The following is a 130,394-nucleotide window of genomic DNA, read 5'->3' on the forward strand; positions in this document are numbered from 1 at the left end:
AAAATTGGTTGTTGAAGTTGGTTGAGCCAATGTGGTCACTTGAGTTGTCATGAAAGTGGTTGTTGATCTTTGGAATTAGTGGTCGGAGTTCTTGTTGGATGTGTGAGAGTGGTTGTCAAAGTCGGTTCCCAAGGCGAATGAATGGATATAAAAAACATTGAAAAGAAGAGTTGAAATGAATTGATAAAATAGGCCAACTCAAGTGGATGGTAGATAAAACAATTGTATGTACCAACTCAAGGGAGTGGCTAGGTAAGTAGCTAACTTGACAACCTTTGTTTGTTAGGTGGGTGAGAAATTTGAATATCTTTGGTCTTACTTTAAAAACCAGAAAAACACGCACAAGTTCATCTGGTTAACGTGCACTGGGAATAATTTTCTTTGTGGCGTTCACCACAGCACGCCGCCGCAATCACGACCACCGCTCCTAATTTGGGTTTTTTTCAGAGTCCCACCATTTTTACCAGCTTTCGTTCATTCCCTTTGTTTGCGCCAGCACACTCTTTTTGTATTCTCCATCTCTGCTCACACTTTCTCTTCTCTCCCTCTCCTGGGTTTTATTCGTTAATGGCGGCTACACTTTCTCGAAAACTAGTCAGAGATGCTTGCTGTAAAGGGGCGATTTCACGTTTATTCCAAGGTGCAAGGCACTACTCTTCTGCTCCCGAGACCATTCGTAAGATCCCTCATACTTCTAAGAAGGTACAGCCTCTGTTTCTGCTTCCAGTTTATTGGTTGGTGCATAGAGTAAAAGACGATTGGTGAATGGGGTTTTCTTTTCCTTTTTTTTTTCGTTTCTTTCTGGTATGTGCGTGTGATCTTTTTCTAGTATGAAGTTTGACGATTGCTGTTTGATTAATGGACGTTGAATTTGTTTGGGGTTACTTGCTTCGATTGAGTTTAGAAGCAAGATTACTGAGTGAGAAGGTTTCATTTTGTTCTCTCTTAGGCCTGGTTTACTTAACCGAAATTGGAATCATTCCCTTTTACCAAAACCAGGAATGAAAATAAAATCTGGGTGGTAAGGAAACTCATATGATATTAAATCATTGGTTGGTGGTTACTATGGATTGAAACCCTTTTCTCCAAGTCCTTCATTAAACCTGGGATCCCTTTTAAACCACCAGGCCAATCCAGGACGGTTGACCTATCTTTGTTTTTCTTCACTTTTTCATTTATGGGTTCTTAAGTTTGAGTTTATGAGTTTAAGATATCGAGTTTTGAAGCTGAAAACAATGCCAATTGGTTGTGATAATAAGGAGCTTGATTACAAATTAAAAGGGCAAATGAGAACAATCAAATAAGAACGTGATTACAATTGCAAATAAAAAAGTCAGATAATAGAGAGCGAGCGCAAAAGGGAACATAGTGAGAAGAGGAAGAGGGAAAAGTAGCCATGACAGTGAAAGTCTGTTCAATAGTTCAACAAGAGCGAGTGTGTTATTGAGAGTGAGAGTGTGTAAGGCTAAACCATCGAGAGTTATAGAAAAAAAAGAGAAAGCTAGAGAAAGAGTGATAGCGAAATTGGAGCATGAGCTAGAGCAAGGGGGAGGAAGAAAGAGCGAGAAATAGGTAGCCAATTGTAGGGAAAAGGAAAAATAAGCCCATGCGAGAACTAGTTTGTAGTTATTGAATTTTGAGTTTGTTAAAAAAATTAAAGTGAAAATCCCTGAAAAGCTTTGGAAGAGAGGACCACAGGAAGAAGCCTTTAACTTGGTTGTTTCCAAACAAACGTCCAAAGTCTTTGCTTGCTGGCAATAACTCTTTGATTACATTGCCTGCCACCAAATTTCTGAAATGATAGCTTTAACCACATTAATTCACAATGACAAAGGCATTGAAGGGATACAAGGACCGATGGGTAAATGAAATGTGTTGTGCTTCTATCATCTTTTTTTTTTTTTGAAGAAGAAATAGATTCATTGATTGATGAAATAAAGGAGTAAGACTCCCAAACACCTTTTGGTGAATTACATCAAAGATATCCAAGTGGAAATGAAAAAAGACATGCTATGATGAACAAAAGGGTGTTTTATTTACACCAAAGCAAAGCATTAGATAAAACCCTGTCCATAGAACACTCAAAGAGGAGGAACTGGAAGTATCCAAAGCAGCCAGAAAAAAGCACGACTGAGACCCAACCATAAAACCTTTTTAGTACTACCAAAATGATGACGAATCCAAACCAAGGCCAGAATGTTGAAAACGTTATTAGGGAGCATTAATGACCAGCCAAAAGCCTCCAAAATAATAATCCAAAAATTGGATGCACAGGGGCAATGTAACTTTTTGGTTTCTTATTTGAACAAGACATTGCATCATGATCATTTGTCATTTGGGTACTTTGTGTCTCCCACATAATTTGATATGCCTCTTATGAAAATCATCTAAATTCTGAGCTTAAGCAACATGAGTATTTCTTTGGTCAACTTAATTTTCCAATGCACAGATTATCTTACTTTAGATTTGCTCGGGTTCATTATCTTTTTATTAAACCAATGAGTTGTGTTATATAAATTCCCCCCTTCCAGAATGATCTCTTTCTCTATCTCTCTGCTCGTACTCATGTCTCTTCTTGTTCACACAAGTTTGCATGTCACTAGTGGATCCTTCTTATATCTATCTGTAAATAAGCCTACCAATTTAAGAGTCTGTTGGTCTTGATATTATTCTCTCATTGTCACAAATGATGTCATTATAAAAGAGAATAAATGAATGATAATATAAGCAGTATCTATTCTGATGATATTAAATAGTTTGATTCTTATTTTTTTCTGAATATTATTTCTTGTTTAATTCTAAGATGGTACTAAATAGCATTGTCAACTCCTCCAAAGATTATTAACGATAGCCTGACTATTTGCGTTTATCTTCTATTATAGGGGAGATTATTAACTGGAGCCACCATAGGGCTATTGATAGCTGGAGGAGCTTATGTGAGTACTGCAGACGAGGCAACTTTCTGGTACCACATTTAGATCTCTGTGTGATGTGATTTATGTCTACTTATTGGAATCGCATCCCATTCGTCATGGAGACCTATTTAGATCTTTATGTGTTGTTGTTAGGTATCCAATCCAAACATGGAAGTTATTGTTATTATTATTTTTTAAAGGAAACATAATTTTTTATTGATATAATGAAAAGAGACTAATGCTCAAAATACAAGGAAGCAAACTGTTCAAAAGACGACAGAATTGATAAAAACCATAGGATTCCATCCTAAAATTCATGAATAACAGAAAAGATAAATTCTCCCCAATTCACATAAATATCTGGGATAGAAAAGTTTATAAAAAGCTTAGAAAGAGAACATGAGGATGTGGGGATGAATCTTGTAGCTTTAAACCGATCTGACCATTGAAGAGATTTAATCATGAAACACTCTTTAAAATCTTTCAAACCAAATTACAACAAGTAGAGCTTTGACAGCATTGGTCCATAATATTTGAGCCATGGGCTTCAAAGATGGTCCAGATAAGACTTGAAAAACATTATCTTTGAATGAAATAAGGAGAGCAACTTCTTCCAACAACAAATGAATAACCACAATCAAAGAATAGATGCTGGAGATCCTTACTAGCAGCCAAACACAAGGGAAAGGTTGGAGGAGAAAGACAATGGGGTGGGAACTTTCTTTGAAGATCTAAAGAGCAATTTAAGGATGACCCAAATTAGAACGTTAATTCTTTTGGGGCTATTCAACTTCCACAGTCCTTTGTAAGCATATTTGTCTAAAGCTTCAGCCGCTGTCAATTGATTGAAAAGAGATATAATAGAAAAGATTCCAGAAGACTCCAGTTGGGATTCTCAACACCCAAACGTTGCCAATCTAGTTTTCTTTTCTACATAGATTCTTTCTGTTTAGTGAGATAAATTCCCATCAATTCCCAATTTGATTGTTGCATCATTAGCCACTTCCATTTCAGACTTAGCAGAAGTCTCAATTTTTTATTCAAGGAAAAATAAATCATTCAAGATGCCTTTTTCCTTCTTTTCTCTTAGGATTTCAACAGCTGCCTTCCACTTTTTAACAACTTACAAACACATAAGTTATATGTAAACACCAAATATATTTATATTTTAATATTGATGAAATAATTACAACATAAGGAAATGTAAACAATTTATTTGTCCCACATGCGTCCAAATATTATCTTTGAAGTTAGCATGGGAAGTCAATTCATGCACTCACCAAGATCGGTTCATTTTGAAGTTGCGTATAGAATCTTAAGATATTTGAATGGAACACTAAGAAAATGCATATTGTTTAAAAGACAACCATCTCCAGGAGGAAGTTTATATCGATGCTGATGGGATGTATTATGGATTGAAGGCTTACTTCAAGCTATTGTTCATTTGTTGATGGTAACTTAGTCACTTGGCGTAGTAAAAAGCAGAATGTGTTCGCCAAAAGTAATGCTGGAGCAGAGTCTAGCTCATGGTATATGTGAAAGAATATGAATAAAAAGATTATTGGAAGAATTGGAGGTCTCTCAAAAGAAAACTATGTGTGTGTACTGCAACAACAAAGTTGTTGTCTTGATCGCCCATAACCCAGTTTTACATGATAGGACAAAACATATTGAAACTGATACACACTTCATAATAGAGAAACTTGAAACTGGTGTGGTTTGTATTCTGTATCTTCCCAGTAGAGAACAAACTGCTAATTTGTTAATTAAAGGACTACCGAAGGTATAGTTTGATAGAATGGTTTCCAAGTTGACAATGGAAGATATATTTAAATCAGCTTGAGGGAGAGTGTCGGTTGTAAATAAGATAATTAGTTGTAAAATGACCATAGATTTTCTTTTATTCTTCTTATATTTCTTTCCTTTTATATATTGAGCCTTTCTCCTATATAAAAAGGCTATGTATCTTACAATTATTCATTAGAATACAGAAATATTCTATTCCTTTCAATTCTAAATAAACAAGTGTTGGAGCTTCTTGATGTCTGGGCTACTGCTTCTTATTATGTTCAATTGGTGGATAAAACATTGGAAAATTTCTGATTTTTGGCACCGACTATTACAAACTGGCATGTATCAAGAAATTTTGGCTGTGATTTTGTGTTTATGTCCGGACTTTCCCTAATGAAGGGTACCGAGCGTGCTCAAGATTTAAAAGGGCCTTGATGTAGTGGGATTGTTTGGATTGTTACAACCTATGGACATTTTATCCTGTTCTATGGACATTTTATCCTGTTTGGAGGACTTTCTTGATCGGTAGATTTAAGAGGGTGCTTTTTCATTCGATTGCAGAGAACTTCATGTTTGTCAAGTTATTTTCAATTTATGCGACATTGTTTTTCAAATATGTGGCACTTTGATGTTGGCCCGTTGCAGAAGTGTGGTGGTAAAGCTGTAACAGTTTCTTTGCCTTCATTGTATCTTGAAGATATCTTTTGGCTTCTAGAAGTGGGCGCAAAAATTGAATGTACCGTTGCCTAAAAATGAATTTAAACATATGATAACCCTAGTTGTGATATGGAAGTGGAATAGTTTTTCCACTTGTGAAATTAGTATTCTGTGTTATTCTTTCTTTCATTATCTATTGGTACCAACTTGAACAAGTTAACGAAGTTTTAAATTTGACTGCATATTTTGGTATCTTGCAGTGGTTGGCTATTCTCTGCTACGAAACTGGTGAACCCCTTTTTTGCTCTTCTTGACCCTGAGGTTGCTCATAGGCTAGGTGTCTCAGCAGCAGCTCGTGGTTGGGTTCCAAGGGAAAAGAGACCTGATCCACCAATTTTAGGTCTTGAAGTTTGGGGAAGGAAATTTTCAAATCCTATAGGTCTTGCTGCAGGTTTTGATAAACATGCTGAGGCTGTCGATGGACTTCTTGGATTAGGGTTTGGCTTTATGGAGGTTGGTTCTGTGACACCTGCTCCACAAGATGGCAATCCAAAGCCTCGTGTTTTCCGGTTACGCGGGGAAGGGTAGGAAATGGATTTCATTCACTGTCATGTCAAATGTAAAAAGCCTTGCTTTGAAGACAACGTTTTTTCTCCCATTTTGTACACTAATTACAATGTCATTGTGTCCAAATACTTGTACTAAAATATTTTTGTGGTTTTTCATTTTGTGAGTTCCGTGCTGCTGTGAGCATGGGTCTATTTATATTTCTTTGAATTGATAAAATATATATAATTTTTCATTTGGGCAGAGCTATCATTAATAGATATGGCTTCAATAGTGAAGGAATTGTTGTAGTTGCGAAGAGGTTAGGTGCCCAGCATGGAAAAAGAAAGTTAGATGAAACTTCGAGCACTACACCTTCCTCTAGTGATGACGTCAAACAGGGTGGTAAAGCTGGTCCCGGAATTCTTGGAGTCAATCTTGGAAAGAACAAGAATAGCGAAGATGCTGCTGCAGACTACGTGCAAGGGGTTCATACATTATCACAGTATGCTGATTACTTGGTATTTTTTCTGCTTCTGTCATATATTATCTAGTTCATCAATATATGTCCTACAACATTCAAAATAACAAGAAATTAATTGTTCTACACAGAAGTAACTTATTAGAAATGGGTCCCATCTCAAAACCAATCTCAAAACCAATTAATAATGAGAGGAATAACCCATAGCATTACGAGGTTTCTTAATTTTCGAATGTGAGATCTTTAACATGCTCCTCAAAATGGTGCTTCTTTGGATTCAAGACGGAATACCTATTTGGGCTTTATGGTATCTTGTACCATATTAGATAAATATGAGGTTCCATCTCAAAACTAATTAGTAAGGAGAGAATTAATCCATGTATTTTTTAAACATTGTGAAGATTTTTTTATAATGTGGTTTTTCAACATAACTATTAGAATTATCGGGCTTGTTGTATGTTGAAAGTCCGAGAGTTTGTTAAAATTTTATAGTGCGCTAATTATCTTTTATTATGGGTTCTATAACCTATAAATATATGCTCCCTGTATCAATATGAGATAGAGAAAAATAATAAGAAAATAGCATCGTAGTTTGTCTCCCTATTTTAGGGTTTCCATGTAAAATAGTTTGTCTTTCTATTTTTCTTCTTTCAATATGGTATCAGAGCAAAGTATCGATGAAACCCTAGAAGGTCAAACACTTGCTGAAAACCAAACAAACTCTCCATGTTCTGCCATCTACCTCCGTCAAGCCACCATCGCTTCTATCGACCAACTTGTATGCCTTGGAATCCACTGCCTTTGTTCCAAACCCTAGCTATCGTCCCGAGGTTGGGCATCCCCAAATCTACTCAACATTTGAAGTTGGAGAGTCTTTGGCACATTTGAACCCTAACATGCCAATCTCTTCTTCTTCGAATATACCACCAGCAGCTAGAGGAGCTTAGACAACAGATTGCAGCACTTGAGGCTACCTTAGGGGCAACATCCAATACCCCAGTCGTCGTCTTCATACATCTTTACCAGTGTATTGTGAGAATCCGGTAACTTCGTTCCCTTCTTTATCCTCTCCTTATGTGACTAATACAGTGACATAGTCTACAAGATATTTTTTAGGGGAAAAATTGAACAGCAATAAGCATTTTTCATGGTCTCATTCAGTGAAAATGGTTCTTGAAGGGCGAGATAAATTCGGTTTTCTGACGGGGGAAATACCTCATCCTTCGTCTGGGGACCCATAGGAACGGTACTAGAAGGGGGAGGATTCTCTTCTTTGATCCACATTAATCAATAGTATGGAGCCACAGATTGACAAACCTTTACTCTACAATGCAACTGCTAAGGATATTTGGGACACAACCCAAAAACTGTATTTCGAACGTCAAAATGTCTCCAGAGTTGCAGAGATTGACAGGATTTATGATTTTCTTGCTGGTCTTAACTCTAAGTTCGATATAGTTCATGGGTGTATACTAGGCCAGAGACCAATTCTCTCCTTAATGGAGGTCTGTTATGAAATCCGTCTTGAGGAGAATCACACAAATGCTATGAATAGTTCAACAATCCTTGCTATTGACTCTGTTGCTTTTAGTGCGAGGTCCTTTACCAGTGGTAGTGAAAAAGAACAATGAGAAACCAATTCATGTCTACGATCATTGCAAGAAACAATGGCATACCAAAGAGTAGTGTTGGAAGTTATATGGTCGTCCCCCAGGAGGTAAAAAACGTCCTTCCAACGATAAACAGAACACTGGACGGGTATATGTGAGTGAGTCTGCTTGAACTTCTCAACCACCTGATGTACATGAGGACCAGGTCAATCCAAATTTTACTACTCTGACCTAATTTTACTACTCTAGGTGGCATTGCCCAAACAGGTATATCTCAGTCCTTTAGTCTCATTAGTATTGATGGGAAGAGACCTTGGATTCTAGATTCTAGCGCCATAGACCATTTGTCTGGTTCCTCTGAATTGTTTGTGTCCTATGTTCCATGTGCTGGTAATGAAACAATTAAGATTGCAGATGATTCCTTGGCCCCTATTGCTGGGAAGGGGAAGATTTCTCCTTGTGCAGGACTCTCCTTACATGACGTGTTGCATGTGCCCAAAATATCTTATAATCTATTGTCTATAAGCAAGATTACTCGTGATTTAAACTGTAAAGCAACATTCTTACATGATTCTGTCTCTTTTCAAGACTTGAGCTCGAGGAGGATGATTGGCACTGCCTGGTGTCACAATCGCAGCCCTTTAAACACGATACAAGCGATTGTGCGGCACTTGTTCGATCCTCTCAACAAGTCAGCCGATCAAAATCCGCAAGTCGCGGACAAACTTAACACACGATTCAGCCTCCCTTCACGTTTTTGGGAAAATATTTTAGAAAACCTACAAGAGGAATAAATTCATTGAAATCGTTGTTAGAACAAGCTTTGAAGACTGTCAATTGCAATAAGAAAGCATAGATTACAAAGAGTACGACAAGGCTTGGGCGGGGATTCAACAGGTATGCCTCCCCTATGTACATTTTGAACATTTTCCACTCTGGTAGGCTTGCACATGAAAATGCCGAAACGTCACACCCAAGCATATTGACTTGAAATTGAAAACAACTAGCTAAACTATGTACAAGACATAAAAACAAGATAAATTGAGAGTATTCGGAGCATACGGCCATAGGTAAACACACCTTGGACAAGTATGTCCGTTAGTAGGGGACTACCTTCTTGATGATGACACCTCTAGTAGCACTTCTAGGACTAGCCTTTTATCTTTTTATTTTACTACTTCTGAATAAGATTTCATGTTATGACATTTTCGTCTTGGCCACCTTAATTTTCAATATATGAAACATTTGTTTCCTCATCTTTTCTTTAAAATTGATGTATCTACTTTATCTTGTGATGTGTGTATTCGAGCTAAACAACATTGGGTATCTTTTCCTTCACAACTATACAAACCAACTCATCCTTTCATCCTTGTTCATAGTGATGTTTGGGGTCCTTCCAAGGTCACTACTTCATCTGGAAAATGGTGGTTTGTAATGTTTATTGATGATCATATCCGTCTTACCTGGGTCTTTCTCATCTCCGATAAGTCTGAGGTTACCTCCGTCTTTCAAGATTTTTATCACACCGTAGAGACACAGTTTAATGCGAAAATTGCTATTCTACGAAGTGAGAATGATCGTGAGTTCCAAAATCATACCCTCAATGAGTTTTTATCCTCCAAAGGGATTGTCCACCAGAGTTCTTGTGCCTATACCCCCCAACAAAATGGCATAGCCGAACGTAAAAATTGTCATCTCTTGGAAGTAGCTCGGTCTCTTATGTTGTCCACTTCCTTACCATCCTATCTCTTGGATGATGCCATTCTTGCTGCAGCTCATCTTATTAACATGCTGCCTTCTCCGTATTACATCTCCGTTTCATTTTTGATGTTCCTCTCTGGGTGTTTGGGTGCACAGCCTATGTTCATAACCATGATCCTAATCCAACTAAGTTTGCTCCTTGAGCTCAGGCATGCGTTTTTGTTGGTTATCCTTTGCACCACCATAAATGCTTTCATCCCGTCTTCTCGTACGTACTTTGTCTCCATGGATCACCTTTCTTGAGAATCGTCATTTCTTTCCCGTTAGCCTACTGCAGAGGGAGAGTGAGAGTAGTAAGAGTGAAGAGTCTAACTGGGTGATTTCCTTAGAGTCTGCCTGTCCTATTTTTACTCCCCTACCTAACCTAGATCCTCACAACACGGTCCTACCTACGAACCAAGTTCCTTGGAAAACATACTATAGGAAGAATTTTAAAAAGGAACCAGGGTCTCCTACTACTCAGCCTGCTCCGGTCCAAGATTTTGAACCACTGCGAGATCAAGGTATGACTGATACTACTAATTCACATATTGATAGTAAAATGAGTGAAAGTGACAGGCTCGAGACAATTATTCCTGAGAACATAGGTGAATAGGACAATGTTGATATTGGGGTCATTTCAAATAGAGAAGGCAGTGATGGTGGAAATGAGGTGACTGAAAAAGTTACGAAGAATAACACTAGGGAGGATGATCATTTAGAAAATATCAGTAAGTATGATCCGTCTCTTGATCTTGCACCGAGGAAGGGTACTAGGTCCTACACAAAGCACTTTATTGCTAATTTCGTGTCTTATAAGAATCTGTCTCCTTGGTTTAGAGCCTTTATAGCTAGTCTTGACTCTACTGCCATACCCAAAAATATCCATACTGCCTTTGAATGCCTAGAGTGGAAAACTGCAATCATGGAGGAAATGAAAGCCCTGGAAAAGAACAAGACTTAGGAGCTCTGCACTCTACCTAAGAGAGATAAGAGTGTGGGATGCAAATGGGTGTTCACTATCAAGTATAGAGCTGATGGTACTCCGGATAGATATAAGGCTAGATTAGTTGCAAAAGGGTTCACTCAAACTTATGGGATTGACTACTTTGAAACCTTCTCTCCTGTTGCAAATTTGAACACTGTGAGAGTCTTACTGTCTATCGTTGTGAATAAAGATTGGCCTCTATATCAACTCGATGTTAATGGAGATTTAGAAGAAGTGTATATGAGTCCTCCACTGGGATTCAAAGCCCAATTTGGCCATCAGGTTTGCAAGCTTTGAAAGTTCTTGTATGGGTTGAAACAATCACTAAGAGCTTGGTTTGACAGATTTACCACCTTTGTCAACTCTCAAGGGTACACTCGGGTACATTCTGATCATACTTTTTTCACAAAGTCTCCAAGTCTGGAAAAATTACCGTTTTGATAGTTTATGTTGATGATATTGTTCTATCTGGCGATGACGCAGATGAAATTCTTCGGTTAAAAAGGAAGATAAGGGATGAATTTGAAATTAAAGACTTGGAAATCTGAAATACTTTCTTGGGATGGAAATTGCCAGATCTAGAGAGGGCATCTCTATATCCTAGAGGAAATATACCATTGATTTGTTAATTGAAACAGGTATGTTAGGATGTCATCCCGCTGATACACCAATTGAGCCCAATGCCAAACTCAGAGATACAGGTGATAACGTTTCGATTGACAAAGAAAAGTATCAACGCTAAGTGGGCAAATTGATTTATTTATCTCACACTAGGCCCGACATCTCATATGCTGTGAGCAACGTTGACGTTCATGCAGACTCCTTACAATGAACACATGGAGGCAGTAAACAAACTTCTGAGGTATTTAAAAACAACTCTTGGTAAGGGATTCAAATTCGGAAAAACTGACAAAAAGTATGTTGAGGCATATACAGATTCTGGTTGGGCAGTCTATTGTTGATAGAAAATCTACCTCCGGGTACTGTACTTTTGTATGGGGAAATCTCTATACTTGGAGAAGCAAGAAGCAAGGGTTGTTGCCAGGAGTAGTGCTGAAGCTGAATACAGGGCCATGAGTTTGGGAATCTGTTAAGAAATTTGGCTTCAAAAGGTGTTATTTGATCTTCACCAGGACTATGAGGTGCTTATGAAACTTTTTTGTGATAATAAGACAGCTATTAGCATTGCTAATAACCTAGTCCAACATGACATAACTAAACATGTAGAGATTGATAGACACTTTATCAAACAGAAATTGGACAGTGGTAGCATTTGCATTCCTTACATACCTTCAAGCCAACAAATTGCTGATATTCTCACAGAAGGACTTCTCAGACAAAGCTTTGAGTCTTGTGTTAGCAAGTTAGATCTTTTTGACATATACGACCCAACCGGAAGGGGAGTGTTCGAATTAGTGGGCTTGTTGTATGTTGAAAGCCCAAGAGTTTGTTAAGATATTATAGTGCCCAAATTATCTTTTATTATTTTAATTATGGGTTCTATAACCTATAAATATATGCTCCCTCTATCATTATGAGATAGAGAAAAATAATAAGAAAACAACATCGTGGTTTTCTATTTTTCTTCTTTCAATCATAACCAAATGACAAATATCATAACTAAATGACAAATATTTAAAACTACTGCTTTCATATGCAGACATGAAATATTTTTCAATGGTGTTGTGTTCATTTGCATTTATCCCTACCCTTTGAAGTTTTGAATTGAGAGTGAGGTCATATTTTCTTTTTCCTTAGGAGTTGTGCTCATCAGCTAACAAGAAAACAAAGGAAATAGTTATTTTGTAAAAAGCTTCCTTTTCTTGATCTTGATTCATTGTGAATTCATGACCTATCATCCTAGTGAACAAGAGGAAAGTTGATGTCATATATTTGCTTAGGTGAGTGAGAGACTACAGCAGTAGGTGCTCAGGTACCATATGAGCAGACTCAACAAAATTCTTGTATAGCGTTTTCAATAAGGAAAAATATGATTATGACAACTATTGAAAAGAGAGACAACGAGTTCACACCAATTTACGTGGAAACCCGAGTACCGGGAGAAAAACCACGATTGTTTGTTGTTATTATTTTCTAATGAATAAAGCAATAGGTACATGGGAGAATAAATAGAGTACACAATGGAATAAAAAAGGAAAAGATTTAGGAAAATAAGGAATACATTCCCATAATCTTTCCATAATTATTCTAGGATTCTAACAAGGAAAAAGCCTAGAAAAAAAGGAAAGAATTCCAACACTCCCCCTCAAGTTGGGACGTAAATATCAATGAGGCCCAACTTGCTAACGCAGAAGTCGAAGTTTGGTCTGAGAAGCCCTTTGGTAAGAACATCAGCAACCTGTTGACTCGAAGGGATGTACGGAATGCATATGCTCCCACTGTCAAGTTTTTCTTTGATAAAATGTCGATCAATCTCAACATGTTTAGTTCTATCATGTTGAACAGGGTTGTTAGCAATACTAATAGCGGCTTTATTATCACAGAAAAGCTTCAATGGTGTCTCACATTCCTGATGAAGATCTGTCAAAACTTTCTGAAGCCAAATTTCCTCACATATTCCTAAACTCATAGCTCTATATTCAGCCTCAGCGCTGCTCCTGGCCACAACACTTTGCTTCTTACTCCTCCAAGTTACAAGATTGCCCCAAACAAAGGTACAATAACCAGAGGTAGATTTTCTGTCAACAACAGATCCTGCCCAATCCGAGTCAGTGTATGCCTCAATGGTCTTTCTGTCTGTTTTTCTAAACATCAGCCCTTTACCAGGTGTTGATTTTAAGTATCTCAAGATTCTGTTGACAGCTTTCATGTGTTCCTCATTAGGGGTCTGCATAAACTGGCTGACAACACTCACAGCAAAGGAAATATCAGGACGAGTATGAGATAAGTAAATTAATTTACCCACGAGGCGTTGATACTGTTCTTTATCAACTGGAACTTGATCATCAGAGTTTCCTAGTTTGCAGTTGAATTCAATAGGAGTGTCAGTGGGACGACATCCTAACATACCTGTCTCGGTTAACAAATCAAGGATGTATTTTCTTTGAGATACGGAGATACCTTCTTTAGATCTGGCCACCTCCATTCCAAGGAAATATTTCAAATTTCCCAAATCCTTGATTTCAAACTCATCGCCCATTCTCTGCTTTAGTTGACTGATTTCTGCCTGATCATCTCCAGTCAAAACAATGTCATCCACATAAACTATTAGAACAGCAATCTTTCCTGTTTTGGAAACCTTTGTAAATAAAGTATGATCAGAGTGTCCCTGCCTGTACCCTTGGGACTTGACAAAGGTAGTGAATCTGTCAAACCATGCTCTGGGAGACTGTTTCAGACCATATATAGATTTCTGGAGTTTACACACATGCTGACCAAACTGGGCTTCAAATCCAGGCGGAGGGCTCATGTAGACTTCCTCTACGAGGTCTCCATTCAAAAAGGCATTCTTAACATCCAGCTGATATAAAGGCCAATCTTTGTTCACAGCAACAGATAACAGAACTCTAATAGTATTCAACTTAGCAACTGGAGAAAAAGTTTCTGAATAGTCAATACCATAGGTTTGAGTAAATCCCTTCGCAACTAACCTTGCCTTGTGTCTGTCAAGAGTACCATCAGCTTTGTATTTGAGAGAGAACACCCATTTGCATCCCACAGTTTTGTGTCCCTTAGGTAGAGTACAAATGTCCCAAGTACTATTCTTTTCAAGAGCTTTCATCTCTTCCATGACAGCATTCTTCCATTCAGGATACTTTAAAGCAGTGTAGATATCTTTTGGTATTATGGTAGAGTCAAGGCTTGCTGTAAAAGCTCTGAACTGAGGAGAGAGACTATCGTAGGAAACATAATTGCAAATGGGGTGTTTAGTACAAGACCTGGTGCCTTTTCTCAGAGCAATGGGAATGTCAAGAGAGGAATCATACTCATCTGATTTTCCTGTATGACCCTGTTCCGCTTCATTATTACGGGTTTCTATTCTGACCTCAATCTCATCACCACTGTCATTTTCTTCCACATTTTCAAGAACAACAACATTAGACCTATCATTCTCACTTATCATATTCTTAGTACAGGGTTCAGTAGGGTTTTCCATACCTTGATCTCGAGGAGGTTCAGAGTCTTGGACTGGAGCAGGCGACTGACTAGTAGGGGAACCGACTTCCTTTTTGTGATTCCTCCTGTAGTACGTTTTCCAGGGGACTTGGTTTGTGGGTAGGACTATGGAATGAGGAATGATGTTAGACACAACACTAGGAGTGGGTTCGATGAATTCAAAGGTGTTGTTAGACTCTTCACTCACACTCTCCCCCTGAAGATGGCTAACGGGAAAGTAGGGTCGATCCTCACAGAAAGTAACATCCATAGTGACAAAGTATTTTCTGGATGGTGGGTGAAAACATTTATAACCACGCTGGTGAGGGGGATACCCAACAAACACACATGCCTGAGCCCGAGGGGTAAATTTGGTTTGATTAGGGCCAAAATTATGGACATAAGCGGTACACCCAAACACACGAAGAGGAACCTCAGAAACATGACGAGTCGATGGGTAGGACTCCTTAAGACAATCTAAGGGAGTTTGAAGATGAAGAATACGAGAAGGCATTCTATTGATTAAATGAGCTGCTGTAAGAATAGCATCTCCCCACAAGTATGAAGGAAGGGAAGTAGAAAGCATAAGGGAACGGGCTACTTCCAGAAGGTGACGGTTTTTTCGCTCGGCCACTCCATTTTGTTGAGGAGTGTAGGCGCACGAGTTTTGATGAACAATCCCCTTGGAAGCAAGAAATTCACTAAGGTTATGGTTTTGGAATTCCCGACCATTATCACTCCGAAGAATAGCAATTTTTTGATGGAATTGTGTTTCAATGGTGTGATAGAAATTTTGAAACATAGAGGAAACCTCAGATTTATCAGTGATAAGGTAGACCCAGGTAAGACGGGTATGATCATCAATGAAGGTTACGAACCACCGTTTTCCAGATGAGGTTGTTATCTTGGATGGTCCCCAGACATCACTATGAACAAGAGTGAAGGGTTGGGTTGGTTTGTATGGTTGTGAGGGAAAAGAGACTCGATGTTGTTTGGCCTGAATACACACATCACAAGATAAGGTAGTCATCTCAACTTTAGAGAAGAGATGTGGAAATAAATGTTTCATATATTGAAAATTAGGGTGGCCTAAACGAAAATGCCACAACATACAATCTTGTTCAGAAGTAGTGAAATAGGAAGATAAGAGACTAGTCCTAGGAATGCTACTAGAAGAGGTATCGTCATCAAGGAGGTAGAGTCCCCTACTATGCCGGGCAGTGCCAATCATCCTCCCCGAGCTCAAGTCCTGAAAAGAGACAGAATCAGGTAAGAATATTGCTTTGCAGTTTAACTCATGAGTGATCTTGCTTATCGAAAGCAAATTATAAGATAGTTTGGGCACATGCAAAACATTATGTAAGGAGAGCCTTGCACAAGGAGAAATCTTTCCCTTTCCAGCAATGGCGGCTAAGGAGCCATCTGCAATTCTAATTGTCTCGTTCCCAACACAAGGAATGTAAGACACAAAATGTTTAGAGGACCCAATCAAATGATCTGTGGCACCAGAATCCAGAATCCAGGGGTTCTTCCCATCAATACTAACAAGACCGAAGGAATGAGGTATACCTGATTGGACAATGGCACCTAAAGTGGCAAGACTGAGATCAGTTTGGTTTTTGTGTGGATCGGATTGTTGAGGAGGTTCAGCAGACTCACTCACATACGCCCGCCCTGTGTTCTGTTTGTCGTTGGAAGGGCGTTTCTTACTTCCTGGGGGACGACCATGTAACTTCCAACATTGTTCTTTGGTATGCCATTGTTTTTTGCAATGCTCGCAGACAGGAATTGGTTTTCCATTATGCTTGTCACTGCTACTGTTAGAAGATCTTGCACTAAAAGCAGCAGAGTCAATAGTAGGGGTTGCGGAAATATTCATAGCACTTGTGCGATCTTCCTCGAGGCGGATTTCAGAGCAAACTTCCATCAGGGAGGGAATCGGTCTTTGACCTAGTATACGCCCTCGAACTACATCAAACTTAGGATTAAGACCAGCAAGAAAGTCATAAATCCTGTCATTCTCTTCAATTCTCGAGTACTGTACACCATCAGTGGGATCACGCCAGACTAGTTCTCTGCATAGGTCCATTTCTTGCCATATAAGAGAAAGCTTATTGAAAAAGGATGTGACATCCATGGTTCCTTGCTTGCATTCATGAACTTGCTTTCTCAGCGTGTATAGACGAGAGGCATTCTGACGTTTTGAGTAAAGTGTCTGGGCCGTGTCCCAAATATCTTTGGCTGTTGCAGCAAACAATAACGGCTTGTCAATTTAAGGTTCCATACTGTTGATCAATATGGATCGAAGAATAGAGTCCTCTACCTTCCAATATCGTTCATGTGGGTCGCCCGGTAAGGGGCAGAGTATTTCCCCTGTCAGAAAGCTAAATTTATATCGTACTTCGAGGACCATCTTTACTGAATGAGACCATGAGAAATAGTTATTGTCATTCAACTTTTCTCCTGAAAGATGATACATGGAAGACTGAGCCATTGTATTAGTCACATAAGGAGAGGATAAATTAGGGAACGAGTTTACCGGATTCTCAGAATACATCGGTAAAGAAATATTGGATGTCGTCCCTAAGGTAGCCTCAAGTGCTGCTATCTGTTATCGAAATCCTTCCAGTTGTTGATGAACTATTTCCGAGGAAGCTTGCACATTACGATTGGAATGTGTCGAAGATTCACCAACATCAAATGTTGAGTGAATTTGAGAGTTCTTAACATTGGGATGGTAGCTCAGTGGGTGGCTGGACATACAGATTTGACGGCAGAAGCGGTGGTGGCTGATCGAAATTAGATGGCAGAACAGAAATCGGGGCGTGGGGAGCAATATAGGCCGCAGATGAAGAAAAGGGTTGGACAGATGGGATGGTCGGCGTCGTCTGAGGATGAAAACCAGGTGCGTGCAAATCCGACGGCAGCGCATGGAGGTCCAGTGGCGGCGCGTGGTGGCACGTGAGGTTGCTTCGGGGGCGCGGACGACTGCGGGAATGATGAAAAATTATTTTCGGACGTTTTCTGAGCATCGACAGCAGCGGCTACGGCGACACTATAATTGGTGGCTGTCTCTTCTGTTTGACTTTCATCAATGGTTTGGTTTTCTAGGGTTTCTGGGGTGTTTTCATTGTCCCGCTTTGATACCATATTGAAAGGAGAGACAACGAGCACACACAAATTTACGTGGAAACCTGAGTACCAGGAGGAAAACCACGATTGTTTGTTGTTATTATTTTCTAATGCATAATACGATAGGTACAATGGTGAATAAATAGAGTATACAATGGGATAAAAAAGGAAAACATTTAGGAAATAAGGAAAGCATTCCCATAATCTTTCCATAAATATTCTAGGATTCTAACAAGGAAAATACTAGAAAAAATGAAAGGATTCCAACAACAGTGGTATGTATATGTATATATATATGTATGTATATATGTATATATATATGTATATATATATATGTCTATATGTATGTATATATATATGTATATATATATATATATGTCTATATGTATGTATATATATGTGTGTATCTATATATGTATATATGTATGTATGTGTGTATATATATATATAGACATGCACAAACATATGTATATGCATGCGTAAATAGATGTATATACATACACTCATTACTACTACTGTATAGTACTAAAAAATTCAATGTTAAAGATTTATAAGTGAACTTTGATAGGATCTTCTCTTCAAGCTATACGTTGATTTAGTTGCCAGTGGAGCTAGAGAGGACTATCTAAATTGATTCTTATCTGTACTCTGTGCTTGGATGATTTTGTTTTGAATGATAAAAGTAAATGGGAAGTGGACAAGCATTTTTGGCAGCTATTTCTTCAATGTTTTGTCACAAGTCTTAATCTGAAAGGAAATTCTTTAGCTAAACCAATTTTAAGCGATTGCTAAATTTTCCTCCATCCCAAATTCCTGAACCTCTTTACAGGTGATTAATGTTTCATCTCCCAATACCCCTGGATTACGTGCACTTCAAGGTAGGAAGCAACTAAAGGACCTGGTTCGTAAGGTATAAAGCAAGTGTCTCAACATATTGGTTAAGTTACTTGTTGAGAGTTATTGTCATGGTATCTTTTACTTTTCCATCTAGGTTCAAGAAGCTCGGAATGAAATGCAATGGGGTGAGGAGGGTCCTCCTCCACTGCTTGTAAAAATTGCCCCAGACTTGTCTAAAGAAGACCTTGAAGATATAGCAGCTGTATGTGAATTCTGATTGTCTTCATTTGTGTGTTCTTATTCTTCATTTCCTACGTAGTTTTGTTAATTGTTATTTCTTTCTGTGTAGGTTGCTCTAGCCCTTCGTTTGGATGGATTGGTATATTTTCGCTCTACTTCATGCTATGCTAAATTTGCAATGTTATGTCCTACCAGTTGCAGTTCTTTTGCTTAGTTAATTAACTGGAGTGTCCTCTAATTTTTGTCATTACTTTGTTTTAGATTATAACAAATACAACTGTCTCAAGACCAGAGCCTGTTGATAAGAGTCCATTGGCTGCTGAAGCAGGTGGATTAAGTGGGAAGCCTCTTTTCAATCTATCCACCAATGTCTTAAAAGAGATGTATGCTTTGACAAGGGTATGTTGGCGAATCTCACCAAATGTGAAACTTTTAGTTAATTGGATGCCCTATTTAGTAAAGTAATATGAATCTCTTAATTGTGTGTTTAAGTAATATGAATCTCTCAATGATGTGTTTGGTCTAAGGATTTTGGAGGTACAGAGTTATGAACTCCACTCCTTGTTTGGCCCAAGGAGTTAGTGAGTTCCATCACTAAAAAACATCAATTTTATATTTTATCAACTTCTTACACGGTGGATCCTAAGAGTTCACAACTATCCAACTTCATAATTTCTAACTGTATCCTTACTCTAAACAGCCCCTAAGTGATAGTGGCTATTTCAATTTTCAAGTTTTTGGACACAGTGTTGTTGGGCATCATCAACTTGGTCATTTACTTGGCACTCCACATGCTTATAGTATGTTAGGTATCTATCTCTAGTATCCTGCAGAAATCTAACAAAACAAGAAATAGCCAAACAACACAATATGGATGGAAATATCTCAGTAACAATGTTAGATCGAGAGCTCTTCATTATACAGTGAGAATTATGAATCTGAGAAAGCTAACAAGCTCTTCTTCCTTTGAGAAACAATAATCAACCCTTCGATTGGAAGCAATAGAAATAAGGCCCGCCACCTCAAAAGACTCACAATCAGTAAGAAAATAAGGAAAGCCCAAAGAAAGCAGGGAAAGACATGGAGGGCGTTGACACTGAGAAAACCAAATGTAACTTCGTAGATAAACTACACAACTGTTTTTCTTATCTGCCCACATATCATCCCAAAAAATAAGTACCAGACCCATCCCGAACTGAGCTCTTAATGAACTAGGAAGACAGAGGGAAGTCCAGCGGTTTAGAGTTTTTTACTAGTCTTACAATCCTTGAATCAGTGTTTTGTTTACAATGTTGTGGTGTATGATGTTTTTCATATAGAGGAAATTGAATTTTTATTTAACAAAATCTCGACATACTCATGTTTCTTTTTAGGGAAAGATTCCCTTAATCGGCTGTGGTGGCATTAGCAGGTATATTCATATTAGCTACTAATTTTATATGTTCCATCTGAAATGAACCTATCACCTACTGAAATCAAATTCAATGATCGTACTTCTTCGTACAGTGGTGAGGATGCTTACAAGAAAATACGAGCTGGAGCAACTCTTGTTCAGCTTTATACAGCATTTGCTTATGGTGGGCCTGCCTTGATTCCTCAGATAAAGGTATTATCTTTTACATACATCCGCACTTTGAAAATTTTGGAAGGAGATAACATAAAAATTTATGTCTGTATGCCATGTGTCATGGTAATAGACATTAATGCTAATAGCTGAAAGTGGGTGTAATGAAAAATTGAGGTAAAAGGGGTGATATTTAAACTTAGAGATCAAATCGGAACAAAACTCAAATTTCAAAGATAAAATTGTAATATTTAGAAATCTAAGTACTAAATGAAATCAAATTCAAAACTTAAGGGTTAGATTAACATTTGAAAACTTAGGAATCAAATGAAAGCTAAACTCAAAGCTTAAGTCGTGTGTGTTTTTTTCTTCTCAATTTCAATGCTCTTCTTTGTAACTGGAGGCTGATGGCTCGTACTGCTTCAAGAAAAAGGAAAAAAGCCTCAACGCTGTGTTATTGTTCTTTATGATTTTTTTGCATTTGGTGGCTTTCGGTATCCCTGATATGAAAAAAGGAAAAAAGATGAAGCGGTATATGATGATAATTGCCATTTTCTTTCCTTTTGTGTAGTGGGAACTTGCTGAATGCTTAGAAAGAGATGGTTTCAAGTCTGTCCAAGAAGCAGTTGGTGCAGACTTCAGATAACAGCTTGTGCAGCAGTTTGTTAGTTGGCTTAAGATAAACATAGTCATTCAAAAGGTTTTCTTTATGACTTTCTTTGCCTAGTTTTCAGAATTTTTACATATAATTCCTTCAAATTAGGGGCTGATATCCCTTCAAGGTTTCTTATTTCTGGTGGGGATTGACTTGGATTTGCAGAGTCCAAATATGTTTTTGATTCTCAAATTGCTGTTCCTTTCTCTCAGTGAGAGAATTGTAAGGTGTAATTGTTTAAACCTTTCTTTTCAGTTATTATAATGAGAGGTTTGAACATTTTGTTTATGAGTAGCCAATGTTCCTTAATTGGTTTAGCATCATCTTGTGGTACAAGAGGATGGGTAAAAGAATGTTTTAATGTCAAATACTCAAAGTAGCTACGTCTGTTTTAGATGGCTTTTTGGATTTTGTTTAACATGTAAACATATTAAAAAGTCATTAGAAAGAACTTCTATTTGAAAGGCTATCTAATCAAAGGCCTTTTGATGATGACTTGTGCAATTTTATTTATTTTGTTAGCAAGATTGTTTATACTCCTATTTTTACTTATCACATACTTAATTTTGAACTTTAAAATTAATTATTCAAATTTTAAATTTGTTTTGTAGGTTTTCTTTTAACTTTTAATTTTGTATTACTAGGTCATTGAACATTTAAAAGTGAGGTTAGATCTGTGGTTCATACTATGTCTGTCACCCCATTTATATTTGATAAGACTTCAAAATTTTAATTTTGTACGAAAGGTTTTTGAATTTTTAATGTGATTAATAGGTAAGGATGAAAATATCTCTTAAAATGGATATATTTGTTATGTCTATTATCGATGAGCTAAGTTAACTTTAACTAGTACTAGTCAATTATTTTTAAGTTATATTTACTTTTTTTTTTTTTTTTTTTACAAATTTCTCGATTTTATATTTTATCTTTTGTTTGGTGACTATTTATTTTGTTTTTAATTTTTAGAAATTAAGTTTATAAATGACAAACATTTTTGCCAGTAAGTTTTTTTATTTGTTATCAACTTTTAAGTATGTTTCCAAAACCCAAACCAATTTTATTTATTTATTTTTAAAATTTGTTTTTGTTCTTGAATTTCAAGTAAGAATTCAATTCTTACACTTGGGGAGATGCAAATCACTTGAAGAATTATGGTTTTCAAAAATGTTTTTCTTCTTTTCATTGACATCTTCTTTTTCATCTCTTTCTTACTATATTCTTTCATCTAAACTATCTCTTCATATTCCTTAGGCTTTGAACATCACAACTCAAAAAAGATGAAAATGATGAGGAAACTAAAAGCATTGTGGAATCGTGATTTAGGGCCAAATAATCTTTCTCTGGGTTTGAATAGTCATAAACTACCTCCTAGTTTAAACTTAGATTATTTTAGTCCCTTGAATGCATTCATAGTCAAAATGCTTATAAATTTGTGCACAGTTTAGTTAAATGTGGTAATAAGTGAATCTTGGTACCCAGGTGGAGGAGAAAATTGAAAATATATAGATAATAATGGTCCAATTGCAAGCATATACGTTACAAGTGAACCTAATAAATTTTGAAGTATTTCAAAAGTTAGAATCCCACAAGACTAGTAATTTAAATACTATTACGACAATGATCCAATGTAACTAAGGGTATCCATATTTGACAATAGATGATGAAGGAGTTGATTTAAATTGGAAAACATTAATGCAATAATGCTTCAACTTGTAAGCCTTGTGTGTCTTAGGCAATGCGGTCGCATCATACTAGGACAACGGTTAAGACAAGGATAGAAAACTTTTTCTAATCGATCTCTAGTTCTTTTAGTAGCTCCTATATATATTTCTATGGGTAGCTAGATATTAAATGTCACACTCTGTCTCGCATGCATCCGCAAAACAGAATGCGACTTGAGCAATTCTAACGCCTCTAATTTCCTTTCTCCTCTTCGAATCTCAGTTGAACCAGCACTGAGATTATTCTAGGATCCTTCAAATTTCCTTCTCTGCCTTCTAACTCCGTTGGACTCGTGTCCGAGATCTCCCTAGACCTGCTTCTCTACATCCAATCTCGATCCAACAAGCACCGAGATTGTCCTTCCAATCTCAATGAAAAGACTTAAGCTTCTTTAAGGTTTGAGTTTTACAGAAAATTAATTCACATGCAACTTCTTTATCGTCTTTGGTGTCCCTTATTTCTAAAGTGATGTGACACTACTATTTCTAGGCTCTTAGTCTTGTTATGATATATATATATATATACATATGTCCTTTATTGTAATTTTACATAGTCTCTAGGGTTTAGTTTATTCTCTATATAAATATGTAACATTGCTTTGACTCAATAAGAATAAGACAGATACGTTTCTGAATTCTAAATTACACATAGTACTTTGTGATATATGTTTATATTCTAACCTTCTCGATGATATGAATCCACAAGATTGTTAAATTAAGACCATTAATATGGCAAAGTACATGCAAATGAACCTTTTTTTCGTTAAGTAAAAATGCATAAATATTCTTCCTAAAACATGCATTTTTCATGACATGTATAAAAGATCTCGTAGTGATGTGATGCTTGACACCAACATTTTGATAATCAAGTTAGTAATTGTTTAGAGAAGGAGTTAGAGAAGAGAGAAGAGAGAATTCAAATGTATTTTAGTGCACCTCGTATTAATTAATCTCTTGAATACAATTAATCGACCTCTCTTTAGCCCTCATGATTCTTCTAGACACTTGGCCCTTTTATTTTTATACAACAATGTTGTTTGAGTTTAATATACCGAGAAGAGGCATTGAGAATTTGAATCACAACTTTGAGGACAATTAACGTGAGGAAAAGAAAGAAAACGTGTGCATTACTAAATTTGCAGCTATGAAGATGAAGACTTTGTTGGTCCTTTTCATATTTGAAGATTGATAAAACTTTAAACCTAATGACTTACCCTACAAATGTATGAAAACTAACCATCTGCTTACATCATAACGTATTATTACATTTTCTAATATATCATATTAAGAATGATCACATCTATCCTTATCACGATGTCATCCCATTGCAGACTTCATAATTTCTTTACCCAATTTTCATTAGAAAACACAGCAAACTTAAAAAAAAAAGCAATGAGAAAAACACACCAAATTAAGGAATGATGTTTGGAATGGTCATGTGTAGCCCTAACGTGATGATCATCTCTATTAAGATCTTCATTTTTTCCATCCAAAAAACACAAAACTAAAGATGATCACGATAGAAATCACAAGTATTCATATTAAGACTATGATAGACATGTCACCAGTACAAAAAAAAAAAAAAAAAAGTTTTAAAAAGGTGATAGGACACTACTAACAAAATACTAGATTTCTTATATTTGTGATAGGATCGGAGGTCATCAATCATAAAGGTTGGGTTTCTGTAAACGAGTCAACCATAAATAAAGTTTTAAAAAATTCTTTATTATCGTGGTTTATCCAAATGTGTCAACACTTTCGAGACTTATTATTATTATTATTACTCTTTATCTTTTTTAGTTACTCAATACCTGCAAACCTAACGAAATGCCATTTTTCTTTTTATAATAAAAGAAGATTCAATTCTACTTTCCTTCCCTTTCATATATGACAAAATTTTGTTAATTTGAATGTGTTTTAAACCCATAATTATTTCTAAACTTCTATCAAATAATTTAGATTAAAAAACCAACTTGTATTCTTTCATTCTTAATTAGCTGTTTTGCTAAAAAAAAAAAAAAATCTGAAAAATAGTTGAACTATTGGGAAAAAGAACCTTCAACCTCTGGTAAATAAGCAGAAAATAACATGAAATTAAATAAAAACTGAAAATATTAATGTGGAAAAACTCCAACTTGGAGAGAAAACCAGGAACAGAAAAAACCAACTATATAAAAGATTGTTACAATCACACAAAATAATTTTCTCTTTCAATCCCTTGGAAGAGCACTCGCTCACAGCTCTGTCCAATCACATCTTTTTTCCACTTTCAAATTGAAAAATACAAAAAAAAAAAAAAATTAACTAGTGTTAGCACACTCAAGCTTATAAGGTTTCCAAGAAAAAAACTCGTAACATATTGGGGAAGATATTAAACATAAGATTGGTTAGTATACCAAAGATTGCCAACCACTAATTTAATACATTTATACCCTCCCTCTTCTTGAATAAATATGCTTTTAGAATGGTTTGATTTATGAAAATGAGATAATATATATTGTCTAGTACTAAATATATTCTTTTCTAACCAAATAAAATCCACATGTAACTATGGCTAACTAATAGAATATAGTTTTCCTTCTTCCACCCTCTCCTTTTGTAATTTTTTACAAAAGAAAAAATTGAACACAAGAAAGTTAATACTTTATTTGTTTTGATTATTCCCTCTCTTTTTAGGATTTAAAGATTATATCCTCACTTTGAACTAAAATTTATCTTACTAAAAAGAAAATTAAAATAATAAATAGAAAAAATATTTAGATTATTATTCCTAATTATCTACTTTCATAATTCGTAATTATCTTCAACCATGAATTGATAGGTTGATTTTGAGATGGTATTAGAGTAGGTTTAAGTGAGGTAGGATTTTCCATGTCCATGTGATATATTTAATTTTGCTTTGTCTGTATCAACTTAAGTTTTTCAGTCAATCGGTAACTTAAGAATTATAATAATAATTGAATTACATTAACAATTTTAACTTTAAATTAATTTAATAAATCTACCCTCCCACAATTATAAAATCTATAATTCTATACCAAGTAATAAAGCAAATTAGTTTTAAAGAAATGTAAAGCATATAAGGTATGGTATACACACATATGAAGCCAAATGGAATTGAAACTTCCCTATCATAATATCATAATCTTTTGGACAAAAAAAGTTTTGATGCTTATGGGCATATCCTTCACCCATTCCTCCTATTGTGTTTGTAGCATTAGAATATTCCATGAGGATATCTTTTCACAATTTTCTACTCATTATTATTATTATTGCTTTTTATTTTTCCTAAAGTTAAAATGTCGTTTTGTATAAGAATTTAAGAAATATTAAATTAAACTCATGGAAGAGAATAACTTTAAAATAAATTTTAGTTTATAGGTAAGTAATTAATTAATTATCATGGTAAATTAACAATTAATATTATTAAAATAGTATATAGTTAACACATGTAAAAGATACAAACCTAAATCTTCCAAACTATTAGTTTTATTTTGATTAGCATCATTTGACTGCCTACTTAATTTCAATAACTTTTATTTTATTTATATAATTTTAGTACTGACTTTAGTTTTAGATATAGCAAAGTGAATTAAATATTTACAAAATATAACAAAATTTCATATTCTATCAATGATAGACATAGATAGAAGAACGTTCTCATACATGTAGGAGAGCCTAAGAATCATTCTTAAGAAGGGAGTTCTCATACACACTTAGGAAACCCTAACTTACTCGAGTAAAGGAAGTTCATGAATAGAAGAAGAAAAGATAACTTCAAATGAGAAAGAGTCTCACATGCTTAGAGGGAGCCTAAGTTCTTCACCACTAATAGTCATATATACTATGGGGAAGCCTAAATTCTAAAGTGAGGGAGTTTGGCATATATGATAAGTTAGTTCATTGATTGTCACTGCAATCTTGAGTGTATATATATAAGTACAATGTTGTAATCACTTGACTTAATTATATTATTGGATTATCTTTCCTGGACTCAATGTCCCCCAAACGTAGGTGTCGTATCACAGAACTTGGTTACCATAACTCTTGTGTGTATTTCTATTGCTTCTCTTTATGTTATTTTACTATTGTTCTATATTTGCTAGGACATGTTGTCTGACAACTTAACCTTTATGAAAGTGTTGTTTTCCAAAATTTCATAAATAAATTAAAATGGTTCACAATTCAATTCAACCTTTTCGATTAAGTGGCCTAATGTGATGTCACGATTTTCACACTTTTTTCATTCAACATCTTGCATTAAGGACGTCCATTTTAGGCCAATGCTTTTTTCATGGCATATCCCAATTTGAAAAAAAAAAAACGTGATGTATACATTAAATAGAATGAGAAGTGATCTATTTCAATGTAATTAAGCAATCAAAGAGAGTATGTCAATCACTATTGGTCATTATTTATATTACTTGATAATGGTTTATTGCATGTTGTCCTATAGTGGTCTATATATGACCACATCTAGCACGTTTTTTAGGTTGGACGGTGTTCTTCACCAGTAAATGTAATCCAATTTACATATAGCTTACCAATACTAATTGTTTTTTTGGTGCTAGTATAACACATTTAACGTACTCCAATGGTTTCTTCCATTTAGAAAACATGTCCAATTCAAAATATTGATTCTACATATTTGAGAAATGATGGATTCTACCCTATAAGAGTTATTGCAAAGAGTTTAAGCATTAACCTTGGAGCAACTATTGCATATGAGCATGAAGTCCACGAGAATAGTCAAATTCTTTGCATGTGCACTGATGAGTATGTATGTTGACAATACCATCCAAGTGACACAGTTCTTTACGATAGATGTGTGATAGTAAGTCAGGCTTACATGGTACCACCTATCCTTCTCAAACTCTTAAGCCCCTCACTTTTCTACATAGCCCGAATATATAGACTTACATGATACCATTGGTTTTTGTGTCGGAAAATCTTATAGAGGATTCTCTATAAAGAATTCAAGAAATGGTATAATTGATAGGTGTCTCACTTCAACGCTAAGAGTATTGAAACACTATGCATTGTTGCTTGTAATGTTGTCATACACCAATTCGTCTTAAATTTGATATGAAGCATGGTCCATCGTTCTAAAGTGACTTTCTCCATGTACTGTGTCTCATCCTCATTCATGAATCCATCCAAGATCTAGAACATGTTGAATTCAAATTCTTGATATATTCTCGCTGCATAATTGAAAACCTTTAGCATTGCATTATCTTTTAAGTGTGTTGTTAGGTTGTATTTTCAGGTGGTAAGTACATAATGTATTTTGAATATATTTGTAACATCCCAAATTTCAGGTAATTCAAATTCAATTATCTCTAATTAATTGAGCATATATTTTGAATTTTAAAGTCAAAATCAAATTAATAGGTTAAAACAATTCAATTGGAATTTTAAATGGTAGAATATTTAAAATATCGAAGTAATTTTGAAATATTGGGTTAATTGATAGAGGAGAGAGCATTGGTCAATTGAAGTTAGTTTTTCGACCAAACAGATGTCAAACCGACTATGGTTGGTTTAGTAAATGTTCAAAATGACTTCAACCAAAAAGGAGTACAAATAGATTGTTGGTTGGCCAATGATCAGTCGGTTTAGTTCATCTTGTGTCTATCAAGGGTTCCATATATCTTGTATTTGAGACTGAACACTCATTTGCATCCCATAGTTATATGTCCCTTAGGTAGAGTGGAGAACTTACATGTCTTGTTCTTCTTAAGGGCTCTCATCTCTTCCATGACAGTATTTCTCCACTCAGGACATTCTAAAGTAATGTGGATATTTTTAGGTATCACGATAGAGTCGAGGTTGCCTATGAAGGCTCTAAACTAAGGAGATAATCATAAGAAACATAGTTAGTAATAAAGTGGTTAGTGCAGGACTTAGTACTCTTCCTGAGTACAATAGACAAATCAAGAGGCAAATCATACTTACAAATATTTTCTAATGATCCTCCTTAATTTCATTTAATAACTCTTGCACTGACCTCTTTTTCATCATTAATGCCATTTCCATCCAGGGTGACCTCAGTATCAACTTTACCCTATTCACCTTCAGTTTCAAGAATAGTTGTCTCGGACCTATCATTTTCACTTATTTTACTATCAATATGTGAGTCAATAGAGCTAGTCATCCCTTGATCTCGTAAAGGTTCAAAATCTTGGACCAAAGTCTGCTGATTAGCAGGTTACTCAACTTCCTTTATAAGATTCCTCCTATAGTAGATTTTCCAAGGAGCTTGGTTAGGTAGGATTGTGTAGTGAGAATATGAGCTTGATATGGTACCGAGAGTAGGACTAGTAGTCTAAGGATATCACCCAGCTAGAGTTAGACTCTTCACTCTCACTTTCTCCTTGAAAAAGGCTAACGAGAAAGAAAGGACAATTCTCAAGAAAAATAACATTCATGGAGACAAAGTACTTACGAAAAGACGGATGAAAGCATTTATAGCCTAGTTGATGTAGAGGGTAACAAAAAAAAATGCATGCATGAGCCCGATGAGTAAACTTAGATGGATTAGGGTCATGATTATGAACATTTGTAGTGCATCTGAATACCCGAAGAGGAACATCATAAATAAGGCGGATAGAGGGATATGACTCTTTAAGATAGTCTAAGGGGGTCTGGAGATGTAGGACACAAGAAGGCATTCAGTTGATAAGATGGATTGTAGTGAGAATAACATTGCCCTAGAGATAGGAAGGAAGAAAAGTAGACAATATAAGAGAATGATCAACTTTCAAAAGGTGACGGTTTTGTGCTTAACCACCCTATTTTGTTGGAGAGTGTAGGCACAAGAACTTTGGTGGACAATGCCTTTGGAGGATAAAAACACATTGAGAGTGTGGTTTTGGAACTCACGACCATTGCCACTTTGTAAAATAGATATATTTACATTGAACTGCATTTCTATGGTGTTATAGAGATCCCTGAAGATAAAAGTGACCTCAGATTTGTTAGAGACGAGAAGTACCCAAATAAGATGGATATAGTCATCAATAAAGGTTACCAACCATCGTTTCCCAGATGATGTAGTTATCTTAAATGGTCCCAAGACATCACTATGAACAAGAGTGAAAGGGTGGGTTGGTTTGTATGCTTGTGAAGGAAAAGAAATCTGATGTTGTTTAGCCCGAATACATATGTCACAAGATAAGGTAAACACATCAATTTTAAAGAAAAGATAAGGAAATAAATGTTTCATATATTGAAAATTAAGGTGGCTTAAACGAAAATGCCACAACATACAATCTTGTTCGAAAGTAGTAAAATAGGAAGACAAAATACTAGGGTCCTAGAAATGCTACTAAAAGAGGTGTCGTCATCAAGAAGGTATAGTCCCTTACTATGTCGGACAGTGCCAATCATTTTCCCCTAGCTCAAGTCTTGAAAAGAGACAGAATCAAGTAAGAATATTGGTTTGCAGTTTAACTCATGAGTAATTTTGCTTATAGAAAGCAAATTATATGAGATTCTGGACACATACAAAACATTGTGTAAGGAGAGCCCTACATAGGGAGAAATTTTTCCCTTCCCAGCAATGGGTGTCAAGGAGTCATCTGCAATTCTAATTGTTTCATTGTCGACATATGAAATATAAGACACAAAATGTTTAGAGGAACTCGTCAAATGATTTGTGGCATCAAAATCCAGAATCTAGGGCTTTTTTCCATCAACACTAATAAGATCGAAAGACTAAGGTATACCTAAGTGGACAATGACACATAAAGTAGTGGAACTGGGATCGATCTTGCTCCCGTGTGGATCAGGTGGTTGAGAAAGTTCAGTAGACTCACTCACATACGTCTACCCTATGTTATGTTTGTCATTGGTAGAGTGTTTCTGACCTCCTAAGGGGCGACCATGTAACTTCCAACACTAGTCTTTGGTATGTCATTGTTTATTGCAATGCTCATAGATAGGAATTGGTTTTCCACTATGCTGAAAATTGTCACTAGTAGATGACCTCGCATTGAAAGCAGTGGAGTCAATAGTAGAAGTTGTCAAAATACTCATAGCACTTGTGCGATCCTCCTCGAGGCAGATTTCAGAACAGAATTCCAACAGGGAGGGAATTGGTCTCTAGCCTAGTATATGTCCTCGAACTACATCAAATTTAGGATTAAGATCAGCAAGAAAGTTATAAATCTTGTCAATCTCCCAATTCTAGAGTATTGCAAACCATCACTGGGACTACTCTAGACTAGTTCTCTGTATAGGTCCATTTCATGTCAGATAAGAAAAACTTATTAAAAAAGAATGTGACAATCCATGGTTCCTTGCTTGCATTCATGAACCTCCTTCCTTAGCATGTATAAGTGTTTGAATTATTCTAGGTTTTAAGTAGATTGTAAGGGTCATATCCCAAATATCTTTGGTTGTTGCAGCATACAGTAATGACTTGCCAATCTGAGGTTCCATACCATTAATCAATATAGATCGAAGAAGAGAGTCCTCTCCCTTCCAATATCATTCCTGTGGGTTGCTCGGGGGAGGACAAGGTATTTTCTCTGTCCTAAATTTATGTCGTCCTTCAAGGACCATTTTCACTAACTAAGACCATGAGAAATAGTTTTCGTCATTCAACTTTTTCCCTAAAAGATATCCTATAGACTGTGTCAGTATACTAGTCACACAAGAAGAGGATAAAGTAGGGAATGGGGTTACAAGATTCTCATAATACATCAATGTAGTGTTGAATGACATCTCTAAGGTAGCCTCAACTACTGCAATTTATTATCGTAGCCCTTCCAATTGTTGTTGAGCTATTCTCGAAGAGGAATAGGAAGCTTGCATGTTAGAGTTAAAGTGTGTCTAAAATTCACCAACCTCAAATATTGAGTGAATTTGAGGATTCTTAACATTGGGATGATAATTAAAGTCAATGGGTGGAAGAACATACATTTTTTACAGCAAAAGTGGTGGTGGCTGATTGAAATTAGGTGGCAGTATATGAATCAGGACGTGGAGAGAAATATAAGATGCGAAAGAAGAAGAGGGTTGCACAGAAGGGATGGTTGACGTTGTCTAAGGAGGATGGACCAATGCATGTAGTTCTGGTAGTGCGTGGGCGGCGCATTGCAATGTCTAAGAGGTGTTTGGCGGCACAGACAACGACATAATCGACGAGATTACATTGATTTTTTCCATTGTCTGAAGGTGGTGGAATTGTTTGTCCATGGCATCTTTGATTTGAGCATTGATGGCAGCGCTAAAATCGACAATTGTCTCCTCTGTTTGATTTTCACCATTGTTTGTGTTGTTTAGAGTTTGTTCAATATTCCGCTCTGATACCATATTGAAAGTAGAGACAAACAACATACAAATTTACGTGAAAACCTGAGTATCGGAAGAAAAACCACTATATTTTGTTCTTATTATTTTATGATAATAACAAATGATACATCGGAGAAATAAATATGCTACAATAAAAAATTAAAAAAAAAAAAAAGATATTGGGTTAAATCTTCCCTTGGACTAAGCCCACTAAATCTAATAGTTAGCAATATTGAAAGCTTCACCATACAAATGTAGCATAGTGTAATCTTCCTCAAAATGAGTCCATACACAATGAATGTATTGTCTCTTACATGCTTATGATCGTGATCGTGATTTATTAGTTAATGGATGTTGCAATAATATTTGAAGACCCCTACATATGGCTTATTCATCAACTACTTTAATTTACTAGATTTTTTCCACGTACGATGTATGTGGATGCATGTTATCTTTTAAAATATAAAATTAATAATATAAGTTTATAATAGTATTTGTAATAATTATATTTTCATATTTTTTATAAAAAAGTCAGGTCTCTTTTTTTTTTTACTTCTATTTAGAATTAATATTTCATCGTTATAATGAAGGATATCTATAAAATAGTGGATACAAGCTTTTATTCTTTTAATTAGTCTCTTTATTTCAAGTTTACTTTTGAATCAAAATGTGATTATATTTAACTTACCTTTCTCACAACTTAATATTATATCTCTAAATTATAGAATACTTTTGAATTATATTATATTATTGATGATTATTGAACGAAGTAGAAGTTAAAAGGAAAAAGAAAAAGAAAAAAAGAGAGTCAAGTAATATATAATAAACATGATAATAATGACTATTCAAGAATTGACATAGAAAATATTCGTATATATCAAATGTTAGATTTTTAGGAGATTAAATAATTAATTTATCGTCTTTTACTATTTTATATGTAAGAATTTGAATGTTTGCAACAAATATTCTTGCATAGTAACTGTGGAATATAAAAATCATTTATATTTTCAAATTAAAAATTTGAAAATATATATCTAAAATTATTGATTTGAATTTAGTTTAACCATATTTCAGTTTCCAACTATTTTTTTGGGTTTGTGCTTCTATCTAAATATTAATTTTTTATCATCTAAAATAATACTAATTTTAAATTTACAACACATTCTCCAAATAAAAATAAAAATAAAAGGCATCATGAAAAATAAAGTTTTGTCATTTTACTTTCTCATTTTAGCTAAAAAAAAAAAGAAAGCATGCAAGAAAATTTTCCATTCCACTCACATATATAACTAAAAAAAATAACCAAAGAAAAATAGTTTCAAAGAAATAGAAAAAAAAGATAATATTACAAAGAAATGAAGGAAGATATTTGTATAGATACTGTCTTCTTGCATTTTCCTCTCCCCCTAATTGATGATGCAATTTGTTAGATCCACTCTTTATCTTATTTTCTCATCTTTCTTATCTCACTTCCCTATTCACTAAGGGCTTGTTGCTTCCAGGTAACAAGAGGATACCATACATTTATATTGAATAATTTGGTAGAAAGTGTGGGTTATAGAATTTTAAAAGGCTTTCTAGAACTTATTATCATGTCTATAAAAACTCTTCCACTACCCATGAAGTTAATCAAGGTAATATTTTTTTTTTCAAATAAAAAATTGAAATGGTTAGAGAAATGGAGAGGAAGAGTTAAAATTCACCTATTATTTTTGTATTGAAGTTTAATGATAAAATTGTTATCAAATTAACCATAAGAATACATGTATAATCAAAAGGGTAAAATGGATTAAAAAAATTTATGAAGACAACACTTACAAAAGGGCATGTAAGCCCTAAACTTTGTGCCTTCTATACTTTTTAACTATTTAGACTAAAAAAACATTTTGGTGTTTGGATATTTTTTATGCCAAATTATAAAAAATGTCCCTCAACATTGTAATTTTGCTTAAAAAATGCTCTTAACCTTTAGAAAATGTCCTTAAACTTTAAAAAAATACTCTTGTCGTTAGTTTAGGTTGGAAATGGTTAAAGTTTTGAACTGTCGAAAAGTTTCATAAAAAATGCTCCTAAAGCTTAACTCTCAACTATCGAAAAGTTTCATAAATGCACTCAAACTAAAAAAAAAAAAAGAATATTGATCCAATTTTTACACTAAAATTTTCAGCACTCCAAATAAAAATAAAAATTTTAAGTTAAAATATAAGATTCTACGAAATTCCATAGTAAAGATTTCTTTTTAAAATATACTAAAACAATCATTAGTCAAATAAAAAAAATGCTAACTTTCATAAATAGAAGATAAAATATTGTCACAAATTGAAAACCCATGATTTTATCATTTTTTTAAAAAAAATTATAGGTTTGGCCTTCTGCGATCTTCTTTTTTTGGATAGTTGCAAATTTAGCAATTAAATTCAAAATAATTAAGTATATAACAACAATTTTAAAAAAATTACAAATATAACAAAATTTGTTAAATTCTATCAATAATAGAGTCTGTCACGTTGTAAAAATTGGTCTATTAGATCATACGAGTCTATTGGCGATAGTTTTGTTATATTTACAATTTTTTTAAAATGTTTATTATATCCTTAATTATTATTCCTCAAATGGCGATCAATTACAATTACCCTTTTTCTTTTCTTTTTTGAGATATTTTTTCTCTTTTTCTCTTTTTTGTGCAACTTTTTTAAATATTTTCATTTGCTCGTTAACTTTTTTTCAAATATAAAAATCATAAAAAAAAATTGTTTGAGATATTAGATTGCCAAATATAAATGATCTAGTTGCAAATCAATGTTAAAAAATCTTTGGAAAAAAATGTTCTAGATTTGGTTACCATATTTTAAAAGATTAAATCTAAACATGAAAAATATAAACGTGGTGATATCTAAATGATTACCTACAAAAAAAAATCTTGAAAAAATTGTGTGTCAAATCTAAACTATCACACTAAAAAATCTTGAGAGAAATGGTTCAAATCTAAATGAAATTTAAACGATAGTTTTGAAAAGATTCATAAAAAAGATGTACTTAGTATTAAGGCAGGTTAAATTATTAAAGTTTTGGTCCTTTTTATTATTCTCTTTATTTTTTTAGGGTCAATATACTAAACTTTGCTTACCTTTACCAAATCCAATATCACCAAATAAAATAGTATGAAGTATGTTATTATAAATCAAAACTAAAACAGTATATAATAAATTAGAATTAGATACGTATTAAGTTGTTAATTTGTTTGATTTAAAACTACAAATCCAAAAGGGGATTTTAAAATTGTATGTAATCTAAAGTAAATAAATTTGGAATCGGATTGGGAATTGGGAATCATAACTTTTGGGACCCACTCTTATTTTATATTTTTTAAATCAAATAAATACATATAAAACTTTAACGCTAAGAATTAGTATAAATATGGCGGAATTTTCGTTCCGCTTTCTGTTCCTTCCTTCTTCTTCTCCGCCATTCGTTCCTTCTTCGATTCCTCTTCTTCCTCTTCTTCTTCTTCACCAGTTTCACAATAACAACAATCCATATTCAACACTCCCTTTTTCCTTCCCAAGGATTTCGCCTTCGTTCCTTCTCTCCCTCTCTCATTCATCGGTATGTTTCCATTCCACCTCCATTTTAATTCCTTTTCATGCTTTCTTCTTTTCTTCTTTCCGCCTGATTTTCTCTATTTTATTTTATTTTATTTCATGGACGATTTGCTTTTTTTTTTTGCCCCCTCTCTTATGTTTTCCTTTTCGTTGGGTTACTGGATTCCCTCATTGTTGATTTTTTCTCATAGCTGTTTTGTTGATTTTGTTACATTGCGATGAATTATTGCCAGTAGTTCCTAGGATTACCATTTTAGAACTCCATCTTTATTCGATTGGACTCTGTAGTATCATATTTTCGAATGTGATGAGATTAAATTGACTTCTTTGGTGGTTCATGAAGACTGATTTTCTTTTGAATTGTTTCAAACATCGAGACGTGTTTTACATATTTTTCTTTTTACCAAGTTTGAAAATTCAACGGGGTTGTTTTTGTGTTTATGAGGAAGTCAGCCGGGGATTATGACTCGGGGTGTAGAACGTGCGTCTTTAATTCCTGTTATTCCAAACTTTCGAATAAATTTTTCTTTTGGGTTTGAGGTTATGTCTTGTTTATCAAATCAATTCGTTTACTTGGATTGAAATTTATAGGGTTTATATGTTTTTTTTCTTTTTCTTTTTCTTTTTCTGAACTATTATTATGGCTGGCAATGAATAAATGAGAAGTCGTTGTCAAGGGTCTCATCTTCCTTCTGAAGTGTGGGGGCTCCTTGTATTTTATGGAATTGTGTCGCTATCCTCACCAAGTTCTTTGGATTGACCTCATAACACGTGGCTTCAACTAATTCTTTTTTCTTTTTCACTTTTTTGGGTTGTTCCCAGTTCTTTGTTTAAAAATATAATGTTATGTAATCGTTTCTTACTCCTTTGGCCATGTGAGATTAATGTTCTAATTTGTTGGAGACGTGTTGTTTTTTTCCATTTATTTTTGTTTCAGGATCGTGTGTGAGTGGGAACGGGAAGAGGGCTTGACCAAAACCAACCTTTCAAGGAAACTTCTTGGACGGTTTGGTTTGAGAATAAATGATTCTGGCTGTCAAAGTAGGTGACAGCCTGATTATCTTGAATTGAACAACTTCAAAGATTCATTCCAAGATCCTTTTTCTCGTGCGTATTAAGACCTCAACTCAAACTTTGATAATGGGACCTCCCTTTTTATTTCGCCATTAACGTTTAGTTTCTTTCTTTCTTGGTTTAGCAGGTGATCTCTCATAGAAAGATCTCGCTTTCTGGGAATGCTGGTTCTTGGCTTATGTTGTTTCAGAGTAATCTAGTATTGGCATGAGACACTTTGATCTGTGTTTTAGATATGGGTTCCTTGTCTGGAATCCTTCAACGACCATTTGTTGCTTTAACTGCTGTGGCTGTAGCTTCTTTTTCCTCTGACTTTTCAGACAAGTTACCATCTCAGAAACCAACAGAGGCTTCTTCTTCTTCCTCCTCCTCCTCCTCCTCCTCCTCAGATTCAACTTTAGATTTCTTGAAGGAATCAAATACGTCATTTGTTTCCCATACATCTGTTTCAAAGCTTGCAAACTTATCATTTGTCACTAAAATTCATGCACCTATCCCGAAATTTAGTTTTCCAAGTTCAAGTTGCAACTATGTTGGAAACTTCCCCACGTCTTTGGTTTCTTCCTCCGTTCTCTCTAATTTATATCAGTCAGCTGCATTGACCAAGGGATCAAAGCAGGCTGCACCTTCACCTAAACTTTCTTCCCCACCTTCTGAGGTTATGTACAGATGGCATTTACCAGAGCCAACTTCTTTAGATATTACGGGTAGTTCTGCTTGTTCAGTGGCAAAATCTAGGACGGTGGTGGTTTTATTAGGATGGTTGGGAGCAAAGCAAAAACATTTAAAGAGATACGCTGAATGGTATACTTCAAGGGGTTTTCATGCCATTACCTTTACTTTTCCAATGGCTGAGATACTTACGTATCAGCTTGGTGGAAAAGTTGAACAACACATTGACTTGCTTGTGAACCATCTAGCTGATTGGTTGGAGGAGGAGCACGGGAAGAACCTGGTGTTCCACACTTTTAGCAATACCGGATGGTTAACGTATGTTCTTTTCCCTCTTTATTTAATATGCACACAGAATAAACGTTTGTTCACACACATTGACTTGCTTGTGAACCATCTAGCTGATTGGTTGGTGGCTATGGAGATTCTTTTAATTAAAAAATGGCTTTACGTGATTGTTTCCTTGGATTTATCATGATGCAGGTATGGAGCTATTCTGGAGAAGTTTCAGAATCATGATTCTTCTATAATGGGAAGGATTAAGGGCTGCATTGTGGATTCTGCCCCTGTCGCGGCTCCCGACCCTCAAGTAATGGCAGCCTTGAAATGAAATTTTTGTACTTTGTAAACGACTGTCGTCAATAGTGAAAGATATTAGTCACCGTTGCACCATGTTTTCATCAGTTCCCTTTCTTGCTATTCAAAAAATCTACCTTGCCGTATTTATTTGACACAATAAATAAACATATACTGTGCACTATGCTTGATTGAAAGAAAAATAAGATTATCACCATCATTTTATCACGATTTCATATAGGTAAAGACTTCAAGAGTTTTCTTATTTTTTATTTTTTTTCTTAGGCATATCCTCTGTTGATCAAGTTTTCCATAAGGGTGAAATTTTGTCTGTTCAACTATGGTTTTCACTATGAATTTAGAGCATCTACCTTTCGTGTGTTTGCACAGCTTCTTGTTTTTTGTTCGTGTTTCTATTTATCTTATTTGAACAATTATGTGGGGAAGTGTTTGTTAAATCTTGTCATTTCTTCTCTAGGTCTGGGCTTCAGGCTTCTCTGCAGCGTTCTTGAAGAAGAATAGTGTGGCAACAAAAGGATTGACAACCTGGGACAACACAGGGATGGAAGTATCAATCAGCGATAAAGAAAATATAAAACCTAAACCTGCAGTTACTGAAGCAGCCCTTCTATTAGTGTTGGAAAAGATTTTCGGCGTTGTTTTGAACCTTCCTACTGTGAACAGGTAGTTGCCCTTTTAAATGCAGTCATTATAACGAATATATAACAAGATTGAGCAGATGCAAGTAAAATGAAGCAAATATTGAACTCTGAAGTTATATAGGATGGTCATTAACAAGTATACAATGCATAATTGATGATAGTTTCATATCCATTTACAAATACGCCTTTGTTCAATTACATTAGATTTGTTACTACACTTTTTTGTGCAAATGTAAGTAAAATTGTTCTATTATCCTACCAGGAGGCTATCTGATGTGTTGGATACTCTATCGTCATCACAACCAAGCTGCCCACAGCTGTATATCTACAGCTCAGCGGATCAAGTTATCCCCGCAGGTTCTGTGGAATCGTTTATAGAGGAGCAGCGACGAGCAGGACGTGAGGTTAGAGCTTGCAATTTTGTGTCCACCCCTCATGTAGATCATTTTAGGAATGACCCAAAACTGTATACTACTCAGCTTAGTCAGTTTCTGGCCGATTGCGTGCTTACTTCTTGTTGCAGGGAGTCCTGTTAGGTCAGTATTATGAGTTAGTTACTCACCATTATACCTGATTCTTTTCTTCTTTTTATACAACATTGTTTGTTCTCCCAAAAAAGTGAGGGCAAACAAAAGCCTAATTCATTGGTTCTTAATAATATAGATCACAGTGTTTTTTCTATGTGTGAGGTGTTTGATCATTCTTGGCTTGTGCTAGTGAGGGAGAGTGTGTGTGCATGTAACTTAAACAAGCCACCACGTCAACAAGATAAAATATATTTTCACGATTACAGTTATCTTGTGATCATCAAGCTATGCTAACTCTGACATCAAAATATGGAAATCATATAGAAGGCTTGAAAGTTTATTGATTATTAACAACGTTTTAAATTACAATATTCAAAGTAAGGAACATTGAGATTAAACTTATAATTTAACTACTTGATAATATCAACAAAAGTTTATCAATGATGAGAGTAGAAGATTTGAATTTACTGGGAAAATTAACACTTTTTTTGTTTTATATTTCAAAAGTAGTATACTTTTAGAAAACTTGAAATTTTGTTGGTCCCATTCGTTTATCCTTTTAGAAAACTTGAAATTTTGTTGGTCCCATTCGTTCCAAATTTAAAAATTGGATTTATCTCGTGCATCGCTGAGATTAAACTTCAACTTAAACCACTTGGTCTGAAAATGACTAACTCCCGTAAAAAAAAGAGTTGAGTGAGTGATGGAGGAATTCCATTACTCATCTTCCTTAATTTATGGTAAGATATTTTTCTAAAAATGAATAAGAAGTTTTTAGTTTTTAAACTCTGTGCGTCTCAAATTTATACTTGCAAATATCACCTATCAAAATGTCATGTACATAATCTCAAATGTGTATCTGAGGCAAGTGGTAGTCTGAGATCCATTATTTATTGCTTCAGAGTATATAATTTCGGGCATACAACGATGTATAGACCCTTGTTGTATATGTATGGACCCTAATCTTCATTTTTTCAATCTTAAGTTCATTCCCTTATTGTATATTTTGGACTCCAATTTAATTTTCTCCATTTTCTTAATTGAAGGCGGAATGATATGTTTGTTGCATGCTCGTGTATATGAAGATGAATTGAAAAAGAAATTTGGATTTTTGAGAAAAGTATGATTTAATGCATTTGGCCAAGAGAAACTGAGATAAATCCTTCAAATATTTTTTTTAAATTTAGAAAAAATCTCAAGGTCAATCTTGAGATTGATCCCAAAAAACAATTTTCTAAAACTGTACTATTCTTGAAATATAAAACAAAAAATGTGTTAGTTTTGTTGCTCTTCAACTGATTGAGGATCACTCTTGGTAATAATGCGAACATATATTTCAATTTTTAGTTGATATATATATATCAAAACCTCAGTCATATGGATTTATTCTACCACTAATTGATTGATTTAACCACATGGCATGAGTGACTATAAATTTTGAAGCTAACACCAAACATATATATAATATATATCAACTTACATTGATTGTAATTGAAATTTGTACAAATTGATCCTATTGTATCAATCTAGATTTCCTTAGCTCCAATAAGTAAATATTATTGTAGCAGAAGGATTACAAAAGAAATAGAAAAAGAAACGAAAACACTTCTACCAAATATGTTTCTTCCAACTTCCAAACATAACTAGCAATTCATCTTCCACTCCTGAGAGATAGCTTGTTGAAGAGATCTAAAACTTTTTTGGAAATTTTGGAATCCCATGAACCAGAAATCGAAATTATCCACTGTTACTATTTCCAAGTACTTCTGTGAAGGCTTCATCACATTCTTACTTTGGTTCACTCTTTCTATCCTCCCCACAGGAATCACCACCTGCATCAACATATCATAAACAGTTTAGTGTCTTTACCTTTTTTTAATCTAAGACGAGAGGTTCGAGAGATATAAGAGAGAGAGTGATAGGTTGTTACCTTGTAATGAAATCTTAAGAGCTCTCCAGTTGGGGAAGAGAGTTTGAGGGATTTGTCACTGCAAAAGGCAAGTTTGTGTGTTGATATGAAAAGAAGACCTGCAAGAGGTCCTATTGTGGTTGACAAATGGCATTGACAAGCCTTCAATAGTTTCTCTCCTTCTCTTACAATAAATAACTGCTTGTAAGCTTTCCTCAACCCACCAACTTGAAGAATCTTTGCTCCCAAATTCAACTTTCCCTTCACTGTTTCTCTGATCTTTTGTCCTATTCTCACTGCAACTTAACCAACCAAACAATGCAAACATAAGTTCATGGTCTAAATGAGTTGTTTAATGATATGTTGAATAATCTTTGGATTTGGTTTGATATTAAAGAATCATAAATTGTCTCTATAAGTTTCATTTTCCTCATCAACAGGTAAGAGCTGCCTATCATGATACTCATTCAAACTCGATATTTGCGTAGATCATTTCATAACTTTTCTTGAATAAAAGATGATCTAACTCTCTAATGCTCTGAACGATTATTGTTAATGACAATACACTTCTCTATCACTAACACAATTGTATCATTTCATATCAATAGAGACGTTCTTAAGTATATACACAATAAGTTTTCCGCAGAGACTAATGTCTAATTTAACTTACCATGTTCTCTAACTCCTTGTGCAAAACTCCCGACCATGCTCCTACTGCCAACAACTGTATCCTCTCTACCTGCAAACATTTATAAAATTCTCTCCATTCAGTCACCATCTTTCCTCAGTACTACAAATGCCATATAGACATCTAAAGAAGCAAAGTAAAAAAAGAAAAGTAGAGGTTTTTTACATTGTTTTGTCGCCCGGGGTTCGCCGTCAGGAGACTGGCAACCAACCGGAGCAGGCAACAGTCTCTTCAACGACTTCTCAACTGGCCGAAATGTCATGGAGCTAATCGGGATCCCGGCGACTTCTTGTGCCATCATAACTTCCATTTTCTTTTGCTTCTACTTCTATGTGAAAACAATGAAAAGGAGAGTGAGGGTGGATGATCAATGTGTTTCCAACTCTCAGTATATATGTGTGAATTTGAAACTTAAAGTTCTGAGGTGAGTCAGCCATGGCCGTCCACCAAGATTATTAAAAGAACGGATCTTAGAAAAAGGGAGTTTTTGAGAAAAAGAGGATCATAAAAGAAGGGAGGATGATGTTGGGGTTTTGTAACTTTACTAACAAAATAGAGAGAAAAAATGCATAGTGGAATTCTCTTTTTGCAAAACCCTTAAGATGACGGTTTCTTTTATTTTTCTTGTCACGAAAGCATATGTATGCATTTATAAACTATGCCTTAATTACTTTACCCTCTTCTTTAAGGAAATGTGTTTAGGTGGTTTGGATTAACTTTTTAATGTTTATTTAGGTTTAAGTTTCATTTTCATAAGTTAGTTATTTACTATAAAGTCCTCACAAACCATTATACATTCTTCTCTATATAAAATTTGGAAACGTATTAAAAAATTTTAAAAATATAGTCGCTTACCTTTTCTCTTAGGTTTTGTTTGAGAAACACTATAGTGTAAAACTTACCACTGTGTCAATTAGTTTTCTAAACTTTTATAGATTTATCAATTTAGACTCTTAGTCATAACTTTTTATAGATGATTTTCAAATGTAACCATAATGAAATGTCAAATTGATTGACTCATCAGGTTTTCAAATTGATATACTTACAAAAACAATTCAAAGTGTTTAAATCAATACAACTATTAGTTTAGAGTTTTAGTTAATACAACTCTAAAGTTTAAGGATATAGTTTGATATTTATTCTAAAAATTTTAAGATACCTTGGTTTAGGATTATTTTCAATAATCGAACTTATAAGAATACGCGAGTGTTTCGATATTACTCTTTAACTTTGTTCGAGGTGTTTGTTTTTATCATTGTATAACTCTAGAGGTAAGTTATTATTTTGTCACTGACTAGTTTAAAAGGGCTAAGTTTCAAAGTTACCTTTTTAGCTTGGTCCCTTCGCTTCATACAAAATAGATTTATTTCCATTTCAAAGTTATCCTTAGAATTAAAATCTGTTATATAGTTGAACAAAATTGAAGTCTACCATACAAATTTAGACCCAAATTTCATTCAAATTTTTAACAAATTACTATTTCATAATTAGGTTTGAAATATATCTCAATAGTTTATAAAAAAAAAATAATAAAAAGTGCTTTTTTCTAATTAGAAGTTAATTGAGTAACAAGTATGTTGTTATTTGAAAAGAAAAAAGAAAAAAAAGTAGTATGATAACATTAATAATAATATTTTTATTTAAAAAAGCTTAGATACATTAAACACTAATAAAGTTAAAAAGACAAAATTAGAAAATATTTTACAAGTAATAGATCATACAATCAACAAATATAGTTAATTTGGCATAAAATCTGTTGAGAAATTAATTTGGAAGCAACTTTTGCAAATGGGTTCACTAGAGAAAGATATATATATTCTTATAATATACATATACATATACATATAAGGGTGTGTGTGTGTGTGTGTGAGAGAGAGAGAGAGAGAGAGAGAGTTACTTTTGTATTTTTCCCCTAATTGATTGAAAAATGTATTGAGTTGGCATAACAACTTTGTGATGCCAACTCTTTCCCCTTTACCACCAATAGAGAGAAAAAGAAAGGCAAAGGCAAGTTGTATGTATGTGCTCATTTTGTTAAATCATCTCATCCCACTTGCTCAAAAATACAATATCATGTGCAAAACATTTCTATTTTCCTATTACATGCATACATGTTAACTTTTCTTCTTATTATTATTCAACCAAATTAGAAAATACAAATGTTCACAAACTTTGTATGTAATTAGTATCAAAATCAAATGATGATGGAGTGTATATCTCACTTGATTAAGATATTGAATCATCCTTTTAAAACTTAGAACATGTTGAAAAAGAGAATGATGATAGTTAATCAATAACTAAGGTATCATTTTATCTTTTTTGTTTATACTTTTCTTGAAAATTAGTATATAAATACAATGCATAAATAGTAAAATATCTATTTACAAAATATAGCAAAATTCATTCAACTTCCTATAACTTATTTAACTTTTTTGCTATTCATATCAATTTTTCTATAAATACTCATTTAATTTCTAAACTTTTTTTGTTTTGTATCTATAAATACCAATAGAGGGAGGTTGTAGAGGGAGGTTGTTCCTTTAAATGCTAACTTCGAGTCTTAAACAACTCACTCTCTCATTGACCCAGAGATATTTGATTTTGTGGTTAATTAGATTACAAACCAATCGTGTGGATTAGAGATCCGGAGGGAATTTGAAAGAGCAAGAAGTAATTACTAGGTAAAATAGTAATTCTGGCCCATCATAATTACAAACAATATGTGAATGATTGATGTACTAATTAATTATGGTTATATCAAATGGACAAAAGTATATTTGCAGTGAAGAAAATGTAACGACATTGGACTTTAGTGGAGTGTTCCCCGTAGTTAACAAATGTTAGTTAACTAGGTTTAAAGAGTTTAGTCAATTAAATTCGAGTTGTTGGAGCTCATGAACATTAGTTAAGGGTCATAGGTCTCTCTGCTGGCTCATATTGAAATAAACCTTAGAAATGTGTGATGAATAAGTTTGAATTAGTTTACGGAGTTAAGTGCACAATATATTCAATAAATCTAAACAACTTGGCATAACAGAGAGAATATTAAATATTTAAATAATGAGAGCTTGACTACATATTCATATATTCGACTTCGATGGTTCGAGATTAGTTAATAAATCTTAATTTAATATTTAATATTAAATTAATGAAATGATGAAATAGTTTAATTAACCTTTAATCAAGATATAAAATGATAATTGAAAATTTGACTTTTGTAAGACAAAGGTCTAAGTTAGTGGGTTATTTGATAATTATTAGTTGAGTTATCCAACACATTGTTAAAATGTGATATACGAACAATTAGAAATATCACTCACAAAAACTCAGTTCTTGCAAAGCTCAGAACACCTAGCTTCACTTCACTTCTTCTTCTTCTCGCCTTAAGAGCAACTCAACACTTTGTTTTTCTTACCAATTCTCCAAGCAAAAACTTCTTAGCACTTGTCTTCTTCGTGTATTTAAACTACTCCTGAACCAGATACTCATCCTTAAGTTTTTTTTAACTTGCCAACACTTACTTATAACTTTACACATGTAAGCTTAATATTTCACTTAACTATTTTTAACTCTTAATCTTACACGTAAGCTCTTGTCAAATCAAGATTAGACATCTTTTCACTTGACTTCATCTCGCATAGAACTTTGATTGCCTAATTGTTCTTTAATAGCCAAAATCCTCCTCATGTCGTTTTCCTTCATCACAGTATAAAACTTGAACGCCTAAATGCCAGTCTTCAAAATGGCAAGCTTCTTCTCAAAACACTTAGTCAAATTTTTTACCCTTTTATTCAAAACACCAATCTCACACAAACATTATTCTTCCAAGACTTCAACTTCAAGAACATCAAACACTCTGCTTCCTCAAATCAAGCATACATATTCAATTGACAGAGAATCAAAAACTCAAATTCTAGAGGTCAAACCACATTGCATAAAATCAACATAAACACAACATATCAACACAAGTTCAACTTCACAAAACATGCTTCTCCAAAAACTTCGTGCAAACAACTATAATCGAAGAGTAATCTTTTGTTGATTTAATAAGATACACGTAAGCCATATTTATGGGCAAAAACATAACATAACAATTGAGTACTCATCGACAAAATATTCAAGTCATAAAAATTAGATAAGTTCTTCTTACGATGGAGAATCATTACAATCGACATATGAATCAGACTTATTACGAAAAGATAAATGTATGTGTAAACATAGATTTGAGTGAATTTGGTGTTGGAAAATTGGAGAAAGCAGCGGTGAAATTGTTTTTCGTTTGATTTCTCAAATTGGGTAAAACTTGAAAAAGAAAAGATGTGTCTCTCCCTTTGCTCTCTCCAAAGTACCCTACAACTTCAAACATCAAACCTTTCTTTTCTTTAGTATAGAAAGAAAATAATAATAAGTTAGATAATTAAAGATATTAAAGAAAATATTAAAGAGAAAACTTTATGAGAATCATATGACATTATATTGCTTCTCTTTTCCCACTTTGGAGGTTGTGTTGGGCAGCTCATCTCCTTTCTTTAATTACTCTTTTTTAGCTACCTTTACCCATTTTCCTTTTTTTCTTTTTAGTTTTCTACCAACTTCACAAAAAATATAAATGAAATTCTAGCTGTCTACAATTAGATAATCACTTCCCCCATCCATTTTATAACTTTTTTCATTTTCACTTTTGACTTGATTGTTCATCCAATTTAAAAATTTAACACTATTTATCAATTGAAATATAGATGAACGGAGTGTAAGATATATCCACTTAAACGAGAGAGGAAATATATATATTCACCAACCCAATTACTTGGAGAAAAAAGGTTGAAAGAAAAGGAGAAGATTCATTTGGAAAGCTTGCAATTTTTTAAAGTATACATACCAAAGAGAAGAGGGTTAGTTAGAAGAAGATTTAAAACAAAAATGCAAAAAGAAAAAAGAAAGCAATAACATTGCACAAATATGTTGCAGGAAGGTGTAAGTTATCTATGATACATGAGATACAGGTACCATCATATATGTCAATTAGTTCATTTCCAAAAAACTAAGATCCAATAAGCTGATGTAATTAATTAGCAAGCACATACCTAAAATTGAAGGATGGTTCGTTCCCAATATGGAGAAAGGAAGGATTAAGGAAGGATAAAGGTTTCTCCACTCTTATCTTACAAATGAGAGTCCAGAAGACATTTTTATGTTTTTATTCTCTCCATATTTTGAATGCAAAATTGTAATAATAAACAAAAGATAAAAATGTTCAAAGTTATAGTATGTGTATAATATTACAAAATAATAACAATAAATATTTGAATGTTCTTAATTATATTAATAATGATTTATTGACATTGATGTTTAGTTTAGTACCTAACAACTAATTTTAAAAATTATAAATACATTATTAAATAGATTTTACAAATTGTTTAAATTAGAAATTCTAAATCTTCAATCCCAACACATATTTAGAAAATATTTCATTACTTTCTTTCTTTGTTTTTTAAATTTTTGGATTCAAACTGCTACCAAATATCTCCTTAATTTCTTGATGATGTAGAGATATTTTGTACGTATTTGTATTAGAGGCAGAGAATTATGAAGTAGGGTTTTAGGTAATTATGTCAACCAAATGATACAAAAGGTTATTATCATTAAATTCAGCTAATTTGCCAAAGAAAATGAAAAAAAAAAAAAAAAAAACTTTTGAATATTGATTTAAACCAATCAATCTAAATATTGATTTTACAACTGATTCTTGACAATATTTACTTGTAAAAAGACATGATGTGATGATAAGCTTCTCCATCCAATAGATTTGGATGTAGACTTTTGAAGAATAAGGATGAAGAACTGAACACAACATAACAACTTGCATTCACAAGAGAAAATTTGTACAATTGAGTAAATTGTAATGTGAATTTTTCCTCCCATTTCAAATAATAAAGAAAGAGGAAGGAAACAAAGAACATTTCTGTTTCAATAGAGCTTCCAAGCATCTAGCACTTCTTGCATTTTTGAGAGATCACATCTTGAAGATATTGAAGAGTTTTGTGATAATTTAAGAACCCCATAAACCAGAAGTCGAAATTATCCACTGTAACTATTTCCATGTACTTCTGTGAAGGCTTCTTCACATTCTCACTCTGATTGATTCTCTCTATTTTTCCTACTGGAATCACTACCTGCAGACAACAACCATTTCTTTCGAGTTTGAGAAAGAGAGAGGAAGAAGATGACGACAACGATAATGACAAAGAAACAAGAAAGCAACTATTTCTTGGGTGAGCTTTTACCTTGTAATGGAATCGAATTAGCTCTCCTGAGGGGGAAGAGACTTTGATCGATCTGTCGCTGCAGAAGGCGATCTTATTTGTGGATATGAAGAGCAGCCCTGCAATGGGTCCAGCTGTGGTTGACAAATAGCAATGGACAGCCTTCAATAATTTTTCACCATCTCCAACGTTAAATAATTGTTTGAAGATTTTTCTCAATCCACCCACTTGAAGAATTCTAGCTCCTAAGCTCAACTTTCCCTTTACAGTTTCTGAGATCTTGGATCCTAATCTCACTGCAGTTCCATCAAAACCAAAAAGTTTCTATCAAACATCTCACTTTGGATTGTAATAAGTAAATCAAAGTACATCGATTTGTCATCCCAATTTTTTGTTCTCTTGAGAACACCATATCAGAGCATTTGAAAATCTTAATAATGAACGTATAATGTTGAACAACGAACTCACCATGCTCTCGGACTCCATGCGCAAAGCTGTCTGCTCTTTTACCAAGCTTGTTCACCCTGCTAAGCATTGAATCTTTACTACCTGCAAGATGAAACTATTCTCAATCCAAAAACCCCTTTCATGTTCATTCATTCATTTGTTAAGGCATAGGTTTGGAGGTGAGTACTTACATTGTTTTAATGCTGGGTATTTGGTGTCTGAAGAGGAAATGTTGTATTGGCCAGCAAGATCAGGTAAGAGTCTCTGAACTGATTGCTCAACTTGTAATGCTGTTGATCCAATTGGAAAACCAATAACATGTCTCTGCAATAAAGTTTCCATATTTGATTAATGACAGAAAATTCAGCTATTCAAATTCTGTTGCTTGGAGTGGCTTGACCTCTGCAGCCACTCGCCTAGGATGTCCTTTACTAGCAATAAGCAAGGAAGATATGTTTGCTTAATGACTAGTGTATGATTCATTGCTTCTCCCACTATATTTAAAGAGATCGAAAGTTGTAGGTGAATCTTACTTTCTGTTGTCTGAGTCATCCAAGATGCATCAGAAAGAATAAAAAAATTAAGAAAATTGGGGAAAAGAAAAAGAGATCTTAGGTTTAGTTACTTTAGAAAAAGGCAAAACAGAATGACTTTTGAAATATCTTCCATCTCCTTAGAAAGCTTCGGAAGAAAGGCTAGTTTCTTGTAGAACAAGCCTTGTTTTAAGCTAATATGAAAGCTAATATTGTCCCGGTACGTTGCAGTGGTGCTGAATGTAAATAAGTATAATGGAGAGCAATATTCCTTCTTTCTGGATTTTAGTTATTGAAATAGTGTGCTCATGTGATTTTAAAATTATCTCCCCAACAAATAAACTCTCAACTTTTCAGCGTTGTGGAGTTTGAGCATAGTAAAATGGAAAATGTGATGTCTGTCTACTCTGGTAGCATTACCCAGGGCAGAATTTGGTTTTTTCGAGGGGCCACAATTCAACATAACCATAAGTGAAATTTTCACCTTATATGACTTCTCGTTCCATTCTTTCAAGTTATTGGATCCTTTTTCTCACCAGAGAATCTCCTCCATTCTTCTGTTCCATCAATCCCAAAAAGCTATGTGACACATATAGTGTGAGACAAATAATCCATATTTATATGTATTAGATATCAATACTACCAAATACTTCTCAGATACGTATCAATACTCAATTTGGCATATATGTGTTTTCTGTCCATGTATCTTAAACATATCTATAACACGATTTAACATATCTATTTTTATACTAACTTTTATTTAAAACAAAAAAAAAAAAAAAACAAGCAACTCATGTAATATTTCACAACTCAAAAGACTAAACAACCTATTCAAAATGTCTATTCTTTTGTCCTAAACTAAAATGACAAAAATAAATAAAAACATACCAAATCTTAAAATCTTATGATCCTCATCATCACATTTGAGTCCCTACCAAGTCTTGTAAAATATAGCCCTCTTGAATATAAATAATTTAAAGAAGAAGTTCTTGTTTATCTTTATACTTTTGTTCAAATCCTTCTTCCATTTTGATGTTTTATTAACGTGACATTTTATGATTTTTCGTGGATTTAGTGAATTACATTTAGTATCTTAACATTAAATTTACCTACATCCTAGATTTTTTAAAGGAAAAAAATGTATTTTCGAATGTATCATAGTTTTTTTAGATTGACTTCTCGTCGTATTATAACATACCCGCATCTTGTATTTGTAATTTATGTCTGTCCTTCAGAGCCGAAGAGTGATCGGAACCAATTCAGTCATATTTTCATTCATTTGGAATTTGGACTCTCCTAATTCATTTTTTATTTACTTATTTTTTAATACTCAGATAAAAAAAAAGAGAGAGAGAACCAACATCATGACATTTTTTGTTTTTCTCTTCTAAGAAAGAAGTTGAACCTCAATCAAGAGAGTGAAAACATCCATCCTACAGAGATCATCAATCCATTGAGGGAGAGAATGAACCCAACAAAAAGAGTACTCAAACAAGAAAGGGTATATTTAGCAATCTTATACGCTGTTTAGTTAGAACATTAACCAACATGGATTCTGACGACACCATTTAGAAAAAGAAATAAATAAATGGATTTCTTAACCAACTCCTACCCCCACCCAAAAATAATAATAGTAGGAAAAAGTTAGCTCTTGAAAATAGATCCCAAGACAACTTTTGAATCATAGCCCTTAAAGCTTCCTACTTTCCCTCAATTCGAAATGGTGAGGCTATGATTTTGAAACTTTTTGAGCTGGAATATTGGCTTTCTGATGCCAGCTGACTTTTCATACCAAATGAAAAAGAAAGAAGGAAAGAAAGTTGTATGCAGAGCCCAATTGGTAAAACTAACACATAGCAGCACATGCTAAAAGGCATAACACGGTTGCATAGTTTTTATCAGAAATGACATTTGATGATATATTTTTTCAGTACAAAAATCTCAGTTGAACTACCTAATATAACCGCTGCTTTCTCCTACTCTGAGTCTCTGACACAGTCAGCATAGAAAATTAAAGGTTGCAAGCATGGCACTGAAGGTGAAAAAAGTAGTAGGACTTAATTCAAACACATGGTGGGCAATGCAAGATCACAAAAGATATATTTCTATTTCGTTATGGGTAATCAAGGAATCTAAATTTGATCTTAAACTCAATCCAAACAGTGTTAATGGGACCTGATCATTAGAAAGAACTAGAAAAAGGGGGGGAAATCCAAGGATGATTCAAGTCGGCAGGTCAAAAAAAGAAAGAAAAAAAAAGGTGGAGGGAGAGAGAAATTCAGGACCTTATTTGAGAAGAAGATCAAGAGGGTCCTCATGCCGACTTGGAAAGTTGGAATTGAACTTGAGAATGTGACAAACCATCTTTTTTGGATGGATAATTTGCCAGTATATTCATCACTCTTGAGATATAGAATGAACAAACATTACCAAAATGAATTTTATGTCTTTCAACACTTATTTTAAATACAACCAAATGAATCCAAATATCACCAATATACCCAAAAATATTACCGTGTTAACATTTTTGTTACATTTCAAAATACTTCTAAACAACTACTTTTACAAAATTATCTTAAATTTATTTAAAATAGACCATTTAAATGCCCTTCAAATTTGGTTGGTTATAAGAAAAAAATGATACATATCTTTTATTATTTGCAAATGACTAAATTTTATAATTTATCCGTAATAGATCCGGATAGATTTTAGTGAAAAAGACCAATAAAAAATGAAACAACATACCACACAACTAAAGTAAAAGGTTCTAAGGAGAACAATCCACATTGATTCCCACGAAAAAAATCCTCAACCACTAAAATCGACACGTATAAGTTTTAGCCTTAATGTCCATACAAAGGTATGAGGAGGTCTTAAATGAGCATCACGGACATACCTATTCTACTCAACAAAACACCAAATGACTCTTCACACCAATATTTTATTTAACAATGATTTAACCTTATATTAATATTTATTTGAATTTGATTAGAAGTGATTAATTAAATTAGAATAGGTGATGAGTCAGATAAGAAGTCTGCATATTTTAAAATAAAAACACATCAGAAAACAAATGTGGAAAACAAAATTAGATTAAAGAAATCATTAATAATAGTTAATATTATTTGGTTTCCTTCTATATTATTAAATAATGATGTGTAAAGTATTTTGTTAATATAAAATGGCTAATAAAAAATAGGTTGTGGATCCCTTGAAATAAAGAAAGGTATAGGGAAAAAGATGTAGGTTTTGGGTGTAATTTCCCATAAATGTTTAAGTTTTGAGTTCTGTTTCATTTTATACGCTTTACATGATTTTTAAATCTCACTAGATTAGCTCATTTTTAATTATTACATTAATGTTTATTAATTAATTTGAAATAATTATCAATTTTATTTTTATAATTTATTTTTAATTGCAATAATAATTATGAAACTTAATTAATTATAATTCTTTTTAAAGAAAATTTGTAAGAATAAAACATTTGACAACATATTTATCCTAAAAATATAAAGTATAATAAATTTTGTCATTTATTGTTTTGTTTTATGGAATATAAATAGTTTATCAATTTTTTTTATTTTTGAAAAAAATAATCTTTTTTTAAATTAATTAATAGACACTGAATAATCATATAAGATTAATACTTTAACATTTAAGGACCGAATAAAAGTTAAACCAAATACTTAAACACCAATAAAGATTTGTTTAGTAGAAAATTCAAATTATGGTTTATGTTTTCGAATTTATTTTTTATGTTGAGTTTGAAAACTGTATAGAGTAAAATTCCATAACTAACATTTTTATGTTTTTTGTTTTTCTATATTTTAAATTTCAAATTTTAAAATCATAATTATATTAGATAAGATAATAGTAAGAACAAAAATAATTTCTATAATAAACTCAAAAACTCAATTATTTTGGTTAACTAAAACATGTATCATATATTATATAACATATGGTAAACATAAAACAATAATTATAGAAAAAATTTACCACAGAATACGTTTGTAAATTAATTACTAATAGTTTATATCCAAACATTATTAAGTAATACTGTTTATAAATATATTAAGGAAATTACCAAAATTGTTGAAATTAATAAACTTGTTAGATATTGACACTCTATGTCTCTTTAACACTAGGCCAATCAGTTAGGTTTAGAAAAATTAAAAATATTTATAAAGAAAACAAAGTTTTGGAGAAAAAAATTGACATAAGATATTTAGAAAAAGAAAGAGTAAGTAAAAGATATAATTTGAATATATATTATAGTTTGTGGTTTTGGTAACCTTTTGTGTCCACTCTCATTTATTACTAACTTTGGGTCACATTCATTAATGGAAATAAAAGGAAAATTAAAATCAATGGGAATGAAAACAAATTTTCTTTAATATTGTTTGGAAATTGTCAAAGAATCAGTCAATTATCATATAGTTCCAAATAAGTCAATATTATTCTCCAAAAATAATTATTATTATCATCATTGTACCAAATGGACTTCATATTTTCAATGACATTTATTGAGTTTAATTAATTAGATAGATAGATGGATATCTTACTATACAATTGATTGAACATTGAACATGGTAAATGGTAATTGGTAATTGGTAATAAACAAAATAGCTCTCTTATATCAAATCATAACTAACATGAATGAAAATCCTAACCCCTTGAATCTAAAAATCAATGATTTCATCTCAAGGTTTGAATCACTGCACAAGTAGTTTGATCAACAATACATACAATCTAAAGATAAGATATACAAAGAAAGTTGCTTGTGGTCTTAGGTTCGATTTGGATGTATTCGTAAACGTAATTTTCAAAAAAAAAAAAAAAACAGAAAACCAACAGGTTACCAAAGGAGCCTTCAAATTTTCAAACTTATTTACCAAACTATGTTAGAATTATCAAACATTGTATGATTTAAAAAACAATACAAATAAATTGGTCAATACACAAAAAGTTAACCAATACAGATTCATATTTTGGACATCCTTCTCATCATATAAGTCAATAATAATAATAAACTCACAACAAAGTAAAATTGATATAACAGCCCACCTCTTCATTATTATTACTCAGGCACTGTTTGGAAACAGCAATAAACAACTGGAATACAAGATTACAAGATCCAAACATTGATTCTTCTTTGTAATAAAATATTTTTAAATCTGAAACTTTATGGACATTACTTCAAATTTTTGCAAGAAAAAGAAAGAAAAAAAAAAAAAAAGAGTTCTAGTTCTATCTCTATCACAAATAATGGGAATTGAAAGTTTTTCAACCCAAAGAAAGAAAAAGAGAGAGAGATCTAACAGAGGATGTCCTATTCATTCATAACTGCTTACCATTTTTTTTGTTCCTTAACTTCCTACTGCCTATACAGAAACTTGTAAATTTTCCTCCATTATGGCTTTATTTCCATTGCCAATTAGAGAAGATAATTGAAAGATTGAGAAAAAACAAAATGGCATTCCCAGCATCCAATAATTTGTATATTACCTATGAGCAGATGTGGGAGGCATTGGATATGTCATTGGGCCCATGTTTACGGGTGCACCGGGAACCACTGTGCCGGGCACTGGAGCTCGGACTCCATATGCCATATGAGCGGGAGCAGGGAGACTGACAGGGGTGCCAACAGCTGAGACAAGTGGACCGCCCACTGGCTGTCCCATTGTTGGACCACCGTACATTCCCACACCAGGAGGACCAGCTGCAGATTGAGGAGGCTGTTTTGTTGGTTTTCCAGAGGGAGCTGCTCCAGAGCCATTTGCTTGACCCGTGATTGGCCCTTGAGCCGCTGAGATATCTCCATTTGCAACGCTGGTGATATCGTGGATGCTGGACCGCCTCCTTTCTTTGTTCATTGAGTTCAAACGGATGAAGTATTTTTGTGCATGGCTTGCCACTTGAGTAGGTGTTCTCGTCACAACAAAGTTTCGGGATATACTCCGCCAGTCTCCTTTCCCATATTTATCAAGACCAAGTAGAAATAATCTGTGTAGTCAGGCATGAAGGAGTTTAAAACTTCAAGGCAGATGTTACAAAGAAAGAGAAACACATGGAACAAAGAAATACTTCAACTTCTAAAGGCCAGCGTTATAAGGCCTCAGAAAAATTTTAGGCTATAAGCTTGGCATTTACAAACCATAACGTTATTCATAAGTCAGATTTTCTAAAACAAGGCAAAAAGAATAAACAGATTTACCAAACATGTTTCACTAGTTCTTAAACCAGTTTCTAAGAACAATTTGAGCACTCAACACACGGTGACGCGTCAGTTGGGCACAACATTGAATGCATCAAATCGTCATATGCATTTAAAATTTTAAATGTGTCTAATAAGTCCCCAAGGGGATGTTTGGACCCCCAGCTTCAAGTGGATTGGGGACTAGTTTGGGGCTAACATTACTATTATTAGTTGGAAACCAACTATTATAGCCTATGATACACTACAATTTTACTATTTCCAAATCTTTTTTGTTAGCGTTTATTTTCCTATCCAAATTAAAATAGTTTGTATCCCAAACACATACTATAATAACGTATAGAACCACTAAATAATAACGTGGTTAATAAGTTCTTAACATTTAATCCAAAATCCAAATATCAGATTACTCGACAGGACATATTTCCAAAGAGCTTCCAATAAAGATGTTTGAGTCAATCAAAGGAAGGCAATATGAAGAGTTCTCAACAAACAAATCTTCTAAGAGCTGAAAGTAAATGCAACAAATTTGGAATAACATTGAAGTGTTGAAATAATTAAATTTATCTTAGCCCACTAGCTTAAATTCGAGTCAATCGGTGATTTAACATGGCATTAGAATAAGAGATTCTATGTTTGAACCTATGTCATTTCCTCCTTGCTTAATATTAATCTCCATTTGTTGGGTCAGTTACAAACTTTCAAGCAAGCCGACGAGTGAAGGAAAGTGTTAAATTTTGACATAATTAAATTTATGACAACCCACTATCTTAAACTTTTTGGTCAATGGATGATTTAACTCATATAGGAAACAGGTTGTAATGAAAACTCTTTACGTTACATTAAAATCCAGGATTCTTTTATTCTCACAACTCATAAAAGGCCTACTGGATTTGATGAAACACTATCTTGATGCAAGTGTTCATATGCATCAATGTGTTTAGGTTCAGTTGCATCGACTATAGCTAGAAAGATCAGAATTTACACCACGTTGGCGGAACACAGAAGAACCAAGAAGCAGACTTAGCCACAATAAAACTGAAAATCTCATCATACATTTTCAATAAAAAGCAGGATGGTTTCAACAGAGATATGGAGGTGGTTTCAAAAGAAGGGCATAAAGAAACTAACTTTATTCCAATAACTCAGCTGATCCCCCTCCCAAAGAATGTTTCCAACTAGATTTCGGGAGTACAAATTTATTAGAATAAACTCCAAAACCTAAAAACAAGAGAGCAATTTTGGACAGCATCACAACTAAACAGACATACATGACATTTAAAACTTCGGGTTACGGCTGCTATTTGTCATCAATATGCTACTAAACCTTTGTTTGTCTGAAGTAGGACAAAAATCAATTCTAAGTAATTGAGTTTGAGAGACCTGAGGCATGGTTGTATCGTGTAACTTTAATTGGATAAAGAAAACTTTAGGCAGGAGGAGGTTTACCGAGGCAATTAGTGTTTCATTAGAAATCAGAGACATATACCTAACAGAGCATTAGAAATAGCACATTCCCGTGAGCTCAGGTAGGGGTTTAGGACAGGACCAGTCTAACTCGACTATGCTATGCCTATGATAATATAGTGTGTCATTCATGGACTGTAGCTAGTTCCATGAAAACAAGATGTTTGTGTCAAGGAGAAAGAAACAAAAGTAATCTGATTAACAAAACAGTAACCAAACTTTTGACTTTCATAAGATACCATATCACAGCTTCTATGAGAAGGACGAGGGAGAGAAGCATAAACATAAAGAGTCAATTCACCTGTGTTCATCCTCTGTCCAAGCAATCCCTTTACGGCGTTCTTGATCTGACCTTGAAGTCTTACTTCCATGATTTGAATCACCATTACAGTTCCCAAAATGACCATTCTTCTTAGTTGTTCCTTCATCACCAGCATGGTTGGCTGAACCATCTGAAGAAGAACTATAGGAAGGGAGAGGCACACAACCCGATTCAATTAGATTAACATCCTCAACTAAGAGCTCATAGTGATGTTTAATCTCTTCTATGGTTTTCCCTGGTACATCGACTGCAATTTTCTCCCACCGATCCGAATCATCCTCGGGATGACTTGCAAGTGCATTCTCAAATGCCTTGTCCTGTTCTAAACTCCACAAGGAGCTACTTCCTGCTTCATCAACAGTCATCTGACCTTGTTTAAGTCTGCTGAGCAGAATTAGCCACCAGAAGAAGAAGAAAAGAACCAGCTTCACCCAACTGTACGCTAGTGTTCCAAAATTGAGGTTTCTAACAATTAAATTTTCTGTTTCCTAAATCTAAGAGAAGACTGAGTTTCCAGAACTGATTTATGGAATTGGGACTTTGTTCTATCTCACGTAGATGCAACCGATAACAAAGATTCAGATTGGGGAAGCAGATAAGGCTTCAGATCCCGCAATTTACTTCAAATTCGGGAAGACGAAGACGAAAACACAAAGAGAAAGCTTGGAGCAAGTTGAAACCAGAGAGCAGTCTAGAGAAAAAGTAGCAAAAACCTGTAAAGTAGAAGAGGATTCTCAGTGTTGATTTGCTCCACAGCACAAGAACTCGACTCTTGTGAGCAGCTGACCTATTGAAAGAACGAAAAGGCAACAGAGTTCAGTTGGACCATAAGAAATATCTGAATGCCATAATATCAAAAAATAATAATAATAGTAATAGTAAATATAACAATAATAATATTAATAATAAAATATATTGTCAGTTTTCTGTGAGGCAATGGAAATTAATGCAGTCATGATATAAACAAAGTGGTAATTAAAGCTTTGAATTGCGAAATTTGAAAGGGACATTGGAGACTAACAAACATAGAGGTAACAACCCAGAAGTTCACGAAGGATAATAAGAGGGGAAAAAAAGAGTAAAAGAGGAGTCTTCTGATACATAACAAAACAAAAAACTCAATTACCAAAGCCAAACATGTCACAAAGCTTTTTTAACACTTGAGGCCCACCAAAGTTTATCCCGTTCCATTTCAGATTCTCACAATTCTACACTCATTTTTTACAGCAAATCATAACTTAGCATAAGATTGTTTCTGCTACTTAAGCAGATGGGGTGGAATCATTTAAGGAAAGAAGAGAAAAGAAGTCCAAAAATAGAACCTATCTTGAATATATAGATATACGAAAGAAGTAAAAGGATGTGTTAGGTATTGTCGGTTTCCAAAAACAAAAGACCATAAAACCCCAAATTGGATTCAATCAAAGTGAAAGGATTTCAGTTTTAATGAAGCAAAGTTCAAAAGGGGTTTTCGTTTATGAGAATCTGAATTCAAAAAATAAACAGGTTCATAAAAATTCCATAAAACCCACTTCTTAAACATCAAAAACAGCTCGATAAACCACTGATTTGAATGAAAAGAAGAAGAAACCCACCTCGAAACCCTCGTCTTCTTGCTTTCAAAGCCTAGAAAAATCGATGATCGAACCCAGAAAAAACTAACGAAGAAGAAACAAAACTAGGCTTATAATAACCACAAAGATTTTGACAGTTTACCCAAAAATCCATAAAAAAAAAAAAAAGAACAATGAACCCCAGTATTCATTTACCTAGCAAAGTAAGAATCGGAGCTGAAATGTCCAAATTACTCCAACAATCACAGTAAAAAGAGAAGAAGACAACAAAACCCCAAAAACGTAAAGCTTAATTACACCCATTACCTTACATTTCACTACAAGCTTTAGTGAGAAATCAAAGAAAAGACAAAGAAAGAGCAGAAATCGAATCTAAGGAGAAGAAACAACTGGGAGAGTCCAGAATTAAGATAAACACAGAAAAAAGAAAAGATGAAAAACACCATAGGTTTTGAAAAAGGGGAAAAGAAAACCCTCAATAATGTTGAAAAATTACAAAGGGTAGAGATAGAAATTACTAGAGAAAATGATGGGTGATGTTGAGAAATCCACACAAGTGAAGAGGGGGAGAAGGAGGAGAAAGAACAGTGAAGAATGGGGATTTTTGGTCCCATTCCATACAGCTAGGATTGAAAATGGCTCAACCCCAAGTTGACAAAACAACCGAATCTGAATACTCATTAAATATCTGACACATCAAAAAATATGAGAGAGAAAAACAATGAACAATGGAAAAAAATTAATTCGTTTCTTTTCTTTTCTTTTCTTTTCTTTTCATCCAAACAGAAAACCAAAACCAACCAACCCTGATTTCCAAACTTGGGTATGGATCAGTTCTGGCTGTTAGATTTCTGGGTTTGACTTTTCTGTTTTTGTTCATCAAAGTTGCTTAATATGGAGCCCAACCCCATCACCAAATCAATACAAAGCTAAGATCTTTTTTTGATGTGGGTCAGTGAATTATGATCCACCATCATCATCATCATCATTATTCATAATGGTGAATCTTTTTCTCTTTCTTTTTTACTTAAATTCGTAAGGTAAATCCATAAATTGATCAAGTTGAAGAAGAAGGCATATACAATTTTTTTTTTCGAAAAAAAGTTGGAACTAAGTTGCATAGAACTTAAAAATGGACCAATAATTGACGAATAGATCAACAAATGGTCAAATTTCACGGACTAAGAAAGCACATGCCTGCCCAACAGTTCATCATGCTGCTTCCTTTGGCTTCTCATTTTCAATTTCTTTTAATGTGTTATGTATGTTTTTGGATTGAATTGGATTGTGTGGAATAAATTAATTAAAGTTGTTTCTACCAAAGAAAACAAAAATAATAAATAAAATTATATGTTTTTCAGATTTTATTTTATGTTTCTAAAAGTTGGATGTATTCTGATCATAACCTTTTTGACATATTGTAAAAGGCATTGATAAATTAAATTAAAAAAAAAAAAGCATTTACAAAAATTGTTGAAATTCTTTTAAACATTTAGGTGTAAAAATGAAACAAATAGATTAATGCGATGGAAAAATGGTTAAAAATAGTAAAATAGAAAGAAAAAAAGAATGTCTCCTCATGTTTGTATAAACATTAACTATATATTTTCTATATAGATTTGAACTTTTTTGTTTAAGAATCTATTTAGATTCTTTCAACTCTAAAAAGTTTCAATTAACTTTATAATATGCTTATTTAGTTGTTTATCTTTAATATTTTTTAAAGTAAGGTTAATATGTTATAACTATTAGTCAAAAACTTTAATTCAGTCAACATTATTTATTTAATAAATCTATATAGTAAATACCCTATTAATATTGTTTATGCCATAAGCTACATTATTGGAATTTTATCCTAAGTTTGAGAAGAAGAAAAATAAAATCAAAAGTTATAACATAATCTCTATTTCTTCATTCTTCTCTAATTTGGAATTTGTTATAACTTCAACTATTCTCATTAGGATGTATTTGTGAGTAATAGTGGGAGTAGTAATTTTAGAAAAAAGATTTTAAGTAAAATTGATTTCTGAAAAATGATTTTCAAATGTTTAAAATTAATTTTGTTCCAAAAATGATTTTAGAATTACCGAATTATATTTATGTATCATATAAAATCAATATTTCAGGAATATTTGATCGGTATGGAGGTGGCAAATATATAATTGTATATTTAAAGTAGAGAAAGAAAATTAAAGATTGAAGAGAACATAGTCTCTTTCAAAATAATAATAATAATACAAGGACCAATAAATAATATTGAAAAATATTTTTTTAAAAAAATTATTAAATTATTATAAATATTATACTCGTAAGTATGGTCAGTGTCCATAGCCACATGTCCACCCTTAACTATGTAATTCACCTCATGCTTGTCAAATTACCTATAAATAGTTGGATTTTGTCAATTTTAATGGACACCGAGGAATTCCAATAACGTGGAGAAAGTGTGAAATTTTGAGATTTTTCATCTTTATCTTTGTTATTTTCTTGTTGAATATTGTATTTCTCGAGATAGGTGTTCCAATTAGTTTTTACAACAAAATCAATATCACATTTTTTTTTAGAGATATCCACACATGAGTAGCATAACATAAAATTATAAAATTATGTTTCCAAATATAACAACTTAAATAAAAACAAAAAAAGATGATAATTAAATTTATGTTATGTTTGTAAGGGAATAAAGTACTAGCATTTTGTTTTAAATTATAAAATTACTAAAATAATTATTTACAATTACACCAAAAATATTATATTTTTTCTTTATCAGTGACAGACTATGACAGAGTTAGCGATCGTGTCACAGAAAGTAGTCTATTGTTCATCGACTGTTATATTTTGATATATTTGTAAAAAAGTTGTTCATTTTGTCATATTTGAAAACAACTCTTTTAGGAGAAAAATTAATGAAATAAAACATTGGAGCATTTTCAAAGGTTCAAAATGTAGGAAAGTTTTCAAACACAAATATTAAAAAATTATTATTTTTTTTTTTAAATGAGAAATTGTTTATATAACTATATTTAAAATGTTAATTTTTATAAATGTAACAAAATACCAAAATATTTACGGTCCGTGTAACAAAAACAAAAAGTTCATAAAGTCGGTAAAATATTTTCATAAATTTCAAGTTTGTCTTTGATATTACGGACAATTTGTCATTTTTCTTTCTTATTCTTTGCAATATCCATATTTTCTTTTAGATTTCTTCGACTCTTTTTCCAAATTTTCTTCTACTTTATTCATATTCTTTTCTTCTATTTTTTTCATCTTCTCTTTCTTCTAGATCCTCTTCCAAAACATCAAAGTCGTATGAATATCATTTTTATATGATCTAAACAATCTCTTACCTAGTCAACAAAATCGTATTTAGCATGGTCAACACAATCGTTTAGGTTTTAAATCATTTTTCCATCGTTTAAAAAAAACTATAAAATCATGTGGATATGATCTAAATGATTGTTTACATAGTCAACACGATCATAAAGTGTGGTCAACACATTCGTTTAGATTTGAAGCATTTTTATGTTCGTTAGAAAAAACTATACGATTGTATATCATTTTCTACGTGATTGCATATCATGATCGTAGAAGAAAAATTACACGCGAGTATGTGACTGACCAATTAATCACGTGTTTGACTGGGATATTTTTTGTATTTTCTATTGTGGGCTTGCAAGCTTTTTTCGTTTTCAAAATTGTCCAATACAGTGTAATATTTTGCTAGTTTATTAGATTTTTTAAAAAAGAAAACCTATTTAAAATTTCATATGTGGATGGTAATTGAAAAAAAAAAAAAGTTAAGAATTCACTAAATTAGACTTTTATCTATGATTGTTACTTGAAAATTAGAAAATGACGAGGTCAATTATATAATTTACTCTAAACCCTATAAAATCCTACAAAAACCGATTATTTTGGCAAGAAAAATTTTCAAATAAAAACATGATTTGAAATCATTTCAAATTTTAAAATCCTTCTCTTTTATGTGATAACAAACAACGAAATTTATTTGAAATCTGTTATAAAATAAAATCACTCAGAATTCTGAGGCTTCAAACAAAGCTTTAACGAGATGTTGACTGTGCATAGTTAAGTTAGGTTGGTAATTATTATTTGGAAAGTTAGAATGTCTGTGTTTGGATCTTTGGAGTAGTGAGTTGAGCTAAGTTAAAAGTTTGTGTAAAGTTATGTTGACGTATATGTGGTGCGTTTTTTCTAAAACATAATTGAGTTTGTATTGAGTTTTTTTTTTTTTTTCCTCCAAATGTACACTACTTTTTCTATAAAAAAAAAATTACTAAAAAATGCTTTTTTTTCTTCTATTCCTTCAAATCTAACAAAACTTCTACCAAGTAAACATATATCATACTTTGACACCTTATATTTCAATAAAATGAACATTTTTCTCTACTCCCTAACCTTCAATTTTGAACTCTCACTTAATTTTAACTCCATCATAAATGTTAGCTAAAAAGAGAACAATTCCTATCTTGTTTCGTTGTTTGTCCACTAGTTGGAGGAAATGTGCAAACGTCTATTTACGTGTTCACAAAAAATAGAGTTATCACTAACGGTCTCATTATAGGTGGCCTTCATCGAAGTTGGTCTCTTGATTATATGTTAGTGTTGGTTGCCAGAGATGGTTGTCATTGAAGTTGATCATCCAAAGTGATATTCATCGAAGTTTGTGGTTAGAGGTGGTTATTGGAGCCTAGAGTTGGTCACCTAAAGGTGGCTGCTCAAAATATGTCAATGGAGTTGCTTGTGCAAAGGTAGTCATTAGAGTTAGTGACTAGGATTTTGGTCGGAGGTGGTTAGCGGAGCCCCAAGTTGGTTGATGAAATTGGCGACACGAAGGTAGAAGTCGAAGTATGTCACTGAAATTGCTTGTGTGAAGGTGATCATCAAAGTTGGTCATATAAGCTCAAAGTTGTCGGAGTATGTCACCAAAGTGTGGTAGTGGTAATTGTTAATGGAGGCCAATGGGGGAAACCATTTAAAACATTGAATGGACGAAGAATTGGAGAGAGTTGGAGTAAGTTGGTAAAATAACCAACTCAATTCCATCAACAAAATAATTTGACAAATTAGCAAATTTAATTTTGTAAATATTTTATCAATTGCTATTTTTAAAGGCATCGAAAGCAAAATAATTGATTTTGAATAATATAAATTATTTTAAATGATATAACACTATAAATATTGTAAAAATATATATTTTTTTTCAAGTATAGAGCATCAAGTGATAAACATATATATAACATAAATAAAACGTAGAACATCAAGTATTGAAGAGTGAGCATTAAAGCATCGAGTGAGCATCTAGTATCTAGTATCTAGTATCTAAAATATAACATAGAGAATATAATATAAAGCATAGAACATCAAGTATCGAGCATTAAGTACAATAGATCGTGCATCAATTAGCGTTTTTCAATTATAAGTGTACTGCAAATTTATAAGGATGAATTAGTAAATTCACAAGATGCTAGTGCAAGCAGAAGTTCATTTTTGAGTCACTTCTAAAACTCTAGTCATTTTTATTAGATAGGCATTCAAATGATGTTACATCCATATGAATCACTCCTCATATTCGTCTTCCATGAATTATTTTATAAAAAAAGAAAAAAAAAGCATTAAGCATTAACAACTACTCTAAATTGAAATGTTGATACTTCTATTTCTATTAAAAGCAATGATTGCAACACTAATAAAAATGGGTTTATGAGAGCTTAAAGAAGAAGTGTGTTAGATGATTATAGATAAAAGGTAAGATTAAAGTTGGATAGTTCAAAAATGAAATGGACAAAAAGTTAGGAGTGGAGGAGATATTATATATTTGTTGTACCAACATATTATTTGTCCTTTTGGCTCCCCATTCTAATAGCAATGATGCCAAAGCTATACTTTCAAACTTGAGCTATACTTTCAAACTTGAGCTATACTTTCAAACTTGTACTAAAGTCAATTTGTATGGACTTGTGCATTCATGACTTCATCAATCACAACAATTACTTCCCTTTTCTTTTCTTTTTCTTTTGTGTAATAGAGATGTTTATAGGTGAGGATAGTGATTTCTTATCCTTTATCTCTCTTTTGTTAAATTATAAGTTTAACCAAAACCATTACATCCCATATCTATATATGATTATAAATATCATCTTTCACCTTTATATGAAATAGGTTTTTTAACTTTTCAACAATGTCTAACATAGCATTGACACAATATTGAACATTGTTTTCAAAGTTAACATATAATTGAACTTTGTGTTTTATATGTCAATATTAAGTAACTCTCTCTTTCTCTAAATTTAGCCGCATTTTTAATTCAATTATTTATTTATTTACATTGTTATTATTTCTACCTTTCTTTTATGAATTTTGTTAGTGTTGTAAATTTAATTGCATTTATTGTCAAATAGTGATGAGAATGGTAACAGTAACAAGAAGCAATGGTAATTTAATCTTCATATATTGAATTGGATGAGCTTTGTGAGATGATGATGAGAAAGGCACATCAATAAAGGCTGCCTTTTTCTTTGTGTATTGCCCATCACATACTTCCCATAATTGGTCCCCTCAACCTCAACCTCAACCTCCCAACTTCCCAACTTCCCTTTTTTTTTTCTCTCTTTTTTCTAACAACTTGTACAAATCCTTTTTCTCTACCTTTTATCATTTCAATTCTTTTACCTTTTTCTTTTTTTCCCTTTTCCCAAAACAAATTCTATTTCCCTTTCTCTAAACCTTGCTTGGTTTAGGGTAACATGAAGCACTAATATAATATATCAATATAAATAAGAAGAGGGAGATGAAAGACGAAAGGGTATTGACGTCGAGTCAAGAACAAATAGAGAAGAGTTTAGTTGTACATTGAAGTAGAAAAGGGGAAGAGAAGAGGAGGGTGATTGAGGTATTCACACATTTTTAAAATTTACGAGTATTTTTACAAGGAATTGCTAAAACTTGGTGTCGTTTTAAAATTTGAACACTATTTTTAGGACTTTTGAAAATTGACAAGGCATCAAATTCAGAGGGGAAGAAAAATCTTCTATTACAATCAAACAAATAAAAGGTTTTGTATTCAAACCTTCACCAAAAAAACTTTCTTTTCTTTGTTACATTGTTGTTTATTTTTCACGGTGTTCGCCTTGGGATCTATTGTACTATCCAAAATACACACTTTTCTGCCTTTCTATTATTGTCTTTAGTCCCAAGCCGATCCACAAGTTTCTCAAGTTTTATCTCTTTGCGTTTATGTTTGAGATAATTTTTCAAATCTCTCCATGAGAGTGACAATTTTTCAATTATTGTTGATACCTAAAAAGATTCACTTAAGGTCATATTCTCAGCATGGATTTACTTGGATTTCCTCGACCTGACTAGTTACAGTTCTTGAATCCACCAGTAATCCATAATTTTTTCCACCATTAATTTCTTTGAATCAACATAAATTTTCAATTATTTTGGCACGCATTACCCTCTACCAACAGAAGTTTGGGGTCCCAAATTGGCTAACTTTTCTGACGAAGATATGTCTATTTGTTTTGGAGAATATGAGGCGCTAGAACTGATCCACAATGGTTCAAGAATTCAGTGGCCTGCAAACCTTCAAAACCGATAAGCATGAATATTAATGACTCATCATTCCTTCAGTCTTCCTATCTTGTAAGTATGCGCTGATGCTACTTATTATCTCGCTGTGGAAATGTTTGAACTGTGCAATCATAGAGTCCATATCAGTTTCAAGAGTAGTTTGGCTTTTACCAAGATATACCTAATGATATAGAGGAAATGTCACTTGTGATTACACCAAATAACACATTATATCGGTGGAGATATGCACGAGGTGCAAATCTTTATTTGGGTTGTTCTTGCTTGCCCATACGTTAGAGTCTTGCAAGCATGTGACAACACGATTTAGAAATTGGTGGACAACAAAGCACAAGACATATTTTAAGGATAATAGACACCATTTGGTGAGCACCCAAACTACTCAAGAATTGAGGGAGTAACCTAGGTGGTAAACATATTCATTTGGTTAAAGCAATGGCTCCTACCCTCCAAAAGGAGGCCAAGGAGCTTAGAGATGAAAGTGATGGTAGCAAAAGTGATCGTCATTGCAAGAGACCTTCGAAGAAAGCAAAGGCATTAGGTGATGATTTCTATGGAAAGGGTTTGAGTGCTCTGAAAATTCCTAAAGTTTCGACACTACTAGTTCACATATTTTTCTTTTCTTGTATTATTATTATTATTATTATTATTATTATTATTATTATTATTATTATTATTATATTATTATTATTATTATTATTATTATTATTATTATTATTATTATTATTATTATTATTATTATTCTGTTAGTGGATGATTTATTCATTACTTATTTCTATAGTCACCTTTAGATGATCATCTTCAAGAGCTTGAGCAATGCAACGATGAATCTTTGACACGGCCTCATGTTGTGGATTTGGCCATTAAAAAAGTTGGTACCTAAAAACTACTAGTTGCTGAACAAGCTGAACAATCATGTGCTCTCCTCGAGGAGAATCGACGTGGTAAGATGAAAGTGAATGAAAAAAATGTTAAAAATTTGAATCCTCCATCTAAAGGAAATGTCTGCCCCAAAGAAACTTCAGAGAATGTCATATCCACACATGCTCTTCTCCAGATTTCTAAGTTGTCTTTAAACACTTCCAAGAAGCAGATGGTAGGACACCCTGTGCCTTCTCATGGGTTGGTGAAAAGATAGTTTCAAACATACTTCAGAAAACGGCTTTATGCATGTGAGAGGACATTCAAGACAAGATCATGTGCACTCTTTTTAAATATATCTCAAGATTTAGACAAAATATAACGACGATACTTTCGAGAATTGCGAAGATCTATGCAGACAACCTAACTCCTTGTTGAAGAATATTTAAACAACTATTTTAAGAGGGTAGACAATTTCAATGTTGTACAATCTTCGTATTTTGCGTAGTTGTCGTCGACAGACAAAGCTCATCAATTAGACAAGAAGCCTTAACTTTGATAAACCAATTACGAAAAGATGCCAAAGTTATTCAAGAGAGGGTTGCACAATTGGCTTTGGAAAAGATGGAACTAGAAAGCAGACTTCAAAGTATAAATACTGAGTCTAAACAGCTATCTATCTTATCTTGTGAGAAGAACGAAGACATAGACAAGAAAGAACTAGAAGTTGCAAAGATCCAGAATGAAGTCAACACTCCGGCTATCAAAGAAGAAGTCATCGAGGCTCTAGCTACAGTTCATAAGAGTATGGAGGCTACACACGAGGAATTTAAGAGCTTCATGTGGAAGATTTGACTTTGCTCCCTTTCCCTTTTTTTTTATTCGTTTTCTTTTTTTAATTTCAGTAAATACAAAACTTTGCTTTAATGATAATGAAAATTTCTTATTTCATGTTGCTTACATACCATTTACTATGAGATTAAGTCATAATGTCGCTTACTAAACTTTTTTCTTGCACATATAACTGAACTTAAAGTTAACATTAAGCTGCCTACGTACCATTTTTATAACATTGAGATCAAATAGTTTGATTGGGTTTTTTTTTTTTTTTTATCACTCACCTTTTAAGCTCGTGTGGGTTTGGAGATTATGCAGTTTAAGCTCTTGCGATAAAGAGCTTTTTACATAATGACGTTACACATAAAATGTCTTGAGAATCCTATCATTGATTGGGGCAACTTTTAATCTATCTCGATCAACAATCTTGTATACTTCATTTGTGTAAACTTCTTTGACAATGTAGGGTCTATTTCATTTCATTTAGGTGTGAACTTATTCCCTATATACCTTATCGTGATTATCGATCTTCTTATAGCAAGGGATTCCTTGATGACAATCCCAACTTTAGGAAACTCCATCAATTGCTGGGATTCCTTGATGACAATCCCAACTTTAGGAAACTCCATCAATTGCTTAAGAATGCTCTACGCAATGACAGAACCTTGATTATGCTCCTGGATGATTTCCCTTGAACACTGTGGGTACAGGTCCTAGTCCTGTGTAACCGTCGCTTGCAATAGAAGATGTGCAAGTGTCGCTTATAGAAGATTTGGATTAAGCTTTCTTTATTGTCATTGGTTTGCTTGTAGATTTAGATGATGAAAGAGAGATAAGAGGTAGAGATATCCCATCGAACGTGTCAATTTGACCAAACAATATTTCTAATATTTGATCCTTTAATTTTCACAATATTTCTAATATTTGATCCTTTAATTTTCTCTCGATTGAATGTCTATATGTTTGATTTGAGGAAGCTACATCACATAATGTTTTTCTTCAATCTTGGAGGGTGGTCGACGAGAGTCTTCTTGTTCTTAGGAGAATTCTCTTTAAACCCTATGGAGTAAAAATTTCTATCTCCACAGATGAGGAGGACTCTTCTATTTATAGTCCTCTTATGGGCTTGGACTTTGTTGATCCATGGATCAGACTCATGGATCCAATCACATATATTTTTGTCATATTTAGCTCTCCAACTAAGTTAACCTTATTACATAAATTTTTGTCATATTTAGCTCTTAGGCTAAAATTGTACAAATAAATAATATTTAATTGAACCTAAAATAGTTAACTTTAACTTGAACCAACGATGAAAATGCGTGGCATCATCCTTATGTCAACACATGTCAACTTTTAATTAGTCCTAAATTCAATTACTTGTACTTTTTCGTGATTGGTCCAAAAATTCTTAAACCAAATATCATATCCAACATCATATTTGAAAAGGCAACAAAATCTAAAATTACACACCTGTTTGTAGCTCACTTTTCAAAACCCTATACTCAAAAGATAAATATGATTGAATAATTGATAATTTTCTATCTAGGAAGAATAAATTAGTAACAAATAACAATTAAATGGTAATTCTATACCAAGGACATTGAACTTAACAAAACTATTTGCAAATAAATGTCTATAATCTAAGGTGTGAAACCATTGTTATCTTAGACAAGATGGGGGTTTCATATGCTACAAAAAGAGGGATACCACCATATGGGCGAGCCATGGCTGAAGAAGTTTAACCCAGTTCTGACCACCATGCCAGAGAGATCTCCTCCAAGTTGTTGCCTAAGACTTCAAACTCTGTATCCCGATTCCATGCTGCGAAAGAACTCCGTTTTCTCTACTGCTAATCCTATCTGACTATTCGACTATTCCTGCAACAGCAACAAACATCAAGACTGATCTTGTCCGCGGAAGTTTGTTAGATAGAGGGAGGTGTCCATACATGAAAAAACTTAACGAAACTCATCGTGGAAATCATAATCGTCCTCATCATCTTCGTTGAAAATGGCACTGTAAAATACGTAAGGATGATCGATCATTTCTGCCAAGGTGAGACGTCCATCTTTATCTGCATCAGCCTGTAAAATAAAGACAGAATGAAGATGTTAATCAACAGATGTAGTTGCTCCCTCTGGAAGATGAAAATATTTTCCAGGCCTAGTCTAATTCTAGATCTTATGCCTTATGGTAATGTTTTCTCATTTAGAAAACATTTGCAAGAAAGTTCTTCCATGTAAAATGATAAGATAAATGACGTCATACTATATCTTATGTTCTGAGGCTGATAGAGAACACTTGGTCTATCTTATTAAAATCAATGAGGACCATAATAACATTAACAATTATGCTACAGTTTATTGAGTTAAAAGTCAGATGCAATAGATTCATAATGAAATCTGATAAAGGAACTTCCAAGAGAATAACCATTCAGTCCACAAAGTGCAAACAGAAAACAATTGGTGTAATGACTGCGTTTTAATATGACCGATTTTACTACTCGTAAAATGAATTTTACACAATATTACTTATATGTGATGGGTGGTCGGTCAAGTAAAAATTAAAATAACTGTACAGAGTATAAAACAATCCATGGACAACCCAGCAAGCTCTCACTGATAGAGGAAAAGAAAGAGTAAATTGTTTCTACAACCATACATAAGAATCATGAGATGTTTGTTGATGACATTAATATGTGCCACAATATCCAAGCAATATCTCAATCGTAAAAGTAAAGCTAAAAAATTCATCGACTTGCATATGGGTTTTAAGATTCGTTATGGATGAGTACCTGCTGTATGATATATTCTGCCTGTTGTTTTGCATAGTAATGCTGCTGATGGGTGAATTTTTCCAATTATAGGTAACAGCTCTTCATTAGACAGGTGTCTATGAAAAACAAAATACAACACACAAAATAATCCTTAAAGGTGTCAAATAGGATACAAAACTGTAGAATCATTGCTATAATCTTTTAATGAAACCAGACCCGTTCTTAGTAGATGGGTATATATTGGTTAGTAGGTGTCAATAGGTTTCTCTCTAAGAATTATCTTTGGTTAGGATTAGGAGAGATGGGGAGGCTCTTGAAATGTCTGTAGAATTGTTATTTATGTTCTTTTTAAAAATTACATTTTGTCAAACTGATTTTTATCAATTTTTTGTTTCTTTGATCGTTATTCAAAACCACAATTTCTTGGAGAGAAATGAAGAACATAGAAGGGCACTCAAGAGGATAGAAAAGAGAAAAAAAGAAGCCCAATCCCCGACAATAGAAAAGAGAGTTCAACCCTTCCTACAATAAAGGACTCCAATCCAAAGAATGATCCCAAAAGATCAAGACAACATATAAATACAATTTGGTTTTACGATTTGGTATGGAAGCAAAATAAAAAAATGGGATTACAATGCCTGCGTTATGTGAACAATCATTGGCAGTCTATCACATTCTTTTATTTACTCCTGGGACAACCTAGTAGGCCACTCATATTATTTCTAGACCTATTCCTAAAGCATGATTGGTGACATCATAATTTCCTGCAACTTTTCCATCATCGTGTCATAATTGACATTTTTTGTCACTTAGCTGGAATAACGGAGGTTATGAGATCTGCTTGCTCATTGAATATCTAAGTTACTAATTCTCCGAGTTTGGCATTTTAATCTTCAGCACCAATTAGTGCTTGTATTTGTGTTCTCAAAACATGCCTTTTATTTTCTCTCTTTTCTTTTTCAGGTTGATAGTTTGGTTGAAGAGTTTGCAGATATAAATCGTAAAATGGAGAAAACAGGAACATTCACTATGGATAAGAAAAAGCTCCTTCAACTTGTTGGAAAGGCCAATTCAAATTTAGCAGATGTAATTCTCAAAGTTGGTCTTTTTGAGAGGTAAAACCCCGATAGTTGGTATTGGACTTATAGTATATTGGTCTAAACAGATAGCTGTCTTTTTATGTTACGTCTTGTTATAAAGGACTGAATTGTGGGCAATGGAAATTGCTGCCGTGATACTGCATGAGCATTGTTTGAGTGAATCCCAATTCTTCCAACACTCACAAATGCGTTGGGTTAAAGCTCTAAATTCTGCTTCTGCACTACTTCTTGCAACAGCACTTTGTTTTTTACTTTGCCAAGTAGCAAGATTTCCTCCAAGGAAGGGGCAGTAACCAGATCTCAGTCATGCAACCTGCCCAATTAGTATTAGTGTAAACGTTAACATTAGATGATCATGTCTTTGAAACAATGTGTCTTTTCCTCAAGTACCTTTCAAATACTTAGGATTCTATTCTATAAACGGCATAAAAGTGAGTTGGTCCAAGAGCATGCATGAACTGACTTTTGATACTAATTGCAAAAGCAATGTTAGGACGTGTGGGAAAGATATATGAGTCTTCCTACAAGTCTCTAGTACTTTTCTCTTTCCTTTATCTCATTCTTGGTTGCAACTTTCAATTTCAAATTCTGCTCAATGGGAGTTTCTGCTACCTTGCAACCAAGTAAACCTGTCTCTTTTAACAGATCAATGATATTCTTCCTTTGTTTGAAAAGAATGCCACTTTTGGACCTGGCAAACTTCATGCCTAGGAAGTACTTTAAAGTTCCTAGGTCCTTGATCTGGAAATCATCTGCCAACTTTTTCTTCACGAAAGTTTGTTCTGTCTCATCATTGCTTGTAAGAACGATATCATCAAATTAAACTATCAAAATCATAACCTTGTCATTTCCTGTATGTTTGTAGAATATCATATGATCGACTTGGCTTTGACTGAATCCATAGCCCGTGACTACTTTCTCGAATCAAATCAAGCTCTAGGAGACTGTTTGTTCCAAGGAATATACAAGCGTTCAAATCAAGCTCTAGGAGACTGTTTGAGACCGTATAATGATCTCTTTAACTTTCAAACTTTGTTAATCCCGAGATCTACCTTAAAACTAGGTGGCAAGTCCATAATTACCTCTTCTTTCAGTTCCCCATTGAGAAAGACATTCTTAACATCCAATTGATAAAGAGGCCAATCAAAGTTAGCTACAACAGACAACAAATTTCTAATAGAATTGATTTTGACAACTGTAGCAAATGTTTCTTGATAATCAACTCCATAGGTTTGAGTAAACCCCTCAGCAACCAATCCAACCTTGTACCTCTCGACACTACCATCAGCTTTACATTTTAGCGTAAACATCCACTTGCATCCAACTGTTTTCTTTTCTTTTCGTAGTTCAAGTATATCCCATGTAGAATTCATCTCTTCGATCACTGCTAATTTCCAATTCAAATCATTTAGGACCTCTTGTATATTCCTTGGAACAAACAGGTTGATTATTTTGAATGTAAAGGCTTTATGATTGTGAAAGTTTACGATAAGAAAGATAGTTTGCAATGGGATATTTGACAAATTTACTGGTACCTTTCCTGTTGGCAATTGTAATATCAAGATCAGAGACATTAGACAAGGAATTATGAGAAGAACGGGGAGAATTAGACGAAGTAAAAGGAGAATGTATGTTACCTGGATCTTCATAATCATTTATCGGGGTATTAGTTTGGTTTTGTGATAGATCATTCTCAATTCCTTCGAGTCAAGTTTCTTTTATTATAAAGCTGTAGTTCAGGTTTTTACTTGTCAAGTCAGTCTATAGTGGTTCTCCCCCTGAAGAACTCTCCACACTTGACATCAAGAGTTAGCTCATAACTTTGGAATCAATGGTGTTTGGGATAGGTTAAGTGTCCCAAAAATTATCTTAAGGTTAGGGGACTCCCTCTAAAGAGAATTTTGGCTAAAAAAAAGGTTGATTTTCCAAAAACAGACATATCCATACTCTCAAAATACCTTTTAGTCGAAGTGTCAAAACATTTGTAAGCTTTCCTATAGGAGACAGCCTACAAAAATGCATTTAACAGCTTTAGGATCAAGTGAAGTACGAGTAGAGTTGGGATTATGAACATAAGTAGTGCAACCAAATAATTTAATTGGTAAGTCAGAGAAAAACCGAACAATAGGAAATCCTTTTTTAAAATTATTTAGAAGAGTTTTTAAATTCAAAACCTAAGAAGCACGAACACCGACACGAGATACGACACACCAGTTTTTTAACATATAGGATACAACATGCATAGGACACGACATGCAGAGGACACGTTCTTTTTTTAATTTTTTTGGTAGGTAGTTGGAGTAAAGGAGCCACTAACCTATCAAAACGGACTGCAATATTCCTCCACCACTGTTTCTTGCTTGATTATGAGAAATTGCCCACAAACTGAACCTTGGCATGATGAGCCAAATCGGATCAACAATCTTTGTTTCATATCATTCCAATTCAAAATTGGTTCTCGTTTGTCTGTGGCTTGGTACCAATTGAGAGCCGCTGCTTTGAAGCTAATACTCCGCTGCTTTGAAGCTAATGACTGTCACTGTTAATTTTTTGGAATCAGTAAGTTTATGGATTTGTAAGTAACGATCGGATTCATTGAATACTGACATCTCAAACTTGTTTAATTTGCTATGATCCTGTTCACCCTCATTATTGTCTGAATGCATTGCTCCTATAGCCATAAATAGGTTCCACTGTGTTTGCCACTGTCGTATTCTTAATTTCCTCATTCGATTCCGAATTGGAAGGGCGATCTGACAATCCAACACCAGAAACTAGAGAAGCCAATAATGTTTGAGTGTCATCTGCATTCCTTCGTTGTTGTTCCAACTGTGCTATAAGGATAAAGCGTTGAACAATCTTAAGCAAGTGCAAGCAGCGTTTCTTCAATTTGTGGTAACTTCTGAACATCCTGGCAATTTCAAAATCAGTTACGCCTAACCGTTCTTCAATTTTCTTCTGTGCCACCTTTCCTATCATCCCCAGGTTGAGGGCTCTTATACCAGTATGATAGTTACTAAAGTAAAGTTCTTCTATTATAGATAATTTACTATTACATAGACCATTCCTCCCACACGAGAGAAACCCAAACACTTCAAACTAAAAGACTGTCTACCCATCTGCTAACTTAACTTCTTATTTAAACACATAACATAGCAACGGTAACATAACTTCCTTCATAACCAACTACTAACCACCTGAAGACTGAAACTAGTCAAGATAAATGCCCAAAACTACCCAAGATAATCATTCTTACTGTTGGATGATTCTCCCAACTCAATAATAACTACTTCTTTGCCCTTTTTGCCCCTGCGAGCATACTGATGTATAATCAGTGGCCTATCAAATACATTTTGCTTTTTATTTTATCTAGAGCCTCTTTAAAGCTTGGATTACGTCTTATGTGGTTTTCTATGTACTTGGCGCCAGGATAATACTATTGTTCAGAAATGTATTTGACATCCTAACAGAACCAAGATCATAACATAGAAAAGTTTGCCTTTCAAGCTTGATATAAGTAAACAAAAATATACACATTCTTACCTTCTTATTATTATTAATATTCGTGCATAGAAAATTCGATCATAATATTGCTTTAATTGGTAGAATTTTGTTATCTTAGTGCTCTTTTATGTCTTTTTCCTTTGCCACTCAGATCAGAAATTGCGTGGAGGGATGCAAAATATGCTCAAATATATGAGTACCTTCGGGAAGAGTACGAGGTCACCCAGCGCTTTGGGAATCTAGATTTCAAATTGAAGTTTGTGGAGGTAATTTCATTCTATTCCATTCATTCCTTCAAAGTGGTTTTTTCCGTATAGTTGAGCCTCTTCTCTTGAACGTTCTTCTTAAATATCGTGGCAATAGCCAACTTGAAAGCAATATTATCTATTTTTGGTTATATGCAATGGAAAATGTGTTGAGAGGACGTGTAACCTCGTGAAAACTTTCGTATTTTCTTTAGTATTCTTTTTAAGGGAAAGAAAACCAATTTATACTAAATGTTGTATTAACTAAATCTCTCAACTTTCACAAGTGAATGAATTTAAATCCTTCATTCTTATTTCATTTTAAAATCGTTAAATCGTTAATGCATAATATTCACACATGTACAAGGCTTTAAATTCAAGGATTGGAACGTATTAAATCAAATGGATACTAGCAGCTTCTGATTAATTTTATTGGTTTTATCATATTCTTGTCCACTCTTTCTTCACTTATTTAGAAAAAGTTACATAACAACTTTTCCTACTGCTTCGGTAGAATTTTAGGAAAAGAATTTTTTTATTTAACAGTTTGGATGGTGGATATTATTTCGTGGGTATGAGCATTATTATCCCTGGACATTTAGATCCCAATGTTCAAGAATTAAATGTTTATTTTTTTTAAAGAAGAAGAATAAAAAAAATTAAAATATTGACATCAATATTCTAATCCGTGGTGAAGGGACGTGGTCCTATCAAAAGCTAGCTACTATTGTAGGAGAATCAATTCATAGTTCTTCAAGGAGTGAAGTTTTGAGGACTCTCTTTATTTAATTAGTTTAGAATGTTTCTTTAAGAAATTGGTTCTGCTAAATTGTTTCCAAGTGTTTGTGCTGTCCATCTGAAGTTTGTGTATTCTGAAGCTGACCCAAAATAATGCAAATGAAATCAGGGAGTGGTGTGTGTTCCTTTTCCAAAAGCCGAGCTAAGGAAAAAATAATCAACATTCTCATTGTGATTTCCTTATTTAAATCTTTAACCTAGATTCTTCCACTTATATCATACTCACTGGAAGGAGGTTCTTTTACTTTTATGGAAATGATATTTCTTGAGATAGAACAGTGTTTAATTCTTCTCTAATAAATTTGCACCTTCCTTGCAGCATAACATTCATTTTCTTCAAGAAGTCCTCCAGAATAGGAAATCAGATCTCTTGGAATGGTGCATCATTGGCCTATTGAGCATTGAAAACATTATATCATTATATGAGATTGTTAAGGATTCAACTCCCATGCAACTCTGATTTGCCAGCGTCGCGGATGCAATTTTTGATCTGCAATTAGTAAAGTCTAATTTTGTTTTTTGTTGTACTAATTATTTTATCATAAAGATAATAATCTGATTTTCTTATATTTTTATTTGATCCTCCAGCTCTCCATATTACATTATGCTCATGTTGTCTTACATTATTGCATTATATATATAGATGCGCATAAACATACAACTATTGTAACTCGAACAAAATTCAGTTGGAGAAATTCATTACTATTTTACCTTCTAGTTTTCTTTTATGTAAATAACTATTGAAAAGTTTCCTAAAGTATGTTGATGTTGAGCCATAGCAAGTACTTTTAGAAGATGCAACTTATTCTCTCTAGGGAGAGATTCTTGAAACTGATCACAGATACAAAATTGTGTACATTTACAATAAGTTTAGGAATATTGTAATAGGTAGCAAAATAAGTTGAGATATTTTGCAAATGTGTCTTCCAGATTTCTACTATTGCAAATATGAGAAAGAATTCAAGTTATGATTTTGGTTATTTCTTTATATCCATTTATCTTCTTGATGAACCTAAACAAAGTTCCTACTTTCTCTTTTTTTTTTTTTTTTCCATTTGCATGCATGATCTTTTTCTCCTCTCAACATTTTTCTTCTTCGCAAGTGTGGTCTCAATCCTTATTTTCTTTGTCTTGACCATGATCAATAACTCAACTTTGAGGCGGTAGACGGTGTGGTGTTTGAGAAATTGTCAAGTGATTTTTATTATCTAATATGAAGTGTATGATAACATTCTTAGATCTATAAATTTACAAATTATTTACATCTGCAAACCTTTTATCAAAATAACAATGGACAGCAACAACGAGACAGTCAATTAATACATTATATAGCAAGTCTTCCATTTCGGGGAACAACTAACTATAGTCAAATTCATCACCATCTTCTCACAATTTCTGCCATTTTACAACAACTCCATAGGTCTTCCGCAACATTCCAAGTCAGTAGCTAATCTTAAGTACAAAAGTTCCTATGAGGGAGGCATAGTAGCTCTAAAATTTCTCATCCCACAAAAGTGTGTGTTGACGGACGATTAGAGAATTCGTCCAAGGAAAAGACTTAGAATTTTGAGGATTCATCTCAAGTTCAGTAGAGTTGTAATTTTCCTGTATTTCATTTTATTTGATTGAATTTATTAATGAAATATTTCGTTTATAATCACTTTTTGGTTCACTGTGGTTTACACGAGATCTTTATAGAGAAATTTAATTTGTGAACTCCAACTTGTATTAATAATGTATTTATGTTGATTTGATGCAATGAGTCATTTGATCTCCTGATTCTCTCTCACTTAGATGCTTATGCTTGATTTGAGGAAGCAGAGCACGTGACGTTCTTGAAGTTGGAGTCTTGAAAGAAAGTTTGTATCTTCAAATGAAGGGAACTCCAGTATCTATAGAGTTCTTTAGTGGCTTTTATGAACTTGAGTCTGGTTGATTTATGGACCAGAGCTAAATTAAATTTATTTTTTTGGCTCGATTGAATTTTAGTCTTAACCGAGTAAATAATATTAATTAAACTAAAATAATTAATTTGATCCAAACATGTGTATCATCCAAATTAACAAATTTATATTTTTTTTCAATTTTAATTTGGGACACATGTCAATTTTTAATTAGTCTTGAATTCAACGATAATGCGTGATTGATCTAAAATTTTTTATTCTACAACTATAATAGTATTGGGGAATTGCCAAAAATAGGCCAAAAATGGGGTAGAAAAAGAGTTTTAGGATTGATTGTAAAAAAGTTGAGATTTAGGACAAATTTTGGGTAGAGGGATTTAAACCCGAGACCTCTTGGTTCTAAGTACATACATACAGGCGTTAGTTGAGCTTGGTTGACAATTTCTATACTTTTTTAAGTAACAAATAATTGGAGAAATTTTGTGGCTATATTTATGATTTTTCTCAAAGAACTTAAGGATCTTTATTTCCATTTCTATATATTGTGGGAATTTTTGCAGACATTGATATGGGTGAAACAAAGAAAGTAACCGAACAAACTAATATTGGACAGTTGGAGTTCAGCCCTGCACGACCCTTTGACAAAGCCCTGCACGACCCTTTGACAAAGCCCTGCAGCCCTTCCCTCACTTCTAGCCACCATTGTCCATTGTTCACACCTAACACAACCTAGTGGTAGCATGTCACTTCCTCCTTGCCAGCCAGTTCACCCCAGCCTGTAGGTCAGTCAGCCTGTTATAAAAGAAAAAAAGTCAATTTTTATGTTCTCCCCCAACCGACAGTGAGCTTCACGGTGACATCTATTCTAATCTACACTGACTTTCACCCTACTTCGACCACAACCAGACTTTCATAGTTAATAGGGTGGTAATTTTGCTGGTTTCGACATTATGTACATGCATGAGTTTAATCACCCCTCCCTCCTCTTTTCCTTTTCAGTTATGAGATTAAAGTGAGGGAATGACAAGAGAAGATCATGAACCAACGAAAATTACAGGTAATTATTGTTTTTCTTTTTTTCCTTAACTCTTTTTAGCCTTTGGAAATATTTAGCAAAGAACTCATGTATGATCTGCATTGAGACTGTTCTTGAGTTGCTTTCATCAGACAAGTTTATGAAGTTCTTGTTGTTGGTTTGTCATGATTTTGTTTCAATTTTTCTGGGAAACTAAGAGTTGTTACTCTTGATTTTTTTTCGAGTATTTCTCAGTCTAAGAGTAATTTATCACTAAGCACATGATTTTGTTGGTAACATGCAAGATACAACCTGAATGGAATATCAAATACCATAATGTATTTGTCAGATCATGCAAGACAACTATACAAGCAGATAATTATGCTTATAGTAGCAATCGGCAATAAAATTATTTTTAAAATTTATTTCAGTGTTCTAATTACCTTGTTATCCTAATTCCTATCTTCTTTCGCCTTGCAGATGTGTTGAAATTTGTTGTCAGAATCTGTTTGAATGATGAACTTCATGCATACAATTGTTGTGGTTGTCACAACTGGAATCTATTAAACAAAATCAAATACTTGATAATAACTACCTCTCCACACTGTTATGTTTCTTGTTTTTTCGTTTTCAATAATTTGATCGGTTTTAGACTTTTGATTTATTTTCAATTAGAAGTAAATGAATGAAGGAAAAAGATAACAGAAAAAGTTGATTTTACTTTTACTATCATTTTCCTATGCTTTTTAGTTTATGGGGATAGATATTTGTTGGTGTTCCTTTTCTTAAGTTAGAAGAAAAAAGTTGGGGCATAACTTTACATGGACAATCAAGTCATTTTTTTTCTTAATTTGTGTCTTTTATAGCTAAAAGAAGAAAACTTAAGAATTACATATAAGTAGTATAAAGTCCTAATATAAGCTTGATAAAAAAATTTCCTTTAATTTTTACTCTGTTTATAAACTTATGAGGTTACAAATTGCAATATATTTTCTAATACCATATTATGAATAATTTGGATAGCTGGTTGTGTTTGAAAACTGTATCTTCTTCCATCGTCATTGGTTTATCGTTGCTTTCTTTTCATTTTTGTTAAATTTCAACAAATATCAAGTTGATGTGACTTTTATTGTAGGATATGGGTAATGTTTACAATTTCAAGGATTAGAACTTTTCGTTTATGTTGTTTATCAGACCTTCTATACATCTCTACAATTATATGATCTTTATGGTGAATACATTGTGCAAGGCCGTATATTATAAGATCAATACTGTTTTTTAAAGGAAAGAAAAATATATAATGTGCTACACACCAAATTTTCTTCAAAGAAAAAAAAACAAATTAAATATATTCCATACTTTCTTTTTGTAGTTTGTGATCCTAGCTAAACTCAGGTTAAAGAGTTATGTTTATATTTGTATATTTGAATGGAGTTAATTGCAAATACAACGATTAGATACAAAATATTTGCATATGTAACACATATTGTATTGCTAATATAAATATATCACTCATAGAATTTGCTATAATTATACTTGTTTAAACATACTAATACACACTTAATCTTCTTAGTTCAATAATGGTATGGAGTGGAACAAACTTCCTACGTTAGGATAAAAGGGTCACACAAATTACCTTCGTAGTAAACTTACTTTTGACATTATTCATTTAACTTAGGGTAAGTATAATGGATTAGCAATTTTATGAATAATAATTAAGTATATAACAATATCTTTTAAAAATTGTAAATGTAGCAAAATATATTTGTGATAGATTTATATCGTTAATAGACTCTTATGGCTTATAAGCGAATGACATATGTGATTTAAAATAACTGCAGCAATTAGTTTAAAATGTTGTTATATATCTACGAATTTCTTAATTGTTATATTCATTTGTCATTAGTTGTATTTAAAAGGGATGACCAGAAAAACATTAAAACAAGAGGTTTACTTTTGATAAAAGAAAATTTTAAATTTAAATTGCTAAAATAGCAAAATGTGCATGTCTAAGTGAAAATTATTCAACAATAATCACGGTCGAACTCAAACTCCCAAAAACAATGATTACATTTATTCCCTAATTTGCTAATTCATTTTGGATTAGGTTTATTTTTGACAACAATAAAAAAATTGAGGTGTGGAACAATGATATTATAAATGCCAAAGAGTAGTTAAGATGCAAAATATAAATTTATATTTGCAATATTAGGTCAAAATGAATGATAATTTAGTTAGATTTTTGTCAAATAAATAAAAATGTGAACCATACCAAAAGCAAATATAGATGCTTTTTTTTATTGAATTTTCATAGAATAAATAATAAAAAAAAGTAGAAAATATTTGCCTTTTAACTTTTTCTTTTTTAATTTTCATAGAAAATATTTAATCCAAAAATTAAACAAACTAAAAAAAGCTTCTCTCAATTTTCTTTTCCCTCTTCTTCAACCTCAACGGTCTCTTTTATTTCAAATTTCTTTCCCCTTTTTCTTCTCCATCGGTTTACTCTGCCTCTCATCTCCCCTTCTCTTCTTCGTCTTCCTCAAACCCTGCGATTTCCTATCTCTCAAATTCCGTTTCGCTCTTCCTATACCTCCAAAATTTCGCTCTTCCTCTCTAACGTGAAGCAGCCAAGAAACTCTATCTTGCGACATACCCATCTCGTCGATCCACCACTTTCTTCTTCTTCTAGCCTTAACGGTGCCGAAATCAAGGGCGGCAGACCCCCTCGGAAACCCAAGTCTTCCAAAGAAAATTCTCCACCGTCAGATCGGTTTTCGATTCCAAATCCTGAAGAGCCCGCTTCCACCTAGGCCTCCCTCTTCTAACCCGACCGTTCCTGAGAGTTCGCTATCACATACTGCTTTTACCTGCAATCCCGATCCAAGGTAATGCTAAAATAATGTTGCTAATATCTGGAATATGGTATTACTGAATTTAGTAAAAATAAATAAATAAATAAATAAAAGAAGTATACCTGTAACAACTAACAGTTGTGAGCACTGTCGGAAAAAGGCAATGAATTTGTAAATCGAAGTGCAGATAGTTCTGTTGTTTAGGATGGAAAAGCATGAGTATCACGTTTCTATATTCAACGGACTGGTACTTGTAAAATTTAGGCTCATAATCATTTTATTGTGCAGAGACTGGCAGATGGTTTAAGTAGCTGGTTCCGGAGGCAGAAGCTAACAGGTGCAGCTGGGGAGCGCTTGAAGGAAGCACGCAATATCAACCGATCACTCTCACAACTCGGGTAACCGATCAAAACTATTGGGAGATATTTCAAATTTCATTTAAGCAGTGATCTTTCCAATGATTTTTTTCTTTATTTATTTTGTAATGTCAATTAGTTGGCTAATTATTTATCAGAATGCTTGTTGATATCGCTGCATGTTTTATTTTGTAATGTTTGTACTTTTTAGTTGTGATTTGTGAATATGCTAGGATTGATTTGATTTGCTCTTCTGACTGTTAAGATCGGAATGATGTTGCTCATCTGAAAGAAGGCAGCATCATGTGCTTGAAGACTTGTGGAGTATGGAGAGTGAATGGTCAAATTTGAGGAATCGTATCTGCTGGCTTTGTAGTCCAAACAGGTTGTCTGGCTAACTTTCTTTTTCTCATTTTCAACCAATTAGGATAGCTGTCATGTTTTTTGAATTCCTTGCCATTCTTGAGTAGTAACTTCGCATTTGTTTATTAAAAGGTTTTAATTAAGATTATGGTGTTCATAACTTTGTAGTGTCACACTAAATAACTTAAAAGAGTTAGTTTGACAGTTGACAAACATGATAGTAATGTGATAGTGAGTGCAAGGGTAAAAAGAGCTGCTTCTGTTGGGTTAAAGGGATGTTTGTATTTTTTAGTGTGATGTGTTTTGTTTTCAAGTTCGTTAGTAGACGTATTACTTAATTGAGCATTTTGATACCATAGCCAGTGTAGGGGAAGATGAATGGAGGGTGCTATGAGACTAGTTAAGACTTATATGTATCCTAATTTTAGTAATATATAAAATTGAGAGAATTTCCTTTGATTTTCAGGAACAAGGATGAATAATCAATGAAAAGGTTTATCCATGCAAGCTTCAAACCAAAGTCAAGGATGTCGATCCTTCCAGGGGAGTCCAAAGTTCCAAGATTGTTTATCCATGCATCATTTTGTCGATCTACTAAGATTAAATTGTCTCGTTGTAGTTGCAAGACTGGAACAATAGACGGCAGTTTACACCACCCAGTGACTTCCATGCTGACGCGATGAATGATTATTTCATTTCTCAGGTAATTGTTCTCAATGAATGTTTTGGTTCTAACGACCTGCTATCTGATCGTAATTCTAATTATTTACTTGGCCTTGTTTCTTTGTAGGCAGTGATAGAAAATACCAGAGCAAATGATATACACAAGCGAGTTCCCTTTTTAGTACCGCTTACTAGCAGGGTTAAGATTTTCACTGTAAGCAAGTTATTTTTTTGGTTTCCTTATCCACAATATTGAATTTCTTGGATGACTGTTAGTTATAGAAATATGTAAGATATTTTTTATTTATGGTTACTTTCTCTATAACTCATTTCACAGACACAACTAGCAGCAGCTAGGCAAATGAATGGATCTCTTGCTGTTTTTGCCAGAAACCGGTTTAGAATTCGACGAAATCATATATTGGAAGATGCTTTCAGTCAGATGAGTGCATTGTCTGAAGTTGATCTTCGAGGATCGGTAATTTCAGACTTCCATGATTTATGAAAAATGACATTGTTATCTTACTTTTTTCTATCTTTTTCTTTGCCCTCGTGAAAACGACCCCATCCCTCTTCTGCATCCTATAGTTGCAGAGTTACTTGTAATTGTTTATTAGTTTTTTCTTGTTTGTGTTGGGTCAATTGCTTCACTTTTCTGCATGCAGATACGTGTGTCTTTTGTTAATGAATTTGGAGTTGAGGAGGCAGGAATTGATGGTGGTGGTATTTTTAAAGATGTCATGGAGAACATTACACAGGCAGCCTTTGACGTGCAGTATGGTTTATTTAAGGTTATCACGACATTCCTTATTATTAGCATGGCATGGCTTTGTTAATCCTGTAGTATTATTGGATAACATGAAGCGTGATGAGACAGCCATAGTTGTTTGAAATCGCTTTTCAAAATAAAAATAGTTGTGAGATCACATTTCATAAAATTTCAGTAATATGTGGGTATGTATTGTTCATTTTTTCTAATATAAGTTATTTTCTGCTTGGTAATCCAGCAAATTGCTGACCATTTGCTCTACCCCAATCCTGGTTCGGGAATGATACATGAGCAACATCTCCAGTTTTTCCATTTCCTCGAAGTTCTTTTGGCAAAGGTATGGCCATAATTCCCAATCATACATGGAATTTACTTTGGTTGATTAGTTTTTTCTTTTTTTGGATAAGGATATCCTGGTCTTGGCCTTATCATGGAAGATTCTTATATATCTTTCACCCCATACTTTGGTTGAATTTTGGAACATTAATGTATCGCCTGACATTCATAAATACAATGTCATAATTTGAAATCTGCTGTCTTCCTACATTATGCATGTTTTTCTGTTATTGAAGTTGCTGCCCGGTTGTGCTAAAAGTTCTCAAGCAGTCATGCTAAAAGATCTCAATCACATTAAATGATTTTTGACAGGATGTTGTTGTTTTACCCTTCTTCTTGTAGGTCATGTTTGAAGTAACTCTTGTTGATATACTTTTTGCAACATTCTTCTTGAGCAAGTTAAAACAGAAGTAAGGTTTTTAAAGATTTACTGTCTTACTGTTTTGTATTTTGTGCTGATCCACTAATCGTAGTATTGATGGTCATGACAATGACTAGTTGCAAGTTACTTGAATTTTTAGGGTTCTAAAAATCTTACATTTTATTATGGGTGCACTGCCTACTAATGAGATTGTCAATTGCTAACTTCCAAATGTTGAATTTGGGATTTCCATGCTACATTCACTTTCTTGATCTGCAATTACAGAGCTACTCTATACTGGAATAAAGTCTCATCTGAACTGTACATTGCTTTTGATGCTGTAATTGCAAAGCTAGGAAATCTTTATGTATAATGCCTTTTTTTTTTATCATTTATTAATGAAAATGAGAAGCCTTTTTATAAGCTGGAGATTACAAGAGTTGTTAAACTAACTTGGGGTTGAGTTAGTTTACTTATAACTAACTCAAGATACAAAATTGTTAATTCAAATAACTAATCCTAAACTATAAAAATGGTAATTCAAACACCTCCTCTAGGATAAAACTCAATAAAATCCATACTAATATCTTCCCACACACGGTCCGGAATGGGTAATGCTTGAAGGAAACCAGCCGGAGTTAAAGACAAGTATTTGGCTTGCTGACACACGGAACATTCAGCAACATAGGTGCGGATATGGGCTTTCATACCTCGCCAATATACCTCCCTTGCTAGCCTTTGATATGTTTTCAATGCACCATGATGTCCCCCTATCGGGCTGTTATGGAACTCAGCTAATAATAAAGTAATATTAGGTGAATCCTCCTCCTTGTAGCAAATATCCATCTGGAGCTGGCTGTCCATTTATCAAGGACAATCGAATATTGTTAAGAGATTCATTTCCAGCCACTTGATCGATGAAAACCGAAGGGTTTAGCCCGCCCACAATACTTACGAGGCCCAATTCAAATACCGGTGGTAATCTCTATAAGGCATCGGCCGCTTTGTTTTCCAATCCTTTCTTGTACTCAATCACAAAATCATACCCCAATAGTTTAGCGATCCATCTCTGATATTCTCCCCGATAGCCCGTTGTTCAAGAAGAAACTTCAAACTTTTCTGATCTGTACGCACCACAAAAGGCTTACCCAATAGATATGGTCGCCATTTTTGAACAGCCAGCACTATTGCCATAAGCTCCCGTTCATAAACAGCCTTAAACCTATGGGTAATAGGTAAAGCTTGACTGAAAAAGGCCACTGGTCGTTGATTTTGCATTAGGACAGCCCCAATACCCACACCCGAAGCATCAGTTTCCAGCACAAAACTTTGTGAAAAATCAGGAATACCTAGCATCGGGACAGACATCATTGCTGACTTTTAACTGCTGAAATGCGTTCTCGGTCGTCTCATTCCACTTAAAGTTACCTTTTTTTAACAGTTGTGTCAAGGGGGGCAGCACAATAGAACCGTAGTTTGCAACGAATTTCCGATAATACCCCGTTAGCCCCAAAAAACCCACCTAGCTCCTTCACGTTCTTGGGTGCTGGCCATTTAACCATCGCTTCTATTTTTGTTGGATCCGCTGCCACCCCCTCTGAAGAAATAACATGGCCCAAGTATTCAATTTTGTCAACCGCAAATTGGCATTTTTTAAAGTTGGCTACCAGTTGATGAGCTACTAGAGTTTCCAAAACCATTGCCAATTGGTGCAAATGCTCGTCCAAGGACTTGCTGTAAATTAAGATGTCATCAAAGAAAACCAAAACAAACTTGCGTAAATATGGGCGAAGAACATCACTCATGATTGATTGGAATGTTGCCGAAGCGTTTCAACCCAAACAGCATCACAAGGAATTCATAGGGCCCCTCGTGGGTTCGAAACGCTGTTTTGTGAACATCGGCTGCCCGCACAAATAGAAAAATATCAGAATGCTTGTTTTTCTTTATTTATTTTGTAATGTCAATTAATTGGCTAATTATTTATCAGAATGCTTGTTGATATCGCTGCATGTTTTATTTTGTAATGTTTGTACTTTTTAGTTGTGATTTGTGAATATGCTAGGATTGATTTGATTTGCTCTTCTGACTGTTAAGATCGGAATGATGTTGCTCATCTGAAAGTAGGCAGCATCATGTGCTTGAAGACTTGTAGAGTATGGAGAGTGAATGGTCAAATTTGAGGAATCATATCTGCTGGCTTTGTAGTCCAAACAGGTTGTCTGGCTAACTTTCTTTTTCTCATTTTCAACCAATTAGGATAGCTGTCATGTTTTTTGAATTCCTTGCCATTCTTGAGTAGTAACTTCGCATTTATTTATTAAAAGGTTTTAATTAAGATTATGGTGTTCATAACTTTGTAGTCACACTAAATAACTTAAAAGAGTTAGTTTGATAGTTGACAAACATGATAGTAATGTGATAGTGAGTGCAAGGGTAAAAAGAGTTGCTTCTGTTGGGTTAAAGTGATGTTTGTGTTTTTTAGTGTGATGTGTTTTGTTTTCAAGTTCGTTAGTAGACGTATTACTTAATTGAAAATTTTGATACCATAGCCAGTGTAGGGGAAGATGAATGGAGGGTGCTATGAGACTAGTTAAGACTTATATGTATCCTAATTTTAGTAATATATAAAATTGAGAGAATTTCCTTTGATTTTCAGGAACAAGGATGAATAATCAATGAAAAAGGAATGAAAAGGTTTATCCATGCAAGCTTCAAACCAAAGTCATGGATGTCGATCCTTCCAGGGGAGTCCAAAGTTCCCCCCTTATTTTTCTCCATTTACTTTGATTTTCAAAAGCTTTTAGGACAGAAAAAGCAATTTTTTGAGTGGGTGTGGGTAATAGCTTGCTTAGCTTGCATGTTTAGTGTAAACTTGGGGGTTCAAATTTTGCCCAAATTTCAAAATTTTTCAGAATTCTTTCCATACAATAATGAGCATTATACCTTCTTAGCTTAATTAGATCTTGCATAAAAAGCATGATTGGCAACCCTTGAGCACTGAGCTCGGGTTTATGATGTGAAATTCTGAATTTTGATGAGTATATGTGCTGAAATTTGAGCATAAGCTGCTGTCTTTTTTGTTTTAAGCTCCTTTTAGCTATTTCTTATTGAGATGTGAATGCATGATTGAGAAAATGGTATGTGTGTTGTGAATGCTTGATTGAATGTATAATAAATAAGTGCATGGATACTTTTCTAGCTTTGTCTTCCTTTGTTGCTTTGTCGTGACTTACCTATGATGCACTTAGTCCAAACCTAGCCTAGATAGAGTAAAAAAGGATAGGAGGCTCTCTTTAGAAACTGGGATGGTTTTAACAAATTTGTCTTGTCAAACATGAGTTAGAAGCCTCTTGTCTAGCCACAATGAACTAAATCCCTTTAGAAAAGGGTCGACATTAACAAAACTTATTGTCACTTCAAAGGGAGCAATCAAACTTAATTAGTAACTAAATGTAGAACCATAGAAAGGTTAGCCCACCGATTCTAGCAAGGCCTAGTTACCACATTGCATACCAAAGAAAGAAAAGAGAGACTTGACAATGCAAAACATAAAACAGTAAGACAATCAAGAGCTATAAAAAAAATCAAACAACATATCCAATATACATTAGAAAAAGCCCATAAAAAATGGGGGAAAACTTCACTTTTGGCCTAACCAAAACCAGACTACCTACTCTTAGCGTTCTAAACATAGCATCGAGTTTGATGAGGGCTTTGAAAAGAGGAGGAATCCTCCCCGATCCACATTAGGGGGAAAACAAGGCTTGTTGTCACTTCGAAGGGAGCAGTCAAACTTAGCATTGAGTTTGACGAGGGCTTTGAAAAGAGGAGGAATCCTCCCCGTTCCATAGTAGGGGGAAAACGAGGCTTGTTGTCACTCCGAAGGGAGCAGTCAAACTTAGAAACTAAGTTTAGAACCATAGAAAGGTTAGCCCACCGGTTCTAGCAAGACCTTGTTACCACATTGCATACCAAAGAAACAAAAGAGAGACTTGCAAATGCAAAACGTAAAAAGGTGAGACAATCAAGAGCTATAAAAAAACAAACAACACATGTAATATACATTAGAAAAATCCCATAAAAAAACAAAGAGCCAACTTGGTTCGGTCAAGTAGAATGTGTTGAGTTCCCTAACTATCAGAGCTTTTAGCAGAAAACTTTACTTTTGGCCTAACCAAAACCAAACCACCTACTCTTAGCGTTCTAAACTTAGCATCGAGTTTGATGAGGGCTTTGAAAAGAGGAGGAATCCTCCCCGATCCACATTAGGGGGAAAACAAGGCTTGTTGTCACTCCGAAGGGAGCAGTCAAACTTAGCATTGAGTTTGACGAGGGCTTTGAAAAGAGGAGGAATCCTCCCCGTTCCATAGTAGGGGGAAAACGAGGCTTGTTGTCACTCCGAAGGGAGCAGTCAAACTTAGAAACTAAGTTTAGAACCATAGAAAGGTTAGCCCACCGGTTCTAGCAAGACCTTGTTACCACATTGCATACCAAAGAAACAAAAGAGAGACTTGCAAATGCAAAACGTAAAAAGGTGAGACAATCAAGAGCTATAGACAAACAAACAACACATGTAATATACATTAGAAAAATCCCATAAAAAAAGAAAAAGCCAACTTGGTTCGGTCAAGTAGAATGTGTTGAGTTCCCTAACTATCAGAGCTTTTAGCAGAAAACTTTACTTTTGGCCTAACCAAAACCAAACCACCTACTCTTAGCGTTCTAAACTTAGCATCGAGTTTGATGAGGGCTTTGAAAAGAGGAGGAATCCTCCCCGATCCACATTAGGGGGAAAACAAGGCTTGTTGTCACTCCGAAGGGAGCAGTCAAACTTAGCATTGAGTTTGACGAGGGCTTTGAAAAGAGGAGGAATCCTCCCCGTTCCATAGTAGGGGGAAAACGAGGCTTGTTGTCACTCCGAAGGGAGCAGTCAAACTTAGAAACTAAGTTTAGAACCATAGAAAGGTTAGCCCACCGGTTCTAGCAAGACCTTGTTACCACATTGCATACCAAAGAAACAAAAGAGAGATGCAAATGCAAAACTTAAAAAGGTTAGACAATCAAGAGCTATAAAAAAACAAACAACACATGCAATATACATTAGAAAAATCCCATAAAAAAACAAAGATCCAACTTGGTTCGGTCAAGTAGAATGTGTTGAGTTCCCTAACTATCAGAGCTTTTAGCAGAAAACTTTACTTTTGGCCTAACCAAAACCAAACCACCTACTCTTAGCGTTCTAAACTTAGCATCGAGTTTGATGAGGGCTTTGAAAAGAGGAGGAATCCTCCCCGATCCACATTAGGGGAAAACAAGGCTTGTTGTCACTCCGAAGGGAGCAGTCAAACTTAGCATTGAGTTTGACGAGGGCTTTGAAAAGAGGAGGAATCCTCCCCGTTCCATAGTAGGGGGAAAACGAGGCTTGTTGTCACTCCGAAGGGAGCAGTCAAACTTAGAAACTAAGTTTAGAACCATAGAAAGGTTAGCCCACCGGTTCTAGCAAGACCTTGTTACCACATTGCATACCAAAGAAACAAAAGAGAGACATGCAAATGCAAAACGTAAAAAGGTTAGACAATCAAGAGCTATAAAAAAACAAACAACACATGCAATATACATTAGAAAAATCCCATAAAAAAGCAAAGATCCAACTTGGTTCGGTCAAGTAGAATGTGTTGAGTTCCCTAACTATCAGAGCTTTTAGCAGAAAACTTTACTTTTGGCCTAACCAAAACCAAACCACCTACTCTTAGCGTTCTAAACTTAGCATCGAGTTTGATGAGGGCTTTGAAAAGAGGAGGAATCCTCCCCGTTCCATAGTAGGGGGAAAACGAGGCTTGTTGTCACTCCGAAGGGAGCAGTCAAACTTAGAAACTAAGTTTAGAACCATAGAAAGGTTAGCCCACCGGTTCTAGCAAGACCTTGTTACCACATTGCATACCAAAGAAACAAAAGAGAGACTTGCAAATGCAAAACGTAAAAAGGTTAGACAATCAAGAGCTATAAAAAAACAAACAACACATGCAATATACATTAGAAAAATCCCATAAAAAAAGCAAAGAGCCAACTTGGTTCGGTCAAGTAGAATGTGTTGAGTTCCCTAACTATCAGAGCTTTTAGCAGAAAACTTTACTTTTGGCCTAACCAAAACCAAACCACCTACTCTTAGCGTTCTAAACTTAGCATCGAGTTTGATGAGGGCTTTGAAAAGAGGAGGAATCCTCCCCGATCCACATTAGGGGGAAAACAAGGCTTGTTGTCACTCCGAAGGGAGCAGTCAAACTTAGCATTGAGTTTGACGAGGGCTTTGAAAAGAGGAGGAATCCTCCCCGTTCCATAGTAGGGGGAAAACGAGGCTTGTTGTCACTCCGAAGGGAGCAGTCAAACTTAGAAACTAAGTTTAGAACCATAGAAAGGTTAGCCCACCGGTTCTAGCAAGACCTTGTTACCACATTGCATACCAAAGAAACAAAAGAGAGATGCAAATGCAAAACGTAAAAAGGTTAGACAATCAAGAGCTATAAAAAAACAAACAACACATGCAATATACATTAGAAAAATCCCATAAAAAAACAAAGATCCAACTTGGTTCGGTCAAGTAGAATGTGTTGAGTTCCCTAACTATCAGAGCTTTTAGCAGAAAACTTTACTTTTGGCCTAACCAAAACCAAACCACCTACTCTTAGCGTTCTAAACTTAGCATCGAGTTTGATGAGGGCTTTGAAAAGAGGAGGAATCCTCCCCGATCCACATTAGGGGGAAAACAAGGCTTGTTGTCACTCCGAAGGGAGCAGTCAAACTTAGCATTGAGTTTGACGAGGGCTTTGAAAAGAGGAGGAATCCTCCCCGTTCCATAGTAGGGGGAAAACGAGGCTTGTTGTCACTCCGAAGGGAGCAGTCAAACTTAGAAACTAAGTTTAGAACCATAGAAAGGTTAGCCCACCGGTTCTAGCAAGACCTTGTTACCACATTGCATACCAAAGAAACAAAAGAGAGACATGCAAATGCAAAACGTAAAAAGGTTAGACAATCAAGAGCTATAAAAAAACAAACAACACATGCAATATACATTAGAAAAATCCCATAAAAAAGCAAAGATCCAACTTGGTTCGGTCAAGTAGAATGTGTTGAGTTCCCTAACTATCAGAGCTTTTAGCAGAAAACTTTACTTTTGGCCTAACCAAAACCAAACCACCTACTCTTAGCGTTCTAAACTTAGCATCGAGTTTGATGAGGGCTTTGAAAAGAGGAGGAATCCTCCCCGTTCCATAGTAGGGGGAAAACGAGGCTTGTTGTCACTCCGAAGGGAGCAGTCAAACTTAGAAACTAAGTTTAGAACCATAGAAAGGTTAGCCCACCGGTTCTAGCAAGACCTTGTTACCACATTGCATACCAAAGAAACAAAAGAGAGACTTGCAAATGCAAAACGTAAAAAGGTTAGACAATCAAGAGCTATAAAAAAACAAACAACACATGCAATATACATTAGAAAAATCCCATAAAAAAAGCAAAGAGCCAACTTGGTTCGGTCAAGTAGAATGTGTTGAGTTCCCTAACTATCAGAGCTTTTAGCAGAAAACTTTACTTTTGGCCTAACCAAAACCAAACCACCTACTCTTAGCGTTCTAAACTTAGCATCGAGTTTGATGAGGGCTTTGAAAAGAGGAGGAATCCTCCCCGATCCACATTAGGGGGAAAACAAGGCTTGTTGTCACTCCGAAGGGAGCAGTCAAACTTAGCATTGAGTTTGACGAGGGCTTTGAAAAGAGGAGGAATCCTCCCCGTTCCATAGTAGGGGGAAAACGAGGCTTGTTGTCACTCCGAAGGGAGCAGTCAAACTTAGAAACTAAGTTTAGAACCATAGAAAGGTTAGCCCACCGGTTCTAGCAAGACCTTGTTACCACATTGCATACCAAAGAAACAAAAAGAGACATGCAAATGCAAAACGTAAAAAGGTTAGACAATCAAGAGCTATAAAAAAACAAACAACACATGCAATATACATTAGAAAAATCCCATAAAAAACAAAGATCCAACTTGGTTCGGTCAAGTAGAATGTGTTGAGTTCCCTAACTATCAGAGCTTTTAGCAGAAAACTTTACTTTTGGCCTAACCAAAACCAAACCACCTACTCTTAGCGTTCTAAACTTAGCATCGAGTTTGATGAGGGCTTTGAAAAGAGGAGGAATCCTCCCCGATCCACATTAGGGGAAAACAAGGCTTGTTGTCACTCCGAAGGGAGCAGTCAAACTTAGCATTGAGTTTGACGAGGGCTTTGAAAAGAGGAGGAATCCTCCCCGTTCCATAGTAGGGGGAAAACGAGGCTTGTTGTCACTCCGAAGGGAGCAGTCAAACTTAGAAACTAAGTTTAGAACCATAGAAAGGTTAGCCCACCGGTTCTAGCAAGACCTTGTTACCACATTGCATACCAAAGAAACAAAAGAGAGACATGCAAATGCAAAACGTAAAAAGGTTAGACAATCAAGAGCTATAAAAAAACAAACAACACATGCAATATACATTAGAAAAATCCCATAAAAAAGCAAAGATCCAACTTGGTTCGGTCAAGTAGAATGTGTTGAGTTCCCTAACTATCAGAGCTTTTAGCAGAAAACTTTACTTTTGGCCTAACCAAAACCAAACCACCTACTCTTAGCGTTCTAAACTTAGCATCGAGTTTGATGAGGGCTTTGAAAAGAGGAGGAATCCTCCCCGATCCACATTAGGGGGAAAACAAGGCTTGTTGTCACTCCGAAGGGAGCAGTCAAACTTAGCATTGAGTTTGACGAGGGCTTTGAAAAGAGGAGGAATCCTCCCCGTTCCATAGTAGGGGGAAAACGAGGCTTGTTGTCACTCCGAAGGGAGCAGTCAAACTTAGAAACTAAGTTTAGAACCATAGAAAGGTTAGCCCACCGGTTCTAGCAAGACCTTGTTACCACATTGCATACCAAAGAAACAAAAGAGAGACATGCAAATGCAAAACGTAAAAAGGTTAGACAATCAAGAGCTATAAAAAAACAAACAACACATGCAATATACATTAGAAAAATCCCATAAAAAAGCAAAGATCCAACTTGGTTCGGTCAAGTAGAATGTGTTGAGTTCCCTAACTATCAGAGCTTTTAGCAGAAAACTTTACTTTTGGCCTAACCAAAACCAAACCACCTACTCTTAGCGTTCTAAACTTAGCATCGAGTTTGATGAGGGCTTTGAAAAGAGGAGGAATCCTCCCCGTTCCATAGTAGGGGGAAAACGAGGCTTGTTGTCACTCCGAAGGGAGCAGTCAAACTTAGAAACTAAGTTTAGAACCATAGAAAGGTTAGCCCACCGGTTCTAGCAAGACCTTGTTACCACATTGCATACCAAAGAAACAAAAGAGAGACATGCAAATGCAAAACGTAAAAAGGTTAGACAATCAAGAGCTATAAAAAAACAAACAACACATGCAATATACATTAGAAAAATCCCATAAAAAAGCAAAGATCCAACTTGGTTCGGTCAAGTAGAATGTGTTGAGTTCCCTAACTATCAGAGCTTTTAGCAGAAAACTTTACTTTTGGCCTAACCAAAACCAAACCACCTACTCTTAGCGTTCTAAACTTAGCATCGAGTTTGATGAGGGCTTTGAAAAGAGGAGGAATCCTCCCCGATCCACATTAGGGGGAAAACAAGGCTTGTTGTCACTCCGAAGGGAGCAGTCAAACTTAGCATTGAGTTTGACGAGGGCTTTGAAAAGAGGAGGAATCCTCCCCGTTCCATAGTAGGGGGAAAACGAGGCTTGTTGTCACTCCGAAGGGAGCAGTCAAACTTAGAAACTAAGTTTAGAACCATAGAAAGGTTAGCCCACCGGTTCTAGCAAGACCTTGTTACCACATTGCATACCAAAGAAACAAAAAGAGAGACATGCAAATGCAAAACGTAAAAAGGTTAGACAATCAAGAGCTATAAAAAAACAAACAACACATGCAATATACATTAGAAAAATCCCATAAAAAAGCAAAGATCCAACTTGGTTCGGTCAAGTAGAATGTGTTGAGTTCCCTAACTATCAGAGCTTTTAGCAGAAAACTTTACTTTTGGCCTAACCAAAACCAAACCACCTACTCTTAGCGTTCTAAACTTAGCATCGAGTTTGATGAGGGCTTTGAAAAGAGGAGGAATCCTCCCCGATCCACATTAGGGGGAAAACAAGGCTTGTTGTCACTCCGAAGGGAGCAGTCAAACTTAGCATTGAGTTTGACGAGGGCTTTGAAAAGAGGAGGAATCCTCCCCGTTCCATAGTAGGGGGAAAACGAGGCTTGTTGTCACTCCGAAGGGAGCAGTCAAACTTAGAAACTAAGTTTAGAACCATAGAAAGGTTAGCCCACCGGTTCTAGCAAGACCTTGTTACCACATTGCATACCAAAGAAACAAAAGAGAGACATGCAAATGCAAAACGTAAAAAGGTTAGACAATCAAGAGCTATAAAAAAACAAACAACACATGCAATATACATTAGAAAAATCCCATAAAAAAGCAAAGATCCAACTTGGTTCGGTCAAGTAGAATGTGTTGAGTTCCCTAACTATCAGAGCTTTTAGCAGAAAACTTTACTTTTGGCCTAACCAAAACCAAACCACCTACTCTTAGCGTTCTAAACTTAGCATCGAGTTTGATGAGGGCTTTGAAAAGAGGAGGAATCCTCCCCGATCCACATTAGGGGGAAAACAAGGCTTGTTGTCACTCCGAAGGGAGCAGTCAAACTTAGCATTGAGTTTGACGAGGGCTTTGAAAAGAGGAGGAATCCTCCCCGTTCCATAGTAGGGGGAAAACGAGGCTTGTTGTCACTCCGAAGGGAGCAGTCAAACTTAGAAACTAAGTTTAGAACCATAGAAAGGTTAGCCCACCGGTTCTAGCAAGACCTTGTTACCACATTGCATACCAAAGAAACAAAGAGAGACATGCAAATGCAAAACGTAAAAAGGTTAGACAATCAAGAGCTATAAAAAAACAAACAACACATGCAATATACATTAGAAAAATCCCATAAAAAAACAAAGATCCAACTTGGTTCGGTCAAGTAGAATGTGTTGAGTTCCCTAACTATCAGAGCTTTTAGCAGAAAACTTTACTTTTGGCCTAACCAAAACCAAACCACCTACTCTTAGCGTTCTAAACTTAGCATCGAGTTTGATGAGGGCTTTGAAAAGAGGAGGAATCCTCCCCGATCCACATTAGGGGGAAAACAAGGCTTGTTGTCACTCCGAAGGGAGCAGTCAAACTTAGCATTGAGTTTGACGAGGGCTTTGAAATGAGGAGGAATCCTCCTCGTTCCATAGTAGGGGGAAAACGAGGCTTGTTATGAGGATTTTCCCTTGGGAAATTATTATAAAAGTGACAAATGAAAATATTGATTGGTTTCTGAACCACTGTGGTGCCCTTGTTTGTTATTTTCCCTTATGTTGCTTTATGCTTGGTTTTCTAATTGATAATATCATCTTAAAGTGTTCTAATTGATAGCACATATCTCTTAGTGTTAGTACTTTCTTACCTTTCTCTCTCTTACATATATAGGGGATATGTTGAGCATTTTCGCTAGCAAGGATTATGTACTTAACAAGGCCTTAGTGGATTAGAGAGTTAAGAAATTTGCATATGCTTGCATCCAGACTGTACACCATAATAGGTAATTAGTTTTTTCCATTTCAACATTCCTTATTAAAAACTTATCCTTTTTAACGTTTTGAATGGAAAAACAGATGTTTGATCTATCATTGTTGATTTTGTTGGCTTTCTATGCTATGATCCTTTAATTGTATATGATATATTTCTTTTGTTGAAAAGTGATATATTTCTTAGATTTTGTTCAGATATATATAATTGACATAAAGGTTTTTTTACCTTCAGCTAACGAATTCAGACTAATCTTATTTATATATATGATAAGTTGTCTTTATTTTTCCTCTGAATTATTCTTACTTGATGTTGTTCTTGATAGAAACCAATTGAGGAATCAACTTTTGGCTGCACCTGTGAACTCTAACACACCTGCAACTCTATTGTTAGACACAATTATTTTCTTATTACAACCTGAACTCCCATGGGTTTGTAAAATTGTTGGTTACTTCCTGGAAAGAAATGCATATGCGTTGATTAGGGATATCACTTTGACAGGGAAGGTATAAATGTACTTCCTTTTTTTTCTACTTGCAAGTGGTTTTTTTTATAGACATTCTGTTTTGCCGTGGATTATCCTCTGCAGGTGTTTTCAGAGAACTAATTCACACTCAAACTATTGCAGGAAAGTGCAGATTCACATTCCAAGAGTTCATTGGCTTCTCTAGAACATCTGCTGTCTCTTTTGAGTTCTCATGTTGGTAAGAAGCCATGTTGTTGCCCACGTGTTGATCCCAATTGGAGTTTCTCCTCTCAAATTCTTACTCTTCCTTTACTGTGGCGGACATTCACATTTCACACCTCTCTCTACCCAATGGACAAAGTTGCATGTGTCATCCTCTACTAGGTTTGTGTACCTTGCTGTTTGGATATAATGGCGTTAGTAATGGTTTAAAGGTCATGTTTTCTCAATAACGAGAAACATAACATGCATGTACTTCGTTTAAAAAAGAAAAAAAAACTCTATAGATTTTTTTTGAAAAGATCTTTTTAAGTACAACTTGGTGTGGGACATAAAAAATTATGACTATTCTAGCATACAGAATGGAGTTAGTTCCAGTACTCTGGAGTTTTATTAAAAACTGCCACGAGAATAAAAAATGGTCATCCTTTTCAGAGAAATTGGCATATTTATCAGGAGATGCACCTGGTTGGCTATTACCTTTGGCTGTTTTTTGTCCTGTGTACAAGTAAGATTATCTTCTTTATTCCTGTTCCTCTACTTTTGAATTTCGCTTTAATTCCTCATCTGATGTTATATAATTATATGGTATGTTATAAGATTCGGCATGTCCTGATCACTTCTTTCCTTATCAATCAGGCACATGCTCATAATAATTGACAATGAGGAGTTTTATGAGCAGGAGAAGCCACTATCGTTAAAGGACATCAGATGCCTGATCGTTATTTTAAGACAGGTGAGCTCTTTAATTCCATCATATGTCCAAAAAGATACCCATACCCTCCCACTCAAGACACTTAAGTAATTGCTCAGAGAAATAACAAAATACTTGGCCCCACTCTAACAAACACATTCCTAAGGGCCCACACAAATAGAAAAATACCAACTAACTCTCAATCATTCTTTCTTCTTCCTATTCTTGTCTCTACGGGAATACACGTTTACTATGGGAGGTCTATCATTATCCGCCCCCCAAAGAGCCACCTTGTCCTCAAGGTGGAATTCAGGAAACTGTTCTTGAATAAGAGCAGCTTGTTCCCATGTTGCACTTTCAAGTGTCCCCTCACTCCAACGGATCAAAACTTCTAAGTTGTCCTCCTTTTCTATTGTTTTGCGAACTCCCAATACTTCTACTGGAGACACTTGCATAGACAAATCAGCAGCCAAATCTTTTGGAATTGGGAATAATGGCCTGTTTGAACCCACGACCTTGGTCGGACGCTTTGAATCTGGCCCACAGAAGCTATCGGAATTCTGTCCAGCTGCCGATTTTCTTTCTATCCTCCTTCCATTGATACCAGTCCAAAGCTTCCCCCTCCAAGCACAGGACCGCCGCATCCAACTTATCTCTCTCCGTCAGATATTCACCACAAAATAGCGCTCCACACGTTGTAGCTATCCATCCACATTCTCTTCTTCCTCTCCTTTAAATATCGACACCTCCAGTTTTCGTAGCCTCATGTCAAAAAGGGGTATCTCACGGATATTTGGTGCACATGGTACTCCAACTCCCTCATCCACCACCGGTTGTTAGTTTTTTGTTCACTTTTTTCTTCTTGAACTTGTTCCTCATTCATTATTCCCTTTCCCTTGTCCGTAATCATTCTTTCACTAGACGTGGATCCTTTTGAAGCACTTCCCATCACTCCCATCCTGTGTATTAACAATTTCATATCCTCACTCAATTTTTACAGATTGTGTGGAATAAATTAATTAAAGTTGTTTCTACCAAAGAAAACAAAAATAATAAATAAAATTATATGTTTTTCAGATTTTATTTTATGTTTCTAAAAGTTGGATGTATTCTGATCATAACCTTTTTGACATATTGTAAAAGGCATTGATAAATTAAATTAAAAAAAAAAAGCATTTACAAAAATTGTTGAAATTCTTTTAAACATTTAGGTGTAAAAATGAAACAAATAGATTAATGCGATGGAAAAATGGTCTAGATCAATCTAGTATCCTGGTATCACTTTTAGCTGATACCACACTTAGCCTGTTGATCAATGATCTAGATCAATCTAGTATCCTGGTAGAATCTTTTTCTCACTTCTTATCTTAAATTATGAAGGTGACATTCCTGAACTAGAGCTATATTTTGTTATTATAAACAATGAATATGGAAAGCAAATTGAAGAAGAGCTACTTCCTGGAGGAAAAAACCGTCGTGTCACCTGTGAAAATGTCATCACATTCATTCATCTTGTTGCCAATCATCGTTTGAACTTTCAGCATAGTTTGTCCCTTGTTTATCCAATGTGTCTCCCTACTCCAATGTTGATTGAAAACATGTCCTCCTCAGATACGACAGCAAAGTTCTCATTTTTTGAGAGGGATTCAGCAGCTTATACAGAAAGAATGGATCAACATGTTCAATGAGCATGAATTCCAGGTATCACTAACTCACTGAGATAGTAACGTGGTTTGCATGAAAAGGCTGTTTTGCTGTTATATAATCTCTTGATGACTCGTTTATCATTGCACATCAACTGCCTCATGTGCCTTGAATCCTGTTTCATGCTAGTATTAATTATACTATTTGGGAAAGAAGTATGTTAAAGGAGGAACATTTTTTCTCCTAGACCATACAAAGTCAGTAGGGTTAAGCACTTAGATTTGCATTTTTATTCTTCTTATTGTGTGGGTGTGTGGGTGGGGGGAGGGGGGAGGGGGTTAGTAGTTTTGATAATGTGCCATTGTCGACCTTTAATTTTCATGTGACGTGAAACACTAAACTAATTAAAGCAAGAACCTAGAATGATTAGGAGTACACTTGATCTTGTGATCTGGGCAGCAACCAACCAAAGCCTAAACCCTAGAGGCATCAGGGTCTTCCTTATTGAGTTCACCTGAAGGAATAGATGTGGGTTTCCTTGATGAAGTGAAGATTCAGGTTCTGGATAAGGAAACTAGTCTTCCTTAAGATTCAAGTTGTTCATTTTCGAAGAGGCACAATGCTCGTAAAAGTGTAGAGGCAGAATTTTACTAATCATTAAAATCTGAGAAATAAACAAAGTGAACTAGATTATTTTTAGCCTACATGGACTCTAAGTGGTGACAACTGAAGTCCTTGTAAGGGGAAAAGATGTGGGAAAAAAAATTCCCTTGCGATGGGAAATGATAAGAAAAACATAAAGAGAACCCTAATTTAGGTCAAATCATGGACCAATGGCTAAATACTATGAAGTTTTGTTGCTGGTCTTTTGTGGTTCCAGGATAAATCGAGTTGCTGTCTTTGACTGGTCTATTTCATTTCAGCTTTCAATATCAGGTTCACTGGACAGCTTGGATGTTGATGACCTACGGACACATACTACTTATTCAAGTGGTTATCATAGGGTAAGTTCTATTAAACCCTTTTTTCTATATATGTATTTTTGTTTCTTTTCTTTTCTGCGTAATTGTTTTGCATATTGTGTTCGATAAAATTTTGAAAATTTGAAATCTTGCAAGAAGATTAGTTACAATTAATCTTCCTTTGGAGGTTGAACAATTCTTGGTTTAGGATATCGAATACTAGATTTATTGTAGTGCAATCGGAATTGTGATGTCAAGTCAATTAAACTTCAAAATTGTAGATGATGTTGGAAGATCTCACCCGGGTAATTGGGAGATGGTTTTGAAGTCTTTGGAGTTTAGGGAGTTGGTCATCGTTTAGATTCTTTTTAATATTTTTCAATTAATTTCGAATTCATACAATGTATATGCCTGTATTAGTGTTTGAAACTGGGTGATAAATTGATTACCATTATTCAGACTTCTAGTCCTCTCTTATGTTTCTATGACTATGAAAACAAACTTTGGACTTGTATTGTTTGTAATGCTCTGTTTGGTCAGGCACAACCATGATCAAGAAATTTGTGATAGGAAACGGAGAAATATCTTCACTTTTTTAATGCTTCTGCTGGATTGAAAAACCAAATGTGGGAACTTCGGAATTTGAATTTTTATTTCATGCTTTCAGGAGCATTATGTCATTGAGATGTTTTGGGAAGTTATCAAAAGTTTCTCAGTGGAAAACCAAAAGAAATTTCTGAAGTGAGTATTTTCATTACACATCAGTTGGTTACTTCTTGTCTCAAGTTGGCTTAAAGAAAAACTGAACTTCAAAAATATAACAATTGTATCTTGCTTTTTCATTAGGTTTGTAACTGGTTACTCTCGAGGACCACTTCGTATCCTCATTATTCTTAATTATTTGTTTTGGTTTCCCTTAAGGGGATAAGTTGGTTCCTTCTAGAGCTTAAACTAATTTATCCTGCTAGCAAAAATCATGTGAAAAAGTAACTCAGTATGAGACAAGGTACATTTCTGACTAGTACTTTATTGTGCAGAGACTGGCAGATGGTTTAAGTAGCTTTAAAACAAGTAGAATAAATCTTATTGATTTACCTGGTTCCGGAGGCAGAAGCTAACAGGTGCAGCTGGGGAGCGCTTGAAGGAAGCACGCAATATCAACCGATCACTCTCACAACTCGGGTAACCGATCAAAACTATTGGGAGATATTTCAAATTTCATTTAAGCAGTGATCTTTCCAATGATTTTTTTCTTTATTTATTTTGTAATGTCAATTAATTGGCTAATTATTTATCAGAATGCTTGTTGATATCGCTGCATGTTTTATTTTGTAATGTTTGTACTTTTTAGTTGTGATTTGTGAATATGCTAGGATTGATTTGATTTGCTCTTCTGACTGTTAAGATCGGAATGATGTTGCTCATCTGAAAGAAGGCAGCATCATGTGCTTGAAGACTTGTGGAGTATGGAGAGTGAATGGTCAAATTTGAGGAATCGTATCTGCTGGCTTTGTAGTCCAAACAGGTTGTCTGGCTAACTTTCTTTTTCTCATTTTCAACCAATTAGGATAGCTGTCATGTTTTTTGAATTCCTTGCCATTGTTGAGTAGTAACTTGGCATTTGTTTATTAAAAGGTTTTAATTAAGATTATGGTGTTCATAACTTTGTAGTGTCACACTAAATAACTTAAAAGAGTTAGTTTGACAGTTGACAAACATGATAGTAATGTGATAGTGAGTGCAAGGGTAAAAAGAGCTGCTTCTGTTGGGTTAAAGGGATGTTTGTGTTTTTTAGTGTGATGTGTTTTGTTTTCAAGTTCGTTAGTAGACGTATTACTTAATTGAGCATTTTGATACCATAGCCAGTGTAGGGGAAGATGAATGGAGGGTGCTATGAGACTAGTTAAGACTTATATGTATCCTAATTTTAGTAATATATAAAATTGAGAGAATTTCCTTTGATTTTCAGGAACAATGATGAATAATCAATGAAAAATGAATGAAAAGGTTTATCCATGCAAGCTTCAAACCAAAGTCAAGGATATCGATCCTTCCAGGGGAGTCCAAAGTTCCAAGATTGTTTATCCATGCATCATTTTGTCGATCTACTAAGATTAAATTGTCTCGTTGTAGTTGCAAGACTGGAACAATAGACGGCAGTTTACACCACCCAGTGACTTCCATGCTGACGCGATGAATGATTATTTCATTTCACAGGTAATTGTTCTCAATGAATGTTTTGGTTCTAACGACCTGCTATCTGATCGTAATTCTAATTATTTACTTGGCCTTGTTTCTTTGTAGGCAGTGATAGAAAATACCAGAGCAAATGATATACACAAGCGAGTTCCCTTTTTAGTACCGTTTACTAGCAGGGTTAAGATTTTCACTGTAAGCAAGTTATTTTTTTGGTTTCCTTATCCACAATATTGAATTTCTTGGACGACTGTTAGTTATAGAAATATGTAAGATATTTTTTATTTATGGTTACTTTCTCTATAACTCATTTCACAGACACAACTAGCAGCAGCTAGGCAAAGGAATGGATCTCTTGCTGTTTTTGCCAGAAACCGGTTTAGAATTCGACGAAATCATATATTGGAAGATGCTTTCAGTCAGATGAGTGCATTGTCTGAAGTTGATCTTCAAGGATCGGTAATTTCAGACTTCCATGATTTATGAAAAATGAAATTGTTATCTTACTTTTTTCTATCTTTTTCTTTGCCCTCGTGAAAACGACCCCTTCCCTCTTCTGCATCCTATAGTTGCAGAGTTACTTGTAATTGTTTATTAGTTTTTTCTTGTTTGTGTTGGGTCAATTGCTTCACTTTTCTGCATGCAGATACGTGTGTCTTTTGTTAATGAATTTGGAGTTGAGGAGGCAGGAATTGATGGTGGTGGTATTTTTAAAGATGTCATGGAGAACATTACACGGGCAGCCTTTGACGTGCAGTATGGTTTATTTAAGGTTATCACGACATTCCTTATTATTAGCATGGCATGGCTTTGTTAATCCTGTAGTATTATTGGATAACATGAAGCGTGATGAGACAGCCATAGTTGTTTGAAATCGCTTTTCAAAATAAAAATAGTTGTGAGATCACATTTCAATATAAAAATTGGTTGCTTGAAATCTGTTTCATAAAATTTCAGTAATATGTGGGTATGTATTGTTCATTTTTTCTAATATAAGTTATTTTCTGCTTGGTAATCCAGCAAATTGCTGACCATTTGCTCTACCCCAATCCTGGTTCGGGAATGATACATGAGCAACATCTCCAGTTTTTCCATTTCCTCGAAGTTCTTTTGGCAAAGGTATGGCCATAATTCCCAATCATACATGGAATTTACTTTGGTTGATTAGTTTTTTCTTTTTTTGGATAAGGATATCCTGGTCTTGGCCTTATCGTGGAAGATTCTTATATATCTTTCACCCCATACTTTGGTTGAATTTTGGAACATTAATGTATCGCCTGACATTCATAAATACAATGTCATAATTTGAAATCTGCTGTCTTCCTACATTATGCATGTTTTTCTGTTATTGAAGTTGCTGCCCGGTTGTGCTAAAAGTTCTCAAGCAGTCATGCTAAAAGATCTCAATCACATTAAATGATTTTTGACAGGATGTTGTTGTTTTACCCTTCTTCCTGTAGGTCATGTTTGAAGGAACTCTTGTTGATATACTTTTTGCAACATTCTTCTTGAGCAAGTTAAAACAGAAGTAAGGTTTTTAAAGATTTACTGTCTTACTGTTTTGTATTTTGTGCTGATCCACTAATCGTAGTATTGATGGTCATGACAATGACTAGTTGCAAGTTACTTGAATTTTTAGGGTTCTAAAAATCTTACATTTTATTATGGGTGCACTGCCTACTAATGAGATTGTCAATTGCTAACTTCCAAATGTTGAATTTGGGATTTCCATGCTACATTCACTTTCTTGATCTGCAATTACAGAGCTACTCTATACTGGAATAAAGTCTCATCTGAACTGTACATTGCTTTTGATGCTGTAATTGCAAAGCTAGGAAATCTTTATGTATAATGCCTTTTTTTTTATCATTTATTAATGAAAATGAGAAGCCTTTTTATAGGCTGGAGATTACAAGAGTTGTTAAACTAACTTGGGGTTGAGTTAGTTTACTTATAACTAACTCAAGATACAAAATTGTTAATTCAAATAACTAATCCTAAACTATAAAAATGGTAATTCAAACACCTCCTCTAGGATAAAACTCAAGAAACATAAAGAAGGGGGATGTTCTACATTAGCTTTTGTCAAGGCTTTAGCCAAAATTTTATTTATCAACTGTGGGGGAGGATTTGAGAGCTCCCCAATCTCTACACACTTCTCTAATGAGAGTCTATACCAAAATCAAGATACCCATACCCTTCCACTCAAGAAACTTAAGTAATTGCTTAGAGAAATAACAAAATACTTGGCCCCACTCTAACAAACACATTCCTAAGGGCCCACACAAATAGAAAAATACCAACTAACTCTCAATCATTCTTTCTTCTTCCTATTCTTGTCTCTACGGGAATACACCTTTACTATGGGAGGTCTATCATTACCCGCCCCCCAAATAGCCACCTTGTCCTCAAGGTGGAATTCAGGAAACTGATTCTTGAATAAGAGCAGCTTGTTCCCACGTTGCACTTTCAAGTGTCCCCTCACTCGAACGGATCAAAACTTCTAAGTTGTCCTCCTTTTCTATTGTTTTGCGAACTCCCAATACTTCTACCGGAGACACTTGCATAGACAAATCAGCAGCCAAATCTTTTGAAATTGGGAATAATGGCCTGTTTGAACCCACGACCTTGCGAAGAACAGAAACATGAAAGACCGGGTGTATAAGCGATTCCTTGGGAAGGGCCAAACGGTATGCAACGAAACGAATTCGTGCCACGATCATAAATGACCCAATGAATCTTGGGGCCAATTTGGAGTGCTTAAAACGGCTGAGAGGGACTGTAGGTAAGGGCGTAACTTCACATAAACCCAATCATGAACCTCAAACTGCACCTCCCGTCTTTTAGCATTAGCATATTTGACCATTCGCTGCTGTGCTTTCAGTAAATTGGCCTTCAAAACGCCCAAAATTTCATCTCTTTCTTTCATCAAATGGTCTACTTCATCATTCACCCGGCTCGAGCCCTTCACATATGGTAATATAGAGGGGGGTGGTCGCCCATAGAGGGCCTCGAAGGGGGTCATCAATGTGGCTGTACGGACTGTTGTATTATAGCTTAATTCAGCCCAAGCTAGCCATTTAACCCATTGTTTAGGTGTGTTCATAGAAAAACACCCTAGATACGTCTCCACCCCTCGATTGACAACTTTTTTCATACTTTTTGAAATTTTGGTAGGTTGTGAGTTACAAACTTACACTGAAGCATTGCTTGGTCGTTTTGAAAATTCAAGTGATACTTACACACGTTTTGAATACATTTTAGGTTAGATTGAGTTTGTTGCACTTGGTTGTCATTTTTGGTCTTGAAATGCTTTTTTCAACCTTTTTGGTAGATTATGAGTTACTAACTTACACTTAGGATTTGCTAGATCGTTTTGAAAACTCAAGTAATACCTAGACACGTTTTGAGCATGTTTTAGGTTGGTTTGAACTAAGTTTGTTGCACTTACACACTTGGTTGCCATTTTGGGTCTTGTAGTGCTTTTTTCACTCTATTTGAACTTTTTTCGTAGGTTATGAGTTACGAACCTACACGTAAGCTTTTTTAGGTCGTTTTGAAAGTTCAAGTGATACTTAGACACGTTTTGAACTCGTTTTAGGTTGGTTTGACACTAAGTTTTAAACACATTTGATTGACATGTTGGGTCTTGAAGTACTTTTTTCACACTTTTTGAAATTTTGGTAGGTTGTGAGTTACAAACTTACACTTAAGCATTGCTGGGTCGTTTTGAAAATTCAAGTGATACTTACACACGTTTTGAATACATTTTAGGTTAGATTGAGTTTGTTGCACTTACACACATGGTTGTCATTTTTGGTCTTGAAATGCTTTTTTCAACCTTTTCGGTAGATTATGAGTTACGAACTTACCCTTAGGATTTGCTAGGTCGTTTTGAAAACTCAAGTAATACCTAGACACGTTTTGAGCACGTTTTAGGTTGGTTTGAACTAAGTTTGTTGCACTTACACACTTGGTTGCCATTTTGGGTCTTGTAGTGCTTTTTTCACAATATTTGAACTTTTTTCGTAGGTTATGAGTTACGAACCTGCACGTAAGCTGTTTTAGGTCGTTTTGAAAGTTGCAGTGAAAGTTAGACACGTTTTGAGCACGTTTTAGGTCGTTTTGAGCATGTTTTAGGTCGTTTTGAGTAAATGGTATGTATGTTGTGATTGTTTGATTGCATGTATAATACCTTATTGAGATGTGTATGCTTGATTGAGAAGCTGATAGAACACCAAGTAATGGTTCTTATTTGTTCATTAAGCAACCAAACTATTACAGAATACAATACTCAAACCAGTCTTGAAAACACCGAACAAACAAGTACTATTACAGACAATAACCAAGTATAAAATAAAACATTCAAACATCAAAAGTAGTTTAGGATAATGGAAAACACTTTCTAAGATTAAAGTAACTGAACAACTTCTGTAATTCTGCTCTCCAGAAAATACAGCCCCTCCACTTCCAGAAACTGATTAACCAACCCCCATCTTTCCTTCCATCTCTCCCTTTTAACCTCCCCCTGTAACTAACTGTGGAGGCCCTCAATAAAATCCATACTAATATCTTCCCACACACGGTCCGGAATGGGTAATGCTTGAAGGAAACCAGCCGGAGTTAAAGACAAGTATTTGGCTTGCTGACACACGGAACATTCAGCAACATAGGTGCGGATATGGGCTTTCATACCTCGCCAATAGACCTCCCTTGCTAGCCTTTGATATGTTTTCAATGCACCATGATGTCCCCCTATCGGGCTGTTATGGAACTCAGCTAATAATAAAGTAATATTAGGTGAATCCTCCTCCTTGTAGCAAATATCCATCTGGAGCTGGCTGTCCATTTATCAAGGATAATCGAATATTGTTAAGAGATTCATTTCCAGCCACTTGATCGATGAAAACCGAAGGGTTTAGCCCGCCCACAATACTTACGAGGCCCAATTCAAATACCGGTGGTAATCTCTATAAGGCATCGGCCGCTTTGTTTTCCAATCCTTTCTTGTACTCAATCACAAAATCATACCCCAATAGTTTAGCGATCCATCTCTGATATTCTCCCCCGATAGCCCGTTGTTCAAGAAGAAACTTCAAACTTTTCTGATCTGTACGCACCACAAAAGGCTTACCCAATAGATATGGTCGCCATTTTTGAACAGCCAGCACTATTGCCATAAGCTCCCGTTCATAAACAGCCTTAAACCTATGGGTAATAGGTAAAGCTTGACTGAAAAAGGCCACTGGTCGTTGATTTTGCATTAGGACAGCCCCAATACCCACACCCGAAGCATCAGTTTCCAGCACAAAACTTTGTGAAAAATCAGGAATACCTAGCATCGGGACAGACATCATTGCTGACTTTTAACTGCTGAAATGCGTTCTCGGTCGTCTCATTCCACTTAAAGTTACCTTTTTTTAACAGTTGTGTCAAGGGGGGCAGCACAATAGAACCGTAGTTTGCAACGAATTTCCGATAATACCCCGTTAGCCCCAAAAAATCCACCTAGCTCCTTCACGTTCTTGGGTGCTGGCCATTTAACCATCGCTTCTATTTTTGTTGGATCCGCTGCCACCCCCTCTGAAGAAATAACATGGCCCAAGTATTCAATTTTGTCAACCGCAAATTGGCATTTTTTAAAGTTGGCTACCAGTTGATGAGCTACTAGAGTTTCCAAAACCATTGCCAATTGGTGCAAATGCTCGTCCAAGGACTTGCTGTAAATTAAGATGTCATCAAAGAAAACCAAAACAAACTTGCGTAAATATGGGCGAAGAACATCACTCATGATTGATTGGAATGTTGCTGGAGCGTTTCAACCCAAACAGCATCACAAGGAATTCATAGGGCCCCTCGTGGGTTCGAAACGCTGTTTTGTGAACATCGGCTGCCCGCACCCGAATTTGCTGATAACCTAACTTTAAATCAATTTTGGAGAATATGGTTGCCCCAAATAATTTGTCTAACAGTTCATCAACAACAGGAATCAGATACTTATCTGGTATAGTGGCAAGATTCAGTGCTCGGTAATCAACGCAAAATCGCCAGCTACCATCCTTTTTCTTAACAAGGAGCACTGAAAAGGCACTTTTGCTTGGCTGAATTATTCCGGCTAGCAGCATTTCCTTAACTAGTTTCTCTATCTCATCTTTCTAAAATTGGGGATAACGATACAGGCGCACGTTCACTGCACGAGCCCCTGGTGGGGGTAATTGATTGCTTGGTTCAAACACAACGCTAAAGGACTGAAGAACTTTATGAATTTCTGGTTGTAGTTTACTCAAGTAGTCTGCTATGTGTTCCCTTGCTTCGCCCACTCCCCACTGTACAACTGCACTTAATTCGATTGACACGCCTTGATCTTCCTTCTCAAAGGTTTTCATTATCGATTTCAGTGACACTTGGGATCTTACTAAACTTCTATCCCCTTGAAGAATTACCACCCATTCACCCAGTGAGAATTCCATCTCCGACAACTTGTAATAAAAAACTACTTTCCCTAACATTTCCAACCAAGTAACTCCTAATATAACGTCGGCACTCCCGAGTGGTAGAGGGAGAAAATCGTGAGTGATTGATAAATTGGCGATTGTCAGGTTTACATCCTTACACACACTGGTTGCTTGGACTACGCCTCCGGTTCCCATAACAACCCCATATGCATCCATGGTTTCTACTGAAATTTTTAGCTCTTTGACTACCTCTTCTGCAATAAAATTGTGCGTGGCTCCCCCATCGATCAGCACCACAACCTCACGTCCCCTTATTTCTTCCTCTCCCACATTAACGCCGCTAAGGGCTGATTTTTCCCAGTTTACTTTCTGCCCCGAACACCATTCGAATAATCTAATGACGTTTTAAAGTTTAAGGAGCATCTTCACATCATACATACAAAAGAGAAGAGTATCATCGACAAATTGAAGCAAAGGGAGGTGGATCAAGTCTTTGCCAACAAGGAAACCTTCAAACTGGCTGTTAATATGAAGCTTGTTTATGATTTCTCCTAAAACCTCACTTACTAGGAGGAATAAAAAGGGGGAGAGGGGGTCCCCTTGGCGGATACCTCTAGATGCTGTTATCCGGCCTCTAGGCTTACCATTGATGAAGATTGAATACTTTGGATTTTTTAGGCAGCCCATTATCCATGATATCCATTTGGAACTAAACTTTTTCAAAGATAAATTTTTTTCTAAAAAGTTCCAATTCACCCTATCAAAGGCTTTTTCCAAGTCAAGTTTTAAAATCCATCCTTTTTTCCGTTTTGCCCTATAATCTTCCACGGCCTCGTTAGCAATTAATATTGGGTCAAGAATTTGCCTACCTTCAATAAAGGCGCTTTGAGTGGGGCTTATAATTGCATCCATAACTTGTTTTAGACGTTCAGATAAAACCTTTGCGACGACCTTGTATGCTAACGTAGTAAGGCTGATTGGACGGAAATCCTTGACTAGAGTCACATTCTCTTTTTTCTGCACTAAACAAATGAAGTTTTCTTGGATGCAAGCATTTAATCTTCCATTTCTGTGGAAATCAGACATTAGTGATTTGAAGATATCCTTGAAAATAGACCATTGGGTGATTAGGAACTTCACTGTGAAGCCATCCGGGCCCGGAGCTTTATTGTTGCCAAGTGCCTTTAATGCCTTAAAGATCTCCTCCACTGAAAACTGGGTAACAAGAGCCTCATTCTGAATTGAGGAAACACAAGACCAATTACTGTTAATAGGGATGAATCTGTCCCCCGGAATTCTGGTATAAAGTGACTCAAAAAATTCCAGCACAAGCCTTTCAATGTCGCGGAATGAAGTCGAGACAACCCCATCATCATCTTTTAATTCAGTTATGAGGTTCCTTCTTTTATTCGCATTTAGAAAGCGGTGGAAGAAGCCCGTATTCTCATCACCCAAAGAAAGCCAATTGAGTTTACTCTTCTGAATAAAATTACGCTCTTCATTTTGATAAATACTAAGTAATTCCGCTTGCAAAGCAGCTCTAGAATTCAACTCTTCTTGATTTAATCCAATCAACTCAGCCACAAAATCATATTTTTCTAATTTTGACATCAAGGATTTCTCTGTTTTTTTTTTTACCTTAGCTTGCGCAGCAATATTCCAAGCTTTTACTGCCAATTTAACTGATCTCAACTGCTCATGAAGAATGAAACCAGCCCATCCCTGGAAGTTAGAGTTGCTCACTGTTTCAACAATAATCTGATTAGAATCACTGGACACCAACCAGCTGTTACAAAACCGAAAAGGAGAGGGACCCCAAAGAAAAGAACCAGCCTCCAAGAATAAAGGAAAGTGATCCGAGAAGATGCGTGCTTTTCGAGAAACCCGAGAATTTTCAAAACAAACATCCCACATCTGATTTATGAAGAATGTGTCTAATAATGATCTTCAAGGAGAACTACCGTCTCTAGACCAAGTGAACCTTCCATTTTGCAATGGAATTTCCATGAGAGAAACCATGTGAATAAACTTATTGAATAATGACATTCCTCTAGTACTTCTGCCAAAAGAAAATCTTTCCTGGGCCCAACGAGTGATATTAAAATTCCCACCTATGCACCAGGCCACGGCCGAACAATCAGCTAAGGAAGACAATTCGGGCCAAACCAATTTCCTTTCTTTGCAACCACAAGGGCCATAGACATTTGTGATCCAACAAACCTTTTTGCACAAAGTGAGGCATTTGATTGACAAAGAGAAGCGTCTTTTAATGACCTCTGTTACAGATATTTTACTGCTGTCCCACATGGTAAGAATTCCCCCAGAAGATCCAACAGAAGCCACATAATCCCAGCCAATATCCTTAGAACTCCACAATGATTTTATAAAAGCCGAGTTCAAGGTATCCTTCTTAGATTCTTGAATCATGACTACAATTGTTGATGAATTTTTTAAGTGCTGCACGTTTAGAGGAGTCGTTCAAACCCTTAGTGTTCCAGGAGACAACCTTAATAATGACTGGGAGGAGGAAAAGGCAGTTGCACATCTAATTTAAGCCAGAATGATTCCACAATCGCCGACTATAGACACTAAATCTTTAGGCAAATCCAGGGGAATTTTAATAGGGAGAATATCTTCATCATTGAACAAGACATTCAGATCCATCCCATTAATTTCTGGGACTAATTTAGGGTCAACTTCAGTGTTGGGGACTGCCAATTTAACTGATCTCAACAGTAAGTTGATTAAGTTGGGCAGTAGGAGGGACACGAGACAAGGCATCTGCTGCTTTGTTTTCTAGTCCCGGTTTATACACGACATCAAAATTGTAGCCAAGAAGCTTAGCAATCCACCTCTGATGTTGAGGTTGGATAACCCTTTGTTCCAATAAAAGTTTCAATGATCGTTGATCAGTTTTCACTACAAACCTCCTGCCAAAAGATAAGGTCTACAGCGTTGCACAGCCAAAACTACAGCCATTAATTCCCGTTCATAAACTGGTTTAGCACGATCCCTCATAGCTAATGTCTGGCTAAAATAAGCAATTGGCCGATGATTTTGAATTAAGACAGCACCTACCCCGTATCCAGAAGCATCGGTCTCTATTTCAAATGGTAAGGAAAAATCTGGCAGTGCTAAGATTGGGAGAGTCATCGTAGCCATCTTTAAATTCTCAAAAGCTTCAGCAGCTGCAACAGTCCATTCATATGCTCCTTTCTTCAATAGTTGAGTCAAAGGAGCAGCCACACTTCCATAATTCATTACAAATCTTCGATAATATCCTGTCAACCCAAGAAATCCACGAACTTCACGGACATTAGTGGGCACGGGCCATTCTTTGATAGATCTAATTTTCTCGGGATCAACCTCTACACCCTTGCCCGAAATTATATGGCCAAGATACTCCACTTTCATTTTGGCAAACCCACACTTGTGCTGCATATTAGCATATAATTTATTCTCTCGCAGCACCTCTAACACCCATTCTAAATGTTGAAGATTTTCATCCAAACTTCTGCTGTAAATTAATATATCATCAAAAAAGACTAAGAAAACCTGCGTAGGTAAGGTTTAAAGATACTATTCATCAAAGCTTGAAACGTTGATGGTGCATTGGTGAGCCCAAAAGGCATGACAAGAAACTCATAATGCCCCTCGTGAGTTCTAAAAGCTGTTTTCTTCACATCCTTTTTACACATTCTAATTTGATGATATCCCGCCTTGAGATCAATCTTCGAAAATATATTAGCCCCATTAAGTTCATCAAACAATTCCTCTACTACTGGAATAGGAAACTTGTCTGGAACGGTCACACTATTCAACGCACGGTAATCTACACAAAACCGTCAACTACCATTTTTTTTTCACCAACAAGACCGGGCTCGAATATGGACTAGTACTAGGTTTTTATGCCAAATGCCATCATTTCATCAACCAATCTTTCCATCTCCTCCTTTTGCTGGTATGCATATCTATAAGGCCGAACATTGACTGGATTAGTCCCCTTCTTAAGATGTATATGATGTTCAATGGTACATTGTGGTGGCAACTCTCCAGGCCAATCAAAAACATCTTCATTCTTAGCTAACACGGCTGGAATAGACTCATGAGTGGTAGGCACTTCATCAACCCCATACATCGCTGCAAATGCCATTCCACCTTCCAAAGATCCACACTCAATCAGAAATCCCTGATCAAGTTCTGTCCATGTCTTCATCATGTGCTTCAAACTCACCCTAGCCTTCGTATGACTCGGATCTCCCCTTAATACAACCTTCTTCCCATTTTGTATGAATGTCAAAGTAATTTTTCACCAATCTACTTCGGTTACTCCTAATGTATGTAGCCATTGCATACCAAGAATGACATCCACTCCCCCCCAATTCCAATGGCAGAAAATTATCCACAACCTTCCATTCACCCAATAGCAGTTCCACTTGTTTACAAATTCCCTTCCCTTTTACAGCTGATTCAGACCCCAAAATAACCCCATAATCAGAAGTTTCCTGAATCCTCTTCTTCAACTACTTCTAGTTCTTCCCCATTTGCCCCAACAACTAAAACTCTAAGTTCCTTATGATCTTTCACTTTACACTTATGGCCCACAAAAAATCATTCCTCACAACGAAAACAGAGACCTTTCTCACGTCTAGCCTGAAATTCAGCATCAGGAAGTCGTTTTAGTGGTCCTTCTCGTCGATTAGGTTCACCAGCCACTCCTCGAAGTGTAATCATCCGCATTGGAACAATCCCTTCTGACTTATTATCATTAGAAATCACAGGAATTTGAGGTTTAAAAGAAGCAGAAACCTGGAATTTTCCATCCGCTGCACGTTTGAAACTTGATTCTCCCCTTATCACTTCTCGGTTCTCAATCTTTTGGGCCAACTTCATCATTTGAGCAAGCCCCATAGGTTCCCAACATTCCATGCCTGCCTTAATCCATGGTTTCAAACCATTCATAAATGTTTCTTCTAAGACAGCCTTTTGTAGAAAAGGCAATGGTGCTACTGATTTGTCAAATAAATTCCGATATTCTTCCACTGTAATTTCTTGCTTGATCTTTAAAAATCTTCCCAGAATTGATCCCTCACGACTCGATCGAAATCAAACAATAAGTCTCTTCTTTAAATCGTCCCAATTAACAAACGGTTCACGATCTTCATGAGATTTATACCAATCCAAAGCTGCTCCATCAAAACTAATAATGGACACAGTCATTTTCTCTGACTCACTCAGTTTGTGTATCTGAAAGTATCTCTCAGCCCTAAACAACAACCAAGAATCAGGATCATTTCCCACAAAAACTGGCATTTCAATTTTTTTAAATTTGCTTCGGTCGCCCGCAGAATCTTCACCCTCCAACTTGGTATGTTTTTCCTCAGATTTTCCTCCCATCATCGTCCAATCACTGACATCAACCATGCTGTCAACTTTACTTGATGATCCTTCTAGTACTTCTTCCATCGTTGTCTTCTCTTTGATCATTCCTTCAATATATTTCAACAGTGTTTCTGGTTGCTGTTGTTGCTTCTCAGCCTGTACTCCTAACCTCTCAATACTCTTCGCCAAAGATGACATGTTTTCCTTGATTGTTGGCAGATCATGTAATTCTGCTCGAATGCCGGATATTTCTTGATCTACCATTTCCAACTTTTCCTCAATTCGCTTTTGAGCCATGATATAGAACTTCACAGATTCGATTTCTACGATACCAAAATGATAGAACACCAAATAGTGTGTTCTACTAATTTATTAATCAGCCAAACATTTACAGAAAACAGGTTCTAACACAGTCTTGAAAACAAAGTACTCGACAATTTGGAAGACAAAAAGCCCTAGAAGAGTGAATATCACACTTTGGAGAATGCAAAATGGACTATGAACTGTGCAGAAGTTTTGCAAATGAAACCTCCCTTTCTCAGTTTATCTCCTCATGTTTGTCCCTTGTGTTTGCATGCTTTAGAAGATTTACATCATATTTTCTTCTCCTGCTTACATGCAAAGAAGTGTTGGTTTGGCTTACTTGGCTATCTTCATTTGAATTGGGTTTTCGACTATAGATTTAGGAGAACGTGGTCCAGCTTATTTCATGTCCCATTCTCAAGAAGAAACCAAGATTGATTTGGTTAAATGCAGTAAAGGCCATTTTACCAGAAATTTGGTTTGAACAAAATCAACTAACATTTCAAAATAAAGCTTCCTCTTGGACAACTCGAGTCGAAATGGCTAGAATCAATGCTTCTACTTGATGCTCTCTTTCAAAAGACTTCAAAGATTTCTCCATACAAGATATAAGTCATAATTGGCCGACTTTCATTTTTAATTCTTAGTCCACTACTGTACTCTTATTTTATTTCTTTTGGATTTCTAGTGGTCTTAAATCTATGTTGTATAGTTATTGGGCAGTTTGTATGATCTATTCTAAACCTTGTCGTTGGTTTAGTCTTTTGGTTTAAGTCTCGATATGGTGAGAATGCTAAGTGGGTGTCAACCTAGATGAGATGTCCAAGTGCACTAGCTGATCCTAGGGCTTCTTTGTATTATCTTTTGTCTTGTCTACTCATTTTCAGCTTAATGAAGAGGCTTCTTTGTATTTCTTCATGGCTTGTATTCATGGTAATTAGTTTCGTAATGAATCTTTCATGTTCTGGTAAACATTGCAGAAACACATAATTTCAGCAATCTGTCAAAGAGTTGAAGGAGAAGACAGAAGAACTTAAAGGTCACATGAAGACCTAAAAGTTAGGTAATTTTTTGAAAACTTTTTTCTTAGTCTTGCTTAGTTTTAGTGGTATTTGTTAACAGGCTGAGACATACTCTTGTATGCCAAGGCTGGGTGGCCAATTCAATGGATGGCCTGAGACGGTGAAATGACGAGTGTAGAACAAAGTAGACAATCGAGCAGATTTACAAGTAGGGGGATGGTGTTTGGTCTTACTCTAAAGCTACTGCTAGAAAGGTGATTCTCCCTTTATTTACACATGTTATCTATATTTAATTACTGTTTTTATGTGATGGTGAATAAATATTTAAGTCGTTTCAAGTTTGTACATCATGCTTGAGTTAATACATTTCCCAACTCGCACTAATTTTAAAGTTGAGACTAAGTTTGTTGCACTTACACACTTGGTTGCCATTTTGGATTTTGGAGTGCTTTTTCTACATTTTTTGAACTTTTTGGTAGATTATGAGTTATGAAGTAACACTAAAGCATTATTAGGTCGTTTTTAAAGTTCGAGTGATACTTAAACATTTTTTGAACACCTTTTAGGTTGTTACAAACTAAGTTAGTTTTACATACAGCCATGGTTTCCATTTTGAGTCTTAAAAGATTTTTTTTCACACTTTTTGAAATTTTTGGTAAGTTATGAGTTATAAACTTACACTTAAGCGTTGTTAGGTTGTTTGAAAACTTATACATGTTTTGAATACTTGTTAGGTTTGTATAGAACTAAGTTCGTTGCACTTACACAATTGACATTTTGGGTTTTGGAGTGTCTTTTTAAAAAATTTTGAACTTTTTGCTAGGTTATGACTTATGAACTTGTATTGAATATTTGTTAGGTCCTTTTGAAAGTTCAAGTGATACTTAGACACATTTTGAACTCGTTTTAGGTTGGTTTGAAACTAAGTTTTACACACGTTTGATTGACATGTTGGGTCTTGAAGTACTTTTTTCGTACTTTTTGAAATTTTGGTAGGTTGTGAGTTACAAACTTACACTTAAGCATTGCTGGGTCGTTTTGAAAATTCAAGTGATACTTACACACGTTTTGAATACATTTTAGGTTAGATTGAGTTTGTTGCACTTGGTTGTCATTTTTGGTCTTGAAATGCTTTTTTCAACCTTTTTGGTAGATTATGAGTTACGAACTTACACTTAGGATTTGCTAGGTCGTTTTGAAAACTTAAGTAATACCTAGACACGTTTTGAGCACGTTTTAGGTTGGTTTGAACTAAGTTTGTTGCACTTACACACTTGGTTGCCATTTTGGGTCTTGTAGTGCTTTTTTCACTCTATTTGAACTTTTTTCGTAGGTTATGAGTTACGAACCTACACGTAAGCTTTTTTAGGTCGTTTTGAAAGTTCAAGTGATACTTAGACACGTTTTGAACTCGTTTTAGGTTGGTTTGACACTAAGTTTTAAACACATTTGATTGACATGTTGGGTCTTGAAGTACTTTTTTCACACTTTTTGAAATTTTGGTAGGTTGTGAGTTACAAACTTACACTTAAGCATTGCTGGGTCGTTTTGAAAATTCAAGTGATACGTACACACGTTTTGAATACATTTTAGGTTAGATTGAGTTTGTTGCACTTGGTTGTCATTTTTGGTCTTGAAATGCTTTTTTCAACCTTTTTGGTAGATTATGAGTTACAAACTTACATTTAGGATTTGCTAGGTCGTTTTGAAAACTCAAGTAATACCTAGACACGTTTTGAGCACGTTTTAGGTTGGTTTGAACTAAGTTTGTTGCACTTACACACTTGGTTGCCATTTTGGGTCTTGTAGTGCTTTTTTCACTCTATTTGAACTTTTTTCGTAGGTTATGAGTTACGAACCTACACGTAAGCTTTTTTAGGTCGTTTTGAAAGTTCAAGTGATACTTAGACACGTTTTGAACTCGTTTTAGGTTGGTTTGACACTAAGTTTTAAACACATTTGATTGACATGTTGGGTCTTGAAGTACTTTTTTCACACTTTTTGAAATTTTGGTAGGTTGTGAGTTACAAACTTACACTTAAGCATTGCTGGGTCGTTTTGAAAATTCAAGTGATACGTACACACGTTTTGAATACATTTTAGGTTAGATTGAGTTTGTTGCACTTGGTTGTCATTTTTGGTCTTGAAATGCTTTTTTCAACCTTTTTGGTAGATTATGAGTTACAAACCTACATTTAGGATTTGCTAGGTCGTTTTGAAAACTCAAGTAATACCTAGACACGTTTTGAGCACGTTTTAGGTTGGTTTGAACTAAGTTTGTTGCACTTACACACTTGGTTACCATTTTGGGTCTTGTAGTGCTTTTTTCACTCTATTTGAACTTTTTTCGTAGGTTATGAGGTGCGAACCTACACGTAAGCTGTTTTAGGTCGTTTTGAAAGTTCAAGTGATACTTAGACACATTTTGTTCAAGTGATACTGTTTTAGGTCGTTTTCAAGTGAACTTTTTTCTTCTTGTATTGACTGTTTTACTATTTCTTCATGCTTTGTATTCATGGTATTTATGTTCGTAATGAATCTTTCATGTTCTGGTAAACATTGCAGAAACACATAATTTCAGCAATCTGTCAAAGAGTTGAAGGAGAAGACAGAAGAACTTAAAAGTCACATGAAGACCTAAAAGTTAGGTAATTTTTTGAAAACTTTTTTCTTTGTCTTGCTTAGTTTTAGTGGTATTTGTTAACAGGCTGAGACATACTCTTGTATGCCAAGGCTGGGTGGCCAATTCAATGGATGGCCTGAGACGGTGAAATGACGAGTGTAGAACAAAGTAGACAATCGAGCAGATTTACAAGTAGGAGGATGGTGTTTGGTCTTACTCTAAAGCTACTGCTAGAAAGGTGATTCTCCCTTTATTTACACATGTTATCTATATTTAATTACTGTTTTTATGTGATGGTGAATAAATATTTAAGTCGTTTCAAGTTTGTACATCATGCTTGAGTTAATACATTTCCCAACTCGCACTAATTTTAAAGTTGGGACTAAGCTTGTTGCACTTACACACTTGGTTGCCATTTTGGATTTTGGAGTGCTTTTTCTACATTTTTTGAACTTTTTGGTAGGTTATGAGTTATGAAGTAACACTAAAGCATTATTAGGTCATTTTTAAAGTTCGAGTGATACTTAAAACATTTTTTGAACACCTTTTAGGTTGTTACAAACTAAGTTAGTTTTGCATACAGCCATGGTTGCCATTTTGAGTCTTGAAAGATTTTTTTTCACACTTTTTGAAATTTTTGGTAAGTTATGAGTTATAAACTTGCACTTAAGCGTTGTTAGGGTGTTCGAAAACTTATACGTGTTTTGAATACTTGTTAGGTTTGTATAGAACTAAGTTCGTTGCACTTACACACTTGACATTTTGGGTTTTGGAGTGTCTTTTTCAAAAATTTTGAACTTTTTTCTAGGTTATGACTTATGAACTTGTATTGAATATTTGTTAGGTCGTTTTGAAAGTTCAAGTGAAACTTAGACACGTTTTGAACTCGTTTTAGGTTGGTTTGAAACTAAGTTTTACACACATTTGATTGACATGTTGGGTCTTGAAGTACTTTTTTCATACTTTTTGAAATTTTGGTAGGTTGTGAGTTACAAACTTACACTTAAGCATTGCTTGGTCGTTTTGAAAATTCAAGTGATACTTACACACGTTTTGAATACATTTTAGGTTAGATTGAGTTTGTTGCACTTGGTTGTCATTTTTGGTCTTGAAATGCTTTTTTCAACCTTTTTGGTAGATTATGAGTTACTAACTTACACTTAGGATTTGCTAGATCGTTTTGAAAACTCAAGTAATACCTAGACACGTTTTGAGCATGTTTTAGGTTGGTTTGAACTAAGTTTGTTGCACTTACACACTTGGTTGCCATTTTGGGTCTTGTAGTGCTTTTTTCACTCTATTTGAACTTTTTTCGTAGGTTATGAGTTACGAACCTACACGTAAGCTTTTTTAGGTCGTTTTGAAAGTTCAAGTGATACTTAGACACGTTTTGAACTCGTTTTAGGTTGGTTTGACACTAAGTTTTAAACACATTTGATTGACATGTTGGGTCTTGAAGTACTTTTTTCACACTTTTTGAAATTTTGGTAGGTTGTGAGTTACAAACTTACACTTAAGCATTGCTGGGTCGTTTTGAAAATTCAAGTGATACTTACACACGTTTTGAATACATTTTAGGTTAGATTGAGTTTGTTGCACTTACACACATGGTTGTCATTTTTGGTCTTGAAATGCTTTTTTCAACCTTTTCGGTAGATTATGAGTTACGAACTTACCCTTAGGATTTGCTAGGTCGTTTTGAAAACTCAAGTAATACCTAGACACGTTTTGAGCACGTTTTAGGTTGGTTTGAACTAAGTTTGTTGCACTTACACACTTGGTTGCCATTTTGGGTCTTGTAGTGCTTTTTTCACAATATTTGAACTTTTTTCGTAGGTTATGAGTTACGAACCTGCACGTAAGCTGTTTTAGGTCGTTTTGAAAGTTGCAGTGAAAGTTAGACACGTTTTGAGCACGTTTTAGGTCGTTTTGAGCATGTTTTAGGTCGTTTTGAGTAAATGGTATGTATGTTGTGATTGTTTGATTGCATGTATAATACCTTATTGAGATGTGTATGCTTGATTGAGAAGCTGATAGAACACCAAGTAATGGTTCTTATTTGTTCATTAAGCAACCAAACTATTACAGAATACAATACTCAAACCAGTCTTGAAAACACCGAACAAACAAGTACTATTACAGACAATAACCAAGTATAAAATAAAACATTCAAACATCAAAAGTAGTTTAGGATAATGGAAAACACTTTCTAAGATTAAAGTAACTGAACAACTTCTGTAATTCTGCTCTCCAGAAAATACAGCCCCTCCACTTCCAGAAACTGATTAACCAACCCCCATCTTTCCTTCCATCTCAACCTTTTAACCTCCCCTTGTAACTAACTGTGGAGGCCCTCAATAAAATCCATACTAATATCTTCCCACACACGGTCCGGAATGGGTAATGCTTGAAGGAAACCAGCCGGAGTTAAAGACAAGTATTTGGCTTGCTGACACACGGAACATTCAGCAACATAGGTGCGGATATGGGCTTTCATACCTCGCCAATAGACCTCCCTTGCTAGCCTTTGATATGTTTTCAATGCACCATGATGTCCCCCTATCGGGCTGTTATGGAACTCAGCTAATAATAAAGTAATATTAGGTGAATCCTCCTCCTTGTAGCAAATATCCATCTGGAGCTGGCTGTCCATTTATCAAGGATAATCGAATATTGAAAACCGAAGGGTTTAGCCCGCCCACAATACTTACGAGGCCCAATTCAAATACCGGTGGTAATCTCTATAAGGCATCGGCCGCTTTGTTTTCCAATCCTTTCTTGTACTCAATCACAAAATCATACCCCAATAGTTTAGCGATCCATCTCTGATATTCTCCCCCGATAGCCCGTTGTTCAAGAAGAAACTTGGAATTTGTTATATCTTCAACTATTCTCATTAGGATGTATTTGTGAGTAATAGTGGGAGTAGTAATTTTAGAAAAAAGATTTTAAGTAAAATTGATTTCTGAAAAATGATTTTCAAATGTTTAAAATTAATTTTGTTCCAAAAATGATTTTAGAATTACCGAATTATATTTATGTATCATATAAAATCAATATTTCAGGAATATTTGATCGGTATGGAGGTGGCAAATATATAATTGTATATTTAAAGTAGAGAAAGAAAATTAAAGATTGAAGAGAACATAGTCTCTTTCAAAATAATAATAATAATACAAGGACCAATAAATAATATTGAAAAATATTTTTTAAAAAAAATTATTAAATTATTATAAATATTATACTCGTAAGTATGGTCAGTGTCCATAGCCACATGTCCACCCTTAACTATGTAATTCACCTCATGCTTGTCAAATTACCTATAAATAGTTGGATTTTGTCAATTTTAATGGACACCGAGGAATTCCAATAACGTGTGGAGAAAGTGTGAAATTTTGAGATTTTTCATCTTTATCTTTGTTATTTTCTTGTTGAATATTGTATTTCTGAGATAGGTGTTCCAATTAGTTTTTACAACAAAATCAATATCACATTTTTTTTTAGAGATATCCACACATGAGTAGCATAACATAAAATTATAAAATTATGTTTCCAAATATAACAACTTAAATAAAAACAAAAAAAGATGATAATTAAATTTATGTTATGTTTGTAAGGGAATAAAGTACTAGCATTTTGTTTTAAATTATAAAATTACTAAAATAATTATTTACAATTACACCAAAATATTATATTTTTTCTTTATTAGTGACAGACTATGACAGAGTTAGCGATCGTGTCACAGAAAGTAGTCTATTGTTCATCGACTGTTATATTTTGATATATTTGTAAAAAAGTTGTTCATTTTGTCATATTTGAAAACAACTCTTTTAGGAGAAAAATTAATGAAATAAAACATTGGAGCATTTTCAAAGGTTCAAAATGTAGGAAAGTTTTCAAACACAAATATTAAAAAATAATTATTTTTTTTTTAAATGAGAAATTGTTTATATAACTATATTTAAAATGTTAATTTTTATAAATGTAACAAAATACCAAAATATTTACGGTCCGTGTAACAAAAACAAAAAGTTCATAAAGTCGGTGAAATATTTTCATAAATTTCAAGTTTGTCTTTGATATTACGGACAATTTGTCATTTTTCTTTCTTATTCTTTGCAATATCCATATTTTCTTTTAGATTTCTTCGACTCTTTTTCCAAATTTTCTTCTACTTTATTCATATTCTTTTCTTCTATTTTTTTCATCTTCTCTTTCTTCTAGATCCTCTTCCAAAACATCAAAGTCGTATGAATATCATTTTTATATGATCTAAACAATCTCTTACCTAGTCAACAAAATCGTATTTAGCATGGTCAACACAATCGTTTAGGTTTTAAATCATTTTTCCATCGATTAAAAAAAACTATAAAATCATGTGGATATGATCTAAATGATTGTTTACATAGTCAACACGATCATAAAGTGTGGTCAACACATTCGTTTAGATTTGAAGCATTTTTATGTTCGTTAGAAAAAACTATACGATTGTATATCATTTTCTACGTGATTGCATATCATGATCGTAGAAGAAAAATTACACGCGAGTATGTGACTGACCAATTAATCACGTGTTTGACTGGGATATTTTTTGTATTTTCTATTGTGGGCTTGCAAGCTTTTTTCGTTTTCAAAATTGTCCAATACAGTGTAATATTTTGCTAGTTTATTAGATTTTTTTAAAAAGAAAACCTATTTAAAATTTCATATGTGGATGGTAATTGAAAAAAAAAAAAGTTAAGAATTCACTAAATTAGACTTTTATCTATGATTGTTACTTGAAAATTAGAAAATGACGAGGTCAATTATATAATTTACTCTAAACCCTATAAAATCCTACAAAAACCGATTATTTTGGCAAGAAAAATTTTCAAATAAAAACATGATTTGAAATCATTTCAAATTTTAAAATCCTTCTCTTTTATGTGATAACAAACAACGAAATTTATTTGAAATCTGTTATAAAATAAAATCACTCAGAATTCCGAGGCTTCAAACAAAGCTTTAACGAGATGTTGACTGTGCATAGTTAAGTTAGGTTGGTAATTATTATTTGGAAAGTTAGAATGTCTGTGTTTGGATCTTTGGAGTAGTGAGTTGAGCTAAGTTAAAAGTTTGTGTAAAGTTATGTTGACGTATATGTGGTGCGTTTTTTCTAAAACATAATTGAGTTTGTATTGAGTTTTTTTTTTTTTTCCTCCAAATGTACACTACTTTTTCTATAAAAAAAAAATTACTAAAAAATGCTTTTTTTTCTTCTATTCCTTCAAATCTAACAAAACTTCTACCAAGTAAACATATATCATACTTTGACACCTTATATTTCAATAAAATGAACATTTTTCTCTACTCCCTAACCTTCAATTTTGAACTCTCACTTAATTTTAACTCCATCATAAATGTTAGCTAAAAAGAGAACAATTCCTATCTTGTTTCGTTGTTTGTCCACTAGTTGGAGGAAATGTGCAAACGTCTATTTACGTGTTCACAAAAAATAGAGTTATCACTAACGGTCTCATTATAGGTGGCCTTCATCGAAGTTGGTCTCTTGATTATATGTTAGTGTTGGTTGCCAGAGATGGTTGTCATTGAAGTTGATCATCCAAAGTGATATTCATCGAAGTTTGTGGTTAGAGGTGGTTATTGGAGCCTAGAGTTGGTCACCTAAAGGTGGCTGCTCAAAATATGTCAATGGAGTTGCTTGTGCAAAGGTAGTCATTAGAGTTAGTGACTAGGATTTTGGTCGGAGGTGGTTAGCGGAGCCCCAAGTTGGTTGATGAAATTGGCGACACGAAGGTAGAAGTCGAAGTATGTCACTGAAATTGCTTGTGTGAAGGTGATCATCAAAGTTGGTCATATAAGCTCAAAGTTGTCGGAGTATGTCACCAAAGTGTGGTAGTGGTAATTGTTAATGGAGGCCAATGGGGGAAACCATTTAAAACATTGAATGGACGAAGAATTGGAGAGAGTTGGAGTAAGTTGGTAAAATAACCAACTCAATTCCATCAACAAAATTAGCAAATTTAATTTTGTAAATATTTTATCAATTGCTACTTTTAAAGGCATCGAAAGCAAAATAATTGATTTTGAATAATATAAATTATTTTAAATGATATAACACTATAAATATTGTCAAATGAATAGAAGTATTAAATGAAAATGTTCCTAAATTTGTAAAAGTTTTGAAATCCAACCTCTCACAATTTTATTGTTGTCTTATGATAAATAACCTTATAAAATATTTATTCTAAATGCAAATATAGCTATAAAGTTTTACACCCTTATTTGAAATTTTTGCATATATCACCTCAAATAAAATATCTCATACTTTTTTAAAACCAATTAAAATATCTAAAATTATCACTTTTAACTTTAAATGCTTTTTTTTTCTTCTTTTTTGCTTTTTTTTTTTTTTTCAAGTATAGAGCATCAAGTGGTAAACATATATATAACATAAATAAAACGTAGAACATCAAGTATTGAAGAGTGAGCATTAAAGCATCGAGTGAGTATCTAGTATCTAGTATCTAAAATATAACATAGAGAATATAATATAAAGCATAGAACATCAAGTATCGAGCATTAAGTACAATAGATCGTGCATCAATTAGCGTTTTTCAATTATAAGTGTACTGCAAATTTATAAGGATGAATTAGTAAATTCACAAGATGCTAGTGCAAGCAGAAGTTCATTTTTGAGTCACTTCTAAAACTCTAGTCATTTTTATTAGATAGGCATTCAAATGATGTTACATCCATATGAATCACTCCTCATATTCGTCTTCCATGAATTATTTTATAAAAAAAGAAAAAAAAAGCATTAAGCATTAACAACTACTCTAAATTGAAATGTTGATACTTCTATTTCTATTAAAAGCAATGATTGCAACACTAATAAAAATGGGTTTATGAGAGCTTAAAGAAGAAGTGTGTTAGATGATTATAGATAAAAGGTAAGATTAAAGTTGGATAGTTCAAAAATGAAATGGACAAAAATTTGAACACTATTTTTCTTCCTTCAGCCTGTTTTAGCAGTTTTCTTGCTTCTTTATGGAACTTCGCACGACCCGTGTGCGCCTGGGTCGGTTCAAGCCAATAAATTTGGTTTTTGGGCCGGTTCAAGCGGTTTCGGTTGGTTTTTTAGCCGGTTCGAAGTTTTTGGGAGTGGTTCTGTACTACACCAAATTAATTATGTAATAATTTAGCACTTAGCTTAATTTAGGAGCCAAAAATCAGTCCATTTTAGGGTGTTTTTTTTTTTTTATGCATGTGATGTATGATTAAATTACTTTAAATTTGTATGTGCATTTTGAATGTCATATAGATTTAAAATCCCACCATAGGTTAACATGTTCATGCATTAAAATGTATGATATAAAAGTTATATTGTATTGTATGCATGTTAATTGATTAATATGGAAATTAATTAATATGATTAATTAATTATTTAATTAATTAAGTTATTCTTGATTAAATATGATTTAATCAAATTAATTAATTATTGTTTGATTTAATTTAATTAAATATGATTTAGTTAAAGTTAAATAATTAAAATCCATATTAATTGATTGTTTTTATAAGATTATATATTGATAAAATGATTGATTAAGTCTAGAAGTTTTTATAAGTGTTATAAAATAAATTAGACTTTTAAAATCAATAACAAAGATTAAATGCATGCTCACTTAGGTTAAACATATCTTCCATTTTTCATAGAAATAGGTCGATATCTTGTAAAACTGGTTACAAAAGGCTCACCTGGTTCAATCTTGTCAACAAGTCAGATAAGATGACTAAGGTTGGAGGTTCTTAAGTTGACGGTTTACGGAACACCTCCTACCTGGAGATCGTAATCAGTTCTTGAGCCTAGTTAACCTAGTTTTATGAGCATTCGTGAGAGGTGTGAGGTAATAAAAATGGTTTTTCACCTAGACATCATAGGTTAAAATCCTGTATAATGGTTATACTTGGATGTTTTATCTAGACTTAAGATTTGTTTAAGTTAGCCTAAATATAAATCTTGAAGCTTGGATTACCCTATTTTTTTCTCTAGAACACTTCAACTAGAGAAAAATAATGTATTTTAGCTCTAGTGTCCCTAAGAGTTCACACCGTGAGGTCCATGTAGGGCTTTGTGCCGTGCATAGGAGCGGCCTCCCTTCGGAGAGTGTTTGCATGGATCAAAATCAAGGTGAATAGGGGAAGTAGTTCATAGTAAGTAGGTGAGGGATTTGTGGCAGCACATCCCACGGTCTCTTCCATTAGGTCGCACCGTGAGATTTCTATAATATGCCTGCTTGTCTGCCCTGGAGCGACGTTCCCTTCGGAGGGTTGTATTATAGGATTCGGAACACCGCGAACTCCAAAACTGGATAGGATTTCTTAGATTAGTTTTCATAAATGATTCTAATCTATGAAATCTGAAAATGGTGGGTAACACTTACAAGAATTACTAAGTTGTTAGTATATTCTTGACTAAAGTAGCGATAACTAAGTGCTATAAAGAATAAAGAGTTATTCTAGAGATAGCATCTAGTCAAGATTGTCTTGGTTCAAAGGAGGAATAATCAACTACCCTTCGGAGAAGGTTGTTCTAAACCTTTGAAATATTGTTGCAAAATACAAATAATGAAAGGGTACATTATTAGTAATTGCTAAATTAGATTGGATATTTTTTATGATTATAGTTTTTTCTTAAAAAGAATATGTTTGTTTTTCAGCATGAATAGCTCAATAGTTCAACTTTTAGCTTCCGAAAAACTTAATGGCGATAATTATGCGGCTTGGAAATCAAATCTTAACACAATACTAGTGGTTGACGATTTAAGATTTGTCTTAACTGAGGAATGTCCTCAAAACCCTGCCTCTAATGCTAACCGAACTAGTCGGGATGCATATGATCGATGGATAAAAGCTAATGAAAAAGCCCGTGTTTACATTCTTGCCAGCATGTCTGATGTATTGGCAAAGAAACATGAATCCTTAGCCACGGCTAAAGAGATTATGGATTCATTAAGGGGAATGTTTGGGCAACCAGAATGGTCCTGAAGACACGAGGCAGTCAAATACATTTACACTAAGCGTATGAAGGAAGGGACCTCTGTTAGAGAACATGTTCTGGACATGATGATGCACTTCAACATCGCTGAAGTGAATGGTGGTCCCATCGAAGAGGTTAATCAAGTTAGTTTTATCTTAGAGTCTCTTCCGAAGAGCTTCATTCCATTCCAAACGAATGCGTCTTTGAACAAGATAGAATTTAACTTGACAACCCTTCTGAATGAACTCCAGCGATTCCAAAACCTAACTATGGGTAAAGGAAAACAAGTGGAAGCAAATGTTGCTACCACAAAAAGAAAATTTATAAGAGGATCGTCCTCTAAAACCAAAGCTGGACCCTCAAAACCTAATGCTCAAATAAAAAAGAAGGGAAAGGGAAATACTCCCAAACAGAACAAGGGTAAGAAAGCTGCAGAAAAAGGTAAGTGTTACCATTGTGGCCAAAACGGGCACTGGTTAAGAAACTGCCCAAAATACCTTGCAGAAAAAAAGGCAGAGAAGGAAACACAAGGTAAATATGATTTACTAGTTGTAGAAACATGTTTAGTGGAATATGAAAATTCTACCTGGATACTAGATTCAGGAGCCACTAACCATATTTGCTTCTCATTTCAGGAAAATAGTTCTTGGAAAAAGCTTTCAGAAGGCGAGATCACTCTCAAGGTTGGAACAGGAGAGATGGTCTCAGCTTCAGCAGTGGGAGATTTAAAGTTGTTTTTTAGAGATAGATATGTCATACTTAAGAATGTCTTATATGTACCTCAAATGAAAAGAAATTTAATATCTATCTCTTGTATTTTGGAACAAATGTATAGAATATCTTTTGAAATTAATGAAGCGTTCGTTTTCTATAAAGGTATTCTAGTTTGTTCTGCCATACTTGAAGACAACTTATATAAGTTAAGACCAACTAGAGCAAATTTTGTCTTAAATACTGAAATATTCAGAACAGCTGAAACTCAGAATAAAAGACAAAAAGTTTCTTCTAATGCCTATTTATGGCACTTAAGACTTGGTCACATAAATCTCAATAGGATTGGGAGATTGGTTAAAAGTGGGCTTCTAAGTCCGTTAGAAGATAACTCTTTACCTCCTTGTGAATCTTGTCTTGAAGGAAAAATGACCAAGAGATCTTTTACTGGAAAAGGTCTAAGAGCCAAAGGACCCTTAGAGCTTGTACATTCGGACCTTTGTGGACCAATGAATGTCAAAGCTCGAGGTGGATATGAATATTTCATTAGCTTCATTGATGATTATTCAAGGTATGGTCATATTTACCTAATACATCATAAGTCTAATAGTCTTGAAAAGTTCAAAGAATATAAGGCTGAAGTAGAAAACGAATTAGGTAAAACAATAAAAATACTTCGATCAGATCGAGGTGGAGAGTATATGGACTTACGATTCCGAGACTATTTAATAGAAAATGGAATCCAGTCACAACTCTCTGCACCTAGTACACCTCAACAGAACGGTGTATCAGAAAGAAGAAACCGGACCTTGTTAGACATGGTTCGCTCTATGATAAGTTTTTCTCAGATGTTAGATTCTTTTTGGGGATATGCTTTAGAAACAGCTGCTTATATTTTGAATAATGTTCCCTCTAAAAGTGTTTCAGAAACACCTTATGAGCTATGGAAAGGGCGTAAAGGCAGTTTACGTCATTTTAGAATTTGGGGTTGTCCAGCACACGTGTTGGTACAAAATCCAAAGAAATTGGAACATCGTTCAAAATTATGCTTTTTTATAGGTTATCCAAAAGAATCAAGAGGTGGTTTGTTTTATGATCCTCAAGAAAATAAAATATTTGTGTCAACAAATGCCACATTCTTAGAGGAAGACCACATCAGGGATCATCAACCTCGTAGTAAACTAGTATTAAAAGAAATTTCCAAAAGTGCTATAGATAAACCTAGTTCATCCACTAAGGTAGTTAATAAGACTAGGAAATCTGGACAATCACATCCTTCTCAACAGTTGAGAGAGCCTCGACGTAGTGGGAGGGTTGTTCATCAGCCTGATCACTATTTGGGTTTAATTGAAACTCAAGTCGTCATACCTGACGATGGCATAGAGGATCCATTAACCTATAAACAGGCAATGAAAGATGTAGATCGTGACCAATGGATCAAAGCCATGGACCTCGAAATGGAGTCTATGTACTTTAATTCTGTCTGGACTCTAGTAGATCAACCGAATGACGTAAAACCTATTGGTTGTAAATGGATCTACAAGAGAAAACGAGACCATGCCGGTAAAGTACAGACTTTCAAGGCTCGACTTGTGGCAAAGGGTTATACCCAGAGAGAGGGAGTAGACTATGAGGAAACTTTCTCTCCTGTTGCCATGTTAAAGTCAATTAGAATACTCTTATCCATCGCCACTTTTTATGATTATGAAATTTGGCAGATGGATGTCAAGACAGCTTTTTTGAATGGTAATCTTGAAGAGAGTATCTATATGTCTCAACCAGAGGGGTTTATAGAACAAGATCAAGAACAAAAGGTTTGTAAGCTTAAAAAATCCATTT

General features: G+C 34.6%; 8 protein-coding genes and 3 long non-coding RNA genes across 18 annotated transcripts; 7 read left to right on the forward strand and 4 right to left on the reverse strand.

Moving 5' to 3' along the window:
• Positions 1-244: 244 nt before the first annotated feature.
• Positions 245-21,764, forward strand: LOC101214106 (dihydroorotate dehydrogenase (quinone), mitochondrial). The gene is made up of 11 exons (XM_004149821.3): positions 245-702; positions 2,883-2,965; positions 5,624-5,947; positions 6,175-6,430; positions 18,806-18,886; positions 18,968-19,075; positions 19,163-19,192; positions 19,315-19,452; positions 20,427-20,464; positions 20,560-20,659; positions 21,189-21,764. Exons 1-11 carry the CDS (start codon positions 568-570, stop codon positions 21,261-21,263), a joined length of 1,368 nt encoding a protein of 455 aa, XP_004149869.3. The 5' UTR covers positions 245-567; the 3' UTR covers positions 21,264-21,764.
• A 13,963-nt stretch (positions 21,765-35,727) lies between these two features.
• Positions 35,728-39,664, forward strand: LOC101213864 (transmembrane protein 53). Of its 2 annotated transcripts, none has more exons than XM_011656857.2 (6): positions 35,728-35,896; positions 36,830-36,999; positions 37,091-37,956; positions 38,122-38,227; positions 38,693-38,898; positions 39,139-39,664. In XM_011656857.2, exons 3-6 carry the CDS (start codon positions 37,202-37,204, stop codon positions 39,410-39,412), a joined length of 1,341 nt encoding a protein of 446 aa, XP_011655159.1. In that variant the 5' UTR covers positions 35,728-35,896; positions 36,830-36,999; positions 37,091-37,201; the 3' UTR covers positions 39,413-39,664. The 2 variants fall into 2 exon arrangements, with proteins under 2 accessions (XP_011655159.1, XP_004149868.2); XM_004149820.3 differs by having other exon boundaries at positions 37,094-37,956.
• A 1,174-nt stretch (positions 39,665-40,838) lies between these two features.
• Positions 40,839-42,529, reverse strand: LOC101213622 (GEM-like protein 4). Of its 2 annotated transcripts, none has more exons than XM_004149819.3 (4): positions 42,166-42,529; positions 41,983-42,051; positions 41,334-41,608; positions 40,839-41,235 (listed from the first exon to the last, which is right to left on the reverse strand). In XM_004149819.3, exons 1-4 carry the CDS (start codon positions 42,308-42,310, stop codon positions 41,047-41,049), a joined length of 678 nt encoding a protein of 225 aa, XP_004149867.1. In that variant the 5' UTR covers positions 42,311-42,529; the 3' UTR covers positions 40,839-41,046. The 2 variants fall into 2 exon arrangements, with proteins under 2 accessions (XP_004149867.1, XP_011655160.1); XM_011656858.2 differs by having other exon boundaries at positions 41,334-41,614; positions 42,166-42,522.
• Positions 42,530-47,701: 5,172 nt separating this feature from the next.
• LOC101213386 (GEM-like protein 4) lies at positions 47,702-49,716 on the reverse strand. Its single transcript, XM_031885122.1, has 4 exons — positions 48,902-49,716; positions 48,732-48,812; positions 48,285-48,559; positions 47,702-48,173 (listed from the first exon to the last, which is right to left on the reverse strand). The coding sequence occupies exons 1-4, from the start codon at positions 49,050-49,052 to the stop codon at positions 47,988-47,990; spliced, it is 693 nt and encodes a 230-aa protein (XP_031740982.1). The 5' UTR covers positions 49,053-49,716; the 3' UTR covers positions 47,702-47,987.
• Positions 49,717-54,290: 4,574 nt separating this feature from the next.
• LOC101213142 (transcription factor SRM1) lies at positions 54,291-59,514 on the reverse strand. Of its 5 annotated transcripts, XM_031885932.1 has the most exons (4): positions 59,016-59,313; positions 58,842-58,904; positions 57,226-58,033; positions 54,291-55,246 (listed from the first exon to the last, which is right to left on the reverse strand). In XM_031885932.1, exons 3-4 carry the CDS (start codon positions 57,609-57,611, stop codon positions 54,745-54,747), a joined length of 888 nt encoding a protein of 295 aa, XP_031741792.1. In that variant the 5' UTR covers positions 57,612-58,033; positions 58,842-58,904; positions 59,016-59,313; the 3' UTR covers positions 54,291-54,744. The 5 variants fall into 5 exon arrangements, with proteins under 5 accessions (XP_031741792.1, XP_004149865.1, XP_031741793.1 ...); XM_004149817.3 differs by lacking the exons at positions 58,842-58,904; positions 59,016-59,313 and adding an exon at positions 59,339-59,514; XM_031885933.1 differs by lacking the exon at positions 58,842-58,904 and having other exon boundaries at positions 59,127-59,313.
• Positions 59,515-69,690: 10,176 nt separating this feature from the next.
• On the reverse strand, positions 69,691-70,985 carry LOC116403717. The gene is made up of 3 exons (XR_004216553.1): positions 70,933-70,985; positions 70,087-70,222; positions 69,691-70,015 (listed from the first exon to the last, which is right to left on the reverse strand). It is a non-coding gene; the product is annotated as an uncharacterized LOC116403717 (long non-coding RNA).
• Positions 70,986-71,871: 886 nt separating this feature from the next.
• On the forward strand, positions 71,872-77,318 carry LOC116403690. Its single transcript, XM_031885165.1, has 3 exons — positions 71,872-72,029; positions 75,670-75,784; positions 76,881-77,318. The coding sequence occupies exons 1-3, from the start codon at positions 71,920-71,922 to the stop codon at positions 77,019-77,021; spliced, it is 366 nt and encodes a 121-aa protein (XP_031741025.1). The 5' UTR covers positions 71,872-71,919; the 3' UTR covers positions 77,022-77,318.
• A 1,994-nt stretch (positions 77,319-79,312) lies between these two features.
• Positions 79,313-80,229, forward strand: LOC116404091. The gene is made up of 2 exons (XR_004217025.1): positions 79,313-79,522; positions 79,961-80,229. It is a non-coding gene; the product is annotated as an uncharacterized LOC116404091 (long non-coding RNA).
• A 1,713-nt stretch (positions 80,230-81,942) lies between these two features.
• Positions 81,943-83,015, forward strand: LOC116403988. Its single transcript, XR_004216923.1, has 3 exons — positions 81,943-82,368; positions 82,624-82,733; positions 82,957-83,015. It is a non-coding gene; the product is annotated as an uncharacterized LOC116403988 (long non-coding RNA).
• A 514-nt stretch (positions 83,016-83,529) lies between these two features.
• LOC116403675 (E3 ubiquitin-protein ligase UPL6-like) lies at positions 83,530-102,284 on the forward strand. Of its 2 annotated transcripts, XR_004216463.1 has the most exons (10): positions 83,530-83,757; positions 83,845-83,931; positions 84,055-84,195; positions 84,383-84,508; positions 84,725-84,823; positions 85,165-85,232; positions 100,785-100,865; positions 101,491-101,564; positions 101,861-102,005; positions 102,229-102,284. XR_004216463.1 is itself a non-coding variant. In XM_031885113.1 (9 exons), the coding sequence occupies exons 1-8, from the start codon at positions 83,734-83,736 to the stop codon at positions 101,561-101,563; spliced, it is 699 nt and encodes a 232-aa protein (XP_031740973.1). In that variant the 5' UTR covers positions 83,530-83,733; the 3' UTR covers position 101,564; positions 101,670-101,810. The 2 variants fall into 2 exon arrangements, 1 of the variants encoding a protein (XP_031740973.1); XM_031885113.1 differs by lacking the exons at positions 101,861-102,005; positions 102,229-102,284 and adding an exon at positions 101,670-101,810.
• Positions 102,285-102,803: 519 nt separating this feature from the next.
• On the forward strand, positions 102,804-104,822 carry LOC116403676 (E3 ubiquitin-protein ligase UPL6-like). The gene is made up of 6 exons (XM_031885114.1): positions 102,804-103,040; positions 103,128-103,214; positions 103,338-103,478; positions 103,666-103,791; positions 104,040-104,138; positions 104,480-104,822. Exons 1-6 carry the CDS (start codon positions 103,017-103,019, stop codon positions 104,549-104,551), a joined length of 549 nt encoding a protein of 182 aa, XP_031740974.1. The 5' UTR covers positions 102,804-103,016; the 3' UTR covers positions 104,552-104,822.
• Positions 104,823-130,394: the final 25,572 nt, after the last annotated feature.

The sequence above is a fragment of the Cucumis sativus genome, chromosome 5, assembly GCF_000004075.3.
Source record: "Cucumis sativus cultivar 9930 chromosome 5, Cucumber_9930_V3, whole genome shotgun sequence".
Classification (NCBI taxonomy): Eukaryota; Viridiplantae; Streptophyta; class Magnoliopsida; order Cucurbitales; family Cucurbitaceae; genus Cucumis; species Cucumis sativus.

Coding starts and splice junctions, on each gene's coding strand:
- LOC101214106 (XM_004149821.3), top strand. CDS start 568: ATGGCGGCTACACTTTCTCGAAAACTAGTCAGAGATGCTTGCTGTAAA. Junction 5,948..6,174: donor TTCCGGTTACGCGGGGAAGG/GTAGGAAATGGA, acceptor TCATTTGGGCAG/AGCTATCATTAATAGATATG. Junction 19,193..19,314: donor CCCTTCGTTTGGATGGATTG/GTATATTTTCGC, acceptor ACTTTGTTTTAG/ATTATAACAAATACAACTGT.
- LOC101213864 (XM_011656857.2), top strand. CDS start 37,202: ATGGGTTCCTTGTCTGGAATCCTTCAACGACCATTTGTTGCTTTAACT. Junction 37,957..38,121: donor AGCAATACCGGATGGTTAAC/GTATGTTCTTTT, acceptor ATCATGATGCAG/GTATGGAGCTATTCTGGAGA. Junction 38,899..39,138: donor AACCTTCCTACTGTGAACAG/GTAGTTGCCCTT, acceptor TTATCCTACCAG/GAGGCTATCTGATGTGTTGG.
- LOC101213622 (XM_011656858.2), bottom strand. CDS start 42,310: ATGGAAGTTATGATGGCACAAGAAGTCGCCGGGATCCCGATTAGCTCC. Junction 42,052..42,165: donor ACCCCGGGCGACAAAACAAT/GTAAAAAACCTC, acceptor AAATGTTTGCAG/GTAGAGAGGATACAGTTGTT. Junction 41,615..41,982: donor ACAAGGAGTTAGAGAACATG/GTAAGTTAAATT, acceptor TGGTTGGTTAAG/TTGCAGTGAGAATAGGACAA.
- LOC101213386 (XM_031885122.1), bottom strand. CDS start 49,052: ATGGAAACTTTATTGCAGAGACATGTTATTGGTTTTCCAATTGGATCA. Junction 48,560..48,731: donor GCATGGAGTCCGAGAGCATG/GTGAGTTCGTTG, acceptor ATGGAACTGCAG/TGAGATTAGGATCCAAGATC. Junction 48,174..48,284: donor TAATTCGATTCCATTACAAG/GTAAAAGCTCAC, acceptor TGTTGTCTGCAG/GTAGTGATTCCAGTAGGAAA.
- LOC101213142 (XM_004149817.3), bottom strand. CDS start 57,611: ATGACTGTTGATGAAGCAGGAAGTAGCTCCTTGTGGAGTTTAGAACAG. Junction 55,247..57,225: donor TGGACAGAGGATGAACACAG/GTGAATTGACTC, acceptor CTGACTACACAG/ATTATTTCTACTTGGTCTTG.
- LOC116403690 (XM_031885165.1), top strand. CDS start 71,920: ATGGAGAAAACAGGAACATTCACTATGGATAAGAAAAAGCTCCTTCAA. Junction 72,030..75,669: donor AAAGTTGGTCTTTTTGAGAG/GTAAAACCCCGA, acceptor TTTGCCACTCAG/ATCAGAAATTGCGTGGAGGG. Junction 75,785..76,880: donor TCAAATTGAAGTTTGTGGAG/GTAATTTCATTC, acceptor CCTTCCTTGCAG/CATAACATTCATTTTCTTCA.
- LOC116403675 (XM_031885113.1), top strand. CDS start 83,734: ATGAATGATTATTTCATTTCTCAG. Junction 83,758..83,844: donor ATGATTATTTCATTTCTCAG/GTAATTGTTCTC, acceptor GTTTCTTTGTAG/GCAGTGATAGAAAATACCAG. Junction 84,824..85,164: donor TCGAAGTTCTTTTGGCAAAG/GTATGGCCATAA, acceptor TTCTTCTTGTAG/GTCATGTTTGAAGTAACTCT.
- LOC116403676 (XM_031885114.1), top strand. CDS start 103,017: ATGAATGATTATTTCATTTCACAG. Junction 103,041..103,127: donor ATGATTATTTCATTTCACAG/GTAATTGTTCTC, acceptor GTTTCTTTGTAG/GCAGTGATAGAAAATACCAG. Junction 103,792..104,039: donor TGCAGTATGGTTTATTTAAG/GTTATCACGACA, acceptor TTGGTAATCCAG/CAAATTGCTGACCATTTGCT.